Source organism: Crassostrea angulata, chromosome 1 (genome assembly GCF_025612915.1).
Source record: "Crassostrea angulata isolate pt1a10 chromosome 1, ASM2561291v2, whole genome shotgun sequence".
NCBI classification, from domain to species: Eukaryota; Metazoa; Mollusca; class Bivalvia; order Ostreida; family Ostreidae; genus Magallana; species Magallana angulata.
Genome location: NC_069111.1, coordinates 50000646 through 50144824, shown reverse-complemented (window position 1 = coordinate 50144824; position 144179 = coordinate 50000646). Strand labels below are relative to the sequence as shown.

General features: G+C 33.8%; 2 protein-coding genes and 2 pseudogenes across 4 annotated transcripts in view; 1 reads left to right on the top strand and 3 right to left on the bottom strand.

The window, feature by feature from the left end:
- The window catches only part of LOC128175671 (TPR and ankyrin repeat-containing protein 1-like), a 65435-nt gene extending 19461 nt beyond the window's left edge, over nucleotides 1-45974 (bottom strand). Inside the window, exons 1-27 of the mRNA XM_052841483.1 lie at nucleotides 45699-45974; nucleotides 45167-45326; nucleotides 44653-45000; nucleotides 43122-43391; nucleotides 42412-42662; nucleotides 42158-42311; nucleotides 40358-40504; nucleotides 39869-40102; nucleotides 37164-37424; nucleotides 34871-35024; nucleotides 34293-34519; nucleotides 33907-34167; nucleotides 33156-33311; nucleotides 32502-32755; nucleotides 31792-32148; nucleotides 25516-25608; nucleotides 21623-22523; nucleotides 19406-19761; nucleotides 18464-18948; nucleotides 18051-18309; nucleotides 17778-17947; nucleotides 17260-17464; nucleotides 16978-17080; nucleotides 15359-15577; nucleotides 5116-5290; nucleotides 4241-4391; nucleotides 3990-4154 (exon numbers count right to left, since the gene is read on the bottom strand). Of these exons, the coding sequence (XP_052697443.1) occupies nucleotides 3990-4154; nucleotides 4241-4391; nucleotides 5116-5290; nucleotides 15359-15577; nucleotides 16978-17080; nucleotides 17260-17464; nucleotides 17778-17947; nucleotides 18051-18309; nucleotides 18464-18948; nucleotides 19406-19761; nucleotides 21623-22523; nucleotides 25516-25608; nucleotides 31792-32148; nucleotides 32502-32755; nucleotides 33156-33311; nucleotides 33907-34167; nucleotides 34293-34519; nucleotides 34871-35024; nucleotides 37164-37424; nucleotides 39869-40102; nucleotides 40358-40504; nucleotides 42158-42311; nucleotides 42412-42662; nucleotides 43122-43391; nucleotides 44653-45000; nucleotides 45167-45326; nucleotides 45699-45941 (6759 nt within the window). The 5' untranslated portion in view covers nucleotides 45942-45974. The remainder of the gene's footprint in view (nucleotides 1-3989; nucleotides 4155-4240; nucleotides 4392-5115; nucleotides 5291-15358; nucleotides 15578-16977; nucleotides 17081-17259; nucleotides 17465-17777; nucleotides 17948-18050; nucleotides 18310-18463; nucleotides 18949-19405; nucleotides 19762-21622; nucleotides 22524-25515; nucleotides 25609-31791; nucleotides 32149-32501; nucleotides 32756-33155; nucleotides 33312-33906; nucleotides 34168-34292; nucleotides 34520-34870; nucleotides 35025-37163; nucleotides 37425-39868; nucleotides 40103-40357; nucleotides 40505-42157; nucleotides 42312-42411; nucleotides 42663-43121; nucleotides 43392-44652; nucleotides 45001-45166; nucleotides 45327-45698) is intronic.
- A 14471-nt stretch (nucleotides 45975-60445) lies between these two features.
- Nucleotides 60446-102515, bottom strand: LOC128166752 (TPR and ankyrin repeat-containing protein 1-like; annotated as a pseudogene).
- Nucleotides 102516-107277: 4762 nt separating this feature from the next.
- LOC128173764 (uncharacterized) lies at nucleotides 107278-110374 on the top strand (annotated as a pseudogene).
- Nucleotides 110375-110574: 200 nt separating this feature from the next.
- Nucleotides 110575-143725, bottom strand: LOC128173748 (TPR and ankyrin repeat-containing protein 1-like). Of its 3 annotated transcripts, none has more exons than XM_052839413.1 (36): nucleotides 143514-143725; nucleotides 141386-141523; nucleotides 139248-139507; nucleotides 136853-137012; nucleotides 136275-136625; nucleotides 135396-135665; nucleotides 133209-133459; nucleotides 132948-133101; nucleotides 132674-132820; nucleotides 132162-132395; nucleotides 131560-131826; nucleotides 130809-131194; nucleotides 130049-130217; nucleotides 129517-129843; nucleotides 127937-128209; nucleotides 126609-126804; nucleotides 126093-126319; nucleotides 125698-125958; nucleotides 125083-125238; nucleotides 124524-124777; nucleotides 124036-124392; nucleotides 123404-123496; nucleotides 122143-123049; nucleotides 121635-121993; nucleotides 120760-121250; nucleotides 119292-119550; nucleotides 118847-119016; nucleotides 118552-118756; nucleotides 118293-118398; nucleotides 117976-118194; nucleotides 117624-117798; nucleotides 116384-116534; nucleotides 116136-116300; nucleotides 115613-115844; nucleotides 112293-115393; nucleotides 110575-111668 (listed from the first exon to the last, which is right to left on the bottom strand). In XM_052839413.1, exons 2-36 carry the CDS (start codon nucleotides 141429-141431, stop codon nucleotides 111522-111524), a joined length of 11526 nt encoding a protein of 3841 aa, XP_052695373.1. In that variant the 5' UTR covers nucleotides 141432-141523; nucleotides 143514-143725; the 3' UTR covers nucleotides 110575-111521. The 3 variants fall into 3 exon arrangements, with proteins under 3 accessions (XP_052695373.1, XP_052695384.1, XP_052695389.1); XM_052839424.1 differs by lacking the exon at nucleotides 143514-143725 and adding an exon at nucleotides 141947-141976; XM_052839429.1 differs by lacking the exon at nucleotides 143514-143725 and adding an exon at nucleotides 141622-141878.
- Between the last annotated feature and the right edge of the window lie 454 nt (nucleotides 143726-144179).

Below are 144179 nucleotides of genomic sequence, written 5' to 3'. Positions count from 1 at the left end.
ACTGTTTTAAAGATGTCGTTTTTATTTACTCGTGTCTGAAAAACTATCAAAATTGATGTAGATTTTACATTATTTATTGTATAAAGAGAAGGTCCCAGAGAGTAGATATATACAGAATACTGTGGAATCATTAAATTTCGTGGGGGCCAATTTTCGTGGATGACTTAAATTTTACAGGTTCGTGGGGACGTAATTTCGTGTATTCATATATATCTACAAAAGGGAATATGACTTTATTACCCTAATTCATCAATTCGTGATGGATGTTTTTCGTGGATGAGAGGTACCCACGAATTCCACGAAAAATGAGCCACCACAAAATCTAATGATTTCACAGTATCATTCTTTTATTTTGTTTTACAAGTATTTAACATGCTTTAATTCATAGAGATTTTCTAATGTTCAACCAAAATTTCAGCGTCAATTGTAGAATTATAAGCAAGATACAGAGCTCACAGTTCGCCTAGGTTTGAGTCATATTTTGTTCACATGAACTTATTACATTCAGCTTATGATTTTTAACTTGGTATTTCCTATTCAGCATTTAAAATGGAAAAAAAGAATGGCCTAAGATTTTATATTCTTTTATTAACTCAAGACCAGTTCACTGGTATTTGAGGTTCAAAATCAGTGTATACAAATGTACACAAACGCAGTGAAGGATCACATGTACAGTAGGAGTAAAAATGACGAAAAATATTTAGTTTACAATACAATAAGATGTTAAAGTTGGTTTCTGAACGAACAGACTTTGAAATTTTTCGTAATAAATATTGACAAATTTTTTACTTTTTTAATGTTTAGTTTTTAAGATCTGTGTACAAACATAGAATTGTGAGAAAATCTCTGTATCTTGCTTATAATTTGAAGCTTAACACTCAAATATGGTTAGTAAATAGAAATTGAAAACAATTAAACACAAGAAACATTCACTATAACAAATAAAGAACACAATTTATTTTTTCGAAATGTCAAACTTTATTTAAACTGAATAAACTTAAGAAAATGCCGAGCATCTCAACAAAACCTATTGCTTTATTCTACCATTACGCAAAAGATAATGCCGATCGAATTACCGATAGAATGAATTGTATTTCATTATTTTTTGATACATCAGACTTTGCTTAATTTGCGCAGGTAAACAGTTAACTGTTTGATTTACCAAAGTCTCTATTTGATTAGATACGTAAAAATCACGAAATAATACAGACGATAGTTCCCAGGTTACAAGCAGAAATAATGAACACGAAACGAAAATCGGAACAAGCTAACACCAACGTCATGTGTGAAAACTGTCAACGCATTGAAATATTTAGCCTCAATTTACTTCACAAAATCGGCAACAATATATTTTGCATGTTTCAAAAATTTCCCTTCATACGCGAACTGTTGCACAACAAGCAAATTCATCATAGTCAGATCGACCCTTTTTCGTATAATGTCATGGCTGCTTTAAACAAAGAACCTCGTTTTAGAAGTATGGAATACGAGTCTAGGTAAAATCGGTATGCAAACCCGGGCCGTGGCAAAATAAAAGCCAAGGCAGATCGACAATCGTCAATTCCAAATACGCATTATTTTGCAGCAATATTTACAGCGAATACAAATATACTACTCCATCAAATATCCTGAAATTTTAATGAGATTGGCAGATTAATAACTGCCAATCTTTGTTTTGCCCAGACCAAGTCTTGCCTACCCATTTTACCGGATGCCGGATTACCGGATGCCGAACCCGAAGCTATTAAACTGATTGAAACACGCCTTTCCTTTATTATTATTTTCGTAATAACTCAGATTTGAAACAGAATTAGCACTTAATTTTTGCAATTTATATTTTCCTTCCCATAAGGATAATTTATGCTAAACTACGTTGAATTGGAATCAGTAGTTCTTGAGAAGCAGATTTTTAAAAATGCACCCCCCTTTTTCTACAGTTTCAAGGCTTTCTCCGCTTTGAATACAGATCGGACTTTTTTTTGCAATTTATATTCGCCCTCACATAAGGATGCTTTGTGCCAAATTTGGTTGAAATTGGATAAGCGGTTTTAGAGGAGAAGTTGAAAATGTTAAACGTTTACAGACGGACAGACAGACGGACAGACAGACGGACGACGGACAAAATGTGATCAGAATAGCTCACTTGCAGTTCTTGAAACGAGCATTATAAAATTCCCCAATGCATTCCTTTACTGATATGAGAACCTCTACAGTTAGCCCAGTGTTAGTTTAGAGGTCATGGTTTAAATATCTCAAAACGATAATTGTATTCCTTTAATGATTTAAAACCACTTCTTTTGGTACCAGTATTGGTTTAAACGTAAAAAATTGAACAATCTACAGTTTATTATGATGCTTACTTGCATAGTTTCACCATATAATTCAGTTCCTCAGAATTTCCTCATCATACTTAAATCACCTTTAGACCCCCCTCCCATTTTGGTTCCACTCTACCCTTAAGGGTCATGATTTAAACAATTTGAATCTACACTACTTGAGGATGGTTTCACACAACTTTCAGCTTTTCTGGTAAAATGGTTTTGAACAGAAGATTTTAGAAAAATACCAAAAAATTAAATAGTTCAAAATTATATCCCCTTTAAAGAGGAGGTTGCCCTTTAATTAAACCCCCTTCACCCAATAATGCATTGTGCCAAGTTTGGTTGAAAATGTCTCAGTGGGTTTTGAGAAGAAGATGAAAATGTGAAAATTTACGAGGACAGCAACGACGACGACAACAAATAACGGACAAATTATGATCAGAAAATCTCACTGGGCCTTTGGCTCAGATGAGCTAATAAACAATACAAACTGATAAATCATAACACTCATCGTAAGTATTTTTAACTAATAAAGATGTGCGTTGCCTTGTACTACCATTGTTTTGTACATAGTCAGGTGAACATGTCTGTACCATATAATAACTGGAAAAGGGTGGGCAATCATTATGAAAAAGGAATTATATATTATTTCTATTTTTTGTTACATAAAAGACTTTTAATCATATTGGCAGAGTGTATTCGAAAGCTTTTTAAAAAATCAGTTTCTTATAGGTACAGTTTCAGTTTTATGTCATATTTTGCCCGGTTTTAAAGTGATTTTTAAAAATATCACAAAAAAATGAAATTTAACATTTATTTACACAGGAACTCCTACAAATTAAGAATCTGTAAATAGTTACTTGATAAGAGTATCACAAGGGTAACTGTGTTAAAACTGAGAAGAAGACACCAACTCCTCTGGGTTTTTTGAATAGAAAACTATGTCCGCAGCCGTCGACCAATATGAAACTCACATTATAAATTTATCATGTGATATCAGATTAGGGTTAGGGTTAGGGTTAGGGTTAAAATATATGAATTGTGTTGTGGGCGACGGCTGCAGACACTTTTTCCTCTTCAAAAAACTATGAGAAAATTTTTCATCATTTCTAACTAAATCTTTCAAATATGATAGTGATGTCATTATTCTAGTTTAAAAACAAGATAAAACTGTATAGCTTGGTAATTTATATACACACGTGTTCAATATGGTATTATGTTTATTTTTATTAGATTTAAACGACTTTTGAATTCGAGAGCAAATATTGAAAAAACTGTACCTTCTTCCTATATGCCTGCTTCCACTATTTTCAAAATAGGCCTATACGTATTTCAATAATTATAAATACGTTTGTACCCAAACTTTTTTTCCGCTAAGTTCAATTTTTCTGTTTTGAAACGGTCTTTCTATTGCTTCGGTAAAATATACAGTGAAAAGTAAATGTGTAAGAATATTTTTGCATTGGAATTACCTCTCGTATAAAGAGGAAACGCATAGAGGAATATATAGAAGTTATATATTGGTTTTAATCGTTCTTTCACTGACAGGCATGTGTATTTTTAAGAAAATCAACAAAATTGTTAAAAACGGTAACCTGGGACAGACTTTTGAACTTTTGTATTGCCACAGTTTTTCAAAAGCTACATACATGTATCTGTTACATATACCTTTCTAAGACTTTTGTATCGCGTCAGTGTATCAACAGCCAGTTCATACTGATCATTTTCCACAAGAGTTTCCACAGCCAGATTGAATTTTCCTAGCTGCTCGTAGCATCTGCTTGCCTCAACAGGGCGTTTTAGTTTACGATAAGTTTTTCCAGCCTTTTCTTGCTGCAAAATTATGTCAAATTTTAACCTCTTTGTTGAAAATTCAACAAGAACGTTTTGCAGAAATGTAAATAAACTATGCATATTACCTGATTCATTTTCTCATATAAGTGAGCTACTAGTTCTCTTTCTCCGGAGTTCTGTAGACAGATGACTGCTTTTTCTAGTTGCTCACATTTCAAAAATTGCTCTGCTGCCATTAACAATGCTTCTTTCATTTTTGCAGGGGTGTCCTTCATTCTAAGACAAATAATTCATTCAGGAGTTGCATGCAATATTTATCTTTTTAACAAAATTGGTGCGTTTAAGACTGTATATACTATAACCTATGATAATTATGTAGACCATTGTTGAAATCCTTTTCAAGGATGCTATTATTGGTGGCTAATGATCCTAACATAATAATATGTAGCTAGAAATAATTGTACTTCAGTGAACATTTAACTTTGTTAATCAACAACACAACGAAATCCACAGAAATTGGTATTCAAGCAATATGGATTGAAAAAAACCCAGTATAAAGACGAAATATTTCAACACAATGTGACCATACTCTGGCATTCATAAGAGGTAGGTATAAGCTTGTAGGTTAATGAGAAACGTAAGACATTAACTAAGACCCTTATTTGCAGAACATCTGTATGATCTTTACAGACATCCAGCTCAAAATGCTTTAACTTGAAGTTTGGTGTGCCTAGGCAACAATTTGTCAAGACATGGTATGTCATAAGACAAAAAAAAAAAAATGAAAGAAAACAATGCATGTACAACAAGTATGCATCTAACACATACAAGCATCCGATAAAGCTAAAAAATTCGAAAGTTGCAAAAGGACTCAAAGATCCAAAAGGATAACAGAAAATATTAATCTTATTTACTGGCATTTGCTATCTCTTTTTTTCATTATCATTTTTCTTTCATTCCAAAGAATAACAAATTTTAGTTTAAGCAGAAGAATACAAACCTTGAGGCTAAAAGTGCTGACTGGTGTGCCTTGGCAATTTTTTCCATGTGGTAGTTCTTGCCGCGGTTGAAACACTTGGCTGCTACCTCATACAAGGAGTGCTTCATGAACTCTCCCCCTCTCTGCAGCCACTGTTTTGTGGAAGACTCCTTCGCAAACATCCCTCCAATGGGGTCTGAAATAAAGACGGCTCCATGAATACCTATCCTGCTAAGGTTTCAATTGTTGCATAGGTAATGAAATATTACAAAGCTAACTAAGTAAGAAGAATAGAGAATGCATAAGCTATATGAGACCAAGTTGACCAACATTATCTCAGGATATCAAAATCATAGTTAATGACTTATAATATGATACAATAAAAATGTTATATCATGTTACTTAAACAATATGATTTATTGGATATGACTACTTTCTTTTAAATTATATATACTTTATATTATATGAATAAATTTTATTTTATAAAAAAATTGTATTATATTTTAATTTAATAAGAATTTTATGATATTATACAAAATGCTACGATATTACACCACATGATATAAACATAAAATCGTACCATATGATACAATATGACAATGTTTTAAATGATACAACTTTGTTTCATACGATATAATATTATTTCATTCACATTTCTCAATTGCCAGATGGTTACCGTTGGTATACCAATGGTACTGATGTTTACAAATTGTAGTTACCATTGGTAGGTTTGTTTTGCAGGCCCACCACATTTGCAGTAGTATTGGCAGCGCGGGATTTTCGATTATTAGTGCAATTTTAAAGATGGTGGCAAGTTCAGTACATGCAAATTTCAGCGACATATCTTGCACGGTTTTTTCTTTGCAGATAAAATTTAAAGAAAAGAACTTTATATTTCTCGTAAGGGGAAAGGATGTCAAATATGTATCGGATCGTAAGTATCAAATTAAGCTAAAAAGTCGAGATGTATTGAGTCATTTAACCCCTCCCAATCATTGTTACTTTGGGTGTTCAATGTCTCATATTTTAATACATTAGTTTTTCATTTCATTTTTAATACATCGACAGTATATATGTTTAGTTATATAGCTATATTTAACCCACTTTAAGACAAAAACAGTAAGGGTGTGAAAATTGAATTTGAATGGGGATGGCCCAATGCTTTTTAAAAAACTCATAAACACTATATGTATGACAGTAATCATATTGAAGGGCTCCTGAATATGATTCTATGTATTGTATGTAGTACAGTAGAGATACGCACATACTTTGTAGAAAATTATTATTAAGTCATTTTTATTTGAAGATTTCAAATGCACAGATCTAATTACCCTTATCATTAGTAAATTGCAGGTTGTCAGATTTTAAAAAATCAAATTATGAATATGCCTTAAAGGCCGGGGTCGAACTAGATTTTCTGCCACCTGGTAGACAATTAAGCCTATAAGGGCAAAAAGGCGGGGCTACCTCTATCACTGTCGGTGATGCTGATAAGAGTAAACATTGCATGTGGCTCAGTCCGCTTTGTTTATATACTGGGGAAAACCCAATCTATTAAGAGGGGCTGTGTAAATTTTCATATAGAGGGGTTTTGATCAGTTTTCAATTTCATTTATGTTGTTTTGTAACATATATGTGTGAAGATGATAAAATTTCAATACTGATATATGGCATCCCTGAAACAATAATGGTTTCAAGCATGAAACTTGATCCAAGTAACATTTAGCAGTTCCCCGCTTACAAAGAATAATCAGAGGTTCTCTAGGGATATTTTTCATTCAACTGATTAAAATATCAGGAGATTGTCATTACGATGTGAGAAGAAAATATGAACACTAATTAACAGCTGGTTGTTGAGAACTCAATCACAACGTTTATAAAACTTTCATTTGCTTTTACAAGCAAACATATATTCATATACCCCTTCTTTACCCCATATTTATCATCCTCTGGTGGGAACTAGGAACCAGAGTGAAATTGGAGGGAAATGGAAGGACATCACAATTAAAGCAGGGAGAAATGAATATTCCAGCTTTGGAAGTAACTAAATGTCGTGGAGAAACTTTTTTTAGTTTTTGACACACTGAGTTGGGATTTTAATGAAGTTCCTGTTGAGAAAAACAGTAATGGGTTTATTACAAAGTTCTTAGGACAGTGACCCACATTTTGATGACTTTGTGATAAGTCAGGTTCGGGAGACTGAAGATTGAAGAACGTCAGCATTGCTTGTGTTGTTTCGTACATCACATACAAAACTATGGTGGCTAGTGGAATGTGCAGCTCGTGTAAAGTAGCTCACACCATTGGAAGGACAGAGGCTTGATTTAATCTTCGACACAGGAATTTTTGGGAGATATCAAACATAACCCAGATGTATTAATAAAATAGGAAGTTTTGCATATGAATTAACTCGCATTTTTGACAATTTATCTACCAGAGACGGGACATTATGCATCTTTATTGCGGACTCATGAAGATATGGAACTAAAAGCAATGTGATAATTTTAACTTTAGGTTTTTAATAAATTTCAATAATTATCACACCAACAGTATTATTCATGTGATGGATTAATTTTTAATCAATGCCAAGGTAAAAGAATTTCGCCGATACATTTCTTATGCTGTGATGAGTAATCTACAGAGCACATGGCTACAGCCACTTCCTGTGTAAACAAAACATTGGTAATCTCCGCCTCAAATGTCAATCACTAGTTTGGAATTAAAAATTTTGAGCTGCTTCAGAACTTTATAAGATGAATACTCTTTTTAATAATTTTTTGTTTGTAAAAATTTTGACGTCAATTGATAGCTGCCTTGGTAGCTACTTCCACACCAAAAATTAGAATTTTTTATTCATGAATAATGGTATGAATTTGAAAATATTCTCTCTGAACTGAAAGCTGCAAAGAAAATTGAATTTCCCATTCATTTTGTGATTGGCTGCTATTTATACCTGGGCCCCGGCCTTTAACTGTTTAAATCATATTTATATGCATGCTTTCTCATTTGTCTTTCCACTCATGGAATGTTTAAATTATCTTAGATATTCCTGAAGTGTCAGAGGAATTGACATCCCTTGTACCAAACGAAGTTCCAGAGGATCCAAGTTACTTCGTTTATTGATGGAAAAGGGCATAATCCTGAGGTGGTCCTCGAGCAGTGATATGGATGTGACTACATTATAATGGTTCCTATAATGTTCTGAAACTGTGAGCGCTCGGCGAATAACCAACACGTTTCTTTGGCTTGGACTGCATTGCTAGGCCATTTTATTATGTCAAGCATAATTTTTCACAGGACAGATTTAGTTTGCTATTTTTATGATTAAAGTATACTTCTCTATATATCATTCAAATAGAAATATGCAAATCAGTGTTTTTTCTTAAATTTAAAAACTTGTCAATAAACCACAAAAAATAAGTAGGTCTTTTTCTACGTTAGGGGTTGGAACAGTAGTTGGATTGTATTCCACAAGGATTCTTAAGCGCAGAGTTGTTGTTTAGTAAGTTCTTCTGAAGAGTCGAAAGTGTGACCTAAAGTCATCCATAAAAAATTGAGTGACGGTCAATTAAACAAACAGTTGAACTTGCGGTACATATATGCGCTTGCTAGATCTAAGGAAATCGTTTCCTGACATTTGGTTGTAAAAGATACATGTTTTTGTAATATTCTGTTTCTTCATAAGCTGAGTAAGTACTAGTAGCCATGCTACCAAATTCTCTGGTTTCCATCAGTAGCCAATGGTTACCATTGGCATCCACTTATCACCATTTGCATCCACTGGTTCCCACTAGTAGACAGTTCTAATAAATGCCAATCTTAAAAATTGGCACCATGGCAACCAATAGTACAATCAACATTTTTACCATTGGTAGAACAGTGAACGCAACCGATATTGTATAATAGGATTTGATATTGTATCATATATTTCAATAATTAAATATATAATTTTAATCAATGCACAATATTTATAATATCATCCAAAACTGCGTCAAAATATATTATAGGTTATGCCTTAAATTTATGCGATCATATATAGTATGATTTTATATCATGAATCAGTATCATATTTAGTCATACAATTTAATTTGTTTCATATTCAATATTGTATCATATGATACAATTTCACATGATAAAATTCTATAACTTATCATTCTATAAGGAAAGTATATCATATAATATATCATATACTACAATATACATATGTTATAGGTAGGACACACATTTGTTCTGCTTTGAGTTACCCAAAAAACTTCAACCTGCTTCAAAACCGTTACTTCTCTCATCAAACGTAACACAGAATGCATCATTTCTCAGAGTTTGGGGGAAAAAACAATAGTAACTAGAACTTTTTTTGTCTCCAACAAAAATTAAGGCCTTTTTGACATCCCCTTTACCCTTTTTTAATTTAACATGTTAGGAAAAATTTTAATTTTCCAAATAGTATCACCCTTTCCTAAATAAGAACTTACAAGTAATGCAATATCAAAAGAAAGAAAACTCCATAATTGTATAACTAGATAAACTTTCGATTTCGTAAAGCCCCTTCACAAATGGCACATGAGCAGAAGCGATTGAATATTCGTGCGACCGATTAAATCAGATATAAATCGTAAACTGTTGCCGAAATAATCGCTTTTGAAAAAAGTATTCGTACGAAATTCGCACGATCTAAGCGAGCGTTGTGCGATGTAAACGCATTAAATCTTGCGATATATATTGCGTCTACATGCGAATGTTGTACAATGAAAGCGACTGTTGAAAGATAATGCGTTAAAATCGAGCGAGAGACCAGATGATTGGACGATTAAACATGCGCCAATGCGATTGGACGTGCGATCATGCGTTCCATGGTACGAATGCTCATGCGAGTCAATGGGGGTATATATACCGCCAATTTCCGACGCTCTTCAGTAGACATAGTTCAAAGCGAGAGAACATGCCGCCTAAAAAGAATCACAGATGCAACAGCATTTATTATTATACCTCAATATGATTATTCTATTATATTTGATTGGTCTAGGAATGAAAAAGCTGATATGAGCATATGATGTAGACAAGTATGATTAAATCAAAAATATGTAATCATTATGATTCTCTATATATCAAAAAACCAATTTAACTATCTATGATTCGAAATTATGAAAGAAAAATGAGAGAAACAGAGGAAATCAAACAATCAAACAATTTTTAGAAATCAACGTATTTTGTATAATCATGTATAATCATATATTGTTCGCTTATTGCATTAATGTTCAGGGAATATAAAGATTTATTCCCCCAGAAAAATAAATTTCCCGCGGGTGATGCCCTGGTGAAATATGATTTTTCTTGGAGAAATAAATCTTCATATTTCCCTTACCATAATGCATGAATGTATATTGTTGAATTGTGGTCTGAAACAGAGATGCTAGTATTTATACAGGGTATATATACTAGTGGCAAACCATGGCATATTACTGATAAGTCGTGCAATGATAGTAAAACGTTGCAAGATAACATGAGACATTTGAGCAACAGATTATGGTCGCAAAATACGCGCATTAACAACCGCGATTCATCTTACGACCTTTCAAAATCGTGCATCGCATTCGGTCGCGTCTGAATAGTGTGCATGTCCACTATTTTGAGGAGACCTGATGCGAGCACTATACGCATGCAACGAGTGCGAGAGCGCGTGCAACGTATGAGAGAGCTCATGCAATTCTAAAAAAGTTCTGTTGCAAAGTGTTGGAAAAAGCTCGTGCGTCAATTGTGAAAGGGGCTTTAAGAATAATTATTTAAAAAATTGTATTAAAGTAATTACTTATTTTTCGGACCCAAGACTTAATATCATAGGAGTATTGATCTATGTACGTTTTTTTAAGCAAAGCGGGATAACTCTTAAAAAATAAATTTTTGAATTTTACAAAAGTTGTGATGTTTAGGCCCTTATAATTGCTATAAGGAGTCAAAAAGTGGCCCCTCCGATTATACGTTTTAAATTGTACCCTTTACTCTTAACTAAAAGTCGAAAGGATTTTAAAAATCAGACAACAAATAAAAAAGTTACAGTTAAAGGGCTGTTTACAACATTGGCCCCTGCAGACCCCTTATTTTTTTCGAATTGTCTACCCAAAACTTTTTTCGGTCTGCGGACTGTGTGTGTCATTCTATAGATGAAATATTGTAACATTTAATTAAAACTTTTTGAGAAAACGAATGACGCGTGATTTTTGTTTAACATTGAAACTCCCATAGACAAGATTCATCGACCTATAAAACCGGAAGTATTCAACATATTTTATTGAAACTCGGAATGTGTGTTAATAACTTCTATCCTAATAATGTTCAGGCATAATATATAATTTCAAAGGTCATTTGACATTCTTTGTTTTTCCATCCCCCTTTTCTAAAGTTTCGGGCTCTATATCTTCAAAAACGGTAAGATAAACAGAGTAGTCAACTCTTACAATTTTGTACAGCTAGACAAGATTCATCTAATTCTAAAATTTGAACGTTCAAACTTAAAAAATAAACAGAATATTGCGTTTTCTTTAATTTTTAGAATTGATCATGTAGGTTCCGGAAGAATCGAAACCGGAAGTCCAAACCCTTACATGCCATAGTTTGAAAGGTTGGCTGTATAACTGTTGCATAATTGATTCAATATATCTTACACCTTTTAAAAAAATCGCTGTTAGAAAACTGTCGAGTATAATAATAAAACAAGAGGCCCAGGGGCCACATCGGTCACCTAGGCAACAATTGCCTTAATTCTGATCAAATTAGCATTACAGTATTAAAATATCTTGACAACTAAGTACATTAGATGTTGTTAAAAAATTGAAAATCTGCCAATTTTTATCCAACTCTTTTTTTTGGGTAAATACCAAGCCCCTTTTGTTGTTGTACCTGTAAAAAGATTTTTCACTATTCCTATATACCCCCCCCCCATTTCGTGGCCCCACGTTTCCCTAGGGAATCATGGTTTTATCAAACTTAAATCTGCATAACCTGTGCTTTCACACTTTAGACTAAGTTTTGGACCAAACACTTTCCCAGAATATTTTTAAAGATTTTCTCTATATATTCCTATGTAAAAATTCAAACCACCGTCACGGCCCCGCCCTACCACTAGGGACTGTGATTTTGCAAACTTGAATATACACTACCCGAGGATGCCTACACAAGTTTAAGATTTTCTGGCCATATAGTCTTTAAAAAGAAGATTTTTAAAGATTTTCTCTATATATTCCTATATAAAAATTCATCCCCCATTGTGGCCTCACCCTACCCTTGGACTATTATTTAAACAAACTTGAATCTATACAATCTGGGGATGCTTCCACTCAAATTTGGGCTTTCCTGGCCTAATAGTTTTTGAGAAGAAGATTTTTAAAGATTTTCTCCATATATAAAAATTTATCCCACAATTGTGGCCCCGCCCTACCCCCAGGGATCATGATTTGAACAAACTTGAATCTACATTATCTGAGGATGGTTACACGCCAATTTGAGCTTTCTTGGCCAAATAGTTTTTAAAAGAATTTTTTAAAGATTTTCTCTATATATTCCTGTATAAAAATTTATCCTCCAATTGTGGCCCCACCCTATTTCTCTATATATTCCTATGTAAAACATGATCCCCCTATTGTGGCCCCACCCTACTCCCGGGGACCATGATTTGAACAAATTTGAATCTACACTATCTGAGGATTCTGCCATTTAAATTTGAGCTTATCTGGCCTAATAGTTTTTGAGAAGCAGATTTAAAAAACATTTTCTCTATATATATTTCTATGTAAAACTTGATCCCCCAATTATGGAGCCACCCTACCCCCGGGGACCATGATTTGAACAAACTTGAATCTACACTACCTGAGGATGCTTCCATTTTATTTTGAGCTTTTCTGGCCAAATAGTGTTTGAGAAGAAGATTTTTAAAGATTTTCTCTATATATTCCTATGTAAAGCTTGATCCCCCTATTGTGGCCCCACCCTACCCCCGGGGACCATGATTTGAACCAACTTGAATCGACACTACCTGAGGATGCTTCCATTTTAATTTAAGCTTTCTGGCCTAATAGTTTTTGAGAAGAAGATTTTTAAAGATTTTCTCTATATATTCCTATGTAAAACATGATCACCCTATTGTGGCCCCACCCTACTCCCGGGGACCATCATTTAAACAAACTTGAATCTACACTACCCGAGGATGCTTCCAATCAAATTTGAGCTTTTCTGGCCTCATAGTTTTTGAGAAGAAGATTTTTAAAGATTTTCTCTATATATTCCTATGTAAAACTTGATCCCCCTATTGTGGCCCCACCCTACCCACAGGGACCATGATTTGAACAATCTTGAATTTTCACTATCTGAGGATGCTTCCATTTTAATTTGAGCTTTTCTGGCGTAATATTTTTTGAGAAGAAGATTTTTAAAGATTTTCTCTATATATTCCTATGTAAAACTTGATCCCCTTATTGTGGCCCCACCCTACCCCCGGGGACCAAGATTTGAACAAACTTGAATCTACACTACCTGAGGATGCTTCCATTTTAATTTGAGCTTTTCTGGCCTAATAGTTTTTGAGAAGAAGATTTTTAAAGATTTTCTCGACATATTCCTATGTAAAGCTTGATCCCCCTATTGTGGCCCCACCCTACCCACAGGGACCATGATTTGAACAAACTTGAATCTACACTACCTGAGGATGCTTCCATTTTATTTTGAGCTTTTCTGGCCAAATAGTGTTTGAGAAGAAGATTTTTAAAGATTTTCTCTATAAATTCCTATGTAAAGCTTGATCCCCCTATTGTGGCCCCACCCTACCCCCGGGGACCATGATTTGAACCAACTTGAATCTACACTACCTGAGGATGCTTCCATTTTAATTTTAGCTTTCTGGCCTAATAGTGTTTGAGAAGAAGATTTTTAAAGATTTTCTCTATATGTTCCTATGTAAAACATGATCCCCCTATTGTGGCCCCCACCCTACTCCCGGGGACCATGATTTAAACAAACTTGAATCTACACTACATGAGGATGCTTCCACTCAAATTTGAGCTTTTCTGGCCTTATAGTTTTTGAGAAGAAGATTTTTAAAGATTTTCTCTATATATTCCTATGTAAAACTTGATCCCCCTATTGTGGCCCCACCCTACCCACAGGGACCATGATTTGAACAATCTTGAATTTTCACTATCTGAGGATGCTTCCATTTTAATTTAAGCTTTTCTGGCCTAATAGTTTTTGAGAAGAAGATTTTTAAAGATTTTCTCTATATACTCCTATGTAAAACTTGATCCCCCTATTGTGGCCCCACCCTACCCACAGTGACCATGATTTGAACAAACTTGAATCTACACTACCTGAGGATGCTTCCACTCAAATTTGAGCTTTTCTGGCCTTATAGTTTTTGAGAAGAAGATTTTTAAAGATTTTCTTTACATATTCCTATGTAAAACTTGATCCCCCTATTGTGGCCCCACCATACCACCACGAACTATGATTTGAACAAACTTGAATCTACACTACCTGAGGATGCCTCCACACAAGTTTAAGTTTTTCAGGCCAAAAAGTTTTTGAGAAGATTTTTGAAAAACCAACAAATTTTCAATAATTCTCAATTATCTCCCGTTTAAAGAGGGCGTGGCCCTTTATTTGAACAACTTTGAACACCATTCACCTAGTGGTGTTTTGTGCCAAATTTAGTTGAAATCTGCCCAGTGGTTCTTGAGAAGAAGATGAAAATGTGAAAAATTTACAACGACGACGACAACGACGACAGACAACGGACAAATTGTGATAAGAAAAGCTCACTTGAGCCTTTGGCTCAGGTGAGCTAAAAAGATAAAAACAATAGGTCTTTTCCACCGAAAGTCGAAAAGCCCTAATAACTTAAAACCGTAAGCTTCACTGATGTATGAAAGTTTGTGGTTGAGATTAAGTACCCTAGTTTGTTATGTCAATAAGTATTTTCAGATGCACAATCCTAGCAAATTTGATTAAGTTAGGAAATTAGTCAGTAATTATTTACATATAGGGCCAGCTCAAAAAAACTGTTTACGGGACTAAAATGCAGAAGAGAACAAACCCCCCTCTCTGATTTCGTCTCGTTGGACATTGTCTTATCTTAATAAATACCACTAAATGACAATATATAGAAAGACCATATTACAAAACATCACTTACTGTTCTTTGAAAAATAATATCTGAGTAATCATTACAAAAGTTCTATTTTCATTACAAATGAATTCTAATGATTTTAATAACAAATCACCATTTTCTGCTTCAGCACGTGTAATATTCCTTGTCAACTTGCGAGCCTTGAAATACTCAAACATGGGCGCCCTTTTGTCCCGATCCTCATCATATATCCACAAATTCACACGGGCTCTTGTGACTGCAGTGTACAGGTGCTTCAACTCTGAGTTCAAAACCTTGTGTTGGTTGGGGTCAAAGGCCAACGGTCGAGGACGGTTGCCAAGTTTGAGGATATCTGTAATAAATGTCCCAAAGACCATGTCGCTATATACAGGAATATTACATGAAATTGTCATTTTCCGGACTTTGAAGCAGAAAAACAAAATACTACAATATAGCATTTTTTCTCAAATTGTTAAATGTGATTATTAGTATCACTTTCTACAATATATGTAAAAAATATTAAATTCTACCGTCTGATTTTAGTGGTGACAATCTCAACATATTAAAATGCACCACATTTTGCTGTACATTCAGAGTATTACAAATGTACATAAGTACCATAGATTCAGTCAAAAACTAAGAAAAATTGCCTTTTATGTTATTTTTTAAATCGTACTCTTACAAAGCTTTATTTTATCATAACGTCATAAAAGCACAACGCATGGCAAAGCGAGTCTACCGTACAACAGAGAAATCGTTTAAAAATAAATTTTTCATTAGAAATCTAAATATTTTTATCTCTTTTTTGTCTATTGTGTTTAATTTTATAAATGATATCGAAAATATTTATAAAAGGTATGAATACAAAGCAAAAACATGTGCAATGTTAACTAAAGTGGGCCTCCTTACACAAACTTGAATTTACATTTGCCGAGGATTCATCCACTTAAACTTAAATTTTTCTGTCCAAATGGTTAAAAAAAAGCTTAAAAATTTGTTTAATATTGATTTACAATTTCAACCAACATTGTGACCACACCTTATCCCCGGGTAGATAATTTGAACACATCTAAATTAGCACTCCTTTAGTACATTGTACGCTTCTACAAAAGTTTTCAGGGTTTATGAATTCTGAAAAAAAAAGATTTAATTCCCCCCCCCCCTATTTATTATCATGTAAAAATGTTAACCACTTTGTGGCCACACCATATCCCTCGAAAATTAAAAAAAATAAACAAAATTTAAACTACCTTAATGCTTCCACACACTATATATATCTTCATTTATTCCCTTGCAAACATTTAACCCAAATTCTGGCCCCATCTTACACATAAGGATTGTGATTTAAACAATCTATCTGAGTAGTGTCCATACTAGTTTACGCTTTTCTGGTCAAAAGGTTTTTAGGAGATTTTATTTTAAACACCAACAGTTTTTTCATGAATTTTTATTATCTCCTTTTAAGAGAGTGCACGACCCTTAAATTTCTTAACCTAAAGATGTTTTAGGGTACGTCTGTTTGAAGATGGCCCAGTTGTTCTTAAGAAGAAGAAAAAGGTCAAGATTACCAAATGTACAAATAGACTTTCCTACAGACAGGAGGAAGCAAGACAAAAGAGATCAGAAAAACTCACATGATTTTTCAGCGCAATTGAGCCAATGAAAAAAAAACAACAACAGATAATGCTTTACCTTTGTAAGAGAGTAAACGCCAAAAAGCTTAATAAGAAAAAAGCATTTTTTAATGTGTACCTGCATTTATTGACACCGATTTATCCGAGCTGTGTAATTTGCTCTGATTTATTGCTGCTAACTTTTCAAGGAAATCTGTCACTACCCTCCATTCTTTAGAAGCCTACAATTGTGATGCCTAAATACATCTTCAATGCCATGTAAGATCTCTTACGAAAATGCTAGATAAACTTAAAAAACAAACAAACCCAACAAAACTTAATTTTTCAAAATATATACTGATATCATATAAACTATCTACTGATTAAACATAAACGAAATGGTAACAAAACTTCGTCGCACCTGAGAATCTTTAAAGAAGTTGTAGAGTAGAATATCATCAAACTCCAGTCCCTTGGCCTCGTATATGGTCAGTATCAGTCCATGGCTGAGTTCCTTTGGAATGTTGTCCCGAGCATCGTCATTGACAACCAGGATGGCTTGATTGGCGCCAAACTCGATGTGGGAAGTTTTCTTTTTGTTTCCTCGTAAAAGCACAGCTAAATCACTATCAACAACAAAGTAATATAAACTAACTTTTATTCGCAGTAACTTCAGTTTGTGATTAACCAGAGAAACACTGGTTTGCAGCGACAAATTTTCGCGATCCAGATGTCAATTTCATGAATGTTAAACATTATATACCAGAAACTTTTGAGAATTAGTTCGCGGCGAGAAATGTTTGTGACAATTAGGCGCTTGCAAACCTCGTAAATATAACTCGTACACGAGTAAAAGTTGGTTTACAGTATCAAAAAACAAACACAAAATGTAATCTCGAAAAAATTAAATTTCTCTAGACTTTTCTAGTGGGAACTTGCCTTAAGCTGCAGGACTCCAGAAGGACAGGAAGAGGTCCATGCAAAAGTCCTTGGTCGTTCTTCAGTCGATCGAAAGATTCAGGGAAGAATTCGAGCGTAAGGTCCTCGATACTGGAGGCCAGAGACAAAATTCCAGCTTGAGAGCGGTAATTGTGGGTCAACTGATAAAACTAAACATCCAAAAATCCATCAATTTTTTTTATGTATTTTATGTTGAATTCTAATTTCTTAACTATTTTATTGAAATGAAAAGGGGCATTCGTAAATTCATACTTTCTTTGGCACTTTTACACTGGAAAACTTCCCGATGGAGTGCATTGATGTTTTGGCATAATAAAGGAGAGAGCGAAAGTCTTCGAATCTGAAGGCAATGCCCCCATTGATGCTTTGGACGATATCTCCGGTCAGAAACATTTCATTGGGAAACTGACAAACCCTCAGAAGGAGACACAGCTCAGCCTGGGTAAAGTCCTGAGTCTCGTCCACATAAATCTGATGGATAATCCACTTCATCTCTTTATCTTTAGTTAGCCTAAAGATAAAATTATGATCAGATACATTTATATATGATGTAGAAAGATTCAGCTTATCGAAATGATGTTGACATTTGCACTTACGGAAATTATTTTTTGTATCTTTTTTAAACATTACTATTTAAATCCCTAAGACATCATAAAATAACAAACCTGTTAAACACATTTTGAACTAAATCTAACTCATCAAAAAAATTATTTTGTCTCTTGTAGTGGTCATATTTCTTGAAAATATCATAGACGTGTTTTCTATCACAAGAAAAATTAGGAGCCCTTTTCCTTCCCAAGTCCAAGTACTCTTCTTTTGACATGTACCCCGAGGGCTTTGACAGCGCCTCAACGGATCCTTTGATGAAGGACATTATCTCCATCCAAATCAGAGAGGGGTGGTATCGTGTTGACCACTTCTTGCTGATTTGGGGCCAAACTTCCTCTGCAAACACTTCATAGGTCACCTCCCTCCGCGGATTCACTTTTTTGCCAGGCCGATTCTGCACATCCAGGTTGTTGCCGTCATCCTCTTTGTCATCAGCATTCTGGTACTGATTTTTCCCATCATCTTCATCGTCTGATCCTTCATCTAACGCAGGCAGGGTGCTAAAGGCTTCGTCTGACATTGCCCACCCCCGGATCTCAACCTGGTACATTTTTAAAACAGAGAAAAGCTATATAACCCTATATGAAAACAGAATACTCTTGGCTTCCTAATTAATTTCAGGGAAACTGAAACTAACTTTATCATAAAATACCATAATGCACAAAACACATTTTCTAGTATGGACTGAAGCCCATAGATTGATTTAATTTTTGTTGCAGAGATGATGTTGTTTGATATTATTTTTGTCTAATTATTAAGAGTATTCTATGGAATTAATCAGCGTAAGGACATTAATTTTCTCGGATCAGGGCTAACGAACGTATTAGAAATACAAAGGTTTCATATGTTTAATTTGATGATCTTTAAATGTCAACATTTTTTATTTTTCTGCTATAAGAACAATAAACTTTGATATCACATATTTGATGCATTGTCGTTAACAAAACATTAATCATATGAAAAATCAGAGAAACACTTCTGCACGTTCAATTTTTTACCTTTAAGCTTCCTTCTTCCCTCCTGTTAAAAAAGCACGGCCCATTCAGAGAAGCGTCTAACATCAGTAGCAGTTTCTTGAAGGTTATAAAAATGGGGAACTGGTTATCCCCTAGGTCCTGAATCATGTTGGGGAGAGGCTTTTCCTCTTGGGACACAAAGTGCCAGGCCACATCATAGGTGTGGCTTAGCTCCTTGAAGTTGTTGTGCACCTCGCTACACAGCACAACATTCTTAGTGATGAAGATCTGGTGGAGATGATCATACAACTGGCCCTCCTCTTCCTCGTTTTCTGTCCCTTCTTTGGGGGATGTTTTTCCTGCTGATTGGTCTTCTTCAAAGTTGGTTTCTTCATCTACTATTTATAATAGAAGAATTGCAAAAAAATAAAATAATAGTAATAAAAATGTATCTTTTTTACATAAAATCTAGAGCCATGTAATACCTCAGTATTAATATTTTTAAGGCGTAGACTTAAGTGGCCTTTTCTGATCAAACTTTGTCTGTTGCCTTTCGTCATCGTCGTCGTAAACTTTTCAGAATTTTATCTTTCTTTATGTTCTTTTTAATTAATTTTCTATTTGTCTCAGGGTGTCCTTTTTTGTTTTTAGGGTTATCCACATTGGACATTAAAATTTATAGTACCAAATGACCCTGTGAAAAACTCGAAGAACTAACAGAGTAATTGCCCTTTAAAGGCCGAACATTTTACAAAAGCCCCCTTTTTTACCTGTACAAACTTCAAAATGATGCCGCTTGTCAATCAAGTTTTAAACATTATCACCCAGTTTGATTGTCGTAATAGTCCAAGCAAGATCTGGCCGGGTCCGCGGATTTCTGTTTACTAGCAATTAAATACGTAATCTTTGATATCTTCCGTTATGTATTAAAAAGAGGAATTAAACATTGAATTTTTAATTACCGGTATTAACTTTGTTTTATAAAAAATAAAAGTTATTAATTGAAAATTTATATTGCAATCATTTTCAATGTATGTGACCTAATAAATTCTACGAAAATGCATGAGCAGCTCCAAAACATGTGAAATTTTCTTTTTATCAATCTTATGAATAATTTAGCTGTATTTACTGGTAATACACTCGATTGAAACTTGTTGCACGTAAACATCTCTCCATGGTAAACGAACTCCATTAATATTGTCATCGTATAAATGCATGCTGCCATTACATCCCACATTCCTACTGATAGTATGGTTTTCTTATACAATTATATTTATTAAAATTGCCTTTCTAAACAATTTAAAGTGCTACACACAATACACTGAGTTATATTTTTAAAGCAGAATTAATTTACTGAGTTGTTCAATTGTACTTTACATACGTGTGTTTAGAGAAAATTCGGAAGATACGTAACATTTCCGTATAAAATCGCTTCGTATGGTCATTAGAACAATAAAATATTCAAAGTATGACCAATTCTGGCTCATTATCTATTTCCTGCGTATTAATTTGCTTCCTGTGTATAGTGATTAGCAGCGTTCACGACCGCAGGTAGATGCAAGCCCCGGGGGCTTTCAAACCTCTAGAAATTAAGCCCCGCCCTCACCTGAGATTAACCACCCGGTAAAAATGTTTGGCGTTTTAGTTGGAAATGCTTGTTATCGCTACTCCTCTGAAACCACAAGAGATATACATTTGAAACCTTAACCAATGTCTTTAGTACATTTAGAGGGTTCTTCAACCTGGTCTAACCCCTCTCCCCCTTTTTTCCCCAGATTTTTCCACGAGTGCCTTCTCTCTGTTCCCCACACTTAAATTCTACATATCTGGAAAGAGATGCAAATCACGAAATGACCCATGTATGCAATTTAACAGTATAAAATGGGTGTTCCTATTGAAAAAGTATAAAACATGTTTTCTAAAGAGGATTGATCGTCCTAAAAGTATATTTAGACAAGGATGACAACTATGAAGAACTGAAACGAATAAAGGATCACAGATTAATAAATGCGGGTGAAAACAGCAAAATGTCATTAGTTTTGTAACATCCATTATATGTGTATAAAAGTCGAAAGATTTTTTTTTACTGTTTGAGCAAGCTCGCATTTTCTTAATTGTCAAAATATTTTGAATTTGATACTGTACAGCGGATTTGATCAGAATTATGGCTTTGTTGCTCAGATGAGCGATGTGGAATCTGGGCTTTTTCATAAACCAATAGATTTATTACTTTTTTCCTGCAATACATGCCAAACCTACCATCAACACTTTTATCATCCTGTTGAAACATCTGACATCTAGGAAGAAGTTTGGAATCGGCAGCGACTGCACCAGTCCAGTAAGACACAAACTGACTGAAAAGTCTATACAGACAACAAGTGGTCTTCCCTGTTCCACTGCGACCCAGCAACAAAATTGGAGCATTCGTCTTAAGGTTAATAATGGCATGTTCCAAATCTGACACTTTAAACGGGAAATCAATATTCATCTCACGATTATGCAAAATATGGCTAATCAAGTTGGAGTCAAAATTGTAGAATTTTAGGATATCGGTCTCGATAGAACTCTCATAAGAGAAGTATCTCTGCAAGCTTTCTCGATAGTCTATCAGGGCATTAACATCCACATCAAAATCACTCTCAGCAAAGACCATTGGGAATCTCTTAACATTCCCTGCCTTGAATTGATCCTGTTTGACTCCCTTTAACTTTTGTTGAATTATACATTCCTCTCCTCTGAAATGGGATTTGATGATGCGCTGTACAGACTTAAACATCTTGTCAAGGTCGAACACAATATCCCAGACTCTTATTACCTCAGAGTAAATCCTCCCCCCGCGGACCGGCTGTTCTGCTTCGTCTTCTGCATACTGTGGCCTCAGTTCTGCATCATTACTTAATCTGGGTGAAAATGCTATTGCCAATTCCCAGATAATTCTGCTGGCTTTACTGAGCTTGACTTCGTACAGTTTAAGGGTAGGTGGAACATTTCTCAGTTCTTTGCATAGATGTGTGGTCCATTCCCCTTTAGCCAGGTGCTGGATCTTTCTAATAATTCTCTGTTTCAGCTCAGGGAGAACTTTTTTGTCCCGTAGTGTTTTCCAGACATCAGCTGTACAATCTACTTCCCATTCCAAATTGTCAAAGACTTGAAGATCAATCTAAATAACATAAAATTTATGATTATAAAATCCTTTATTTTTCTTTTATTTGGTTCCCAATAATCCAGGCATAATACTAGCATTATTAAGACTCAAGTTCTCTAATTTTTTTTAGTTCCCGTGAATCCTAATATAATATGATTCACATTTAGACCCTTGACACATTTAGTTCACTAGTAAATCTTTGCATTTGGCTATAAGCTAAACAAAGTAAAAGCTATTGCAATTTGCTCATGTTTGCACATAAACTAAAAGTAAAATATATACCTAGCACACTATATATTTTATTAAAATTTTGGCTTGACAACGATACGTCATTTGTTGGCTTTAAACCTTACCTGTATACTCAATTTTATACCCGTACTTTCTAAACAAAGTGTACCCTGTTCCGTCCGTCCGTCTGTCACATTTCACTCTCTCATACTGCTCTTACATTCTATAACCAGCAAACTAAACTCTTGGAGTTTGATTTGGTGTGTCATGATGTTTTTTAAAAAGTTTCCAATATTCTCTGGTAGTCCTGGGGGTAAAATAATTTGTAAAAACCCTGCTTCCTCCAACACCTCCTACATTTTCGAGTAAAAAATATACAAATCCCCTCTTGAAATATGTTATCACGTGTAATATAGAATATTTTTTTATTGCAAAATACCACAATATAGAGTCAACTCATTAGTGAAAGTCTGACAAATGAAGAATAAAATGACAGAAACTGTACCAAGGAAAGCTTATCAAAATATTTAAAGAGGTTCGTTCCTCTGTTTTGGGGTATGCATTATGCATTTATTTTACTCATAAATTCATATTTTACAATGCCAATTAAACTATATTAAATAAAATAGTAAAGGAAAAATTACATATTTACAGAGTTTAGTATGGGACTATATTTTGTGGCGGAAGGTTTTTAAGCAGAAATGAACATTTTTCACGACTCAATTGTTTTAGAGTACCGTCACTTTAGCTTCCTTATTTTCAATGCAAACACAATTTCCAAATAGTTTGTGCATTAGGATATCTTCATTTTCTTAGGAAAAACATATGTTTACAATTTTTCAATACTTCCATGGACACATATTGGCAAATCTAACTTATATTTCATAAAAGCTAAAGAAAAATGAATCTCAATTTTTGCCTAAAACAAGCTTATTTCGTGACATATCTCAAATTTTATATCATAGACCGATATTTTTGGTTTTATTTTCTGAATTTAGATTTTTCTGACAAATCAATCATAATTTGAAAAAAAGTTTGAGACTTTAAAATAATTTCATTACATGTTGAATCGTTTATAGATAAAAATAGCGTTTTATCAGTGCACAAAGGTCAAAATATCAATTAGAGGAAGAAATTGCAACATTCTTAATTATGATAATTTTAATTTCATTTATTTTAAATTGTATAAATTTGTATTTGATGTCATGGTTCATTCCGATAAAAGAAATATAGAGGAAAAAGCGATTTACATGTATATGCAATCTGCACTTTCAGTGCAGACAGATCATATCAAATAAACCGTAGGGCCGAATGAAGCATATAGACCCCAAAATTTTGTTTTGAATTTTTGTTAAGCTATTTGTGTAGATTTTAAAAAAAACTTTAGAAAAATAACTTAAAGACTTTTGCTAGCAGGATCCAACGTCCTTAAAAATGATGATACAGTATGCTGGCAAAAGATGCTCACATTTAGTAAAAAAAATACTGACGTATACCGGTTTGCCAAAAAATTGCATGTAGTATGCTTACCTGCATTGTTCAACATCATAATTATAATCCAATTAGAACAAAATATGAATCTCTTTAGCTTATCGCCACAAAAGAATGGTTTATGCATGTTAATTAATCCTATTCTGCACATCGAAAACATATGAAACCCATATAGCAAAAGATCTGCATAAAACTAGAACCTGAGTTTGTTATAATTATATAGAACATATTTTCTATGACATCAAATGTGAAGACTATTGATAAATTTAAAATTCACATGCAAACTGTCCAACTCCAGATTGTACATAAAAGGCCGATAACATGTATCTCATCCTTTATGAAAATCATAATTTTTAAAAACTACTAGAAATAGCATGTGACCTTCTTTTTTTTTTACCAACACTGCTACAAGATAGCGTTATTTAGGGGCAAACACTTGGTGCGGGTATTGCTGTTTAATGAAAACATCTAGTTTGGTTTTTTTTTTACCTGTAAATATATTATACATGTATATGAAAAGGGCCTAAAATGGACCCCTAAAATGAACACTACATACTTACTCTACATACATGTTTATTCATTTTTGTTACAGATGTAAATGTGATGTTTTTCAAAGTTAAAAATTATCCAAATGCCTTCAATTGAGAAATATGATATCATAAATTAACCTTTTTCCAACATTTTGTACAATTCAATTTACCAAATTATCACATTTGGTTCAATCACAAAATTAAATTTAACAATTCTATTTTTTAAAACACTATTTTAATAATAGACATGAACATTTTTATAATGAGGGTCTTTTTCCGAGTTTTAATACAAAAGAAAATGTGAAAGCAAAAATCGATTTTATTGAGTATGCGAGTCTCAAGAAAGCAACATCTGAAATGTTGAATAAAAACAATACATCTAACATCCCTTTATACAAGTTGTGTATATATACATGTATATGTTAACGTGAATTAGTAAATCTGACAAAAAACGTCTATACGTCTGTTAAATTGTATATTGTATATTATTATAACCTTCTATACATTTCTGTCAATAAATAAGAAATGAACCTCCAATGCCTGGTTTAACTATAAATCCTTAAAGTTTTGGTTTACCTATAATTTCCAAAATTATTTGTGTTACTTGTTACTAAATCCCACCATTATTGGCTTATCTGTAAAATTTTTGAACCTGTATACCTACTTGCATTCTTCATTTTAACTGTATAGACTTGATATACCTTGATTGCCTGTAAGTTGTAGCATCATTTGTTTAATTCATCCTATGTTTGGCTTACCTCTAAATCCTCATTCTCCACTTCCTGCTCCTCTCCATGTTCCTGAGGCTTCTCCACTGTTTGCACATCCACTTCTTCCACTTGACCAACTGCCTGTTACCAAATCATTATTAATGGCCACAATTAGCATAACATATATCAATAACTTGAGCAAACAGGTCTCATATATTACTTAAGATTGGTAAAGTTAGCTACTTGTAACTGACTATGGGATGAAAAAAAAATTGGCTATTAGTAGAGCAAAACTCGGTTATGGCGAAGTCCTGGGGACCAATGGATTTGCTGTGTTTTATCCGTATTAGTTATAACCGTATAACGAATTCGAAATAATACCTATAGCGAATTTGTTACATAATTGTTTTTGTCCAAGAGACTACATTATTTGCTATTTGAGACTTAGAATGAATATAAATCCTTTTGAAACCTATAATGACCGGATTGTAAAGTGAAGAATTTATGTGTAAACAAATTCATTCAAACATTATGTCAAATGGTAGTGCTAACGTTTCATACTAAAAAGAAATTCGTTTTTTAAGTCTTAAATTTCGTCATGTTTAACATCTACACGACTAAAAATCAGTTCGCTATATCCGTTAGGAATTCTGCCTGGTACTTTAAAAAACTTCGTTTTATCCAAGATTTTGCTATATCCGTGTTCGTACTAAACGAGTTTTACTGTCTACTAGCAACTAGCTACGAGGAGTAAGAAAAGCTAGCTACTACTAACTGGCTACGAGATGAAATAAAAGTACACTACAGGTAACTTGCTACTAGTAACTGGCTACTAGCAACTGGCTAGGAGGAGTAAGAAAAGCTAGTTACTAGTAACTGGCTAAGAGATGATAAATACTTGGCTACTAATTACTGTCCATTTGACAAAACACACCTACCTGATTTCTACCTGTGTTGCTAATATGTACATTGCAGTATATTATCCACATACTTTATCATCTTTTGTGATATCGTCACCTAAAAATGCCTTACAAATATCTCATTTTTAACATCTTTGTCATTACATTTCAAATGTCTACATAATAGATAAAATATATCTACAAGTGCTGTCAATATCAACATTTGACTAAGTAATATACATGATTGTACCCTAAAAAAACTCATATAGTTGTACATATATTGAAGATATCTACAAGTGTTGCTTATTGCAACATTTTATACACATGGTTTTACAACAGAAATATTCAGATGTCTTAATCTCATAGACTAATAGTGCATTTCGTTTCGAATATCTTTTTTTCAACAGTTTTTTCCATATACATGTACCTAAAGTACAAGTGTTGTTAATTTCAAGATTCTATTAAGTAATCAACATGATATTACAAAACAATTACTTAGATATCTCTCTTAATCTCGTCAGCTACTACTAAATTATGTTACAAATATCTCCATTTCTAGACAGTTTTTTTTCTCATATATCTCAGGTAGCTGTACATATAGATTAAAGATATTTTCAAATTTTGTTTTATCTCGTCAGCTACTAGTGCATTTCGTTCCAAATATTCAAATTTTAGACTGTTTTGTCCATTTACCTCAAGTCGATGTATATATAGATTGAAAATATCTACAACAAGAGCTGTTAACTCCAACATTCTATTAGGTCATCTAAATGATACTACGACACAATTACTGAGATTTCTCTCTTAATCTCGTCAGCTCCTAGGTCATTTCGTAACTAAAATCTCCCTTTTTAACAGTTTAGTCTAGATATATCAAGTAGCTTCACGTGTAAATTAAAGATTTCTACAAGTGCTAATTGCAACATTCTATTAAGTCATCCACATGATATAACAAACAAGTTACTCAGATATCTCTTTTCGTCAGCTACAAATTCAATTTATTCCTTTTTTAACACTTTTGTTCATATATCTCAAGTAGCTGTATAAATAGATTGAAAATATCTACAAGCGTTGTTAATTACAACATTCTATTATATCATCAACATAACATTATGACACAATCTCCAGAAATCGTTTTGATTCGCCAGCTACTTGTGTATTTCGTTTAAAGAATCTCCATCGTTTTACAGTTATGTCAATATACTTTAAGTAGCTGTGTATATAGGTTGACGACATCTACAACCATTGCTAAATGCAACATTCTATGAGGTTATTCACATGATATTATGACAAAATTACTCAGATATATCTTTTAATCTCGTCAACTTCTAATGTATTTTATCAAAAATATTTTTTTCATCAGGTTTTGTCAATAAACCTCAAATAGCTGTGTATATATAGATTGAAGATATCTACAAGTGTTGTTATTTGCAACATTTTGTATATAATCCACATAGTATTATGACAAAATTTCCAAGGTACCTGTCTTTATTTCGTCAACCAATAGTGCATTTCGTTACCAATATCTCCTTTGTTTTCAATTTTACAATTATAGCAACATTATATCAGGTCATTCCATGATATTACGACACAATTAGTAAGTATTCTCTTTTCGTCAGCTAGTAGTGAATTTTATTACAAATAACCATTTTTTAGCACTTTCGTTAATATGTATTTCAAGTAGCTTTATAAATGATTGAATACTTAAAGTATATGTACAAAACTGTTAAAATTGGAGATTTTTGTAATGAAACCCACTACTAGCTAAAGAACTATCTGATTAATTGTGTCGTTTTACCATGGCCAAATAGAAAATTGCAATTAGCAACACTTGTAGATATCTTTATTTTAGATTTACAGCTACTTGAGGTATATAAAAAAGCTATTAAAAATGGAGATATTGGTAACAAATTGCACTAGTAGCTTACGAGATGAAAAAAGATATCTGCATACTTGTATCATAATATCAAGTAGAAGGCATGAATATTGAAATTAACAACATAGGTATATATTTTCAATATATAGAGGTCCTTGAAGTGTACGGACAGAACTGTATAAAATAGAGATATTTGTAACGAAATACAGTATTAGCTGAAGAGAGATATTAGAGTTGTATATATCATCAATCTATATGTACAACTATTTGAGATACATGAACAAAACTGTTAAAAAAATGGAGGTATTTGTAACGAAATGCACAAGTAGCTAATGACATTAAAAGAGATATCTGAGTAATTGTTTAATATACTTGTTTAATAATATCATGTGACTAACCTGATAGAATGTTGAAAGTAACAAAAGTTATAGATATCATCAATCTATATGTTCAGCTATTTGAGGTATATGAAATAAATAAACTAAATTGTTGAAAAATAGAAATGCTTGTAACGAAATACACTAGAAGCTGACAAGATTAAGAGAGATAGCCGAGTTAATGTATCGTAATATCATGAATAATAGAATGTTTCAATTATCAACACTCTAGTACATATCTTTAATCTAAATATACAGCTACATGAGTGATATTGACAAAACTGCCAAAAAAAAGATGTTTGTAAGAAAGAAAATATCTTCAATTTATATGTACAGCTACTTGAGGTATATGGGAAAAACTGTCTAGAAATGGCGATATTTGTAACATAATGCACTAGTAGCGGGCGAGAGTAAAAGAGCTATCTGAGTAATTGTGTCATGATATTATGTGGATGACCTGATTGAATGCTATAGTTAACAGCACTTGCAGATATTCTTAAGCTATATTTACAGCTTCTTGAGTTAAATGGACAGAGCTGTCTGGATATGGAGATATTTGAAATGCACTAGTAGCTGACGAGATGAAGAGAGATATCCGAGTTAGTGTATCGTATTTTCACGTGGATCCTAAAAGAATGTTGAAATTAACAACACTTGCAGATATCCTTAATCTATATGTACAGTTACTTGAGGTATATGGACAAAACTGTTAAAAATGGAGGTAATCGAAAAAAAATGTACTTGTAACTTCTGAGATTAAGTAACATATATGAGTAATGTTGTAAAATCATGCGTATGACCTAATAAAACATTGCAAATAGCAAAACTTGTAGATATCTTCAATCTATATATAGAGCTGCATGCGTTACATAAACAGAACTGTCTAGAAATTGAGATATTTGTAACGAAATGCACTAGTAGCTGACTAGATCAAGAAAGATATGAGATTAATTGTGTCGTAATATCATGTGGAGGGCATAATAGAATAATGAAACAACTCCTGCAGATAAACGGAATACACCAATTACTGATAAAATTACCAGAGAAATATGAATTTTTTAGGGTACAAAATTATGTGGATTACCTAGTTAAATGTTGATATTAACAACCATTGTAGATATATTTTATCTATTATGCAGCTATTGAAACGTTTTTACAAAGATTAAAAAATGAGATATTTGTAAGGCATTAATTAGGTGACGATATCACAAAAGATGATAATTCATGTGGATGATATAGTGCAATGTACATATTAACATTACAGGTAGAAATCGTAGGTTTGTTTTGTCAAAAGACAGTTACTAGTAGCCAAGTATTCTTTTATATCGTAGCCAATTACTAGTAGCTAGCTTTTCTTACTCCTCCTAGGCAGTTACTAGTAGCTAGCAATAGTAGCCAACTTTTGTTTCATCCCGTAGCTAGTTACTAGAAGCTAGCTTTACCTATCTGCCTACTATTGGGACACAAGCAAATAACTATAATTTTTATGCTGCATATTTCAATAGCAAGAATCCAACTGACCTCATCTCTTCTCAAGTACGTACAATGCCGGATTTTGTGAACATACATTGTATGACTCACTATAAGTTTGTAATAGCTTTACTACAATAAAACAACTATAAATGAATATTTACGTTTACAACAAATCAGAGTTTGCATCAGGCGTGTCCTGTTGTTTTTGCCCTCAATGTCTTAAGGTGGTTCTATACACCCAGAGTTAATTCCAATTTTTAATAGAAGATCATAAAACATAAACTTATCAGATATGAAAATGATGATAGAGATACTCTAGGTATTTTTAAAGAATTTTTAAATGTTTTTTCTTGTTTTTGTAAAATATTTTTTAAAAAGACAGCTATTAACAAATTGAGAGAAATTTGTTTGTCATATGATGGATATTTCCTTCGGACACATAAAAATAATATAACACTTCTTAACATACAAAAATGTTATTATTGCAATTTTTTTTAAGCATTTCCCCCAAAAATAATTTTTAATATTTTCTTACTCTGTTGACAAATCATCTGAAAAAGTTGCTTGATGTTATAAGAAAATGTATTTTAATAAATGTGACATAAAAAATTAAATGAAAACCATTGCAAATAAACACAAAAAATATTTTAAATTTTATTTGGTATGAAAGTTCCTCAGGAAAGGGTTATCGTTCCTTAGTCCCAAGGCCCAAACACCTCATTTCATTTCTGAGTTGAAGAAAATTTCTTAAATATAATGTTGAAAGGATATATACATACATATTTCAATATAGACTTCGCCCTGTATAAGTGAATATATTCGCTTTAATGCAAAACTAAGTTAAAAAAAAAGGGAACATTGATTAGGCTAATGGGATTTATGTATCCCAACCTGAGAGAAATTCAAACCAACCTTCTCCTCCCCGTAAGGTGTCGATTTTAATGTGCATTAAAGTATTTTATAATTGAAATATTTTCACCGGTTTAGAATTTCACGGTATCAAACCAAAAAATACGTTTTAGAAATTTTTGGAAAGTTAAAAAATGTATTGTTCCCAACGGGAATCGAACTGATGATCACTGGTTTGTAGTAAACCCACTAACCCACTGCGCTACGGTGTCACATATCAATAATGGTAAAGAAACTATTTAAAAATTATACTTGATTTTATTGTTTATTTCGATAAATAATACCACACAACGTGAAGGTGTCACATACCACATTACTTATAAGTAATGAATTTTCCAGTTATCAAATTAAACTATTAATTTAACAAATTTTTAAAAAGAGCGGTTCCGATACAATTCGCCTCAGTGTAAATCAGTGTAAATCAGTCAGTACCGGAATTGCATGCTTCCAGATTTACTTGTTGGCGTACTGCGTCATCAAAAAAGTGGTGTATAGAGCAACCCTAAAACTCTCTTTTTCTGTAGAAAGCATTTATGTTTAACGTTTTTTATGATTTATCTATTGCGCAAAGTTCTTTTTATTTCTCATGGTGAAATAGTTTGGAAAGTGAAATGAAAATGAAAAAAAAAATAAAGAAGCAAACGGTAATTAGCGGTGTACAACAAGTAATCAGATGTGTGCTGTAAGCAGATTGGCTCAGCCAAGCAAAGATATCATAATAGCAAAGTATTACAGTTTGTTTAAAATCACCGCTACTCTTTTCAATTTGAGCCCTTATGTCCCTACTAACCTCTGATTTGTCCATTTCTATAGTTGCCTCTTTCCTTTGTCGGAAGTTTGGACTCTCATCCATCCTAACCACTTCTGGTTTAAAGATGGAATCAGGAATATCAGGCAAATTGTAAATTAATTCTTCAATGTGTCTTTTCAGAGCTTTCTTTTGCCTGGGAACCAATGTTTTATAAATTTTATCTTGGCTTTCTTCAGACATAGAAGAAATATCTTCTTGTCTTTCATACAACAAAAGATCTTGCTCATCTTCTGCTATATCTTCTGTCTGAGTTTTTGGACCCTTGATTCTCTGGGTTATAGGTTTCTGTTTCCTTTTTGGCTTTACTTCTCCTCCAAGTGATGCAAGCCAAAAGAACTGAGACAGAGAAACCGGATTTCAATCATTTGCAGTTATCTTCTTATATTTTAATTATTACGGAATAATAATAAGTAGACGGGTACAAAGTCTAGTTTACTTTTGACATATGATGTATCGCTGAAAATGATTTATAACAAGTTCAAGTAGATTTCAATTTGCCTATTTTGTAATTTTCGTGTCAACAGTGTATTTTATATGTTCTTGCGGTACCTGCTTCCTCCTTAAGCCACTTACTGTAATATACTACCAAGCGTGATGTTTACATTTGAGTAAAATACTGTTTTAAGATTGATTCAATATCTTTAATTTATAGAAAAGTTAGATAGAATTATGTACTTTAGTACACATACCTGTAAGCGTCTGTCCTGTGTAGGGTTGAGGTAGTCCTTAGGAAGATTGTCCTCTTTGTTTATAATCGAAGCATTCACCTTCTTGTCAAACAGAAGTTCTGTTGCCTTCTGTGTAGTGGCACTGTATTTGGCTTTAGCTACCAAGTGGAATAGACCGTCTCCATCTGAGTTTGTCTGTGCTGGGTCTAAAATGGGGTACATCGCTGGATCCTTCTCATACAAATCAAAGAAATAGTTCAAGATGGAAAAATTTCCTGAAACAAGAAGAAAACTTGCATGGTAAAGCATGAAATATAACTCTTCTCTTTGATCTTGAGAGCATAACAATGAACAGGAGAGCAAAATTAAAATACTATTTAATGCTAATTTCGAAAACATTCCGTATGTCAGGTCATTTTTTGCCACGATCTATTTTATGCATTTTCGCTATCACATTCACGGGAAAAAAATACGCAGAAATTATGTCTGGTATTGATTATTTTAATTGAGAACTTTTTAAATTGCAAAAGATGACTGACGCAAATTAAAATGTTTACATGTTCACCAATTATTGCAAATTTTGTCCCGTGCGAAAAAAGTAATCCAAATATGCGGTGATTGAATTAAACAAGGTATAAAGGTAAATTATAACATTGATATGAATTCTATTCTAACCTTTGTCTCTTTCCAGGGCTATAGACAATGCAGCATGAATGGGTGTGTCTCCTTGATTGATGGTGAGATGGACTGGGTTTGCACCCCATTTTAACAAAATCTCCAATACTTTGAATTTACACGCCTGTATAGCAGCAAGGATGGCCAACTTTCCATCTGTAATATATTTAAGAAGAAACTCCTAAAAATGCAGAAATTTAATTACAGCAAAGTTCGGCACTTAAAAAAAATGTACAAAACAACCCGATTTATTTACATGTGTGAGAATGGATAAATACTAATGTGTTTAACATTCAGTGAAAATTGAATGAAATCTATTTCTTTTCTCTATTGTGTTTACCAAATGGTAAAATATCTTTCTTGAGCTTCTTTGTTACTATAATATACACGTAACAAGATTTATGTAAATAACAATAAGTATGCAGTAAAGATAGATACAACAAAAGTGAAAAGCATAATGTATAAAACAAATCTTTGACCCAAATGAAGTTTCGTAAATGAAAATGCTATTAAATTATTTTATCATATACTTTCTAAATTGAGGTTACCAAAGATATACCTGTTATATAAATGACAAAATGTCTTTCTAGTTCAGGGAAATTAGATACAATTAGAAAACTGGAAAATCTTGCTAAATACAATTCTAGGACAGTAACGATTTTTTTTTCTTTTTTAGCAAATACCGTGTATTCAGTATCTATCATTACCATGCAAAAAACTATTAGGAAGACAAAAAACAAAGCATACATGCCTTTATCTAACACAGCTCCACCATTCAGCATGCAGTCTACTACATCAACCAAGAGTTGTTCTGACCCCTGGAAGGACGAGTGTCGAATGACCTTGGCCAGGGACATAGATTTGGCAAAGTTGGGAAGAGACAAGTCTCCGTAGTGAAGCCTGTGTTCTTTGACTGTGAAATACATTTGTCTCCACTTCTCATTGGCTGCTAAACCATTGATGATCTGTTCATAAAGTTTGTGCGGTATCTTGGCAAGTTTATCTGGAATTTCTGAAGAAAGAAAACAAAAATATGAACAAAAATAAATAATGAAATAACAGCTTAAATTTCATGAGATTAAAAATCAGTCATGAACTGACCTTTGGTTGATAATGAACAAATGAAAATAACTATACCTGGGTGGAATGATCCCCCGAGGGAGGTAATCACTATATCTAATGCCATTTCTTCCATCCTCTTGTGCTTCTCATGCTTGTGATCTTTCTTAAGTACTTCCGCTAGGCGCAAATATGCATGTCTCATGTTGTTTTCCTGCAGAAATGCTTTTGCTTCATCTATCCTTGGCTCACAATATTCTTTACAATACGAATCCAATGTCAAATTTTTCATAGGGTCTTTTTTCCTGTTAAAATCAAAATTAGCGGGCACGTGTTGTACAAACCATAAAAACTACTTAGCTCAAAAGAGACCATGAAGACAAAGACCGGTTAACATCGCCGACTGTAGATTCCTAATCTTACATCTGAACATAATTCAGTGTTTTGTATCAAATCCCAAGAATATGAAATTAAATTATCTGATTTTACATGGCAATTTGATTGAGCTCAAAGTTTTTTTTAAAATTAATACCTAGGAAGATATTACATGTAAGAAATTTATGTAGACTGTTACGGACTTCTATTCGTAATATAACTTGGATTTGTATTCCTTGAGCTTGAGAAAGACTAATTAATTCCTGCAAGGATATTCCTACCTTGCCTCCTCGGCCTTTCTCTGGTTCTGTATTTGCCTCTTTCTTTCCACCTCTTCCATCTCTAGCTGAGTCCTCTCCCCCTCTTCACGGTTCTCTTTCGTTTGCATCTGCTTCTCCTGTTGTTGATTCTGTCCCTGTATTTCTGCTTCAGCGGCTGCAGTATATATTAGATATATGATGATTGAAGATAACCAACATTGGGATCTTGAGTGCATATAAGTGAATGATTGTACTAGATAAGAAGTTATAACATGTAGAACACAACATGCAACAAGGCACAAGTCAGAGAAATCATTATCATGATACAAGTTTATCAAAACAAACACGTTGACAAGCAACTGGTTATTCCAAGACAGCAGGACTGTGTTAATTTACCAAAGAAGCCAACCTAAGTATGTAAAACTGTGTCAGGTCACTTTCAAAGTAAAAAAAATTAAATAAAAAATAACGAAATAAAAAGCATAAATAAAAGAAAAATACCCAATAATACTTAACAATGCTACTTTTAAGAAATGGCAAGATATCATGCATTGAATAAATTTTTTTTTAATGAAACGGCGACCCCCCCCCCAACCAAATCACACCAAAACATCCTGCACAAATGCATATTCATACTTTCGTGTTATAAACTTCGTGCTTCAAACTTAATGAAATTCTATTCGTTGTATAAATATCTTATCAACCATCCTTAAATTTTCTGGGTTTTTTTTTAAACGTCTTAACATTCTTTATAATGTCCTTGGAAAATTAATCTAGGTACCTAGCTAAAATTTTAACTTGTGTTCTTTAAAAATAATGAACACGAGAGCCTTTGCTGTATATAAAGTCTAACTCTTCGAATTAAGACTTTATTTCATTTCCTTTTTAGATTCTGTTTGTCGAATATCGAATTCATGGTCTCCTCGCACCTTCTAAAAATCGTGTCGAACACCTTTTTGCTCTTTGCAACGAGAATGTTTAATATACTTTAAATTCCTATTTTACGCGAGTACTTAATACCGCTAGTCTGCAGATTTGTATCAACCCGCGAGAATATAAATTCGCGAGCAACAAGTTTCTGTTAAAATTTCATATAGTTCAAAACTGTCTGAAAAAAGCGAGATTTTAAACTTCGCGATTGTTGATTCTCGCGATTTTACGCGGATAAGGAATCTACAGGGATTATTTTTCCATGGTGTTTTGCCTTGCTTTACCCTTAACCGGAATCACAGAAGAAGGACAACGGCTGTCAGAAGTATTCAATTCTGACTATTATGCTCTGAGCGTGGCTTTTTACCATGTTTTTTTAACAACCGCTTTTCGGAAGTGTTTCGCAACACACTTTGAAAAACAGAATGGTGAACAATTATTTCAAATACAACCTTGAAATGTGACCATTAATGCTTGGGTAACATATTTATACTGTGAAAGTTTATGACATTGATATTATCATTTTTTCAACTGTGTATTGTGAAAATTCATTCTTCAATGTTGAGTTGTATTGTCAGATATTTCGAAAAACATTAGTTATAAATCACGGCGAGAACATACCATGCAGCAGAACTGGATATATTAACTGTATCAAGCAACGGTGTTGGATTTTACCCGTTATAGGACGCACTTAAGGATATATTCATATTTATTATACTTTCATATTGAATACTGAAATCTGATTGGTTTAGACGCAGATGGTAATCCGTTCAATTACCCTCAGCGTTAGCAACACACTTGGCAACGAGTAACACAACGAATTGTTACATGCGCGTAAATTATGCGCGTACGGTTCGCCGTAGACTTCTCTTCATTTCTATATAAAAGCAGTAACATTTTCTTTAAAATTAAGACATTCAGTATAATAAAATAAAAAGTGTATGTTTGGGAGGGTAACTGTTGAAATTGACACTCCTCGAAAACCATTGTCAACCTCAGCTTCGCGTCGGTTGACAATGGTTGTCTCGGGGTGTCAATTTCAACAGTTACCCTCCCAAACAGACACTATTTATATAATAGTGCTACTAAACAAAGTTAAGACATTATTTATATAAGTTATTTTGGTGTTATCTATTTCATCATTAAATTTTGTTAATATATTTAATGTTTATATCTTCTATTAAATAGGCTGTGTTAATGTTTGTTTAAAAATGTTCTCTTTGATTTGTGCAAATTAATGAGGGTGTATAGTACACATCCTTACAGATGGATGTAAGGAATTATGATAATGAAATCAAAATATTAAAATAAGAATGGCATTAATAAACCAATATCAAAATAATGTGTCCCTTGACTATAAGCACCCTTTACTTTATAAACTCACGCTGTGTGTATTTCTTCAGTATGCCATACACCTCTTTGTTATTGCTGGGATTCACATAGTCAATAGGTAGGAGCTGACTCCTGTCACGCACTGTTGGAGACACGCCCTTCTGGAGCAGCAGCCTTACTATGGTGGCTATGAGCTTTCCCTGAGGACAGTGAGACATCTTAAAGAGGATGTGGAAAGGGGAATCCCCTCTACCATCCACAAATTCCATCTGCCTTTGATTGTCTGGCATGTTTTGTAATAACGCAATGTTTTCTGAATAAATACATACTTAATTAAAATCACAAGCCATTAGAAATGGTACTTAATTTGAGAGCATTTTAAAAGGTCAAATAGAATAAGCATTTACTAGTTGTTACATTTTTGTTCATTAAAAAAACCTGACAGCGAATGGAGAGTATACTATTATACTTAAATTCAAGAAAATTAAAGACAACGAGAGTTCAGAGATTTTCATTTATTGCAAGACAAGTCTTAAGGCCTACCAGAGCCAACCAATTATCAATACGTACATGTAAAAAGTGATGACTATGAATTTAAAATAAAATGCAATATGGTTAGAGTCAACAGATGAAGTGAACGTTTATGAACTGGACTTTTACAAAACCATAATCTGTTATAATAAATTAAATTTTGATAATGTAATTGTTGACTAGGACATAAATCAGTGCGATATTATTAATAGTTCTTTTATTGTCACAGTCACTGGTTTAAATAATTTTCAAAGCTTCGTTACAATCTTTTCTACTAGACATTAGTATAATATTTCAGTTACTTATATTAACACACTGTGGTATTAATGTTTATTATGTCCTTATGATACCGTCGATGTTTTCAGCCTTAACGTCAATTCATTTGTGATCAATATTTAATTCATGCAAACTTAACCCAAACTGAAATTAAGTAAATGAACGGGTGTTTTATGGTTTTTTTTGTTGTGACCGTGTTATAGTATTTTTGGTAAAACATATGCTAGTATGTCTTAGCTCTTTACTATAGTACTGCCTTCATGTAAGTTAACTGTGATTTCATTAGAATTTATAGGATTATAATTTTAAAGAGACACGGTGACGTAAAAAGGAGAGGGTTGGATAAAATAGAACTTTAGCTTTTGTAAATTTTGTTCTGTTTTTGGAAATATGAAGTTTCACAAAAAAACCAAGTTTTGTAAAGTAAAAATTCAATTGTTACGGATAAAAACATAATTATTTGTTGGCTCAACGCGCAAGTGTTGTTCATCTCTCCTTTTACAATTACGCATGCACAGAAACGACATAAACAATCATGGAGTCTAGGCACGAAAAACGAAAAGTCGGTAGACCCAGGGTTTTGACTGGTTCTGTGAAGATAAAAGGAACAGGACGGCGGTATTCAAAACAAAGGTTTATCTTGGCGACCAATATTACAGGATGTTGAAGAAAGTCACGCTAAACGTAAACTTAAAGCCGTTCCGGATCATGTAATCTTCGTTGTTCTGGTACATTCAAATAATAATTTTCGTCTGCAATCCGGTGCAGATGAATGCACAAAACTTTGGCTATGATCATCTTTCAACCCAATCTTTTGATTATATGAAAAATATTTACGAAAAAAATTTAAGTTTGAGTGAACATGTCTCTATAATGAATATTTTTTGTCACTTTAGCATACTGATTGAATTAGCAGGGACGTATATACTCCTGGAATTAGGAAGTAAATCAACTTATCAAATATCTACAAACTTTAAAAAAAAAAAAAAATGACAATCCGTGAAAAGCTACCACCATAAATTTAAATGATTTTACAGAAAACCTTTAAATTGTAAAAACTCTAATGACATAATGGTGCCCATAATGGTTTTAAAACGAAAACTGTATATTTTGTCAGATTGTGTGCAGTCCAAGCACGTTAGCGCCGAGGACAGTACAATATCTGACAGAATGGATAGTTGAAGGCTATTCACTAACTTTAAATATTTTGTCTCTTTATTGCTTTTGAAAAGTTTTTTTTATCGTTTTGCTTTATTTTACTTACATGGCACTATCCAATGAGTTAACAATAAACATCAGGCCAAAACAGTTCAATTTGAGTTAGTTATGTAAATAAACTAAATATTGACTAAAGGAACACTTGTCAAGACGACGACGATGTTTAAAGAAAAAAGCTTTTTGCACTGATCGTTGTAGTCTTCATCGCCCAATGAAAAAGCATGCGCAAAGTTACTAGGCATATTTAATAATTCCCCGTACATTGCTCATTATTGCACAAACAACGGTATAGAGGATGGTATGGTTATGTATAATTAAGTTATTAATACCTGGAATTTCAATTTGAAATTCTTTTTCGGTCCAATTTCATACAAACATACAAAGATACATTTTTTCTCTTTTATTGTGTTTCTGAGTGATTTAGTGTTCACCCCAGTTATCTGCACCAGTCCAGAATGTCACCCGTAGCCGTCTTATAAGTAGAAACGCATTGGACAACTACAGGTAACTTATTGGAGGGTTGCAGGACAATATATTTACTGGACTCGGTTTAACATAAGATGACGTCACAAATATGTTTTAAGTCTAATTACTCCCAAGTACCAACCGAATGTGCAGACCAATAAACACGTAAAGCAGGGACCAACGCATTAAATGTTATTTGGGAAGCATTTTGTTTCTCAGAGGAGTACGAACAGTCACCACACTAAGAGTTAGATCCCATTACATTACCTGTAAGGACACAGAATCTGACGGCAGCAGTGAAAGGGGTGTCCTCCTCTGAAGACTGGAACCTTAGTAAGGTTCCGAGGTCTCCCGTCTGTATGATGAGGAACAAAACTAGAGGAGTGATCCAGTCATTGAGGGAAGCGGGGTCTTCATGGCTCTCCAGGTATTGGAACAGTGTGTCGTACGTGATCCCCTGCAAATCTGCATCTTTCGCTATGCCGCTAGGGATCACTTGTCCTGGAAACGGGAAAGCAACTTCTTGATTAATTCTTATTAGCATATTAATTTCCTAATGTTAACATTGATCTGCTTATGTTTTAGCTGGACTGAAATTAAAGAAAAAAAGAATGATAGTGAATCTACATGTCAGACAATATACAAGTAGTTGTACTGTTAAGATATTTGGGCCTTTGTAGAACACAACTTTTCACATTAAAATATGCAAGATTCACTTGAATCAATCAAAACTATACTAAACTACAAACAGCGTACCATTGATATATTGGAAGTCTATGCCCAGGACCAGGTATCTGATGGCCGCCCATTCCCCTCGGGCACTCAGTCTAGTCAGGACCTCCAGCCACACTTCACTGCTAACTTTACATAGACCTTTGTAACTAGCCTCCAACTCCTGCTTTTCTGTAATGTAATGCATGCAAATGACTACATCACACATAACATAACTTTTTCTTCTCATAAAAACGTAGGTAATCAAAGATTATAGCGCTCACCGAGACGAGGAATCATAATTATGAGTCCAGATTTATTATATATAGAATAATAGCTTACTATAGCTTACACCTGCTCCAGCATCAAACAAATTGAAATCAAGCTCGGTATCTGAAATAACCTCTACATTACCGATACACTTTAATTGTAATATAATCTGTGTAATTGTGTGTGTGATTGACTAAAAAAAGATTCACTTCATTATGTAACCAGCTCCAAGACCTAACACAATCTTGTTATAAAATCTTACATCTGCCTAAGCATCCAGATAATCAAGATCACTCTCCATATCTGAAGCTAGCTCTGTAATTCATTTACATAGTAAAATCAACCATGCAAGTTTAAATAAGAAAGTACAATTATTTGCATAAATATGTGGCCTGCTCCGAAAATCTTAACCTCTTCCAGGATCTAAAACCATTGGTTCAAATTCAGTATTCAAGCCTGTGGAGTGCATCAGTAAAACAAAATTGTAATACATTCACGCTAAATCAAAGAAGGCTCTTTAGTTCATGTTTCCACATCACATTTGCATGAATAAACTCAGAAACGATAATACAAATACGTGTAAATTTTCATTGAAAATTTGCTATACTAGTATATTCTGTACATCAAAGAAAATACGAGAGAGAATTCTTACTCAGTGCATTTAATATGAAAAATCCCGAGAGTTCCGAATGTCAAAATGATGTGTATTTGAAGAGAGTAAAAAAAAAGTTGGTGAGAAAGTGTTGAATTCTTCATTGATATGAATAATATTTTTTTAGATGAAAGGTTTTTAACAGCCTATAAATGTTTTTTTATGAATAATTTTACTGTTATTTTCAATGCAGCTTCATTAATTTGCAATAAATTCGTTTCGGAGGGATTCTGCATTTTTAAAAAGTATTCTTACTAAGCAGAGTGTAGCGAAATTAATAGCATTATTGTAGACTGAAAGCTTGGTTAGGTAAAAGTCAACAATACGGTGTGTCGATGTAATTATTTCGTATATGTCCGATATCATATGCAATGTCAACCCCAGCACGCACGGGTCAAAGTCTAGTAGTTGTTAAAGTATCATAAGATGCACCATCCATGCAAGTTCTGTGACGATAGGACCAGTAATAACTTAGATATAGCTATCAAGGGGCACCTGCTACAAAAACTCTAACCAGCTTCAAACCCTTAAACTTCTTCAGTTTATGGCCTAGATTCAGCATCCAAATTATTTAAGTTCATAAGGAGACATATAGACACAATAAATGCGAAATAAGCATTATTTTATTATTTGAATTAACAAGTAATCAACTATCACTCGAAAGAAGCCCCCGATTAATCGACAAGGGTATCAGAATGCTGTAGAATTATAATTGTTCGTTGGGGACCAATGTTCGTGGCTTTCGTAATCCTTTCCCAAGAATTTACACCCCACGAAAGTATATACAAGTATTTGTTTAATAAGTATTGAAATTATATGAAAATTGCTACCAAAGAATACATTTCCACGGACAAGGAACATTTTGGCTACCATCGAAAATTGGCCTCACAAATAAACATGATTCAACAGTAAATTTGACAAACCTGTGATATTTGAGAAGGACGCGACAGCTTCTACAAGAATATTGCATTTCTCCGAATGGGTGCCATTTCCACTGTAATATCCCTCTAAAAATACACTGAAAGATTTCTGGAACAACTTCTTTTGTCGTAAGATTAGGCCTCTTCTCCAGTGCCCCTAAATTAACAGCAAATAGTTCTAAACCACACTACCATTACATATACATTTGATCTAAAGATGATAAACAATATTAAGAGACAAATTTGAGTTGATAAACCTTCATCCATGTTGGGTCACACCTGACTGCTTCTTCAGCATCTTCCAAGGCCTCTGTTACATTATGTAGGGTAGAGTGAACAAGGGATCTGTTTGTCAACACTATTGCTGCTTCGCGAGTCAAATTTTCATAGCCGTTTACCATAAATATAGCTCGATTATAGAAAATCAAGGCTTCCTCATATTCTCTTTTTTTAAATGCTGTGTTTCCTTTCTCCTTCATTTCTATGATTTTTTCCCTCACAATGTTATCTGTGAAATAAATTTTTCTAATTTCAAAACCTGATTTGGTTATGACCATTTTTATAAAGCACTGTAAACGTATTATATTTGGCGGGTACGATATTTGGCGGTAAATAGTTTTGTTAGCGTGAATATGAAATAGCATACTCCTGAATGCGACCTTTTCTATACATGTATGCGTGGAATTTAGCGATGTACTTGATTTGGTAGAAGCCGCATTCCGCCAAAGACGCTAAATAGAATACACAGCGAAATGTTATATGTTTACAGTAGTTGGAGATCAATCACTTGTTAAATACTGTATACTCTTTCTAGCACAAATACTTTCCATTTTCTTTAATCCGTTGAAATTGACATCTCTCGAAAACCAAGGTCAACCTTCGCTTCGCGTCGATTGACAATAGTTTTCTCAGGATGTCAATTTTAACTGTCACCCTCCCAAACAGGCGCAATTTATATAGTAAGTACCTGCAACTTTTGTGGCGGTGGACAAGATACTGAAGCCAAGATCATTTGGTGTGAGATAATCAATGGCAAGTTTGCCGTTCCTGTCTGGGATGGATGATTGACAGCCATTGTTGATCAGGAGGCGAAGCAGGGTCTCGCCAATAGAGTCATTGATTCTCCCAGAATGCACCAGCACATGAAACGCTGTTCGCCCCTCTCTGTTCAATGCATCCTTTGTCTCTGGTGTTTTCAAATACTGACTGAACATCAGTTTTATCAAACTGATCTTTCCTGTGTAGAATCAACATCCAATGAATTGCAATGAAAAGACTTATCATCTTAAAACTAATTCTAAAGATTATGGTTGTACGAGGGTCAATCAAAAAATACGAAGACTTTTGTCATAGCTATGTTACTTAACGTCATATCATTACTAAATTTGGTAGACATAATTTAGCAGTAGTTTCAGACAATTTGCAAGAAAAAAAGTTAATAAATTTCTTTATTTCTAAGAATTATCGAGAATTTAATCCTGCAAAAATGAGGTCACGGCGCACGGTCAAAATGTGTGTTATGTCAACAATAACCCATATAATGTTGAAAGTATTATCTCTATAAATTTGGCTTAAAACCAAATTATATTGAAACTTCAAATGTAGTATAGTCATGGTATTCTATGTACCAAATAATGATAGGATATATTATTTTGTCGAACAGATATTAGCAACTAAAGTCAGATAGTCCTCTTTAGAATTGACTAAAAACATCGACGTCGCCTGACGTCACGGCGCAACAAGAAGTACAAATAAAATGGATTTAACTCAGGAAAAAGCCGATACATGCTCAATGGTGCAAAAAATAAGTCAACAATTATTTGCAAGTTTGTATTTACCTGTAATAAATTTTGTGGGGATGGTGGTCATTGTATTTTGAATATAAAACAGTCCGAAAGAGAGTAGAATATCTGTAAATATTTGGTCATATAAGAAGTAACGTCAACCGACGTTCAGGGTTATCCTTACTGTAAACTAAAATATACACGGTTAGAAAATGAAAACATTGAAGACCTAACTTATGATTCTCAAGCAAATGTGTGCAAATAAGATGTTAAGTGGTTCAGTGCCATTTTAAATTGTAAGAAGAAAGGCAGAAGAGACTAAGCGTGATATAAAGATGGGGTATATCTATAAACTGTGCGTGTTTAATTTTGACGTCATGTTTTGAACGTTACCGTGCGCCGCGGTGACAAAACATGTTGTTTTTAAAAAGGGGTAACAAAAATACCCTTTCATCAAATGGACTAAAACTTCGCATTTCAATAACATAAGTGTTGGTGCACAGATTAATCTGTTAAGTATGACTTTCATGAAAAATATATGATAGACAGCCGCATTGTCTTCGTATTTTTTGATTGACCCTCGTATTTGTGCCACTTTATTCCAAGTAAATCTAGATTTCGAAAAAAATTGTTCTTCCCTTCTTAAACTATACGTAATTGTTGTATTGGTGAAATATAATTCTTTGTAAATCACAGACACAGATTTAGACATACCTGTATCAAGTGCAACTTTCAGACCCACATGAATAACAGGTTCCTCCATCTTCTGTTCAATGTCTTCACACGATGCCCCACTCTTCAAGAGACAAACTGCCAAATCCACGCCAAACCTCTTCAGCTGAGTTATAGAGGTATTCTTCAAAAGATTTCCAACTGAGAGATTATCTATAGGGCAGCTGGAGGCGGATGCATCCAAGGTACTCGGAGGACCGGCGTGGACCCCCATCACCAGCAGACTGACCCCCTCCCAACAGTTGCTGCTGGCTAATCGCTGCAGCAGGTTTCTCTGTGTCTGAATACTGCTTAGGTGAATCTTGGAATTCTTCAGGTTTATGGGATCATCTGAAAGTAACCCAATTTTTAAAATATTTTATAATTTTAATGCTATTTATCAAAATCAGGCCTGTATCCTGATTCATTTATTGCTATAAAGAAAACGTTAATGTTTATTAGAGAGCTAAACCAACATAAGCCAGGGAGTTTAGTGTGTAGGTAAAGAACCATTTACATCTGAGCGTGATGATGATAAAGACGATTTCCACTAGGAATCTAAGGATTTCCTCCTCCTGGTCTTGGCTCACGGACACATTGTATCCTCTTATGAAGCAGTCCAAAGCACAGTCCACCTGTCCCAATTTTTTGTGGGCCTGTGCTGCTCTCCAGTACCCCTGTGTTATTACAATGCATGAAATATAATGATACATGTACAATAACTGTTTCGTTTTAACACAATGCATGAAAAGATAATTAATGATCCAGAACAAACCTTGGGTTAACACAATGTCAAGTTATTAATTAACTGACGCAAAACTAGTTTTAAATCAACGTTTGATAATCAATACCCGGTCAAATTAAATTTAATTTACTTTATCAAAATATCAACTTGCTTGAGAAGCCCAAACTTTTAAGATCATGGTCTTATTTATACCATTCAGGTTTTTAAAAAGAAAAAGGGATAACTATCTTAACCATTATTTTTATACAATCCAAATACTAGTACTCAAATGATGGGAAACTGCCGATGTCTCCATATGTCTTACTTTAATCTCAAATGGGTCCAGGTTGGTGCTCATATTGGCGTCATCAAGGGCGAGTTTGTAGTACACCAGAGATCTATGGCTAAGGATTTTCGGAATTTCAGGACATAAATGTGGCAGAGTTTCTGCTATTTGCAGGGCCTCTGTGTAGAGCTCCAGAGCCTGCTGTAACCGGTTATTGTTCAAGGCCTGCAGGGCCGCCTGTTTCTTGTGATTGAAAACCTGGGTCTGCATGTGCAAGGACATGGCTGTCGGGTGAAGATAGAAAACTTATCTATATTTCATCTGTAAATGAGATAAGTGAAGCTCATTAAAGGTGATTTTATCATGAAGGTGTCACAGTTTGACTTTGATCCGGATATAAACAAAATGACAAAGGGGTCAACATCGCTCACCTGATCAACAATACCCTTTACTGTAATCAAAACAGCTTTGTGCAGTCAAAAACAGAATATATTTTAGTACATAATGTATCTTTTGAAAAAAATTGAAATTTTCTCCAAATGATATTTTATTTAACAGGTATTCACATTTTTTGTTTCGGTGATTATTATTTCAACAATCTTAATTTTTAAAAATATATCATCATACTTTAATACACAGTAAAATTACAACTTGCAGTTTTGGATTTTTGAAACAATTTATTTCCAAAATATTCAACATGATTTTTTCTCCCCAGGGACCCCTATATAAGTTTTGGGGTAATGGTTTAAAAATTTTAGAATTTAAACAATATTCTAAAATTAGAATTTGAACTCCTCCTTTCGGCTTCATAAATGGTCAAAAGGTCAAGGTTTGAACACGTGAGATTCAACAATCTATCAGGATGATTTCCTTATTGTGTAGCATTGCAGATCTCAAGAGGAGTTTAAACAGTTATTTTTACAAATATACTCCTATATTTTTTAAACCTTTTCTAGAACAAATTGTTGAAGGGGTCAAAGTTTTCACTGTATGGGAATGTTTGTGAATGAATAATTTCAGATATGAAAGCACTTGTGAAATTTTTGGAGATTTTTTCCTATTTATTTCTGAAGTATATTTTAAATTGAACTTTCACAAAACAGAAAAAACACTTCTGTATATAATCAAAATTTATACATAAACATAGGTAGTATTGGTTTGATTTATTCATAGATATTTAGATATGATGTAAAGGTACTTATTGCTCTATAAAAAGTTATGATATAATTAAGTTTTAAAATTTGTGAATAATTTGGCATTAAGAAGAGATCCAAGACCTTAAATGTTCCAAATATTGAAATAAAACGTCTCGATAAGTATAATACAAATCATAAATGCACTTTTTTCAGAAGCATTTTTTCTATGAACAGTCTTTTATCTATTAATTGCTTACTGATATTTCCATTGAACATTGATATTTTTCATTTTACTTTATATTAATTTTTCTGCTCAAATACATTAAGTTTTTGAGAAGTTTTTAAAGCATTTCCTTCTTAAGTATCTATTTAAACCTTCCCCCAACTGTAGACCCCCCTTCCGAAGGGGAACAAACATGGAACTACACTACTCGAAATTTCCACTACTTGAAAATGTATCTACACAATTTTAAATTTTTTTTCCGTCAAAATGGATTAAAAAAAAAGATTTTAAAGATTTTTGGTGATATTCCTGAAATATATATACCATTTATTGAAACATTAGATGGTTTTAATCATATAAATGAGTTATTTTATTACCAAATTAACAACCAAGTTAGTTTAGTTAAATATATTGTGTATACTGTTTAGGAGGTTTTTTTTTTAACAAAAGGGTCCCTATTACGAACCACAAGAATTCGACAAGCTACCGATAGGAGATAGTAAGAGATTGGTTTTAAAAAATCATACTTTACCGACAAGAAATTTATACCATTGCTAGGAATAAAGCGGGCGCCCTCAGGGATCGTATGGTTTGTGGAGAAGCAATTTAGAAAAAAAAAGTTGTTATCCTAGGCAGATCTGAATTTCAACAAAGCTCCCCAGATAGCTTATTCCTTTATAAGTAGTGCATATAATTGGTATAATTGGAAGCTACCAGAATGTTTTGTGGAAGAAAGGACCGTGATCCTTTTGATTCTGCAAACAGCTTTTGTTCCATCTTTTAAACTAATGAATCTTACAACAGTAAAGAGACCTTAACAAATAAAATAGAGTAAGATATTGAATTTTCAGTTGATAAGCGAGTTTTCGTACCATTGTTGGTGAATTAGTATCCACGAAACAATTAAAGCAGTTTTAGCTCAGACACCACTTACTTTGCTCTTATACTGGTGATTACACTAGATGCATAGGAGAATGCTTAGTTCTTGTTTAGTATCACAAGCGAAAATTTGACAAGTTACCGCTGTTCATCGCTGAAGGTCAGAGTTCCTGTTAGGAAGACGCTGGCTTTCAAAAAATTAAACTAGCAAGAAGTGTTTTTGGATTGCTTTGAATGAAATGGACGCCCCAAGGTTTAAATGGGTTGATTTTTTATCAGCTGACCTGTGAGCCGATAAAATTAAACAATTTAAGGACCAGGTTATATGATTGACAACCAATCCTCTACAAGAGCATGACTGGTGATTGGCACAATTTAAGAACATGTGGAAATGAAATTGAGAAGATTGGTGGAACTTGGTGTTTTAAAAACACTGATGCACAGTTTCTTGGCAGCACCTGTTGTGGTGGTTCCTAAAGACATATCAGCAAGGATTTGTGGAGACCACAAAATGACAGTTTATTAGTGAAGAAAAAACCCTCCGCCGACATCGATGACATGTTCGTTAGCTTAGTCGATGGACAAAAAATTACTTGGATAAGACCCAAGCCAGGTTTTTGTCAGCTTGCCCAATATTCGAAGCTACCGTTTGGAGTCATTTCTGCCAGTGCAATCTTCCATTCGGTGATGGATCATAGATGACTTTCATAACAGCCGTGATGGCGCAACAACTCATCTTCAAAAACCTTTTATGGAGTGTTTCAACATGTGCCAAACTGTAACATGCTCTGAGCAGTAACGTGGGAGTTCTTCCGGACAGAGGGTCTATATCAGGTTACTTTTAGATCATAAAAGTAAATCCAATAAGAGAGAAAGTTTAATCAATAAACAATGCACCCAGGCCAACGAGAGTAGTAAAGATAAAGACTAAATAAACATAGCTAATGATTAACCAGCGGAAAAGGTAATTGAAATAAAACATTTCTTTACAAAAAAATCAATTGGCTTTAATCGTTATCTAACTCTTTGCATTACTTCAGACTTAAAATTTTAATAATTTGTAATACAGGTAATACTATCAAATATTAACCACAAGCAGTTTTATTTATTAAATTGGTAAAATAATCTTATCTATGTAGTTTTTATGAAAATGTTAAGGAAACCATATATCACTATTTATATGAAGGCGTAGAGGTACAACGATTGCAAGCAAAATCTGTTAGAGTTTGCAACTCCAAAAAATTAGAATTGACTTTGATGATAAAACTTTTTTTTTTTGGTGATATAGAAGTTGGTTGTAGTCAAAATAGTTCAATATACACTTGTTTTGATGAAAAAAAAAATACATCTACAGGAATAGATGCCTGAAAAACCAATTGATAATCAATGGTCATAAAACTGATACACAGTTGTATAAAACAATACAATACTGTTCAAAAAAGAAATAAATGAGATTGATAAGTTTAACATAGATGGCAAAATAGATGCGATTGATAAACTCAGACACACTAGAGCCCTATCCTTTCCCTGACTCCTCTATCTCTCTTAATAAATATGATATCTGAAGTGTTATTTTCTCATAGGGAATTTTCATAATGTATGCAGTGTCGATGCAATTGTTCATTACACTGTTTAAAATATCATGCATCCTTGAACTGTTTCATTAATAAAATGTAGAAGGTGATACCTTTTCTGGGATTTTTTTAACTACTTAAGTGTTTTTCTTTGAAAACTGAGGACGGGGTTACAGTCATTCTAGTAGTTGTTGAAAAAAGACCCTGTCGTTAGATTGCTAAATGGGAAAACGTTTTCATAGTTTTAAGAGTAGACAATGATCCCTGAGAGCAAGCTTTTAATGTGTTACGAACAAGCGATAATCATGTGACTCTTCCTTAGACGGCGTTGGGGCAGTTATTAACGTAGGGTGCCTCAGAGAGACCAAAAGCTTTTGCATCATAAACCTTAAGCGCAAAAAGAGAGACGCTATGCCCAAATAAAAAAAAATGTACAGTTGACAGTACTCGGGTCAATAAATAAATTGAAAAGTGCTGCTTTGGACAAAAGTTTACTTCGATGACTGATACCAAACTATGCTGTTTATTTTGGACCTGAGAAAGGAATTCTTCTCTTAGCAGCTCCAAGATATCATAAATCTTAAGTGAAAGAGAGACGCTATGCCCAAATAAAGGATGTACAGTTGATAGTATTCAGTGTAAGGTTTATGATCGAGATAACGATTGCGTTGGTCCTGGCTGCCTATCTGTATGATTTCCGGTACATATTCTCTGGAAAAAAAACCGTTGGAACTCTGATTACCTTTCCCGGTGGCCACCACTGGGACAATTCAAAGGCAGGGTAGAAATTTGAAAAAGAACAGTCCAAAAATAGCAGAGGCTGTAAGAATGGACCCGGTTTTGACAATTTTTCTAAATAGGTAACAAGCTCATGTGTCTGATACAGATCTGTAACCATGTTTGACAGAGGATTGGGCTTTCACTGGGACATGTAGTGCATTCTGTGGGGGATGCAATATTTTAAGAATACTGCTGACTATTACCAAGCAGCACAAAACAGCCCGTGCGTGGTGATGTTGAATAAACCCTATTATATTTGTTGTATAAATACAGAAAATGTAAATAAAAAGTTGTAACGCAATTTATTTAGGATTTTTTAAAGAAAATTCATATGTTTACTAAAGTTCGGAAATGTTGCTAAGTGTGATTATGATAAAAACATTATATATATATATTTACCTTTTAGTTACGAATCGTCGTTTAAATCATTTTGCATTCTAGATAAAAGTAGTTTGTACCTTGTACCACCTTCCGTATTTTTTTTTTCAACTTTCTTTTTAATTTCAGGTTAGCGTAGACAAATGTCAAAGTCAATATGTATTGTGAAATAATGGGAAGGTTTCTATTGTAAAAGTGAACCTTTACGCAACCTGTTATCAACATTTACAATCAAAATATCAGTTTAAACTCTAGACCATTCTACTTATTAATTCTGTGACACCGTTAATATGTTTCTGTAACAAAAACATACCTTTTTGAATTGTAGAGGTTATTTTCATTTTAGATTCTTTTAAATGAAGATCTAATTTTAGCGTAGGGAATTTCCATGCACCATCATAACATGTTTACAAACAATCGTTTCAAAGGAAACGTACCAATTTTGACAGTAGTAGGAAGCTACAGGAATTAAAAATATTAAGTATAGTGAGTCTACGGGGTTTGGTAAGGCTTGGTGGTACATATTCAAAGATATATCAAATATACAGTCATACGTTTGTAATTTTTAGCCTATTTACCATAGCAACAAGCATTATTTATATTATATTATTGGTTTGTTACTAAATCCCAAAAACAGATTATAAATTTTCCGTTGAAGAATTTTAATGTGTAGTAAAACTGAAAAAAATATATATAATTTTTGAAGTGTTTGGTTTAAAATTGGCAAAACGTTGTTCACTGTCTACTTATGTCAAAAAAGCAATTTAAGCAAGGGGGCCGATTTATGTGTGTGGTTTTTTTTACGTAGAAATCAAACTCTTTATTCTTTAACCATATATTTAAATATATATTTAAATATATACAAATAAATTAGCATCTCTAGTATATTTGCAAAGTCTCAAGAAAATCTACTATCTGGTTCTTTTTAGGAGCTATCTCGAAATACAGGTACATGCATTTACTATAGGAATAGAAAAGACTTAAGTATACGTTTACTCAGAATGAAAAAAAATTCCACTGATGATAATGAAAAACCATCTGTTGTGTATAAAAGACCTATCATGGTAGTGCTTTTTTTTACTTTCAAAAAAGTAGGTTAATGACCTACTTTTTGAGATAACGGCCATTGAATATTTTTTGAAAATTTAAGAAAAGTCCCTCAAAATTTTACACTATGATTGGGATTTTCTTAATTGTGAAAATAATAATAATTGTTAAACTCTTTTAAAAATGAAACACATTTTATAAATGGCAGTGACACTAAACAGACACAACGCATTAAGCTTTCATTCACAATTTTTATAAATATTCCAGTCCGAATTTCCTCTATCAGTTTTAAATTCCTTCCCTTTTTGATTCAATTTTACAAAAAACTGAATGATGATAATGCTAAAAGATTTAGTATAAGTAGCATTATACTAGGTATATTGAACTTATTCTGCAGGCATAAACGTTATATGAGGTCATTGATCAAAATTTTGAGATATGGTGCCTTTTATCGTTTTTAAGCATTTTTCAATATTTTTGTAGTGTGTGTAATTCGAATATCTAAACAAAAAAGTGAGATAAAACCAACAGAAAATATGCAGAATTATGTTTACTAACAAATAAAATCTTAATTTGAATATTACAGTACTATTAAATATATGTCAGTGAAAAACAAATCTGAAAATTTTAGTCCGAATTTCCTCTGTTTTGCTAAAAGTCCAACTTTGTTTGAGCCTTATTCCATAATATAGTAAAAATATTGAATGGTTTGTCAATAATAATTCATATCATAAATATTTTTAGTGTTTAGAACAAATTTTACTCATGACATTGAACTTTATAACAATCCGAATTTGAGAACTCAAACCCTGAGTAAACAATGTTCTAAAGTTGTCATTTTCGAACTCTGAGGCAAACTCTAAAAAAATACTACAATGGTAGGAACCAATCATCTCCTGCAACTTTCAGAACTTTCCTTACTTTGCCAGTTACATTCATTTAAATTGCTTTCTATTTTATTTTGAACCGAATCCTTTTGCTCTCATAAAACCTTTGTTAAAAATTCATTCTTAATTCAAATCGGGTCTATAGGTCCCTCTAAAACCTTTGGTCTCTTTTTTCCTATGTAAAATTTGATTTTTTACAGGCTCAAAGTTAGCACTTTAAAAATAAAAACATCGGTTATCAGAAATTACAAAGCTCACCGAGACGAGACATCACCTTAAGCTTGCTAAAACTGAAAAAAGCGAAAAGCCAACTATTGTATGTTATAGACCTTTGATTGTAGTGTTATTTTTCACTTTCAGAAAAGTAGGTCAATGACCTACTTTTGAGTTAATGGCCATTGCATATTTTTTGAAAAATTAAGAAAATCCCATAAAATTTTACACTACGATTGAGAGTTTCTTTATTGTAAAAAATATTACAAATAATTAAAACACCTTAAAATATAAGATACATTTTATGAATGGTAGTGGCACTGAATAAGTACAAAGCATAAAAGATTTCAGCAACAATTTTTAAAAAAAGATATTCCAGTCCGAATTTCCTCTATAAGTTTTCAATTCTCTACCTATATTTGATCCAATTTTACAAAAAATTGAATGATGATAATACAAAAACATTTATGGTATTGAACAACTTATATTGACCTTATTCTGTTGGCATAAAATTTATATAAGGTCAATGATCAAAATTTCGACATTTGGTGTCTTTTATTGTTTTTCAGCATTTTTTAATATGGTTGCAATTCGTGCCAGAAGATATTTTTAATAAATAAGTAAGGTAAAACCAACATAAAATATGCAAAATTACATGGACTAAAATATAAAATCCTTTATTTTAATATAAGAGTACTGCCAAAACAATTTAAGCAGAAAACAAAATCTGCAAAATTTAGTCCGAATTTCCTCTGTTTAGCTAAAAGTCAATTTTTTTTAGCCTACTTCTATAATAAAGTAAATATATCGACTGTTTTGTCAATAATAGTTCATTTCATATATACATTTCGTGTTTAGAACAAAATACTCATTACTTTGAACTTTATAACAATCCGAATTTGAGATCTCATACCCTGAGTAAACAACACCCTTAATAAGGCATCACATTTATAAGACCAACTTAATCATATAATATGAAAGTCATACTCTATGATCTTAGATATTCATGAATACTGTTTTGACACAATATCGTATATCATCTGTTAAATATTGTACAATAATCATATGTTATTTCATACAGTATAATAAGATACAATGTTTATCAATACAATTATATAAAATACAATATTGCATCCTATTATATTAACAATATATATCATATAATACAATAAAATACTGTAATAAATAATGATGCACTTTGATATTATAATTTATAATATGACATTTTATCATGCTATACATTATTGTATTTGATCACATAAAACAATATCGTAATATAATACATATGATATTATTTAATATTATTATATTATTATTTTCATGTATTTTAACAAATTATATCATTGGTTCTTTTGATATCACGTGTTAAAGTATAAAATGCGAAATGACATGTACTTTCTAAAAATAAGCTTTAAAAACTCGGATTGACCTGTACTTTCTAAATAAAGATAAGGGAAATTTTGCTCTAATGTTAAAATGAATTTGATTAGCTGGCGTGATTCACTCCAACCAATCAAAATTCTCACCGCGTAAACAAACAACAAAGATAGAAGTTGCAGACGTTAAAGCGAAAGGTCGTTTTGCGACAATTAATGACGCGGAAATGAAAGTTATAATGGAAAATGTTGATGCAAGGAACACTAATAGGGTAACTGCAACAGCCGTTAAGCTATTTCGGGAATATCTCGAGTCGAAAGGCGAGAGCGGAGACTTAAAAAATTTTGAGGTTGACAAGTTAGACGACTTAATTGCTGGCTAAATTTTACATGGAAGCTAGAATGAAGGATGGAGACAATAAATTGTTGTTATTTCAGGAAATATGAAATTATTCTATGAATCATTTGTTTTGATAAAATATTGCTTTATCAGTATTAAAGCACAACACCAATTTTAAAACTGCTTGATTGCTTTAAGATATTTTCATAATTTTAATCTTGCCAATTCTTCTTTGGAAAATAATAGAACGAATGTAGCCCTTTCGCTCGGTCAATCCATAGATATATCGACTTCACAGAAAAGCATATCGACCTCGCACTTCGTGCTCGGTTAATATGCTTTTCTATAAAGTTGATATATCTATGGATCGACCTCATGAAAGGGCTATATTTGTATAATATAGTATGATATTCTATTGTATGGCACTGTATCATATTTGATACTTAATATGATATTGTATCATATGATACAATATAATTTAATACAACATTGTATCATATCATATGATTCAATATCATGTGATATAGAAAAAATATTATAAAAAACAATAATATATTATACACATTGTATCATATCAAACAATTCTATATATTACAATATCATATAATACAATTTCATGTGATATGACAATAATCAAAACTATGCAAGTTGTACTATTATATATTAAACATTTGATCTGTTCCAAAAAAACTTTTAAGCATTCAAGTAATAACTAAGATATCATAATCGAGGACACCTGTTTGAAAAACTTTAACCAGCTCTTAAAACCTTAACCTCATTCAGCATGCGAAACCTATGGCTCAGATTAAGCAATCAAGCCTGTATGGTGCATCAGTAGCATAAGACGCACCATCCATTCAAGTTTGATGAGGTAAGAACCAGTAGTAACTAAGATATAATAATCAGAGGGCACCTGATCCATAAATTCGAATCAGCTCTAAAAACCTTAACATCCTCCAGCATCTGAAATTTAGGAACCATATTCAGCATCCAAGCCTGTCTGGTGCATCAGTATCATAAGACGCATCATATATGCAAGTTTGGTGAAGTTAAGACCAGTAGTAAATAAGATATTATCATCTGAGGACACCTGCAACAAAAATTTTAACCAGCTCTTAAAACCTTATCCTCCTCCAGCATCCGAAACCTAAAGCTTAGATTCAGGATTTAAGCCTTTCTGAAGCATCAGTATTATAAGACGCACCATCCATTCAAGTTTGGTGAAGTTAGGACCAGCAGTAACTTAGATATTGCTATCAAAGGGCACCTGCAACAAAAACTTTAACCTGCTCCAAAAACCGTAACCTCCTCCAGCATCTGAAATTTAGGACCCAGATTCAGCATCCAAGTCTTTTTAAGTCCATAAGTAGGTCCAGGTGCATCATCCATGCAAGTTTTGTGAAGATAGGACAATTAATAACATAGATACAAGACCTGCAACAAAAATTTTAACCAGGTCCGGATGCCGACACTGACGCCGGGGGTATAGCATAAGCTCCCCCTGACTTCGTCTCGGTGATCTAATGAATCGTACCATGTATCGGATTATTTCATTGCTTTACTTTTCGTTTCACTTTCTCTTTCTTCTTCCTAGGTCTGTCTTTTTGGATTCTTGTCTACATTATAATTAGAGATTCACCGTATCACATTCAACGTCTTCCGCCCCTGGTTTACGGGACACACATTATCATGGCCTGAAGATTTTCTTATTCCAGGAGGAACTTCTCTCTGAGTTCCATAGCCTATAGCTCCCGTTTTTATGGTCCATTTCTTTTGGTAAGATCAACCGATATTCAATATACAAGAAAGTCTGTCTCCCTCTTTAAAACAGATTCTGGAGTGCCTTGCAACGTTTGCTGCATCGACTTTAAAGCTTAATTCCCACCATATACTCTTATATATATAGCAAACCAGCACAAGTATTAGCAAAACGATGCTTTCTAAAATGCCAGAGGCTTCACAACCATGAGTGCCTCAATGATGTTAAACCTTAAAAAAACAACACGTGGATTCAGTTTTTGTGTCACTTAATTGTAAACAATTTTTATCGTTTAAAGCAAATTTTGAAAAGCTAGATGTCATGAACAGTTTTCCATAATCTTTGCCTCGGAACAGCTTCAAAAATTGGCACTCTGCTTCCCTAAACAAATGTTGAATCTTTGGAATATATTTAAGAAGTGGGGAGTGTTCTATGTTTTGGCAGTCAGAAAAAAGCGACTGTAGAGTAGTATTCAATCCAAAACATGATCGAGCTGGTTGTCATAGGAAAGGACCTATAAAGTACTAGCATTGTTTAACAGAACACCTGGTGACAATTTATCAAATCTGGTTCCTTGTCGTTACCATCTTCTGCTCCATGTTGAATGTGTACTTCCAGTTCAATAGCCAAGAGTATGCAGATGAAATTTCCTGGGATTCTGTGGAGTATACATGTATACGGAGAAAAGGCCTATGGCAAGTCTTAATCGTCATCTTTGAAACTCTTACAGGTCTCCTCAAACCTAAAAGCTGGAAATTTCTTACTCTTGTTTCAGCAGTTTTAAATGATGACGTCTTCCTGTGTCCTGTACTATATACAATCAACATCTTTTCTTCAAACATTTGAATGTTTCCTTGTTTTATCCTTGTCTTTATCGTTGCAAGATAAAATCCAAAGCATTTGAAAATATCGTAAGACAGTTTACTTTTAATATTAATATTTTGCCTTGCAAGCACCGACATATTTCAAAAGATTCTACATTCCAAGGACACATTTTTTTTAGATTATCAAAGATCCTACAGGTCAAATTTGTGAACCATTTAATGCATGTACTAGAGTAAGTTTATTGCAGATCTAAGTCGGGATTTGAAAAATGCTAAAACTTTTAAAATATAAAACTCGCTTCTCCTGCAGTTAGCTTTTGCTAAGTCTTGTAGGGAATTAATTTGTGCAGGTTTTCCATATCCTGATTTTTTTTGACCTTTTCCTCTATTTTTTTAAAGGCTTACCAAAATTATAAAACGTAGTTATAATGAAAAAGTACAATGATCCAAATACCGCAATTTATGCAACGCTTCCTTTCTCTTTTTCGTCGTAATTTCTTTAATCGTATATCAGTACATCTGTGTGCTTTTAATGAGACTGCAATCAGATATATACTCATTACAGATAAATAATTATCCATAAGAAGCGAGAGAAAAGCCTGTGTAAATTCTAGCAGTAAACTCCATCGTCTCTGTCCATTACGAGTAACCCGATATGATATTGGTACGACTCGATGCGCCAATAAGACAATTTTCTAGAAATTAATAACCGCATGTATTCTTGCAGAGAGAGAGAGAGAGAGAGAGAGAGAGATCTATATGAATATAGATTTGAAGCCACACTAATTCCGCTAAAGTCAACAACCCCTACTTTAAGTATAACTAGTGGGTATTGTTTTTTTATACAAAAAAACACATGTCTCCCCTTCTCCCCAAGGATTGTAATAAGGGGCAAATTTAAAAAGTGAAAAAGAATGAAGTCAGCTATATGTTAGATATCATCCATATATGATACAGTTTAGAAAATGAATTAACTTGAGACACAAGATTAGTCAAGGTCAAAAATTATGGAGGCGTGCACTCCTTCTCAAAACCATCTACCTATGTTCCAAGTTTGAAGCCTTAATGTCAAAAGGTATCCAAGTTACCACCCAGACAAAATTTAATTATTTTTTCTTAATTTGACCTTAAGTAAAACAAGGTCAAGTTCAAATATTAATCAATAGTACACCTCAGTGTATTATAATTGTTCTTTGTGTAAAGTTTGAAGTCCTTCTGTCAAAGAAAATTTAGGAGGTGAACAATGAAGTTTTTTCTAATTTGACCTTGAAATAAATTTTTTAGGTCAAGGTCAACAATTTTGGTAAGGTTGAACTGGACTAAATACCATCTATGTATGATACAAGTTAAAAGATTGTATGGTTAAGGAGTCTTGTGTTATGGTCCGGACAATATTTTTTAAAAAACGCTTGACCTTGAAGAAGATAATTAGTCAAGGTCAAAATGTTTGATGACGTGCGCTTCTTCTCAATACCATCTACCTACGTTCCAAGTTTGAAGTCTTAATGTCAAAAGGTATCTAAGTTACCAACCAGACAAAATGTTTTTTATTTTTTTTCAAGTTGACTTTGAGTAAAACAAGGTCAAGGTCAAATATTTATCAAAAGTACACCTCAGTGTATTATAATTGTTCTTTGTGTAAAGTTTGAAGTCTTTCTGTCAAAGAATATTTAGGAGGTGAACAATGAAGTTTTTTCTAATTTGACCTTGAAATAAATTTTTTAGGTCGAGGTCAACAATTTTGGTAAGGTTGAACTGGACTAAATACCATCTATGTATGATACAAGTTAAAAGATTGTATGATTAAGGAGTCTTGTGTTATGGTCCGGACTATATTTTCTATAAAACGCTTGACCTTGAAGAAGATAATAAGTCAAGGTCAAAATTTTTGATGACGTGCACTTCTTCTCAATACCATCTACCTACGTTCCAAGATTGAAGTCTTAATGTCAAAAGGTATCTAAGTTACCAACCAGACAAAACTTAATTATTTTTTCTCAAGTTGACCTTGAGTAAAAAAAGGTCAAGGTCAAATATTTATCAAAAGTACACCTCAGTGTATTATAATTGTTCTTTGTGTAAAGTTTGAAGTCCTTCTGTCAAAGAATATTTAGGAGGTGAACAATGAGTGTTTTCTAATTTGACCTTGAAATAAAATGTTAAGGTCAAGGTCAACAATTTTGGTAAGGTTGAACTGGACTATATACCATCTATGTATGATACAAGTTAAAAGATTGTATGATTTAGGAGTCTTGTGTTATGGTCCGGACTATATTTTTTATAAAACGCTTGACCTTGAAGAAGATAATAGGTCAAGGTCAAAAATTTTGATGACGTGCACTTCTTCTCAATACCATCTACCTATGTTCCAAGTTTGAAGTCTTAATGTCAAAAGGTATCTAAGTTACCACCTAGACAAAACTTAATTATTTTTTCTCACGTTGACCTTGAGTAAAACAAGGTCAATGTCAAATATTTATCAAAAGTACACCTCAGTGTATTATAATTGAATTGTTCTTTGTGTAAAGTTTGAAATCCTTCTGTCAAAGAATGTTTAGGAGGTGAACAATAAAGTTTTTTCTGATTTGACTTTGAAATAAAATTTTAAGGTCAAGGTCAAAAATTTTGGTAAGGTTCAACTGGACTATATACCATCTATCTATGATACAAGTTAAAAATTTGTAAGTTTAAGGAATCTTGTGTTATATTCCAAACTCTATTTTTTATAAAACGCTTGACCTTGAAAAAGAAAATAGGTCAAGGTCAAACATTTTGGTAGCGTGCACTTCTTCTCAATACCATCTACCTACGTTCCAAGTTTGAAGTTTTAATGTCAAAGGGTATTTAAGTTACGGCTTGGACAAATTTGGATGAAGAAGAATAAGAAGAAGAAGAAGAAGAAGAAGAAAAAGAAAGTCGACAAAAAGAATATGTCTCCCCTTTGAAAGGGGAGACATAATTATAACATTAGTCGCGCGACACACTGACCGAAAAAAATACAAAGAGCTTTTATGTTGAAGGATTATGATTTAAAGTTGAACTACTTACATGTAAGGAAAAAAACATATAACCGAAATAAACACAAAATCAAGGTCATGAAGATATTTAAAAAATGAGACAGCATCAATGTAAAATATTCATTCAGTATATGTAAGGTATTCTGCGTATGGAAATTTTAGGCAAGTCTTCAATGTGATCATGGGATCTACGTGAACCATGAATTCAAATGAAAAAAATTGTACATCTTTTTTGTAACTAACCAATACTAAAATTCAAAGCAAAATCAAGTAAAAGCTAAAATCCTTGAGAATACATATAAACAATATTTCTTTTTATTTAATTTCAATACGAGTTACATATTAGTTTGGATCTAAATTCAAATACAAAGGACTATATATGATAAGGGCCTAAAATGGCCCCCTAAAATGAACATCATCATTTTACTATCATCTTTGTTTTCTTAGTACATATATGTATGTGATGTGTTTACAAAATATTCATTTTGGTTCAAGTGCCCACAATTTAGAAATTTGACGTAGTAAAGACAATCTTTTCCCGCTATTTTTGCATTTTTAGCGTAAAACAGCTTGTTTCCAAGCAGTTTTTCCTTCCGAAAACATAGAGCGCATTCTTGAACAAATATAATATTTTAATCAGAGATGTATCTAGCCAAGACTAATAAGTGACAAAAAAATTTTCCTTGTTTAAGCAAGCGCACTAAATTCCCCATTCGTAAATAGATAAGAAAAATTTCAATTTTTGGCATATACTGCCAGTGAGTGCAAATAAATCAAAAAAATAGATGAAAAATTTATTTTATATCAACTTTGCTAAAAAATTAGTTAACATTATATTGTACCCGAAACACTTAAAAAATGGCGAATTATGGGGGCCAAATTTAACTCTTATCATATATAGTTCTTTACAAATAGATTTTGCATTCCAAGGACACATTTCCTTAGATTTTCTCTTTCATAAAGATTAGAGTTGTGAACCATCCAATGCATGCACTCCAGCTGGCCTATATCTGACCTTGGTCGTGATAGGAAAACGCCCCAAAAGCTTTGTTGATGAACTCGGTCCTTACTGTTAGTTCATCGGTTAACAGGGCTGCTTCACCTGCCGCTAGCTTGTTTTCATGTCATACAGAGAGTAAAATTCTCGGTTCAAGTTTTCACGTGAACATATCTCACGTTTGACCTCTTCCTGTCTATCATTGTAGTCTTCATACTGACTGAGTCGTATCTTGCTGTCCTATTGCGTTTTTGTCCTGTGATTTCTGAGCACAATGCAAGCCTCTTTGTTTATACCTTCCTTCGTGTACAAATTTATAGCGTATGTAAAGATGCCTATATACAGTAACAATGTACATTCTAGTAACTAGTAGAATTCACATAATTCATACATTAAAAATATCTCATTCATTAGCAATGCAATTAATTTTGCCGTTTTAAATTCATTCAATAATAAACTGCTAAATTTTCAAAATTCATGGATTATGCTGAAGATGTTAAATAAAATTACAATAATATACTAATACTTTCATTAAACAAGATATCTGTAAGCCAATGCTCACTAGTGATACCCCCGCTCTGATGTGAATATGCAAAATAAGCAAATTCGACATTTAACAGAAAGCTGGCATCCAATTCAGAAATATACATGTATCCCACAATATGGCATGCCTAAACAAATAGTGTGTTAAATTTTCAAGCATCTGCGATAAATAGCTGCTGAAAAATCTTTGACGAAAATGTGTTTGAAAATTTTGGCTAAAATAAAAAAAATACTCATTTAACAAGAAGTTGACTTCCGATTGGTACAAAAATATATCCAACTATATGGCATGCCTTAACAAATATTGTGTAAAATTTTCAAGCATCTGCGATAAATAGCTGCTGAGACATCTTTGACGAAAATTTGTTTGAAAATTTTGGCTAAAAATTAACAAAGTCAATATTTAACAGGAAGTTGACGGCCGATTGATACAAAATTGTATCCCACAATATGGCATGCCAAAACAAATAGCGTGTTCAATTTCAAGCATCTGCGATGAACAGTTGCTGAGAAATCTTTGACGAAAATTTGTTTGAAAATTTTTGCTAAAAATAAACAAAGTCGTCATTTAACAGGAAGTTGACGTCTGATTGGTACAGAAATATATCCCACAATATGGAATGCCTATACAAATACTGTGTACAAAAATTCAAGCATCTGCGTAAAGCAGTTGCTGGGAATTCTTTGACAAAGATGTGTTTGAAAATGTTTGCTAAAAATAAACAAAGTCGTCTTTTAACAGGAAATTGACGTCCGATTGGTACAAAAACATATCCCACGATATGGCATGCCTATACAAATATTGTGTAAAAATTTCAAGCATCTGCGATAAATAGCTGCTGAGAAATCTTTGACGAAAATCTGTTTGAAAATGTTGGCTAAAAATAAACAAAGTACTCATTAAACAATAAGTTGACGTCCGATTGGTACAAAAATATATCCCACAATATAGCATGCGTATACAAATACTGTGTAAAAAATTCAAGCATCAGCGATAAACAGTTGCTGAGAATTCTTTGATAAAAATTTGTTTAAAAACTTTTGCAAAAAATAAAGTCGTCATTTAGCGATAAACAACTGCTGAGAAATCTTTGACGAAAGTTTGTTTGAAAATTTTGGCTAAAATAAACAAAGTACTCATTTAACAGGAAGTTGACGTCCGATTGGTACAAAAATATACCTCACGATATGGCATGCCTATACAAATATTGTGTAAAAATATCAAGCATCTGCGATATTCAGTTGCTGAGAAATCGTTGACGAAAATTTGTTTGAAAATTTTGGTTAAAAAATAAGCAATGTCGTCATTTAACAGGAAGTTGACGTCTGATTGGTACAAAAATACATCCCACAATATGGCATGCCTAATAAACACTGTGTAAAAATTTCAAGCATCTGCGATAAATAGTTGCTGAGATAAATGCGACAGAAATTTTTGTTACGGACGGACAGACAGACAGAAGGACAGACAGACAGACAGACACACAAGGGTAAAACAGTATACCCCCTCTCCTTCAGAGCGGGGGTATAACAACACAAAGAAACCACACAAAAATACCAGAAAAGCTAATTAAAGCACACCAGCTTCCTGACACATTTTTGATGCTTCCTTGATGTAGTATTTGCGGATTAAGAAGTCCGTTCTTTCCTCAAGGTTTGGCAGTTGCACTAGTGCTGCAATCATTTTCTTCTTGTCTCCAGAGCGGTGATAGGCCTCTGCTGCCTTATAAATAAGACTCTCCACTGTATGTCTGCGATCTGGAGCGTTATCTATTAGAATTCTGGGTGGGGGCGTCAACTGTGATTCCAGTTTCTTCAATAAAACACAAACTATATGTAAAAACTCTAGTCTTCATACTTAGTTCAAAAGATCTATCTTTTCATTGTAAGTGCTGAATGCATTATGAAAGAACAATTGCATTTTATATTGACTGTGTTGTGGAAAAGACATGAATGCTACACTGCAGTCTTGACAATAAATAAAATGCATAGCAAATACTACATCATTATCAAACCGTACACCAGTAACTTGTTTTAAATGCGGGTGCACATTTTTGCGAATTGCTCCAAAATAGGTATTAAATTTTGCAATTTCACATTGTCTTATTAATGGAATCCGCTTAATTTTTTATTCTTCAAAAAGGTAAATATTGATCAATTGACTGTCACTAACTAGATAAATTGTCACAACGACTAATGCACTTCCGATGGGTTGACATTTTCTCCTTTTGTTTGCTTCTTTTATTTCCCGTTTTGACTGAATTCAACAAAGCATTCATACATGTAAGACTTTTCGTTTTAAATGATATCTTTAACGATATAAATCGAATAAATCATACAACTGTTAAACTTCATGATTTTCTTTTATCTATTTATAATTTTTTCTTTTGAATAAAAATGATTGTTTAAATAAGACTTTGACACAACTATTCTGCAGCAAAAATGGTTCACGCGTGTAGTCTCATGAAAAGCCATGTAAAGTAAGAGTTACGCCTGTTTTTAAGAGAAATGGTTTCATTTAGAGAGTAAAAAGAATTCAGATTTATAAACTTTCAAGAACATCAATAACAATTTTAATTGACAAGTGGACATGGGAAGTGCCCAAGCCACGTGGTGAGGCGTGAGTAATCCTGTCTGGCAAGCACTATCGGTAGATTTCTAAGTGATTTATCCAACCTACTCATAGGGGTCTAACACGTGAAAAAGTTGTGAAACACAATTGTCAGTCATAATTTATTTTTTGTTTAAAGGTATAATAATAACTAAAGTATTAAACAAGTTTGACAAAGGGTCCTTTAAAGAGATTTTTACGAAGAATTTAATGTATTATTTTTTATCAATTTTTAGAGACTTTACCACAGATTTCGCAAAAATAGCATCCGCAGAAAAATCCAGTTACACGTTATTTCAAACAATCACAAGTACTCGAAAAACATCTTAAATACTCTGTAAAACTAAAGAGTGTTTATTAATGTAAATGTCCTTAACCTCTCGTAGACTTTTGTATCGCCTCAGTGTATCAATGGCCATTTCATACAGATCATTCTCTACCAAAGTCTCCACAGCCAGATTGAATTTCCCAAGCTGTTCATAGCATCTGCTTTCCTCAATTGGACGCTTTAGTTTACGATAGGTCTCTCCAGCTTTTTCTAACTGTAAATAAAATTCCAAACTTAAAAATACCTCATTTCATGGAGCATCTTGCACGACGTATAAATAAAGTCTAGTATATATACACAACCTGATTCATTTTCTCATATAAGTGAGCTACTAGCTCTCTCTCTCTGGAGTTTTGTAGACAGATAACAGCCTTGTATGGTTGCTCACATTCCAGAAATTGCTCTGCTGCGAGTAAAAACGCTTGTTTCATTTTTGCAATGTTGTCTTTCATTCTATAGAAACAATTAAGAGATGTAAGAGATTTTGAATATATAGCGCCATAGATTTATAAGGTCACCATAACCTTATTGCAACTTGCTAAACATTCACATGGTCAGACATATACTTGACTTGGCTTCAAGGTATGTAAGGAATGATAGACATTCACCGGGGCACTTACTTGCAGGAGAAACATTGTTCTACATTTAAGTCATTACAGAGCCCCCCCCCCCTTTCCCTCAATGTATCAGTGCACAAAGATTGATGATCCTAGAAATTCCACTGTGTGTAATACATGTTCAAAATTCAGATATCCCATCAGGCAGATAAACAAACTATTGAACAAACAGAAGAACAAATGTATGAGTGTTCCACACGAATAACACCGAAAGACATGAAATTCAAGTATAAGAAAAAGTTAAGTCACAACGATGAAGTGACATGGCACAAAAGACATAAATGTGCAGCAGGACTAAAAGACCCCAAAAGATATCAGAAAATTGTGACCTTAGATACTGGTATTTGGGATTCTCCTTCTTTTCTTCACAATTACTGTTTTCATAAGAAGAAGAAGACAAACCTTGAGGCTAAAAGAGCCGACTGATGTGCCTTGGCTATTTTTTCCATGTGGTAGTTCTTGCCGCGATTAAAGCACTTAGCGGCTACCTCATACAAGGAGTGCTTCATAAACTCCCCCCTCTTTGCAGCCATTGTTCTGTCGATGACTCCTCTGCAAATTTCCATCCAGCCGAGTCTGAAATAAAAACAGCTATATCAACAAAAATATCCTCACATCTGTCGTTTCAAATACTGTAAAGAAACAACATAGTCATAACCACTCTCTTTTAAATAAAAATAATTTATAAAATCAACTTTTTAAAGAAAAAAGTGTATTACAAATCTATCACAAAAATTGCAAAAATTAAGTATTCGTCAAATACCATTTTCTACTTCAACACTAGTAACGTTCCTTGTCAAGTTTCGAGCCTTAAAATATTCAAACATGGGTGCCCTTTTGTCCAAATCCTCGTCAAATATCCATACGTTAACACGAGCCCTTGTGACTGCAGTGTACAAGTGCTTCAACTCTGAGTTTAAAACTTTGTGTTGGTTGGGGTCAAAGGCCAAAGGCCGAGGACGGTCACCAAGTTTGAAAACATCTTTAAAGAAGGGAAATCATATTTTTAAAAATGGTTTACGTTTGATTACTTTTTAAAGAAAGTATAATCTTACATAGCAAAATTAAATGAATGAGTCTATAACTGTGTACCTTCATTAATTGATACTAAACCCTCCGTGCTGTGTAGGTTGCTCTGCTCATTTGTTGTTGCCAACTTTTCCAGGAAATCTGTTACAACTCTCCACTCTTTAGTAGCCTAAAATTGTGTTTCTAATTTTTTATTGTAAAATAATTCTAAATAAAACTTTTCTTTAACAACCCTTCCATAACTTTGTCTTAATAATTACAGGTATCAGTTAAATCAAGAGAAACAAAACTTTTTTTAAAGTCCTACCTGAGAATCTTTGAAGAAGTTGTAGAGTAGGATGTCATTAAACTCCAGTCCCTTGGCCTCGTAGATAGTTAGTATCAGTCCAAGGTGGAGTTCATCTGGAACATTGTCCCGAGCAGCCTCATTTACTACCAAGATGGCTTGATGGGCGCCAAACTCAATGTGGGAAGTCTTTCTCATGTTTCCCCGTAAAAGCACAGCTAAATCACTGTAAAACAATATTTTAAGAATAAAACAAAGCAAAACTTCAATTGGACACTTATTCAGCATCAAATGAATATTCTCAGTGATAACTTGCCTAAAGCTACAGGATTCCAGAAGAACGGGGAGAGGTCCCGGGAATAGCCCTGGGTCCTTCGTCAGTCGATCAAAGGATTCTGGGAAGAACTCGACCATCAGATCCAGGATACTGGAAGCCAGAGACAGAATTCCAGCGTGGGACCGGTAATTGTCGGTCAGCTGATGGACCTATACACGCAAAATGCCAAATCAGGATCAGACAATAATGTAATTTGGTAAAAATTTTGAGTATAAAAGTTCAAAAATTGCTATAATATACAAAAAACCCACAATAATTCTGCTGGCGTTTGGATTTTTTGATATGGAAAATGCCAGCAGATCAATTAATATTTATAGATTCATATTCAAGAAAAATATTGTACCACTTCACATTCATTTTCATATGAGACATGTACATTTAAAATGAAGTAGAAAAATCTAAAAAATAAACATAAACTTTTCAATTTGAAAAGGGGTATAGTTAAATCCATACCTCCTTTGGTACGTTTACACAAGAATACCTCCCAATTGCGTGCATCGACGTTTTGGCATAAAAGAAAAGGGAACTTAAGTCCTGAAATCTGAAAGCTGTTCCCCTCATGATGCTCTGGGCGGTGTCTCCTGCCAGAAACATTTCGTTTGGGTAATGACAAAGCAGCAGTAATAGACACAACTCGGCCTCGGTGAAGTCCTGAGTCTCGTCCACATAAATCTGATGGACAATCCACTGCATCTCTGTTTCGTTTTTGAGCCTAAAAAGATTACCCTCACCATCAGGCATTTGAAAATTCATGGGTATATCTTTTGATATGTACATGATATATGATATTTACATGTTATAGAAAGAATCGGTTTATCAAAATGATACATTAAACACACCCAAATACTCTCTGGTATTCTAGGAACAATTTTTAAAAAGTAAATTTTAATAATTGGTATTATAATCTATAAGAAAAGAACGCTATTATGCGTAATCAGAGAACAAACCTATTAAACACATTTTGAACTAAATCTATCTCATCAAATAGGAGTTTCTGTCTCTTGTAATGGTCATATTTTTTGAAAATATCGTAGATGTGTTCTCTTTCCCCAGAGAAATTAGGCGCCCGCTTTCTTCCCAGGTCCAAGTACTCTTCTTTTGATAGGTACCCCGAGGACTTTGACATTGCCTGACAGGAGCCCCTGATAAAGGACATTATCTCCATCCAGATCAGAGAGGGGTGGTATCGTGTGGACCACTTCTTGCTGATTCGTGGCCAAACTTCCTCCGCGAACACTTCATAGGTCACCTCCCTCCGCGGATCCACTTTTTTACGTAGCCGATTGTGCATATGATGGTCGTTGACATCTTCACTGTCATCATCGTCCTGGTTCTGGACATCTTCGTTCTCCTCATCTTCTTCGTCTGATTCTTCGTCTAACATGGAAAAATAGCTAAAGGCTCCGTCTGACTCAGACCAACCCTTGACTTCAGCCTGTGTAGATCAGAAAAAAGGTTTCACACATTGATAACAAGAGTCCAATGCATAGGTAAGAGATCTATATAACACCCAAATATTCTTGGCTTGTGAATTTCAAAGGGCTTGAAACCCATATAATAATAAATTGATGATTTAACACACATTGTCTTATATGGATTGAAGCCTATATTCAAAATTAAGTTTATTATTACATTTATCCCTACCAAAAGATATTTTAATGGTTTTTCATAAAGGGTAAAATATCTGATTTATTAACAAAAAGGATCAACCTCTATGAGTAAAACAATTTTCAATTGGTAAATCTAATTAGCTGAAAATATAAACATTACCTATTTGGTTATACCGCTCTTAGATTTAGAAACTTTAATTACATGAAGTTGATTATGCATTAGTGTCAATTACAATACAGAAAATCAATACATGAAAATAGCACGTCAGTTGCATTTTTTAAGTTTTACCTTTAAGCTTCCATCATCATTCCTCACAAAGAAGCATGGCCCCTTCAGTGATGCATCAAGCATTAGAAGCAGTTTCTTGGGGGTGATAAAGATAGGAAACTGATTATCCCCAATGTCCTGGATCCTTTTAGGGAGGGGCTGCTCTTCCTCGGACACAAAGTGTCTGACAACGTCACAGGCGTTGCTCAGCGCCTTGAAGTTTTTCTGCACCACGCTACACAGCACGGCGTTCTTAGTGATATAGAGCTGGTGAAGATGATCATAAATCTGACCCATTTCTTTCTTTTCTTTGTTTTTTGTATATTCTGAAGGAGTTTCTACTTCTGCTGATGTTTCTTCTTCAGAGTCTCTATTTTCATCTACAATTCATTGGAAGAGAGATTTATATAAAATAATTGAAGTATTTTCACATAAATTAATTCAACTGACTCTTTACAATTTTTCGCCTACCAACAACACCATAATTCTGATGAAAAATCTGACATCTAGGTAGAAGTTTCGAATCTGCAGCTACCGCCAAAGTCCAGTAAGACACAAACTGGCTCCAAAGTCTATACAGACAACAGATTGTCTTTCCTGTACCACTGCGACCCAGCAACAAAATGGGAGCCTTAGACTTAAGGTTGATAATGGCATGTTCAAAGTCAGTCACTTTGAATGGGATATTCAATTTCACTTTGAGATTTTGCAAAACATTGCTGACTAAATTAGAGTCGAAATTGTAGAATTTTAGAATGTGGTTTTCTGTCTCGTTTGAACTTTCTAGAGGATAGTATCTGTGCAAGTTTTCCAGAGAATTTACATCTGCTTCCAAATTACTCTCAAGAAACACCATCGGTATTTTTCTGTTGTTCCCCGCTGCCTTAATCTGACCCTGTTTGACGCCCTTTATCTTTTTCTGAACTTTACATTTTTCTCCTCTGGAGTAGGATTTGATGATGCGCTGTACAGACTTAAATATCTTGTCATGGTCGAACACAATGTCCCAGACTCTAATAACCTCGGAGTAAATCCGTCCCCCGCGGACCGGCTGGTCTTCTTCGTCTTCAGCATACTGCAGCCTCTGTTCTGCATTATGACTTAGTCTTGGTGAAAATGCTATCGCCAATTCGAAAATAATTCTACTGGCTTTACTGAGCTTGACTTCGTACAGTTTGATGGTAGGTGGGGTGTTCCTCAGTTCTTTACACAAATGAGTGGTCCACTCCCCTTTAGCCAGAAGCAGGATTTTTCTAATAATTCTCTGCTTCAGCTCGGGGAGAACTTTTTTGTCTTGTAGAATTTTCCAGACATCAGCTGTGCACTCTACTTCCCATTCCAAATTGTCAAAGACTCGTGGATCTATCTAAATTGCAAACAAAATATTACCAATAAATAATTACCTACAGCAGATAAATTAATATGAATTAATACCCAATTTGCTGCTTTTGCAAAAGAGTAAATTAAACTATTGTAGACTGCTGTTGTTTTAAAGAACTTTATAAACTATGTGAGGAGTGATGTTAAAGCAATTTTAAATGCAAGTGACGTTCGACAGACTGTTCTATTTGAAAGATTTAAACAAAAATTGGTATTAAGTACAAAATATTTTCACACCCTGATCATGACCTGCTCATGATCACGTCTTTGCACTTCGTTATTTTTTACTGCTGAACTTTACACATACGGTCTTGAATGTTTTCAGATTCTTTATGCACGTTTGTCCACCACTTCTTTCTGAAAGTCTTATTCATGAGTGTATAGGTTTCAGAAGATTTTTTCTAGACTCACTTTATCGGATTTCTCTGTATTTTTTCTTCGGTCTTCGGTCTCACGATCTAGGGTGTTTTCCATTTTGTTTAAGACCTTTGGGGACTGGTGGTGGAAGGGGGGGGGGGGTAAGCAAGTTTTAGGTTACGAAAGCGGTGCATTTATAACAGGGATTGAATCCAACAGTTGTGTATCGCTCACGTTCTTTTACCTGGTTTCATAACTTTGTTTCCACATATTGGTTGAATTTTAATGCAATTAGTACACCACAATTCATAGATTTAAAGTCATCTTCGAGGATCGATGATTACATTCTTTATATGTATTTTTAATTCTTTTAGGTAGCTTTTTACATGAGTCATTTTTAAAGCAAATCAACACTTACATCTGGAGCATAAACATTCAAGTGCATTTTCTTTGAATATGTATGAAAACGCAATACATTTTTTGCAGGTAAATATAAAGACGTTTTAAAATTAAGCTTTACAGCACAAGTTACTAAACATGTAATAAAAACACAATATCATGTATACAAAATATATATTTGTTAAAAAAAACTTTATCATATTTTAGTTTGAGGGGTTTTGACAAAAATTGTTTTCTGAATTTTAAACTTTTAAACTTTCAATATAAGACTTAGTAAGCAATATAATGACAACTCCAGTTATAAATATGTTGCCTCAAGTTGTTTGTTCTGTCTTTAATATCTTTTTTTTACTGGCATTATTTTTCTTTAGGAGGTAGTTTACATGTATATGTGAAAGTGAATTTGTAAATTATACCTGTTACGCTGTATGTGACAGTGAATAGTGCATAGAGATGAATTGTAATAGTATAAAATACAAACGCCTGAATCTTTAGTGCATTTTTGTCAAATAAAAAGAACTTGCAAAACCTTGTTTTCTTGTTAACCCTTATATCACTTGAGTTACTTGCATTCCTAGCATTATTTGTGATACGTGGAAACTATTTCATTACTTGGGTTACTTGATACTAATTCTAAGCATCATGTGGTTTACCTGTAAATCTTTGTTTTACTAACCTGTGCATACACTATATATATTTATCTGGATCAATATGTTTGCAGAAATGGTTTATTTTGACCAAGTAAGCGTAAATTTGAAGATTATCTTATTTCTGGATGCATCTACATGTACTTATAAAAATATATTCTTAGCATCTAGCGATGTACTTTTTTAACCGAAGCTATTTTTAAACAACAACGATGTAATAAAGTTACAGGATCTGGTTTAGCTGTCTATCCTTGCTTTCCTCGGTTAACCTATAAGTCCTGTTTTATGTTCCTGAAATTTGTTGTATCTTTGGTTCATTTCAACATTCTTGTGTTCTGTGGTAAATCTTAAAATCCTCGTTTATTCTTGAATTGCTTAGTTAACTTGTATTGTTAAGTTAATTTCAAAATCCTTTTTAATCCTTGAAATGTCTGTTTTATACGTTAATCATTGTATTTCTTGATTTCCTGGAAATCTAGGAATTATTTGGTTTGTCTTTATATCCCTGTTTTGTTTATCTGTAAATCCTTGCATTTTTTGGTTATATCAACCATTTATTGGATTTACATGTAAATTCTTGCATTATTTTGATTTTCTGTCAGACTTTACATTATTTGATTAACGTGTAAATCATTGCACTGTATAGACAACATGTAAAAACTGTATCGCTTGATATTTACATTCAGTTTATATTACCCCTTAAGTTTGCATTGGAAATCTTCGACGTTCAATTTCCCGTGAATACACTTCCTTAATTCATGCGCCATGAGCACAAATATAGAAGTCATCACGCGTTTTCAGTGTATTTATGATTGTAAGATTTAATGAAACGTTCAAACTTACATAACAAATTTGATATGTACTTATGAAAAATAATTATTAAATCATGTATACTGGTTAATGAAGCGGACTAAATAATACGTTAAAATGGCTGTCCCATGTATGTTTCATATTCCTGACTAAGAGCGTTATGTGAAATCATTTGTTTGTGTGTGGTCAAATGTTTGTGAGTAGCCAATATTTTGATAAATATTAAACAATTGATTGTGTATAGGTTCGTTGGGATGTAAATTCGTGGGCAAGGGTTGTCCATGTAAGCTACGAACATTGGTCCCCTATGAAGAGGGGATGTACAACCATCTTGTACATTTGAGGAAAAGAATGTAACCATTTCTCAAACCGGCTTGTTTCACCCGAAACTTGCCAAAAATGTTGCCAAAGGATATAAAAGCAACAAGAGATGTTTGTAAAACACTTTATGCCCCTCCCTTGGAAACATCTGCGAAGAAAATGAACGGAAACTACAAATAATTGAAATTTTTCTAGGTCCAAGGCATTATCTCTGTCAAAAAATGTTCGATTGTACCAAATTTCGAACCTGACCTAGATATTATTATGATAAACTTGTATATCAAATTTTATTTCAATATGTGCATCCTATGCGAAGAAAATGAACGGAAACTGCAAACAATTGGTTTCAAAAATTGCGTGATCGTACACAAAATCAAAGTTGACCTAGATATTATTATGATAAACCTGTACACCAAATTTCATTTAAATATTTGCATTCTTTGCGAAGCAAATGAACGGAAACTGTTGGTGGACCGACCGACCGACCAACAGAAAGCAGCAAAGCAATATGCCCTCCCTTCTTCGAAGGGGAGGGGGGGGGGCATAATAAATAAGAAGTCCACACGTCATTTTGTTTGAAAAGTATGCATACAAGAACAGGACAATGCCTTTTTAATCACTCAGATCAGCTGTCGAACTGCGCAGTACAGACTTATTTTGAAGATTTAAAAATCTAAAAAAAAATATGAAGGGAGTTCATTAGTGTCCTCTCTACAACCGTTTGTTGAGAAAAAGTTTGAATCTTTCTCATTTGTAACTTTGCCTCAAAATAGGGTACCCTATTTTTATCAGTCGGCATGGTAGCATTTTTTAGAACAAGAAGAATCGAGTCCTAATTTAGAACTCCTGTGCCTATGGAAACACTGACGTTATGTTTTCATAGAAAAAAATGAATGTCATTTCAAAATAATCTGTTTTGAATCTGATACACATCTCTATATCTTTCCCATGTTTGTATTATGGGGGTATATATAAGTATTAATTAAAGTAAATTCTTTTTAGAAGTTGAATAGGGATCCAAAAAAGAGATTGTCTTAAATTAAAAAAGTATACATTTCAAAATTATACATCTGTTATGGATATCTTTAATATCCCGAGTAAACAAAATGAATTTGATTTACCTTATTTGTACTGGATTCCAAAGCTCCACAAAAGTCCTTACAAACAGAGATATATAGCAGGTTCCAGTAAATGTTCTACCAAACCTCTCTCTTTACTCCTTACTAAAATTCTTACAGTAGTGAAGGAGAAACTTCAAGAATACTGTACAACAATATACTCCAGAAGTGGTGTGAATCAGATGTGGATACAAAAAAACTCTAAAGAAATATTAGAAATTTTAAGGTCACAAAATCTTACCAAAATCAATAGCAAAAAAAACCGTACGATTTTTCAACGCTTTATACAACCATTACCCATGACAAATTAAAATCTAGACTTTTTGATATCATCGACACTTGTTTCTTCAATAAAAATGGAAGTCGTAAAAATGCTTACCTTGTCATTGGAAATCTAAAAAATTATTTTGTTAAAAACCATTCTGATTGCACACCCAAGTTCTCTGAAGTTGACATTAAAAAATGTTTGAGTTTCTGATAGAAAACATCTATGTACTGTTTGGAAATCAAGTCTCCCAACAATCTCTTGAAATTTCCATGCGTACCAATTGTGCCACATTGTTAGCAGATCTATTTTTGTATTCTTATGAAGCAAAATTTATTAAAAAACTTGTATGTGAAAAAAATAAATCACTCGCCTTCAACTCAACATTCAGGTATATCGTCGACGTATTATCAATTAACAATTGTTACTTCCATACTTACGTCGTCTCGATATACCACCGAGTCTTCGTCATTTGTTTCATGTTTGGATATTTTACTGGAAATGGACATTGATGGTCACCTAACAACAAAACTTTCTTATAAACGCGATGACTTCTATTTTTCTATAGTCAACTTTCCTTATGTAGCAATATACTTTCATCACCTGCATATGGTGTTTTTGTCTCTGTGAGTCGATAAGCAAGGGCATGCTCTTCGTACGAACAGTTTCTAAGAGGCAAGCTACTGACAAACAAGTTGACAAAACAGGACTACCAACAGTCTCGTTTAAAGTCATCTTTTCGTAAGTTCTATGGTCGATACAACGACCTTGTCAGCAAATACAATTTTCCAATGGGTCGCTTGCTGACTACCGTTTTTCATACTAATTGTTAGACCATATTTAATCACCTAAATGTCTACGGACTTTTCCGTTTTTTCCCGATTACGACTAAGAGCACACGGCGGATGTGACCGGTCAGCAGAAGATGCTCAATCCTCCTAGGCACCTGATCCTACCTCTATCTATTTGGAGGTCCGTGTTGCTCTTATATGAATTTGTATTTCCTTTTATGCATTTTTGAGATGGTTGACGGTTTGTTATTGTCATTTTTTTCATTCAATGAAAATATATCTTCAATGTTCCGCAATAGACACAGACAAATATACCTTGTGTTTTTTTAAGGCCCTTTTAAGAATAGGGTACCTACATGTAACTTTGAGGCAAAGATACAACTTAAATAAGCAACCTTAGACATTTTTCTCATCAAATGGTTGTAGAGAAGACACCAATGTACCCCCTTCATATTTTTTTGCAGTTTTTCACATCTTTAAAATAAGTATGTAGCTGTGCAGTACGACAGCTGTTCTGGATACTTTTCAAACAAAATTACATATAGTACTTCGCATTTATTATTTTTATATTTTTTGGTAACATTTTTGGCCAGTTTTGAGCAGAAACAAGCTAGTTCAAGAAGTGTTTACATTCTTATCCTCAAATGTACAAGATGGCGCACATCCCTCTTAACATGATGATTCTGCAGTGTATGGTGGCTTTAAAGCGACGATACAAATACAAAAACAATACTTCATACAAAGTAACATTAATATAAATATAATGCGCGGTATTCAATTTGTCTGCACCGCCTTGGTGTGCTATAGGACCGACATCCAAAAGAATAAGCATTTAATGCTTAAATGTACCTGAAAATCCTTTGATAGAGTTCTTCGATTTACTGTACACCTTGTAATTGTTTGAAATGTCTGTAAATCCTTGCATCATTTAATTAACCTGTAAATTGCTGCAATATTATTTTGTCCGTAAATCCTTCATTATTTGTTATATCTGTAAATCCTGTATAGTTCTATGTACCTGTAAATCAATGTACTTTCGGTTTACCCGTACATCGAAGTATTGTTTGTATGTGTTTGGTTCACCTCTAAATCCTGCATTGTTTGGATGACCTGATAATTGTTATAGCTTTTGGTTTACCCTTAAAAATAGCTGTATTGTTTCGTTTACCTGTTAATATTTCCAAAACACGTTTATCGGTTAGTTGTGACGTCGTCTGGATTACATGGCAATACCTGAGTCAATAAGCTAACCTGTAAATCTTCTTTCCCTTTATTCTTCTCTTCCGCTTGTCCCTCTTGCTCCTCCACCTTATGCACATCCATTTTGTTCGCTCTAGCAGGTGTCTGTTAACAAAACATTATCAATAAGTACCATTGGAGCTGCATATACTATACCAAGAGGCCAACTGGTAACATTTATCACATTTACAACAAGAAAATGTAACATAAGTAGATTGGCAAAGGTTTCTAATGCTTTACTACAGTCATCGCCGGAAACCCATGGCTAGACTAGAATTCGCTTACAGACCTTGGGTCAGTTCTATTCGTTCTATTGAATAATTATCATTATCAATTTACCAGATATTTCAAAAACTCTTTAGTTCTTGGTGGCTTAGAATTCCAATCATGTAATGAAATCATGCCATTGTTGATAAATTAATGAGTAAGCATTAACAGGATTTGTAAGATTTTCTATATTAAAGTTTAAAGGAGCCAATCAGAATCCATGAGATCGAGAAAAAGTTTAATGAGTTGGCTCACGGTCAATAAGCGTATACGAGACTAACCGTGGGTTTCTGGTGATATACTACAGTTAAAAGTCTAAATAAAAAAATCAGCTTAATGGATTCACATACAAAATATTTGAACAATATCGTACAATAGATCCTGCACCCCAAAAAAATTCCTCGGCAAATTCTTACACATATTGATCATTGCAGTTTTCGAGAAGATAATCAGACTTAAACAACTGTCTATATATGGATTATAAACATTCTTCAAACGTTGAACCCCTTGTGAGGCCAAAAAATTGTCCTGGGCCAGAAATCAAACAATTTTAAAGAATCAACAATATATCAAAATGCTTGCATATAAACAAAAAAAAACATAAAAAATAAAAATTAAGTTTTTGTGAATACTTTAAATGTTTTCCTTTGTAGAATTGAATTCCCCTCATTGTGGCCCCTCCCTACCCCGAGCACCATACTTTAAAGATACTTGAATCTTCACTACTTGAGGATGCTTCCAAACAAGTTACAGCTTTTCTGCCTGATCAGTTTCAGAAAAAAAGATTTTTAAAGATTTACTTTATTTCTTTCTATATAGAAATTCGAGCCCCCATTGTGGCCCACCCTACCCTGAGTATCATGATTTGAACAATCTTGAATCTACACTACGTGACGATGCTTCAACACAAGTTACAGCTTCTTTGAGAAGAAGTTGAAAATGTAAAAAGTTTACGAACAGACAGACGGACGCCGGAGAAAGAAAAAAAAAGGCCAGAAAAGCTCGCTTGAGCTTAGGACTGTTATCAATGACACTTTGCTTCAGGCATGTTTTGTTGTGAATGTATTTGTGATTTTAATTGAATATCAAATTATTTTCTTTCAACATATTTCATTGACCATGCTTTGTACCAAGTGTGTTTAAGTTTTGTGAAATAATTGAACAGTTTGAAATAGATTACTAAAAAGGTTAAAGAAACAAACTGGTGATCAGAGGTGCGCTGCATAAGCAGATTATTCCAAAAAGCAAAGTTATCATTCCAAATTTTTTTACAACATCTGTCACATCACTACCTTTAACAATTGAGTCTCCTGAGAATCAATAGTAACCTTTGATAAGTCTTTTTCTTCTGTTGCCAATTTCTTTTGTCGGAAGTTTGGAATCTCATCCTTCACAACCACTTTTGGATTAAAGTAGGAATAAGGAATATCCGGCAAATTGTAAATCAATTCTTCAATGTGTCTTTTAATAACTTTTTTGTTTATGGGGACTGTCTGTTGATCTGTTGCGTATCTGCTTTTTTCAGGTCTGGGATGATTTTTTTCTTTTCTTTTATACAATGTAATATCTTGCTTATCTTCTGCATGGTGTTCTGTCTGAATTTTTGGGCCTTCGAAACAAAAAGCCTTGGCTTTTAGTTTTTGTTTAGGCTCTGAAGTTTTCACAAATGCTGCCATTTTGAAGAACTGGGTCAAAGAAAATGGTAATTAATTATAAGCATGTTCTTTTCAATGGTTACATGTATATACATTAATGAATTGTGATATAAGAAGGATACAAATTCAAATTCAAAACCAATAACATGCAATAATTGGTTAAAGTTGCTTTTTAATAGGTTTAAGCAGATTTAATTTTCATCATTTCTGATATTTTATATCTATTTAAGTATTGAATCATTATTTTTTGAAATATAGAGTCTCATAACTGCAGCGATGTGTGCATACAAATTGAGAAATGCGCGCTAGCGCGTTATGAAAATTTGTATGCACAAACCGCTGCAGTTATGAGACTCTATATTTCAAAAAATAATGATTTAATGCTTATATTTACATTTTTTTAACTTCTTGCCTTGTCTGCAATTGTGATTTATACGTCAAAATTTCTGTTTTATCCTAAGGGTAAGTTCAAATTAATGGAAGAGCCACTGTAACAGCCACAATCGTGAATTTTGATTCTCGCTTGTGACGTTGTATTTTACAGCGTTCAACGTTTGTGACGTCATAATAAAACTAGTCATTCTAACCTTTGAGAACCCTGTGTGTGTTACGGTCTTATAACTGCAGTGTCTTTTCACACACTTTACATGCCAAAAATATTTGGAATGTAAATATTTAAATGTACATATCATTAAGTGATGTGATATATTCAAATGCATGCTTTCCTCATAAATTCCACTTTAAAGCTAAGTAAACCGCTATGCCAAAATTAGTACACATACCTGTAAACGTATGTCATTCTTAGAGTTGAGGTAGTCCTTAGGAAGTTTTCCCTCTTTGTTTAACACTGAGGCACTCACATTCTTGTCACACAGAAGTTCTGTTGCCTTCTGAGAGGTGACAGTATATTTGGCTTTGGCTACCAAGTGGAATAGACCGTCTCCATCTGAATTGATCTGTGCTGGGTCTAGTATGGGATACTTCTCTGGATCTTTCTCATACAAATCGAAGAAGTAGTTCAAAATCGAAAAATTTCCTAAAAGAAATATCGTATGGTAAAGCATTAATTGTAATTAGGTACCAAAGAAGGCAGTTCACACATTACGTTCTCAGATCAAATGACAATATATAACTATCATTATTTAATCTTGAACATTTTATCTGATAGAAAGGAAGGTAATATAATATTTTATTATATTATTATATTATTAATCTTATTATTGAGATTATCTATTTTCCCCTAAAACTTTCTCATGGCAGTATAGAGTAAGCAGAAATAATTTCAGGTATCAGGTATTTACGTTATTATGTCCATTTACGCATATTTTGTAAATCCGAGAATCCCCATAGACAGAATATGGAATTAATATAGAAAATATGAGTAATTTAACACTTATTTTTAAATTCTATTCTGACCTTTGTCTCTTTCCAGGGCTATAGACAGAGCAGCATGTATGGGTGTATCCCCTTGATTAATGGTGAGATGGACTGGGTTTGCGCCTGACTTCAACAAGACTTCTAATACTTTGAATTGACACTCTTGTACAGCAGCAAGAATTGCCAACTTTCCATCTGAAAAACATTTAAAGAGTGATAAAGATCTTCATCAACTATCTTACCGATTTAAAAATGTAGATGTCTGATTACAGTCATCGTATAATAATAAAGTAATATGATTTATGCTTTCTTTAAAAAAAAACAGATTATATATTATTATGGTTTATAGATAAAAATAATTTTGTTTAAGCAAGTGGAACTTAAAGTTTCAAGTGAAACAAGAGGATAAAGTGGCAAAATACGAGCTCGTATATATATTAATTCATTACATTTAAAAGAGAAATCATGGGTTGGTATTCCAGTAATTAAAAACGCATTGGTAAAGACTTAATCTAGTTAAACAAACTTAAAATATTGTACATAGAGTCGAAGTAAACAGATGGTTTTAAAATTCCCTATCATAACAGAAGGTCTCTAAAATAAAACACAAATCTTAATCACTCACATGGAAACTTGTTAATAACGGATAATTCTTAAGACGTAGTGCTCATTATTGATTTTTTTATTTTCAAAAATGATACTCTAGACCTCGTAGCTCAACTTAACAACAAGGTCAAATATTTTTACTTAAACAGCTTTATGAATTCAACTAAACTATTAAGTTGCATATATCTTGTTAAAATGAAGGTTTCGCATAGTTTTATGTTTTTTTGGGCCTCGGTATTGTTTCAGAAGTCCTTGTTTCAACAACGTATAATAACGTATAATAATATCTAAAGCAGGGTGCTTGATCGAAAGCGTACTAGTGGCACATTGTTCTTTTTTTCTTTAAATACCAGCTTCTTAAGTTGAGATTTCCGAGATTAATCTTTGAATTTCTGACGTGATTATTCCAACTTTAAAAAATGGAATTTCCAACTTACATATTGGAATTTCCAACTAAAACGTTGGAATATCCACTTTAAAGTTGAAATTCCAAACTTTAAAGTTGGTTTTTCCAATTTTTGAATTAAAATATCCAATTTTTAATTTTTTGAATTTCCAACTTTCATTTCATTTTTTTTAACTTTGAAGTTGGAATTTTCAACTTTAAACGTGAAAATTCAAACTTTAAATTTGGAATTTTCGATAACAAAAAGATTAAATTGGGAAATTCCAACTTTACAGTTTGAAAAAAAGCAACTTTAAAAGTTTGAAATTCCGAATTAAAAAAAATGAAATGAATATTTCTTTCACACTTTCTTACATTACACTTTTTAAAGACCCTAGTCTTTAGTTGTATAAAGATTGAATTACAGTACATGATAAATTACAAATTGAATTTTGAATGTTAATCTTATAGCATAGTACTTCTGAAGAAGACTTAATTTTAATGATTTGCTGTGTAAAACATTTGATGCCAGACAGAAAACTGGCAAATTCAAAAATAATTCTGTTATATACTGTTTTAGAAAAGTGGCAGATTTATCCTATTTTTGCAGATATTGACGTCAGTATTGATCATTAGCATACAGGACCCTTATTAAGAAGGCGACAACAAGGCATGCCTTTATCTAACACAGCTCCTCCATTCAGCATGCAGTCTACTACGTCAACCAAGAGTTGTTCTGAGCCTTGGAAGGACGAGTGTCGGATGACCTTGGCTAGGGACATAGATTTGGCAAAGTTGGGAATAGACAAGTCTCCATAGAAATGCCGGTGTTCTTTGACTGTGAAATACATTTGTCTCCATTTCTCATTGGCTGCCAAACCATTGATTATCTGTTCATAAAGTTTACTGGGTATTTTGACAAGTTCATTTGGAATTTCTAAAGAAAGAAAGAAAAACATATTGAAATAATGATAAAAAAGAAATAACAATTTTATAAGATATTGTTACAATCATTTGAATATAAATTACGTATACCTGGGTTGACAGATGTTCCAAGGGAGGTTATCACAATATATAATGCCTTTTTCTTCATATCCTTGTGCTTTTCTGACTTGTGGTCTTTTTTTAATACTTCCGCTAAGCGCAAATAAGCATGTGGCATGTCGTTTTCCTCCAAAAACTTTGCTGCATCCTCTATTCTTGACTCACAATATTCTTTACAAAATAAGTCCAATGTCATAGCTGGATCATTGTTTCTGTGAGAGCGATAAAAGTCCATTCGAAAAAAATAAGGAATAACATGAAATAAGATAAGACGATACAAAATTTTTGTTTGTAAACAACCTAAAAGGGTTCAGTTTTTATTTTATATCCTAAAGAACAATACCGGTTCGAGCATACGGCAACCTATTCATGTTTAAGTAACTCTTTTGATTTTGAACCATCAAAATACATTTTTCTTTCTTAAGTTTTTTACATTAGTCAGAACGTTCGCAACTTCAAAAAATGCTGCAAGCGTACAAAAAGCCAATAATTTTTTCTTATAAATGCAATGCATTAAATCGGACCATTGTTCTATATGCAGCTTTACAAGAAATATTTGATCAGGAGGAATTAAGGAGTACCCAAAAATATCTATAGTATCTTTTTGTTTGAGAAGGGTGAATGAAATTTATTAAAAAATTACCGGCCAATTAGTCTCACCAACACTGACTATAAAATTATTGTATTTGTATTTGCCAAAATATTTTTAAAAAAATGTTTATCTAGCATAATTAATGAAAATCAAACGGCTTATGTGAAATGACCATATATAGGGGAAAACGCAGGCTTATTCTAGATATGTTTGACTATTATAATGCAGAAAATGAAGATGGTAAACAAATGTTCTTAGATTTTGAGAAGACTTTTGGTTCTGTCGAATGGATTTTTTTACCTAAAGTATACTTGCGGAAAAAAGAAACTGTGCATTATAAAATTTAGTATAATATTTCTATATCTATTGTTTGTATTTATAAAATTTAAACAATCGATAATGGTAATGTTTCTGACAATATCGGATGGTAACCGTCCGGGTGCAAGGACTTTTTCATGGTTAGTGAGCACCTGTTGTTTATTGAAGAATTTGTACGCACGAGTTTAACGGGCCAATACTGTTTGGAAAAAGAACTGTGAAGGATTTGTTTAAACTTTTTTGTTAAGGAAATCACTTTAGTTTCAACAAAATTTACCCCTATGTCATGCCACGACTCAACGAAAACCAACGTACTCGTGCTGTTGGGATGCTGCAAGCTGGAATGGGACAAAATACTGTAGCAAGACACTTTGGAGTTCATCGGAACACCATCCAGTCATTATGGAGACGTTGTCAACAATCTGGCAACACTCAGGATCGACCGCGCTCTAGGCGACTTCGTGTGACGTCACGTCAACAGGACAACTACATTAGACTTGTGCATTTGAGAAATCGTTTCCTGACAGCAAGTTTGACTGCCCGTAGCATTCCAGGGCTTCGACCAATTAGACCAAGAAATGTGCGTAATCGTCTGTGCGAGCAAAACATCAGACCAAGACGTCCAGCGGTGCGCCCAGTTCTGCTTCAACGTCATCGTATCGACAGTCTAGCGTGGTGCACACGACATCTGCGACTCAGAACACAAGCCTGGGCCAATATTCTGTTCACTGATGAATCCAGATTTTCATTTAGCAGTGACGGCCGTTGTAGGGTGTATCGTCGCGTTGGGGAGCATTACCAGGACGCTTGTGTTGTGCAACGTCGACAATTCGGTGGAGGTAGCGTTATGTTTTGGGGTGGAATATCAGCACGTGGAAGGACCCCTCTACAAATTGTCAATAGAAATCTCACCGGCGTACGTTATCGAGATAAAATTATTCAGCGTCATGTGATACCCTTCATACAGAGATATCAAAATCACATCACTCTGCAGCAAGACAACGCAAGGCCACACGTTGCACGTGTAGTCAGGGACTTGTTTGTTCAATAGAATGTCGATGTCTTGCCTTGGCCAGCTGTTTCCCCCAATGTCGCCGATCGAGGACGTCTGGGATGAAATGGAAAGACGTTCACGCCGTTTACCAAAACAGCCAGTGACATTGGCTGATTTAGGCCAGGCTTTAACTAACATCTGGAACAACATCCCCCAATCATCTCTGAACACTTTAGTGGCATCAATGAGGCGTCGCTGTCAAGCATGCGTGAACGCAAATGGATGTCACACGCGTTATTAATTTTGTGAATTCAATTTCAAATAACAGTGACTTTCGAGTGTGCTGAAATTGACGTTATTCGACGTTGACATTAATGTGTTATGAGATGTTAAGAATGCATGTGTTAAAAGTATTGCAAAAAATAGAATTTGTCCATTGTAATTTTTAAATGTTTTTTTCATATATTAAATAGTGCACAGTTTCTTTTTTCCGCTAGTATATTACAAAAAAACAATGCTGGTAATTATTTTTTATGAAATGGGTGAACATTTTATATAGGAATCCAACATTTAAAATGAAAAATAATGTTAAGTTATCTAACACATGTAATATGTCACGTAGCATTAGACAGGGCTGTCCTTTTTCGGCACTTTTATATCTTTCTCTAGGTGAAAATTTAGCCTTAAATCCAAATATAAATGGTGTTACCTTAAACTCAAATGAAATAAAAAGTATTCAGCACGCATACGATTTAACATTAACTGTAAGAGATGATACATCTTTTATAAACACAAATGGGAATGTATTGATTTTTTTTAATTTGGGTTAAGAGTGGTTTCCTTTTTGTTAAAGATATACTGGATGATAATGGCAGAATTCGAACTTACGAAAGTTTTACTAATGTTATAAAAAAATAAATCCAATTGGTTATGTGAATATAAAATTATCATTTCTGTTCTAAAATCTGTGGTGAGAAAATAAAATTTTGCAAATACAAACTTTGTGGATAAGATAATTGATTTAGATTTTATCTTCAAACTGGTTATGATAACTTGTATTGAAAAAAGTGATTTGTTTACAAAAATTATATAAAGATGACGTTAAGAAAACCCTGCTATCAGACAAGACTGTCAAAAGAGTTTGAAATTCACGATACTCAACAATGGGAAAATATGTGTAAAATTTTACCAAACTATCCAACTTCAATTACTGACTACTTAGTAATATACTGTGTAAGAATGTTAATTTATGTAAATGGAAGGTAGATGTGAAACCAAAATGCAGGATATGTAAAGATAAAGAAACAAGTAAACATTTGATTTATGAAAGTAAAAATGTGCTCCTGAGATTTTTAGTTGAATTTCTTTCTTTTAATGTTAAATGGAAACACATTATTACAGGTTTCTATTTAGAAAACAATAGAAAATTTGCTAAATTAAATTTTATTATATCCTTTTTAACACCTAAGATAAATATTAAATGTATTGTAGATTAGAAAGATTAGATGAAAACGAAGATCATAGGCGCATCTAAAATCATATTTGTTAAACTACGCTTCTGAACCACGTTTGACTTATAAATTAAGAATATGCTATATCTCTGATTTTGCTGATATTTTGTAATAATATTACTGTATGTATACATATACATGTATATATACTAATGTATTTATAGATAAAATATCTACTGAGAGGTAGACCAGTCCTCCAGTACGGCTGTTTATAGGGTATGTTAATGCACTGTAATGACGAAGTGGTGATCCCTATAGACAACGTATATATACATGTTTGATAGAAATCTTTTTTATATATTTGGATTAACATATATGAGTTAAAAATTTGTAAACTCTTGTTTTTTGATAAACCTTTTAATTTTTTTTTAAAGCAATATACCTAAAAATGTAACTAAATATAGTAGAAAATTCTGTTCAACATTTTACAAAGATACATGCATTTAGTTCAGTATTATCTATTATTACCAGTACATGTACTATGATTATTATTGTCACTGCTAATAATATCATTATAATTGCCATTGTTGTTTATATGTTGTATAAAATGTTTTCAAAAAAAAAATTAATAAAAAATCGGACCGTACATCTTTAAGTGGTATATTAAATGTATAAATTTGTAAAATAGAATTAGAAAAAAGTAACGTTAACGAAAAATACAAAACTGTTCATTTATCAGCACAAAAAATGATATTGATTGTGGTTTAGTTGACCATATGAATAGAAAAAAACTTGGTTGGATAAAACTACCAGAATCCAATAGTAATCTAGAGATTACGCTGATGAGCAAGAGATATCCTGAATCTAAATACAAGTAAATCTCAGTCTCTTCAGTTTCTAGCCTTCATTTCTACCTGGCCTTTTCGGTCGTCCTCTTGATTTGTATATATCGCCCCCTCACCGCCCCCTCACTCTTTTGCCTTCTGCTCTCTACTGCCACCTGTTTCTTCCCATTCTGTACCTGCTTCTTCTGCACATGACGTTGTTTCCTTCTCTGGTCTTCCCTGTCTACAGCTAGAGTATAATTAATATTTAAGACTACTTTGGTTATACAGATTAAGAGGTATACAAAATAAGAAAATCTAAGAAATCTTATTTATGTTCATAACAGTTTATCTAATCACAGGTGTCAAAGGTAACAGAAATTACAAGTGGCCCATGGGCCACATCGCTCACCTGAACAACAGTTTCTTGTGACATTCTATTTTGTAGCATATGCTGTTTCTATCTTAAACTTCAAACCCCTTTCTGTTGCCCCATGCAGTACTGGTCCGGGGTATATGATTGGTTTGAACAATTTAGAATCTACACTATTTGAGGATCCTCGCATGATAATCTCACAAACTGTAGCATTGTAGTTCTTGAGAAGACATTTTTTAAACATTTTCCATATATATTTCTATGTTAAAATTTGAACCCCTCTTTGGGCCCCAGTATTAGTCAAGTGCAGTGGTCACTGATTTATTAATTTAGAAACTACATTATTTAAAGAGGCTTGCATAGTAATCTCACAAAGGATTGTAGTTTTCCAGAAGAAATTTTTATTTCTATGTTAATCTTTGAACCCCCTCTGGGGTCCGAATATTAGATCAAAGGTCACGACTTTTATAATTAAGAATAATTAAGAATCGACACTATTTAAGGAAGATTACGTAGTTGAAGCATTGTAATCATCGAGAAGAAGATTTTTAAATGTTTTTCAACTATCCTTCCATGACTTCTACGTTGAACTTTGTAATAGTCCCAGGGTCAATATTTTAAAAAATTTAAATCTTCGCACATTGTCCAAGGTTACATGCATAATATCACAAATTGCAGCATTGTAGTTTTCGAGAAGAATTTTATATAGTTTTCCTATTTACTTCTAGAGTTAACTTTAAACCCCTCTTGGTGCCCAAGTATTAGTCCGGGGTCACAATTTTACCAATTTAGAATCTACAATAGCCAAAGCTTGCACAGTAATATTCTGAACAGTTGCATTGTAGTTGCTTAGGGGAAGACTTTTAAACAGTTTTTAAATGGTTTAAACTTTGGCCACTTCTGGAGCCCCAGGTTTTGTCCGGGGGTCAGGATTTTTACAATTTAAAATCTTCACTATACATAAACAAGATTTTGTGTACATTTTGTGGCATTTCTAGTCCAGTGGTTCTTGAGAAGAAGGTTTTTAATCATTTTTCTTATGTATGTCAAGGTTAAACTTTGAATCCCACCTTAACAGTTTTGGTCCGGGGGTCATGATTTTTAAAATTTAAAATTTTAACGATATATGCAAGCTTTATGTAAATATTGACAATTTTTGTGCAGTGGTTCTTGAGAAGAAGACTTTTAAACATTTTTCCTACGTATTCCTATGTTAAATTTTGAACCCCGCCTGTGCCACAGTTTTGGTCCGGGGATCACTATTCTTATTATTAAGAATATTCATTATATATAAAAGCTTTTGTGTAAATATTGGCATTTCTGGTGCAGTGGTTCTAGAGAAGAATATTTTTAAAGACACACAACCTATACTCACTGTTTCATAATTTTCTTTTTTAAAAAGGGTTTAGCCCTTTATTTTAACAATTTAGAATCCCCAAGTTTGGTTAAAGTTTGCCCAGTGGTTTAAAATTTGAAAAGTTTACAGACGGACAGACGGACGACGGAAACGGGTGGTCAGTAAAACTCATTTGAACTCTCGGATCAGGTTAGCTTAAAAACTGGTTCTTTCGAGACTGTGTGAATTTATTACGGATGGCAATCGCTAACCGGTCTATCTTAGAATGACTGAATAGTTATCTCACAAATTGTAGCACTGTAATTTTTTAGAAGATTTTTAAACATTTCTTATGATATTTCTGTTAAACTTTGAACATATTTTTGGGCCCAAATATTAGTTCGGGGGTCACGGTTTTCATGATTTTGAATCTTCACGTTCATCTGAATTATAAGATGTAAGAGCAGTTTAAGAATTTAAAACGTGACAAACCATGCATTCTCTCACCAGAGGTTGTGCTACACACGCGTCGCATACACCTCTGTCCAAGCCCGATGTACAAGATTTTTGTACAAACTTAAACGACGAGCAAAATGTAATAAAGATCAATGTAGTTATTCCTTTTATCTAAGAATATGATTATAAATAATTAAGTTTAAATTTTTAACGCTTTTATTTATTTTGATTTCATCATTACTGTGAGAACTATTTTCTTGAGGTAAACATTAAAATAAGATAACATTATCTAGTTTGAGAGATGTTTGAGAATAATACATAATACGAGATTCCAATATCAGGCCCAAGGGATGACATTGGTCGAGGACTGATAGAGGCTGTGATATGAAAAAGGTTATCTTTTATTATATTTATTACATACTTTGTAATAAAAATTTTAAAAAACCACAGATTGAACAAATTGATATGAGATATTATTTGAAAGTAATCTGTACATGTATTAAATCACAATTTGAGATTTTATTATTTTACCAAATATATATATATATATATATATATATATATATATATATATATATATATATATATATATATATATATAGTTACAGAACCAGAATTTCCCCAGGTTTTCAAATTAACTGCTCCAAAACATTTGCTAGCATTTGTAGTTTTAAACTGCACTCAAAAATGTCAACTGTAGCAGATGTTTTATTTTTCGTTTGTAAACATGCACAAATGCCTAAACGAAAGAAGGCAGAGGAGTTCCGCAAGGGGTGTGATACGGATCTATATCATCACTAGGGCTGATAACCTGTATCAGCCCCGGAGGTAGATACGAGTTTTGTTATGTCATCTGTATCACATATGCAAATCAAAGTACTGAAGAACTGACGGGAGTTGATTTTGTCGATGTTTATTTATTTTAAAATCAATGATATGTTATTTTGCATGACAAGTACATGTAGTTTCTAATTTGTATTTGAATTACGCACATTTTTATAATATGAATTTTTGGACTTTTTCGACAAGAATGTCGAGAAACCCCCATATGAATCATCTTAAATAATATTTAAAGATAAAATTAATTCAATCAAACTATGTATCAGTAATAGAAATATTTCTCGAAAATTGTATGGATCCAAGCAATATTGAACTCTATAGTCTCGTTCAACCAAACGCTCGGCTGACACCGTAAATCTCCGACAAGCAAGGGAGACTCTCTGCTTGTCGGAGATTTACGGAGACAGTCGAGCGTCGAGTTGAACGAGACTATATTGAACTCTGGCGTAGGAATACATTCGACTACAAAAAATATCTAAATTGTTCGTACCATTTAAAATCTGACTATTTTCAAGGTATTTATAAATATGTTTCCTTGAAAAACAATGCTTTAGCATACATTACATTGAATTTATCAATTATGTTCAAGAACTAAGTCTTGGCAGCAGCGATGATTTGTGATGAGGTCCAAACACTGTTTCACTTTCGGTTTGTCTGAGTAACTGCATAGGAGAGTTGATTAAAATCAACTCCCAAAAACCCTGTTTTTATTACTTAGAATGTAATAAATAACAATATCATGATACAAAATCATAATATATAAAGAGTTTGATACAATATCACATTGTATCAAGTTGTTTTTCACATTTTAATATTATATGAAATAATAGTGCATCATATGCTACAACAGTGTATCATATCATACAATACTGTATTATAAAAACATGGTATATCATTTAACAACAAACACATCTATCAAGTAAGTTTGAGTAAGGTCGAAGTTTATTTTTTTAGCATCCTTGATAATGGAGATCAGGATCTGTATCTGAAGCTGCCTCTGCGATTCATTTATATTATAGGTAAATCAACCATGCAAGTTTGAAATAGTACTATTATCTATCAAACACGTGACCTGTTCCAAACAAGAGGCCCATGGGCCACATCGCTCACCTGAGCAACAATGGGCATGATAAAATCAGCTTCATGGAGTCAAAATACAAAAAATCTAGACAATGTTGTTTAATAGATGTAGATCCTATACAAAAAAATATGTTTCCCCCTGGATATTCTTATATTTATAATCAAGTCCCTTTTCTAACAGGATGCTTTTATAGTCATATCACATTCAGCATTGCAGTTCTCATAAAGACCCTTCACAATTGTTTATATACAGGATATAAACCTACATCAAACTCTGTACCCCTTGCGAGGTCCAATAATCGTCCTGGGGCCAAAGTTAAAACAATTTTAAAGAATCAGCAATTTATAAAAAAGCTTGCATATAAGTAAAATCATATATAATAACATTTCATTTTTTGTGAATAGTTAACGAGGCCGGGTCTAATTTGTTCTGCCCTAAATTTTTGAATGAAATTTTTTACATGAATTACTACTGATATAATTATTATCTTAGGATAAAAAAAATAAGACATTTAACACATCGTTTGTTTAAAGGGTCACCTCAAAGTTTGTTAATTTTTAACATAGGACCCTATGGGATTTTGCTTGAAATGTATCAATTTTGCACATGTTTTACATTTTTTTTAAACTTCTGCCCTAGGGATTTCTTTTTCAATTCTACATATTAAAGATATTGCTAAAAGGCATCAAATAGTCAAATAAAAAAAACCTTTTACCTCCTGCTTTGTTCCAGAGGTCTAATCAAGGTTGTTTTTTGTAAGCCCCGTTTCCCAGATTTGTCGGATTATGTTTTTTTTTTATTTCACAAAGGCGGAAATTGTGATCTTTATAGTATTATAAAAACATTCAGACATATTTAAGTAAAAAATAAATATATAACATTACATATTAAGGGTCATTAATATAAAATACATAGTTACCGTCTAGATATATATGGATTAAGCTATATTTAGGCGGATTAAGAAAACGTGACAGAGGGCTAGGCTTGCTGAAACCTTTTCACTTTTTCGACCCGAGCCCTAATATAGCTTAATATACTTCGAGACATTTATGTTTATTCCACAATATAATATCAATTTAAATCATCAAATGAGCTATTTTCAAAAACTTTCGCTGAATATCTTCAGTTGAAACTATCACACCATAGCGTCAACAAAGCAAAAAGATGACGTCACAATACAAATGAAACGCTGCGCGAAAGCGTGCGTACTCGTTCTGTACTCGGCCTCGTTAAATGTTTTCATTTGTACAACTGAATCCCAAATGTGGCCCCAAACTTCTCCTAAAGATTATGATTTGAACAAATTTGATCTACACTTTCTGAAGTTGCTTTTGCTAAAGTTACAGCTTTTCTAGGCAAATGTTTTTTTTTTAGAAAAAGATTTAAAGATATTTTTCAATATATATATATAAATTTGTCTCCCCCATCCCCTTGTGTCCCCATCAACCCCCCGGAAATCTTGATTTGAATAAACTTGAAATCTCACTACCTGACAATTCTTCCAAACAAACACCCTTCTTTCCAAATGGTTCTTAAGAATAAGATTTTAAAGATATATATTCCTTTGTAAAAAGCTGACCCCCATTGTGGCCCCATCGAACCCCCGAGGGTCATGATTTTCACAACTTTGAATTTTCACTACCTGAGGATGCTTCTATACAAGTTTCAACTTTCCTGGCATAATGGTTTCTAAGAAGAAGAGCTTTAAAAATATACTCTGTATATTCCTATGTAAAAATTCGTCCCCCTTTCATGGACCCATCCTACCCCCAAGGGTCATGATTTTCACAACTTTGAATCTACATTACCTGAGGATGTTTCCACACAAGTTTCCGATTTCCTGGCCAAATGGTTCTTGAGAAGATGATTTTTAAAGATTTACTCGATATATTCATATGTAAAAATTGGACCCCCATTGTGGCTCCAACCTACTCTTAAGAGTCATAATTTTCACAACCTTGAATTTACGTCAGCTAAGGATGCTTCCACATAGGTTTCAGCTTTCCTTGCCATATGGTTCTTCAGAAGAAACTTTTTAAAGATTTACTCTATATTTTCCTATGTAAAAATGAAACCCCCCATTGTGGCCTCATCCTACCCTTGGGGTTCATGATTTTTACAACTTTGAATCTACATTACCCAAGAATGCTTCCACAAAAGTTTCAGCCTTTCTGGCTGATTGCTTTCTGAGAAGAAGAGAAAAAGATTTTTTTTTAAAGATTTACTCTATATATTCCTATGTAAAAAGTCGACCCCCAAATGTGGCCCCACCCTATCCCCGAGGGTATTGATTTTCACAACCTTGAATCAACACTACCTGAGGGTGCTTCCATACTAGTTTCAGCTTTCCTGGCCTCATTATTCTTGAGAAAAAGATTTTTTAAGATTTACTCTATATATTCCTCTGTAAAAATTTGACCCCTCCCCATTGTGGCCTCACCGTACCCCCGAGGGTCATAATTTTCACAACCTTGAAATCACACCAGCTAAGGATGCTTTCACAAAAGTTTCAACTTTCCAGGATAATGGTTCTTGAGAAGAAGATTTTTAAAGATTTACTCTATATATTCCTATGTAAAAATGCAACCCCCCAATGTTGCCCCACCCTACCCCAGAGGGTCATGATTTTCACAACTTTGAATCTACACTACCTGAGGATGCTTCTACAAGTTTCAGCTTTCCTGGCCTTATGGTTCGTGAGAAGAAGATTTTTGAAAATTTCTCGAAAAATTTCAATAATTCCTAATTATCTCCCTTTGTAAAAGGGTGTGGTCCTTAATTTTAACAACTTGGAATCCCCTTAGCCTAGGGATGCTTTGCGCCAACTTTGGTTGAAATTGGTCCAGCGGTTCTGGAGAAGATGTTTAAAATGTGAAAAGTTTACAGACAGACGGACGGACGGTCGGACAGCCGGACAGACGGACGACAGACAAAATGTGATCAGAATAGCTCACTTGAGCTAAAAACCTATGGCATTGATTCAGCATCCTTGCCTGTGGAATGCATCAGATTCATTAGACGCACAATCCATGCAAGTTTGGTGAAGTTAGGACCAGTTATAACTAAGATATCATCATCAGAGGGCAGCTGCTCTAAAATCTTTAGCCAGCTAAAAAAAACCTTAAGTTCATCCAGCATCTGAAACCTACGGCTCAGATTCAACATTTAAGCCTGTCAAGTGCATCAGTATCATTATGCGCACCATCTATGCACGTTTTGTGAAGTGAGGACCAGAATCTATACTACTATATTAAATAATAGACTCGAACTTTTGGTCTTTAATACCGAGAAATCAAAAGAATACTGTCTTTTGTTATATATATTATAAACATCATTGGTACATGAAGATCACCAATTTGTTTTAATTTTTTCTCAGTTAAGCTTCGCTAATTGATAATCAACGAAAATTCCTCAAAAAATCCCGGAAATCACCTGGATTATTTGGATTTTACAATCTTGCGCTTGCGCAATACATTCACGCTAATAGGATCTTTAGTTTATGTTATTTGCATGAATAAACGCATAAATGCTAATACAAATACGGGTAAATTTTTATTGGACTTTTGCTATATATTCTGTTCATATATAGGAATGATTTCTTATGAGAGAAAGTATAAAATAACAAATATACATTTAAGGAGGCCGACTTTAGTTTGCATTGCACATGTTTTTGCGCATTCTAATATAATACAGTTGTTTTATACTTCTTATGAATTTTTTTCGATATCATTTATAAAATTGATAAACAAAATACAGATATAAATATTTAGATTTTTAAAGGAAATTTTTATTTTTAACACGATTTTTACGTTGTGCGGTAGGGGAGCTTTGCCATTGCGCTTTTATGACGTTATGATAAAATGAAGCTTTGTAGGAGTACGTTATAAGAAATAACATAAAAGAAAAAGTAAAAATTGTAGGCTGTTGAAATTTTATATACAGAATGATGCTATCCTCGAGGATATTTTTCTCATTTTTGGAATGAATCCATTATACCAATCATCATTCGTGATGATCCAAATATATAGCAAAATTTGGTGCATTTTAGTATTTTGAGATGGCCCCCTCTAAAAACCAGACGGTAGAATTTTGTGTTTTTTACATATAAGGTAGGAAATGATATTAATTATCATATATAAGAATTTGAGAAAAAAAGCTATTGTAGTATTTTTTAAAACTGCTTTGATGTGCGGAAAATGACAGTTTCCTATATATTCCTATAGTAAATGTACCTCTATATTGAGATGGTCCCTAATTATAAAAAGAACCAGAGGGTAGATTTTCATGAACCTTCGCATATAAACTAGAGTTGGTTTTAATTACATATGGTCAAAATATAAAGAGTTTTGCTATTGTAGTTTTTCCGCAAAAAAACCCAAATCGGCCTCCTTAAAGTAAGTACTTACTTTTGTCTTCGGGATGACAAAAAATATTTGATTACATGCACAAAAGTTACATTATATTTGTTAGGAGAGTAAATAGAATATGTTTTATCGTAAAAATGAATAATGTCTTACGGACCCAGTTTTACAAAAAAAAAATACGTGTACGTTGGTGAAAAGGTGTTGAATTCTTCCAGTCTATGGATTTAAATTTTTAGTTGAAAGGTATTTGCAGTTTCAAAAAGGTATGTTGTGATGAATTTGACTGTTATTTTCAAGGCAACTTATTTAACTTTCTCCAAAATCGTTCCGGAGCGATTCTGCAATTTTCTGCTACATAACGGTAATATGGAAGGCATTCTAACTGTGGTGAGGACCTTTCCCAAGACACAGTTAGATTATTCAAACTAAGTAAAGTGTAGTGAAATTAATAGCATTATTGTAGGCTTATAGCTTTGTTAAGTAAATATCAGCAATAAGGTGTGTCGATAAACCTATTTTGTAAATGCCCGATATGCAATGTTAACCCGTGCACGCACGGGTCAAAGTCTAGTAATATATAATTATCAGAGGGTATCTGCTCCAAAAACTTTAATCAGCTCCAAAAACCTTAACCTCATTCATCATCTTAAACCTATGGCTCAGATTCAGCATTCAAGCCTGTCAAGTTCATCAGTATTTTAAGACGCACCAACAATGCAGGTTTGGTGAAGTTAGGACCAGTAGTAACTTAGAGAGGGCACCTGAACCAAAAACTTTAACCTGCTCCAAAAACCCAAATCACCTCCGGCGTCTAAAATTTCTGGCCCAGATTTAGCATCCAAGTCTTTCAAGTTCATAAACAGGTCCAGATACATCCCCCATGCAAGTTTGGTAAAGATAGGACAAGTAACAACTAACAAGCTAATAACAAAAATAACAGATCGAAATCATTTGTCCAATACATATATACTTTAGAAACTCACGCTGTGTGTATTTCTTCAGTATGCCATACGCCTCTCTGTTATTTTGTCGATTCACGTAGTCAATGGGAAGGCGCTGACTCTGGTCGCGCACTGTCGGGGATACGCCCTTCCGGAGAAGCAGCCTCACTATGGTGGCCAGGAACTTTCCCTGGGGACAGCGGGACATCTTTAAAAGTGTGTGGAAAGGGGAATCCCCTCTAACGTCCATATATTCCATCGTTGCAGGCCTTTGAGTGGCTGGCATGATTTGTAACAATGCAATGTCTCCTGTATAAAAGAAATTGAATAAAAATTGCAAGAAAATGATCTGAAAAACATCCAATTCATATTTTAAAAATAAATAAATAAATAAAGGCAAATGATCTTAAGAGAGATAATTTAGTGTAAGTCTTTTTTCTATCGGTCTAGTCAGAGGTATACCCTGTCCTTGCGATGTCACCAGGTGGCGTACTTAAACGAAAGTTCACTCATGCAAAAGTCAACATAATTATGTATTAATATTTTCCATTTGTAAAACGCATTTTGACTAAATTACTCTCAAGTAAAAACAAATATCTACAGACTAATCAACGCGCAAGGCTCTGATAAACACATCAACCTTGCATTTTTAGCAAAGTAGGAATAAACAATATCTACACAGAGAGCAACATAACATTACCTTACCTGTCAGTACACAAAATCTAACGGCAGCAGAAAAAGGTGTGTCGTCTTCCGATGCTCGGAACCTCAATAAGGTTCCAAAGTCTCCCCCTTGTGTGATGAGAAACAGTACCAGAGGGATGATCCAGTTATTTAAGGAGGTGGGATCTTCGTGGCTCTCTAGGTACAGGAACAGTGTGTTGTAAGTGATTCCCTGAAAATCCACATCTCTCGCCACCCCCCTGGGGATCATTTGCACTAAGAACAGTAAAAGCAACTGCATGATTGATCAGTTTAAATAAATTTGACTCTGATATGTTAATATTCCGACTTGACTGAAATCGAAGACCAAAAAAGGAAGAGATATCTTTAAATATCAAGCTAATGAAATACAAGATACGGGTAATATTACATATCTTAACGGATATACCATCAACAACAGCAGAACCATTAATAAACTGGAAGTCTATGCCCAGGACCAGGTATCTGATGGCCACCCATTCCCCCCGGGCACTCAGTCTAGTCAGTACCTCCGGCCACACCTCACTGCTCACTTTACCCACATCTTTGTAACTTGTCTCCAACTCCTGCTTCCCTGTAATGTAATGCTGGTTAATCATTACACTGTTTTCTCATTATAATGCGACTCTATATAAAAAAAATTAACCTGTATTACACTACTTATTTTTACGTTTTCTTTATATATGCCAGTTAATGAAATATGGTTCATAAAGGTAAATTAATATTTGTGTAAATATGTCCATATTGAAGGCATATAAAATTGTCTGCACTTGATAAACATAAAAGAAAAAAATATAAATTTTACATGGCAATATTAACTTTCAAAATACCTGAATGTTAAATACACTGTACAATTTATTCTATTTTCAAAGCCTCTATAGCAAACGAAACCTGTGATATTTGAAAAGGATGCAACAGCCTCCACAAGAATGTTCAATTTCTCTGAAACAGTGCCATCTCCTTTCCAATAACCCTCCAAAAAGGCACTAAAAGACTCTCGGAATAGCTTCTTCTGTCGTAAAACTTGGCCCCTTCTCCAGTGTCCCTAAAAATAAAAGTATACGCAAAAACCCCATAAACCATAAATATTCCTTTGCACTAAATGCCTTAAAGAAAATTTCAAAGAACTCAATTCAGTTAACAAACCTCCATCCATGTTTGGTCACACATGACTGCTTCTTCAGCGTCTTCCAAGGCCGCTGTTACACTATGTAGGTTAGAGTGAACAATTGATCGGTTTGTTAGCACTATTGCTGCCTCACGTGTCAAATTCTTACAACCTTTTACCATGGTTATAGCTTGGTCATAGAAAATCAAGGCTTCCTTATATTCTTTGTTTTTAAATGCTATGTTTCCTTTCTCCTTTATCTCATTGATTTTGGCCTTCACGTGGCTATCTGAAATAAAAGTGCCATACTTTCAAAGCGTTATCTTGTAAAATGTTACTTATCATTTTTCTAAGTCAGAAAACTTGAAACCACACTTTTGTGAAAACGACGCTCTATTTTATATTATTTGCATTCAGACAAAGTCTTCCTTCTTTCAGTTTTGATAAAACTCAGTAATTGTCCAAGGCCTCCTGGGCTATATCTGTTTCTTTTGATGGAAGACCTTGCTCTGCATGAACACGACTGTTAGATATATAGAACTTATCCAATTGTTAAAATCAACTAACATGTTTGATCTTTAAAGGTGTTGCTTAACCTTGCAAAAAGAGTGAAGCATAAGTAGGGCGATTTCATCATGCAGTTGACACTCTTTGACTTAAATTTCTCATCACGTGTCTGCTATGGTCCGAATATAAATATGAGGTCAAGGGGCCATAGCGCTCGCATAAACAACATAGCCTTTGCTCTTATCAAAGCAGCTTTCTGGTGTCAAATACAAAATATATTTCATTAGATTATATTTTGTTTAAGTTTTTGTTTGATTTTTCTCAAAATATTTTTTGCAATGAACATTATTTTGTTGTTACTGTGATAACTGTATCAATAATCAAAATTCAAAACTATATCATGATGCTGTAATATATTATAAAATTACTGTTTGTAAAATTGCAATTCTTGAAATGAATAGTTTTTCAAATTTATTTCATATATATTTCTAGAATATTCTTCATCCTCTCCATAGACCCCCATATTAGTTTGGGGTCATGGTTTAAACAATTTAAAATTCAAACAATATTCCGATATTAAAATTAAGCCCCTCCTTTAGGCCACATTAATGGTCCAGAGGTCACCGGTTTGAACAATTGCAATTAAGATTCTACATTTTATGAGGATGATTTCATACATGTATATATAGTTACTTTAAATAGTGTAGCTTTTCGGATTTTAGGAATACTTAACACAATTTTTACAAATATACCTATATAGATCTTAAACTTTAGTGAATTCTAATACTGCTACTAATATTATTAAAGTTATACTCTTTCCTTGGAATAATTCCATGTATGTAATTAAAGGATCCAAATATACCTGTGTTAACTTGTTACTTTATCCAACCGAAATACCCATAAAATATATCCCGCGCATTTTCAACTGAAAACATCTATTTATTTCTATCATTTATTATGATATAGATTCATAATCATTTTCCAAAAATGAACTATAAAATAAAAGCTGGTTTGGAATCTATGCCAAATGAAAGAAGTACATTTTTCAGGCACCTGAATGTGACAAATGCTAAAACGAAGAAAATACTTTTGCCGATTTGTGTTAGATATGTTTATTTTATATTTTCATCATAACTTACATCTCTAAATGAATTTAAAATTTTGGCTGAACTAACTTCAGCGTAAAAGTGTTCCCTTTTATGAAACCAAACTATCCACGCTAGTCCTGTATTGACCTCGGCCTAGCAGAAAGTATGGGCTTTTTATGAAAGGAGCTTTAGGTATGCTGCACAGTTGTTTATATGTATAATGGAAAGAAAGATGAACAACCTAAAGGGAAATAACCTAATAAACTAATTTGATGCCAGAGCTTTTTTTTTAGTGGTGAGTATTTCATTGGCTCAACAATCATGGTACATAAATTTTTAGAACATTTTTAAAACGCTTTACAAAAGAGTAATTGGCATTGAGACAGATCAATTATGAGTACTTTGGACACTGAGCTAAAAGATACAGGCAACTTAGTTTTAACATAGTAAAAAGCATTAATAAGAAAACTTTAGACAATTAAGATACATGTAATAGTAAAAACGCAGAGTTTACACGTCAGCTAATATTGACTGCGATAATTCATAAAAAATATGTATTTGGTTTTTCAAACAAAGATAATTTTCTTTCGCATGAAGCTTGTTTCTTAAAAAAATATTAAAAGCAATAAACTCAATTTGTTTGCCATGTGATTTGAATGAATAAGATGAATGAAGCATTTTCCAATTAAAATATAATAATTTAATTGAACACTTTTTACTTTGTAGATACCAAATATGACATTCTGCATCGTTAAGTGAAAGACATTTTCTATATGTAGTTCCCACCAATATATTAGATCTAATTAAATGATTAATAATAATTTAAAAAATGGATTTTTAAAATTTAAAAAAAAAAAGTTGTCCCAAGAAAAATAGAAAAAAAAAAGAATAAAAACATAAAGAAATCGCCGGAAGTGAAAAGACTTAATAATGTGTATCATTACACATCTCACTTTTTTAAAATGCTTCTTTTAAGAGTTAGTTATTGCAATTCATTCCTTACCTTTTATATACAATATTGGCAAATGGTAAAGTTAAATATTAGCATTTTTAAAGAATGAAAAATCGGAAAAAATTAGTGCAGAAACTAGAAACAATGGAAACGATGGAAATGCCCTGAAATTTTAAAAATTCGAAACATATATGTATATGATATGCAATTTAAGATTTAAAAAAAAAAAAGATTGAAGGATAAGATAGCACAAGAGCCCACTTGGTTTAGTCCTAAAATACAATTTCAAATTTATTTTTTTTAATTAAAATTATTTGATAAATATTATAATACAAATTTGCAAAAGCAAAATTTCTAACTATTTTCAGCTTTGAATGTTTAAACAAACGACGAGAAAAAATGTTGCCCTAAGTTTTGGTGGCTACGAACCAGAAACCGAAAAAGCATAGTTATTTGTATTTTACTAAAGGTTATCTAATGTCTGGTTCTCTAACCACTAAGCTATTTAAGTCGCAAAGTTCGTGGTTTATATGCTACATACGACTTTGGCGAATTTATGGACTTATTATTCTAAGTAGTTCGATTGTTGGAATACAAAATGATATTTTTAATGCATTGTGGGTCATCTCTCTACTTTCTGTTAATAGAAATCGGTTTGTTTTCCATCAAATCTGATTTAGACTATGACAAAAATATGGAGCACAGACCCACCCTATAAAAGAAAAGGCATTGGAGTTCTAAAAAAATGAACACAACTTGAAGGTTTCGATACGCATACGCTAGTTTAAATCAACATACTCCAAGTATATAACAAAAATCTAAGGTACATGTATCCTAACCGCCCTTGTATAGGCATTTACACGCCTTATCCACCCATCTTCTTTCAATAATTTTAATTCGAAAGTTTTTTCGAACAAACTTACGATCCGGTGGTCCATTCCAAAATAGGCGTCTGAAAAAATTCATAGTTGCGACTCAGATCAAACTAAGACCGAACGATTTTTTTACACCGCCACAAACGTTTGGTTCTTTGGTTGTTCATCAACCTGCAACAACACTGTAAAATTGATACATACATTCACGTCAAGTAAAAAACAGAAAACACAGGCAAAAAGAGGCAATATACAAATATCCAAGTCTTTCAAGTCCATAAGTAGGTCCAGATGCATCATCCATGCAAGGTTGGTGAAGTCAGGACGAGTAGTATCTTAGATACAGGACTTGCAACCAAAAAATTAACCAGGTCCGGACGCCGACGCCGACGGTATAGTATAAGCTCCCCCGACTTCGTCTCGATGAGCTAAAAATTTAATGATATAAAGGGTGTTAGGAAAGTTCGTTCTGGTTGTAAATTGACAGAAATAAATTGATAAAAGCAATATTTTTGTTTGCAAATTCACACTGGTTATACTAGAAAATTTTCCCTCAACGTATCATTAGTTATCCTCCCCTATGTGCACTCTCTGGTGGTGTCATAGAGTGATGTAAACATTTATGTCTATTACGTCATCAAACAAAATGACGAGTTCGGTGAAAAAGCAGACGTCTTGCACAAGTGTCGATACTGTCAACGAATGAGCCCAGGCTTTGGCTTTATTAGATGCAGGATTCGGTGTGAAGGATGTGGCTAAACAACTGTGTAAAAGTGAGTGATGGGTAACAAAGTGGAGACGCAGGCGAGTGCAAAATAAACAGCTCACCGACCAACCGAGATCGGGCCGACCGTCGAAGATAGTAGGCGTAGTAAAAAGGAAAGTCGAGAACATAAAATACAAAAGAGGAAAATCAACAAGAAAATGCAGCAAGGAACTCAAGAACTCGGGCTTTAATGTGAGTCATGTGACTGTGTTTAATTATTTACGGAAAGTAAAAAAATGGAAGGCATTTAAGCGATCAAGAAATCAGCTTCTGACGAAAACACAACGACAAAAAAGATTGAAATTTGCTTGTGATCACAAGCACTTGACAGCTGAAGACTGGGAGAACTACATCTTCGGTGACGAATCTTCAAAATATCTGTTTCATGTTCCGAACCGACAAGACGATGTTGTGTGGATGTCCCAGTTATACTCTGTCCCGAGTTTTTGCTTCCACCACTTTTTGCATGATATTTCAATAATAGTAAATGCCTTTGTGCTCAAACTACGTTCATCCACTAATATAAAAAATGTCCAGATTATCTGTTTTGAAACGCCCCCTCTACCGCTTCAGGTTTCAATACACATCCCGAAACTGAAAGTCTACGGAGATTTTGCATTGCAACAGCCATTAATAAGCCCGGATGATAACGTTAAAAAATTGCGCGATGTATTCCGAGTGTATTCCGAATGGAGAAAAGATGTAAACATTCACCATTATAAATCTCCGTAAGGAATCTGTTTTCGTTCCTGTGAATTTTTCTGAGTGGAAAGGGATAATTGTTCAATGAAGATATCTTGGATATATTCCCTTTTAACGATTTCAACTGTATTTCTTTCACAGGTATGTGTAATTTTATTAAAAATCATCAAAAAGCGATGGAAGCAATAACTTGGGACAGACTATAGATGAGGTACCCGACGTCAGCTGCGTCAAGTCAAGCGCCAAAGTCATGATCTGGGGTGCAATGAGAGTTAACGGTTTGTCAAAGCTACACATTGTTCCATCTGACAAAACTATAGGCCTAAATGCAAAATATTATGTGGATAAAATTCTTCAAAAAGAACTTAAACCTGCACTGAATCGTCAAAAAAAAACACTGGCAGGATTGATGAACGAAAGTTAAAAATTAAAAATGTACTGAAAAACAAAGGTGGTCTATCTGGTTATTAAAAATCAAAACACTTACAAACGAGTTGTTTATTAATGAATCTAGGCTAAAGTAAATCACGGAACGAACTTTCTTAACACCCTTTACGTTGATCATTGCTGCTTATTATATATATATTGATAATTATTCAGTATAAATAATTAAACAGTATGGGAATCGTGAATTCCCGTTTCGGTTGTTATTGCTTGTCAATTCTGAAGAAGATGGGACTGAAGGGGTAATTCCCCTGGATCTAGACTTACCAGTTTCCAATCAAGAGACAGCCACAGTTACAAGAATGAAATCAATGTTGTGAAGAGTTTTTCATTTTACTCTAAATGGATGGCCAGCACAGACATGTTTATATATGATACAGATCTTTAAACCCTCTTTGACAGGAGGAATGAGCTTACAATGGACACGGATATGATTCTGATTTAAATACCATTCGACAAAACACAACCCGTACGATATGCTGTTGAACACGTTCAATTTAGGCCAAGTTCCCATAATAATTTTTTTTTTGTAGTACATGTATATACAAAGAACAGGAAAATTGGAATATAGAGTTGCAACGCTTAAATCTGTTAAAAGAAAAGTTATACTTATTATTTAGCAATGAATTGTTGCTTTACGTTTTTTATCATGATAAAATACGCTATTGATGTATTTACCTTTTATAAATCAGGTATGCCTAGGTTTAATTGGCTTGTACTTTTTGCCACCTTCACGCATATAATTTTGTTAGTCTTGTTATCATAGCAACATAAATCAATTTGAATAAACGAATGTCTTACACAGCCAAACAACAGATTTAAATTTTTAAATAAAATGTAAAAACGTATTTTTTTTAATTTTAAAATTTTAGTGTGAAAATTGTATTCACTGCCGTGTTATTTTTAAAATATGCAATACAAAAGTAATGTCAATTTTAAACACATGGCTATAAGTAAATAAATGCACATTCAATTAAGATGCATTTTTTTCCCCCAAAAACATAAATTATACGCCTTAGATGTATTTACATCTTATTAGTCGTGGTCTTGGTAATATTGACTCTATTTCGTCACACCTTCCTATTTATATAATTCTTTTCAACTTTCATTTTAATTACAGTTCAGGTAAGCTTCGACAAATGTCAAAGTCAGTACTTTATTTAATGAAATAAACAGCTGGTTCTTATTAAGAAAATGAAACTTTACACAACCGTAATTAACATTAACAATTTAAATATCAATTTAACCTCTAAAACATTCTTCTTGATGAACCAGCGACAACGATCATCATTATAATAAAAACTTAACTTGTTGCATTGCATCAAGGTTAGTTTCGTTTTAGAAATCTAATTTTAGCTCAAATAAACAATAATTTCTCAAGGGAAGAGAAGAGAGAGAGAGAGAGAGAGAGAGAGAGAGAGAGAGAGAGAGAGAGAGAGAGAACTAGAATTTTATTTTGTAACGGTACCATTATGAATAGCCCAAGTATTGATTGTAGTCAGGGTAAGGCATTCCCCGATTTCAGCTAGTTTTTAATTTGCTTTGTTGTATGCACGTTATTTAGGTGGCACACGTTACACATGTATGGTTTTAAGGGGTCGTTAGTTTTTGGGTGGTTTTTTTCTTTGGGAGAGGGGTATACATTTTGACAGACTACCGGTTCTACTTGCCTCTCAATTTTTAAAGTTTTTTTTAAGACTGTCTATACACATGTATATACTATATATATATATATACAATATGATTGAACCTCAGTAAACCAACAACACAAAGCGATCTATTAAGAGCGGATCAAATATCTTAATTTGATAATATTGGTCGAGTTTTCTAAAGCCACTCCCCCCAACGAAACGAAATCTACATGAACGAAACGAAACCTACCGAAACGAAACTATCATAATAATTTTGAAATCAATAAAGATGAAATAATATATATAATGTGTCAGGATTATTTTTTACTTCATATAAAATTTACATAGATTAAAAGCACTATAGTATAGTTATAAAAAAATTGACACCGATGATGGAGTTGATGGAAATATTAAAATTTAATAAAGCTATCGCTTTGGTACTTCTTTTTTACCGCATTATTTCTTCAAAAGTTTCTTATCCTCCACTTTTAATTTACAATTTATGAAAGCAGGCACGTAGCATCAGAGCCGCCCCCCCCCCACCACTTTTTCTCGCAGCGAACATTTTCCTTAAATTTTTAAAAAAAAATTAAAAATATTAAAAAGTGAAAATAAGATGGAGCCATTTTTCTCTGCTTGTCAAGATTTTTTGGATCAGTCTGCCTCCCCTCTCCACTCTCAAAAAGGATTCTACGTGCCTGGAAAGTGCGAAATCTGAATTTTAAACAAGAGACTTTAATAGCATACAGTAAACTGTATCCAAATTTTACACTTATTTTTCTACACTTAATCTTTGACATTATACCCTTATGAAATACTATTTTTACCAAAAACAAGATCCTATGCAAGATATACAACTAAATTTTTGGTAGGGGTACACTGTTAACTTGCAATTCCCTTTATTTCAGTTCTGCCCCCCCCCCCCCCCCCCTCCTTTACAAAACGATCATAGTATATATGAGAGCATGCATATATATGGAACGCCATAGCTGCCTTAAGATCAATTTCATATTATATGAACTGGTATCTTATTTATATGCAATAGTAGTATCATCATATGCAGTGGTAACATCATTATATGCAGTGGTAACATCATTACATGCAGTGGTAACATCATTATATGCAGTGCTAACATCATTATATACTATTATATCACCATTATATTCAGGGGTAAAATCTTTATATGAAGTGGTAACATTATTACGTTATGTCGTAAGATCATTATGTGCAGTAGTTTATTCATTATATGCTATGAATAAATCTTTATATGATATGATAAACTCATTTCATACAGAGCTAAACTCATAATGAACTCTTGTTCAATCGTTATGTTATATGGTACACTCTTCATGTGCAGTTGCAAAATCCTTTCATGCAGTGCAACTTCTTGACATTAGGTGATAAGTTCATTATATGCAGTACTAACATCATGTTATGGTGTATTAAAACCATTATGTATGGTGGTAAAACCTTAATGTATTGTGGTGAAAGCTTTACATGCAATTGTGAATCCTTTATATGATGTGACAATTTTATAATATGCCTGTTGAGTCATTGTATTATGAGGTCAGTTCTTTAATTTAGTTCTATTATTTAACAAAATCAATACCTTCTACATATAAGAAACAAATTACAAGAATTAGATTGTCATCTCATAGACTTGCAATTGAAAGCGGACGACACACTAGTGTACCAAAAGAAAGACGCTTATGTAAAGAAGATGGGGGAATAAGATGGCGCAAATGCCCATTCGGTTTAGTAGTGAAATACAATTTTGAATTTATGTTTCCCCAATTAAATCTATTCAAATATATTATAATAAAACTTTGCAAAAGCAAAATTTCTAACTATAGTCAGTTTTTAATATATTTAACAAAAAATAAGAAAAACAAATATTGTCGGAAATCATGGTGGCATCGAACCCGTAACATAAAAACCCTAGATATATAAGGTTAGCTTATGCCAGGTGCTCTAACCACTGAGCCATTTCAGACACAACAAAGTGGGCTTTTTAAATATTATGTGTGACTAAGGTCACGAACTACCGTACTTGTATTATTTTTTCAAAACGTTCAATTGTTGGGATACAAAATGATATTTTTAATGTATAGTGGGTCATCTCTCCACTTTTTGTTGATTGAAATCGGTTTGTTTTCCAATCGACCTTAATTAGACTATGAGAAAAATATGGAGCAAAGACCCACTCTATAAAAGAAAATGCCCTGAAGTTCTAAAAAATGACAGTATTTGCAGGTTTTGATACGTACACACCTGTTTGAGTCAACATATTCCAAGTATTGAACATACCTATAGGTTAAAAATCAATAATTCGTTAAATATATATTGTTTTCAATGATTTAAAAAAAAAACATCAGATTTATTGATACTTTAATTTTTCAGTGGCCTGTCCGACCGCGTATGGGCATTTTACACGCCTTATCCACCCATCTTCTTTTGTTTAGATATTGAAGATGAATTCCATTTTTTTTTTTACCTCGCTGCGTTTCAAAAGAGACTTGTTACTTCTGAAATAAACACAATAAAATAGATTTTAAATCACAATGGTTATATATATTTCATTTTGCTCGATTTAGTTTTGTTTCGGTAGGTTTCTTTTAATTTTGTTTCGTTTCGTTTCTATTTCGTTGCGCACTTACCAGGTACCCCCTTTTTTCCATATCACAGCCCTCGGACTGATAATGGTGTCTCAGGCTGATACTGGCTGCGATATGGAATTAGGAAATGAAGATAATAATTCATTGAAATTATTTACAGTTTTGATCAATGACACTTCACATTTTATGATTTGAAAATGTTTTATTAAAGGATAAAAAATGAAGAAAACTTTTCTATTGATCGACGTATCAAATATGTAAATGAATTTTAATAACAAAAATAGTAATTCAATATTTTTAGTGACAAGCTGATATAGAATTTTTTTTCAAAAAAATAAATGGATATGGATATGTACACGGACACAGATACGGATACCGACATGGACGCGGAGGATATGGACGAGGACATCGGTAAATTTCTTATTTGTACACTAAGATCCAAGAATAATGCTAATGAAATAATGATATGAAATTATATTAAATTTTATTTATAACTTATAATGACTTTATTTACTTAAGTAAAGAAATCAATAATTATAAATTATGCAGTGTATGTAAATGTTATTTGTATGTACATGTAGATCTAGTTTCTTCCGACAGCTATGGAACATCAGATCCATCGGGAAGTATCAGGTACATGCAATCGAAATAATATGATACATGTTGCAAAGAATTTAATATAATCTACGGTATCTCAAGTGCATGGTAACCGCATTTTTGAAAATGATAACTTACGTGTATAACACTCATCGCATGTGATATCTTCTTGATTAACAAAAGAAGGCAAAAATTCATTTACTGCAGTATTCTAGAGTAAAGAAATGTATACCAGCCTGCTGATGTAGCGATTGGTTATGTTTAATAGAAGATGATTATATTTTTGTATGAAACTTGTATCCTGATATTCTTCTTTCTTTCTCTCCTCAAAAAAAAGGCTCGGATATGGATGAAAATAGGGCTGGAGAAAATGCAGCAAAAAGTAAATTCTTTTTACAAGGAAATTTCCAATTTTATTTCACCGATAAAAGTCGGCATAAAGTAAAATTATTTTTGTTTTACAATACATTTTATGATACATGTACCTATATTATAGAAAAGCGTGGAAGACCGGTAGGATCAGCCCGCCGAAAATCAGAATCCCCTACTGAAGATTTTCGAGGTATATTAAATTTTTTAATGATTTTCCGCACATAATTTGCTATGGGTCTTATTTTACATGCCATTCTGAAAAGAGGCATATGGGCCATATCGCTCACCTGAGCAACAATAGCCATAATGAAATTAGATTTATTGAGTCAAATATGAAATATCTGGATAATGCAGTACGTACTAGAATAGATTCTGTATTTTTTAGAAAAGTCAAATTTTCTTCTGATATTCTTATGTTGTAACACTGACCCCATTTTGTAACAGGTTGTTCTTAATTATGTCCCCTTGAAACAGGATGTGGCCCTTCATTTTAACAAACTTAAATTCCCTTCACCCAATAATGCCTTGGCAGAGTTTATTCGAAATTGGCCCAGTGGTTCTGGAGAAGTAAAAAAATTGAAAAGTTTACGGACAGACGGACGGACGCCTGACAAAAAGTAATCAGAAAAGCTTGCTTGAGCTTTCAGCTCAGTTGAGCTCAAAACGTCCATGTTATGAGTATAAATAGCAATTTTGATTAAAATGTTTAAATGACCATGATCATGACTATTTATATAATGTAGGTTTATACTCTTTTGAATAGTGAGAGAGCCTAGGAAGAAGAAAATGCTGGCTATAGATTGCCTTGTTGCCATCATGTGCTGTGCTGCCATGTGTCTGGGAGGTATCTCCCAAGAACTCATGGTGGCCAGCAGAGAAAACGTGCAATCACTTTCTCACATCGAAAGGAAGCAGTGGCTACTAGATTATTTTTGGAGCCATTCAAAGTAATTCATCATTTAACTTTTTACATGTATTAACCATTTCTACAAGGCCTTGGACTTTTTGTAGGATGAAACTATCTTTTTCTTGTATCAAAACATGTTAAAAATAACGCTTTTTTAAATGAAAATGAAATATGCACATATTTAGTAGTCTTAGCTCAAAACCCAGACAAATCTTGTTGATTTCAATGAGCCATGGCTGAGTGGCCAACAATAAAATAGACAGTCTACATCACATTGTTGTTTAACACAACTATTAAAGTCCAAGCTTTTGTTAATAATTCTAAAATAAAAATAATTTTGGTTGTAACACTTTGATTAGGTGAACATATTTATCAAAGTAAATTTGTAATAAATTTCAATTATTATTATAATTAAATAACAGTTATGATGAAGAAACCAAGAAATGGAAATTTGTGTACATAATCGGAACTGTCGGCGTATGCAGCACTGCTTTTAGACAAATCCTTGGCATTCCCTCTTCAACATTTTACGCAGTCCGAAAAATGTTTTTGAGTGTGTATAAAAAAGTTTTTTTTAATGAAATGCTTGGTTTTTAATTAAATTGATCTCCCTTAATGGTTGGTGTTTTGTTGTTGTTGATTTTTATTGGTGTCTTATTAGATATTCGAGGACATACACAATCATTAATTTACATAACGCTTTTCCAGATAAACAAAGGGTAATAATCAACAGAAGGAGAGACAAAGGATGACAAAATCAAAGCCGGCTGTCGAGTGGTTGAAATATTACGCAACCAGCTTCGGGGAGAAATTACCAAACACTTGTCAGATACATTTGCCCCATGTTCAACCAAATTACATGTGTATGAAAGGATGGTATCAGAATCTCAAGTGAAGTTTCCTGAACCTATTTCATATTCATATTTCATATTCTCATTTCTTGAGATTGTGGAGGGAAGAGGCTTCATATATAGCCATTCCCAAGGTATACAGCATAGCATAACATAAACTCATATTAACTTCTCTTATCAAGATTACATGTACATGCAAACTATCTTTCATTAGATTGAAAAAGCTTTCTATTAAAAGGAAAAGATAAAGATTTTCATATTTAAAAAATACAGTGTATTAGTAGTGCCAGCAAAGAGACTGAAAATATCAAAATTTTAACAGACGACCCAGAAAGACAAAAATATCAATAGTTAAATATGCTGTATATTATGTTTTAGCACAACAGATTTTCGAAATGCGACACATGTACTTTAATAAAGACCAAACTAGGAGAAACACGAGATCCTGCACAGAGAGCAATTCTGATTGAAAAAAGAGAAAAGCATCTTCGATTACAAAAATAAGACGAGCATCATTATCATACACGAACATTACGCATGTAAATAAATGTATGATAAAAATTGTGCAGTTGAACAATTTCTTTATTTTATGAAAAACACAATATAACCGAGGAAAAAACACAAAATCATTCATGTACGTTATCTAATAAATGAGACAGCATTAGTATAAACAATACATTCAATATATATGTATTATGCAAGATAATCGTCGTACATGTACATGACAAAGTAATAGGCTAGTCTCTTCGATGCGATTGTCCTTGCCATATTTTGAGAAGTAAGCTTTTGAGATCTTCATGAGAACCATAAATCAAAATTTTGAAAATCGGAGTCCCTTCATGCTGTGGTGCACATAATTGATTTTAATCTGAATTGACTCGTTTTCAAAGACAATGTACATCCTTGTTTTCGTAACCAACCAATACTAAAATCCAATGATGTATTATCAAATGAAAAATCATGAAAAAACTAAAATCCTTAAGAATTAACATCATTTTTGTTAAATTTATTTTAATTTTAAAACAATTAATATATTTGCTTGGATCTAATTCAAATACATTCAAGATATTACGGCACATTGACTCTCTGGATCTCAAATTTCCTAAACCTTAAAACACGATTCCCCCCTAAACAATACACACCGGAGAGAAAGTGTAAATACACTACTGTATAACACACACACATAACCCCCACATATACAACCTAAATACAGAAATAATTCTCATCAACATTTTTCTTCATAATAGTTGCATTGTTGTTTGAATGTATTAAGAACACAACTACTTCGTCTTCTAAGCTTGAATGGATTGGCATATATAAAAAATGATCAAAACAACAAATGAAGAATTTATGTTAATGAACGATGCTTATATTGTTTACAATATGAGTAGCAGTATTAAGGTGGAATGCAACACCATAATTTTATGTCATGGATCGTTAAACTATCATATTTATATCTGAAAGCTGATTTTGTTGTATAATAAATATGCTTTTAATTATTTTATTAAATTTTGTTTGTTTTTAAATGAGAAAGTGAAAAATCTGTTTTGGTTGCAAGTCTGTAACACGTTGTAGAGATTAAAATTTGGTGTGAATGCATATTAATATCTAATCATTCATGTCCAGTTATGTCAAATACAAGACGTTTTACCTTTTTTCATCAAAATTTATGAACATTTTTCAAACCCGTACATGATGAAGTCTTTTATAGACACATTTCTTAATATAGAGAAGAAATGTAAGGCAATCATTTTTAAAGAATAAATTGAATCAAATTGGTGAAATCTAAATTAAAACATTTAGTAGTAATATAGTCTGTACATGAATTAAACAAATGAAATTGATTTTTGGCTGCAAATTAAGATATATTGCTGATATTTACGTTTTTGTAATTCAGATGGGGATTAGTTTTTAATTGGATTCGGTCAAATTCTGAATATTAGCAATATTTAAAAAATTTCGCCAATTTTACTGACCTTTTCAAAAAATGTCTAGTATTTTTTCTCTGCAAAGCACGTCTCTATACTAGATTTAATCAAAAGGTTTGAAAAATATTACAAAAAATGATTTTCGTTTTTATTAAAATAAATAAAACATCTTATTTACTTTATTACTGGCTATGATTTATTAAATAATAATATCTGCATTCATTAACACCAATTCTTAAATTTAACAGTTTGTTACTTGCAGCCAAAACAGATCATCCATTTCTTACACAAAAATGAAAAAAAAAAACATATAACATAAAAAAAACATATATCATTCTTTGAACAACGAAATCATGTTTCAGATATGATACTTTAACAATCCATAAAATACTAGTCAATTTTTTTTTAGCATGCATTCCACTTTAAATAGGAAATGTCAAAACTGAATCATCAACAGAAGTAAGGGAGAAAGCATTGAGTTAGACTTCACTACTATTTACAGCTTTCAGATAACAGTGGGTGTCTTTTCATCGCCTTTGACTTTTTCTCTTCCCTCGTCCTTTTGGTCGCCTCTCTTTAGGTTCATCAACAACTGGCTCAATAACTTCCAAATCGTCATCTTGAATTTCTTGTTTGTTCTTGGCTAAGTCAGCTTCTCTCTGCTTTTCTGATCTCTGTGGATAAAAAGAAAGCATTTGTAGATATGATTGGTAACTACCAAAAATTCATAAAATTAATGCAAATACAGGTAAATATCGGAACTTTCCTATTACTCATAAACGAATAGTCAACCATTTGATTAAATATTTTTAGTTTGTGTACCGTATTTTTATTTGTGAAATATAATCAATATTTGTAAAAACAATCAAATCCTAAAATCAATATTTCGTTAACAATACGACTTCAAATCCTCTTCACTCTCGACGGTTCAGAACTTTGAATAGGAAGAAGCACTTGCAGTGTAATTTTTAAAATTTATCACATACGCGAAAAATACGGATTTGAAAAAAAAACAACCATTTTTAATAAATAATCTAGAATCACAATTCACATATTTTTTTATATCATTTGTGTTTGTGAACTAACGTATCTTATATTAATTCAGCCTTAGTACTTATATTGGAAACAACCCGTGTAATTGTACTTGTTAAAAACTTAATAATCTGACAAACGTCTCAAACAAATGGGCTGGTCATTCCATCTTTGACCACAATGATTCAAAAATAAAATTTTCTCTATTCATCATCTACTTCACGTTCATGTATTCTTGGTGAAATAGGGACAAGAAATCCACATACCTCTTTTCTCTTGCGTGCTTCAGTCTCCACATAGTCTTTGATCAAGTGGTAGGAACCAATCATCTCCTGTACCTCCCCCCAAATTTCCCCATTTTGCCACTCACACCCTTTGATAATATTTTCTATTTTATTTTCCACGGATTCCCTTTGTCTACGTAGAATTCCAATGTTGTAAGTCTCTTCCTTAAAGTGTTTTTCTACCAATTCTGCTGATCCAAGCTTATAACGCTGCATAAAGTCTCGTACTTCACGAAAAGGATCAGATATCTCCTGCATATATTTGAGTCGAAAATGTTGGTAAAATTTGACCATTTCTTTATGCTTTTCACTTTTTTCATGTTCTTCTCGTGTTTCTTGATTTGCATCTTCAAAACTTTTCTGAGACATAAACATGGGGTGATTTTCAAGCAATGAGGCAAATGGATTGTCCATTACTTTATCCGGACTTGGAGTTGTTTGAATTTGTTGCACCATTTCATGATTTGGCTGTGGCAGCTGCAATGGACTTGGGGGTTGTAATAATCCAGAGGATTCAGAGTCATTGGAAGTTTGTCTGTCCACAGGAAACAAAAAACCCGGGCTCCTTTCTTTAAACTGTACACCACAAATACCACACACTGTGTTAGTTATCTGTATGGAGTTAAATACTTTCAGTTTCTCCTCTTTCCTCTCTATGCTTATTTGACGTTTAACACGTTCAGACAATTTTTTTGCTTTTGAACAGAAAATGAATCTTCGTATGACCCGGTCAATTATCTTCCTTGCTTTATTTTCCTTTTCACTTCTCTCTTTCTCCTTTCTTATTCTGTCAATCTCCATTTTCTCCTCCATTGAGATTGGGGTATCCATCTCATCATCTTCATCTATCTCTGTCCTTGGTTTACTGGACACAATGTCATGAGGGTTGTTCATGGCCTGAAGCGTTTCCTCTTCAAGGAAGAACTTCTTACTAAGCTCTTTGGCCTTCAACTCCTGTGTTCGCAGTCCATTCCTTCTGTCAGAATTATCCCAAATACAATAACCTAGAGAGTCATTTTCTCTCTTTGAGAGCAGAACCTGGAGTGCCTTTGCTACCTCTGCTGGAGATCCTGCTTGTTGCACTGACTTAAGAGCTTCTGACAGCCTGCTGGGGTATTCCTCCCAGACTTTGATTTTACACAGCTCACTCATCAGTTTAGTTTCCACCATAGGATATACACTTTTACCTAGATTGCAAACCAGCACAAGGACAAGAACAAGTAGCCTTTCTGCAATGCCATAGGCCTCATGAGTAATAGGTGTGTCGGGGTTGTTGGACTGAAATATGAGGCTAAGAAGGTTTATTTTTGTGTCACTTGTAAGCCCACAAATAATTTCAACCATTTTTTTTAATCTATCCTGAAACAACTTGGTGTCTAGAGCACTTTTCCACATTCTATGCCTCTGAACAGCCTCAAAAGTTGGTACACCTCTCTCCTGAACAAATGTTGAATCTATGAAATAGACTACTGCAATGTAAGAGTTTGGGATCACAAAGAAGAAGCTCGGTGTATTTTGTACTTTGGCTGTCAAACAAAAGGCAACGGTAGTAAAATATTCCATCCACAACAGGAGCTGGTTGTAATGGGGGAGGACTTCAACACTGCCAGTATTGCTCAACAGAGCACAAAACTTGGTAAACTGTATCAGTGCTTCAGAGGGATTATTGTTCATTCCTGTAATCTCTTCATACCCATCACAAAACCTTCTTGCAATTGAGCGGACATAAGTTTTTCCATCACTATCATCTATCATGAGTCCTAGTTTCATTGCCCATTCTTTCTTTCTCCTTCGTTCTTTTCTAGAACATTCCTTATTCATAGAGTCTTCAAATCTTGACATGAGATCATCAAGTTTAGGCTTCATTTCCAGATTTAACAAAGGAATGACAAATCGAATCATGACAAATACTTTGATGTTGTCTTTTCTCTCAAATTTTTCCATTTTATCAAACAGACCCTTCAAATATCGTATCATTCTTTTTTTGACATACTTAGAATATCTCAACTTTTTTATCAGATCTCTAGACCTTTCAGGGCCTGAAGATATGATAGCATTGTGATAATTTTGTGGAATGAGATCCTCCAGTAACCAACTGCATGCCTTGTACCTTTCTTCCAACTCATTAGATATAAAGCGTCCCTCTTTATCAAAATCTGGCTCCATGGCTCTGACATCTTCTGCTCCATGATGAATATGCACTTCCAGTTCTATAGCTAGCATGTCATATTCAGTAAGAAGATCAAATTTCTTGGGTTTCAGAGGAGCATGGAGAAAAGGGCAAGTCTGACCATCTGAATTTTCATCTTGGGAATTTTTACATGTCTCCCCAAGCCTAATAGCTGGACATTGCTTATTCTTGTTTCTGCAATCGATGATGACTTTTTCTAGTTTTTTCTTCCATACGACTCCTCGTTCCTCCAAAAATTTGAATATTTTTTCCCTAATTTTATCTTTGTCTTCTTTACATCTAAAAACTTCTCTGTTTTTGTTTGACATTACCAACAGGGCTCTTGGTTGCTGTTTTGGGTAATAAACAAGTTTATTCTCTTCCTCTGCAGGATAAAATCCAAAGAATTTGAAAATTTCTTGCAGACGGTTTCTTTCCTTTTCCGTATTATGCTTTGCAAGCACAAACAAATTTACAAAAAGATTCTGCATTCCAAGGACACATTTCCTGAGATTTTCTCTTTCATAAAGGTTAGAGTTGTGAACCATCCAATGCATGCACTCAAGTTGGCCTATTTCTGACCTTGGGCGTGATTTGGAAAATGCCCCAAAAGCTTTGTTGATGAACTCGGTCCTTCCTGTTAGTTCTCCAGTTAAGAAGGCTGCTTCACCTGCCGCTAGCTTGTTTTCCAAGTCTTGCAGAGAGTAAAATGCTTGGTTCAGGTTTTCACATATTTCGTTTTTGACTTCTTCCTCTATGTCATTAAAGTCTTTGTACTGACTGAGTCGTATCTTGCTGTCCAAGACAAGACTCTGTCCTATTGCATTTTTGTCCTGTGATTTCTGAGCACACTGTAGAGCCTCTTTGTTCATACCTTTCTTAGTGTACAGATCCACAGCGTCTGCAAGCATGCCTAAAACACAGTAACAATGCACATAACTAGTAGAATTAACATAGTTCATACATACAAACAAATTCTGATTCATTGGCAATGCAACTAATTTAATTGTTTTCAATTAATTCAACAAACTGCTGGAGATGTTCAATAAAATTATAATAATTTGTACTGATCATTTTATTAAACAGCTCAAAGAAATCACCCATATTACTATAAAAGCTAATCAAAACACACCAGCTTCTTGAAACATTTTTGCAGCTTCCTCAATGTAGTTTTTGTGGATCAAGAAGTCTGTTCTCTCCTCAAGGTTTCGCAGTCGCTCTAGAGCTGCGATCATTTTCTCCTTGTTTTTGGAGCGGTGATAGGCCTCTGCTGCCTTATAACTCAAACTCTCCACTGTATGTCTGCGATCTGGAGCGTTGTCTATCAGAATTCTGGGTGGGGGCGTCAACTGTGTTTCAAGTTCCTTCAATGTAAAACACAACAAATGTAACCTCTCAAGTCATCATACTTAATTCAAAAGATTTCTATTTTCATTATAAATGCTAAAATGCAATAAGAAATAACAATTGCAGTTAATATTGACTGTGGTGTGGAAAGGACATGAATCCTGCACTCTTTTTCAGTCTTGACAATACATATATGCATAGCAAATACTAAATCAATAACATATTACAAACAATTAACAGTACTTGTCAAACATCTTTATTACTTCTGTAGAAACTAAAGAATGCTTATAAATTTAAATGTCACTAACCTTTGTAAGACTTTTGTATCGCTTCAGTGTATCAATGGCCATTTCATACAGATCGTTCTCTACCAAAGTCTCCACAGCCAGATTGAATTTCCCGAGCTGTTCATAGCACCTGCTTCCCTCAATTGGACGCTTTAGTTTACGATAAGTCTCTCCAGCTTTTTCCAACTGTAAAAAAAATTCAAACTGGAAAATCCCACAAGTTTTATGGAGAATTATGCAGGAAGAATAAATAAAGATAGTATACATACCTGATTCATTTTCTCATATAAGTGAGCCACTAGCTCTCTCTCTCTGGAGTTCTGTAGACATTTGACTGCTTTGTTTGGCTGCTCACATTCCAAAAATTGTTCTGCTGCCATTAAAAATGCTTCTTTCATTTTTGCAGGGGTGTCTTTCATTCTGAAGAAACAATTAAGAGATGTAAGAGATTTAAAACAAGATCACTGTGACCTTGTGACCTTACTGTAGTTCGCTAGAGGCTCAGTTTTAACTTGGCACTGCTTCAAGGTATATGAGAAATATGTATTAAATGAGGCTTTTGCTTGCAGGAGTAAACTTGACCTATGTTAAGTCATTACAGCCCCCCCCCCCCCCCCCCCAATGCATCATTGCATTAAGTTTGATATCCTAGACCGTGTGCGAGACAAGATCAAAGTACCATCAGACAGAGGGACAAATGAATGTACAAACTGATAAATAAATGTATGGGTGTATAACATGTACATATATTTACATTTACTAAGTATACTTTCCTCTATTTCTTACGGATACATATAGTTAATTCATAGCTCTATTGAAACAGCAAGACTGAAATCTACACGCCCTGTTTATCGAAATCTACAATGGCTGAAACTGACAAGATACTGACAGGAATAAAATGGACACGCCCTGTTTATCGATTGGTCGAAGCCACCAGCAACCTTGGAAAAATCACGGACTGCACAAAATAATCATGATGATGTCAGACTCAAAGTCTCACAGGAGACGATTTGTCTGTTTCTTTTAGCTAACATACTTATGTACATTAACAGTAATTTAGTGAATTTTACTTACTTTTTATAATCAATTTATTAATTAGTTAAAAGAAAGATGTTAATATAAATAATAAAATGCTTTCTTTGATGAGTCATGCGGGTTATGAATGTAGCGATCATTGCAGAAAAAAATTACATAACCCACTTTTCTGCAATGAGGCTACCTTCATATCCCGAATGAATCCCTAAAGAAAGCATTTTATTGTTTAAATGAAATTCAAGTACAAAAAAAAGAAGTTTGAGCTGCAAAGATGAAGAGATCTTGCCACAAAAACCCTAGATTTAGTAAGACTAAATGAACAAAAAAAAAGATCAGAAAATTTTGACCTACATGTAACATACTAGTATTTTTCACTCTTTCTCTCTTTTCTTCACAATCATTCTTCTCTTCATTATTATTTTCCTTTAGATTCCAATGAATTTCAGTTGTTATCTTGAGAGGATAAGGATATACCTTGAGGCTAAAAGGGCTGACTGGTGTGCCTTGGCAATTTTTTCCATGTGGTAGTTCTTGCCGCGGTTGAAACACTTTGCTGCTACCTCATACAAGGAGTGCTTCATGAACTCTCCCCCTCTCTGCAGCCATTGCTCTGTGGAAGACTCCTCCGCAAACATACCTCCAGCAGAGTCTAAAATAAAGACAGCAACATCAACACAATTTACATCACGTATGTTGTTTTAACTACTTAACAGAAAAAAACTATCACAGCCACTCTTCTAATTCTAATGATTTAAAAAAATTTAAGAAAGAAGATCACCAAAAATTACTATAAAATTAATGCAAAAATTAAGTTTTCGTTACATACCATTTTCTACTTCAGCACTAGTAATATTCCTTGTCAATTTGTGAGCCTTGAAATACTCAAACATAGGTGCTCTTTTGTCCCGATCCTCGTCAAATATCCACACATTAACACGGGCCCTTGTGACTGCAGTGTACAGGTGCTTCAACTCTGAATTCAAAACCTTGTGTTGGTTGGGGTCAAAGGCTAAAGGTCGAGGACGATCACCAAGTTTGAGGACATCTGGAATGAGGGACAGCTTGTAAATAGCACTGAAATGTTTTATTTTTGGAAGAGACCGAGTTAAGGAAGCAAAATCTGAGAAATTTTTCACTCTGTACCTGCATTAATTGACACCAAACTCTCCGAGCTGTGTATACTGCTCTGCTCGTTTGTTGCTGCCAACTTTTCAAGGAAATCTGTCACTACCCTCCATTCTTTAATAGCCTACAATTGTAATGTTTAGTACACTTTCAATACCCCTGTAAAAACATTTTCACAAACCACATGTAATTGTAGAAAAATGCTTAATAAACTTTGTCAAGAACTTCCTAATCATAAATACAGATATTAATTAACAAAACTTTATTAAGGTTGTACCTGAGAATCTTTGAAGAAGTTGTAAAGAAGGATGTCATCAAACTCCAGTCCCTTGGCCTCGTAAATGGTTAGGATCAATCCAAGGTTGAGTTCCTCCGGAATGTTGTCCCGAGCAGCCTCATTTACAACCAAGATGGCTTGATGGGCACCAAACTCAATGTGGGAAGTTTTTCTTTTGTTTCCACGTAGAAGCACAGCTAAATCACTGTAAAACATGGTTTAGAAAATAAATCAAAATCTAAATTCAATTATGGACATGTTAAATATCTCAAGAATATTCCTAATGGAGGCTTGCCTAAAGCTGCAGGATTCTAGAAGGACAGGAGGAGGTCCCTGGAACAGCCCTTGGTCCTTCTTCAGTCTGTCGAAAGATTCTGGGAAGAACTCCACCATCAGATCCAGGATACTGGAGGCCAGAGACAGAATTCCGGCGTGAGACCGGTAATTGTGGGTTAACTGATGGACCTAAAACAAGGAAACCATAGAATGCAATAATGAACTCTAGTGACACTTCAACCATGATGTTTAAACACTCGTTGTAGAATATACCTGCAACTGTTGTTGAAAGTTTTCAATAATAAATTGAATTTGAAAAAAAATATAACTTATGAGGTATTTGTAAATGTAATACAATTTCAGTTACTTTAATTTTCATCAAATCAGATACATCAAAACTGGTAAGAAAAGATTTAATCATAAATATTAGGTCTTCACAAGGGAATAAGGATATGAAGAAATACCTTCTTTGGCACTTTTACACCGGAAGACTTTCCAATGGCATGCATGGACTTTTTGGCGTAGAAGAAGAGGGAGCGAAGGTCATTGAACCTGAAGGCTATACCCCTCATGATGCTCTGGGCGGTGTCTCCAGTCAGGAACATCTCGTTAGGGGAGTGACACACCCTCAGAAGGAGACACAGTTCAGCCTGGGTAAAGTCCTGAGTCTCGTCCACATAAATCTGATGGATAATCCACTTCATCTCTTTCTCTTTCTTCAGCCTACAGAGAATATAATCGATTTTTATTTGAAATTCCTTATTATACATTATAATGATGATTACTACTGTCTGTGTGGTTGCTGGTTCCAGTCAATACATACAGTTCTATTGATTATTACTGGAGTATATGTGGCTAAAGGTTCAGGTAGATGCAAACGCGGCTATGTTAAGGCTGTCCCAAGCTAAATATATATCGAAAAATGATACTAATAGTATTTTAATTATTGAAAAATACTTTAGTTGAGCGATTTTCTTTAAACTTTTATTACATAAATTAACAGTGATATCCAACACTATATTTGATATATTTTTGTGACATCATATATTTTTCTTAAGCACGTGACGGGTGTATTCTAACACAGTAAATAATCTATAAAAATCGCATCGACGCAAGTGAATAATGACATTAAATCAAAAATATTTTTATGAAAAATCCTTCGATAAGTAATGTATTTTGCAGTTCTTGCAAGGGGTTCATATAAATATTTCGTTTATTTGAAATATTGTCAAAACATTTCGCACCGCCATAGAAATAAGGCACATTTTTACCTTTTAGGCTCGATTTACACAAAATCGGGTCAATTATCGGTAGGTTTTCCCCAGCAAGATTCACAATAATATGTATATTTTCTCCCGATTTCATGTAAAATATACTAAGATTGTTTTTATCTTTCACTTGCGCCAAGCCGTTTTTATATGCATATACATATCACCATTCATTAGATTACATGTAGCAGGGGGAGTCTCAAAACCATTAGTTTATGAATAGTTATTTACCTATTACGAAGCTTTAAAACTGTTGATTTTTTTATACTCCATATCGGTGATATTGAATTTAGTATCACTAGTATAACAACAGTGTCTATGTAAAGGAATAAAGCCGCTGCCGTTTTATTGTGCACAATGAATATCACTTATTACGTTACGATACATTCCCTAAGAACGATCGAAAGGAATGCAGATTGTGACACGAAAGTTAACTATGACGTCATATCTTATGAAGTACAAACAAGTGACTTTCTACATATTGCTGTGAAAGTAATCGGGCAGCCTTAACATAGTCGCGAAGGAAGCTTGATAGATGATATAGAAAGGTTATGATTAGCAAAGTAATGTAAACTATTTTAATTTTTCAACAATAGCCAGGAAAAGAAATCTCCAATTAATAGCCAGGAAAAGAAATCTATTAATTTATTGCCAAAGAACTAACCTGTTGAACACATTTTGAACTAAATCTGTTTCATCAAACAAGAATTTCTGTCTCTTGAAATGGTCATATTTCTTGAAAATATCATAGATGTGCTCCCTTTCCCCAGAGAAATTAGGAGCCCGCTTTCTCCCCAAATCCAAGTACTCTTCCTTGGACAGGTACCCCAAAGGCTTTGACAGCGCCTCAAAGGAGCCTCTGATGAAAGACATAATCTCCATCCAGATCAGAGAGGGGTGGTATCGTGTGGACCACTTCTTGCTGATCCGGGGCCAAACTTCCTCCGCAAACACTTCATAGGTCACCTCCCTCCGCGGATCCACTTTTTTACGCGGTCGATTCTGTGTACCCTGGTCGTTGTCGTCATCTTCGCTGTCATCAGCGTCCTGGTACTGGTCATCTTCATCCTCCTCATCTTCATCATCTGATCCTTCCTCTAGCATAGGCAGGAAGCTGAAGGCTCCATCTGACTCAGCCCATCCCTGGACTTCAACCTGTTACATGTGTGAATCAGAAAAAAAGTTTCACACCGATAAAAACCCATTCTTTTCCAGTGTGAGCTGAAACCCACATAAAAAAAATTTGTTCTGTTGTGGCAACACTGAACAGATACATGAAGAGTCTTACCAACCAAAAGATTTTTCTTCTTTTTAAGCTTTTTTTTGAAAGGGTGAAATTATTACAGCAGAGATGGATTGCATTTCATGGAGCAAAGCAGATCAATCTCAAAGATTTTTAACTGTACTGTTGATCTTTATCTACTACTCTTAGATTTATAAATAAACTAAGATAAATGTAGTTGATTTCATACAAAAAATTTACCACAAAACCAATCAATACATTAGAGAAACAAACATGTCTGCACTTTCGACCTTTACCTTTAAACTTCCATCTTCATTCCTCTCAAAGAAGCAAGGCCCCTTCAGTGAGGCGTCTAGCATCAGGAGCAGTTTCTTAGAGGTGATAAAGATGGGGAACTGGTTATCCCCCAGGTCCTGGATCCTGTAGGGGAGGGGCTGTTCCTCCTGGGACACAAAGTTCCTGGCTACATCACAGGCATGACTCAACTCCTTAAAGTTCTTCTGAACCTCACTGCACAGCACGACATTCTTTGTAATAAAGACCTGGTGGAGATGATCATACCACTGGCCTTCTTCTTCTTCTTCCTCATTTTCAGCTGCTTCTGCAGGAGCTGCTTCTTCTTCAGATGTGTCTTCTTCAGAGTCCTCATTTTCTTCTACAATGCATTACAAAAAAATTTAAACTTCATGCATTTTCACAAAAAATTTCCTACTCGTTTGTTAATTTCTATCTATTGTATCTTTTTATTTCAAAAGATTCAAGATATTGAGACTTTTCACTCCATAGTACCAGTTTTTAACCTACCATCAACAACATCATCATCCTGTTGAAAGATCTGACATCTTGGCAGCAGTTTGGAATCAGCAGCTACTGCCCCAGTCCAGTATGAAACAAACTGACTCCAAAGTCTATACAGACAACAGGTGGTCTTTCCTGTACCACTGCGACCGAGCAACAAAATCGGAGCCTTGGACTTAAGGTTGATAATGGCATGTTCCAAATCAGTCACCCTGAATGGGAAATCCACTTTCACTTCAAGATTTTGCAAAACATGACTGACTAAGTTAGAGTCGAAATTGTAGAATTTCAGAATGTGGTATTCAGTCTCATTTGAACTGGCTGGAGGGTAGTATCTCTGCAAGCTTTCTTGATATTCCTTCAGGGCATTAACATCCACATCAAAATCACTCTCAGCAAAGACCATTGGGAATCTCTTAACATTCACTCCCTTGAATTGATCCTGTTTGACTCCTTTTAACTTTTTTTGAATTATACATTCCTCTCCTCTGGAATGGGATTTGATGATGCGCTGTACAGACTTAAATATCTTGTCATGGTCGAACACGATGTCCCAGACTCTAATGACCTCAGAGTAAATCCTACCCCCACGGACCGGCTGGTCTGCTTCATCTTCAGCATACTGCAGCCTCTGTTCTGCATCCTCACTCAGTCTTGGTGAAAATGCTATCGCCAATTCCCAGATAATTCTGCTAGCTTTACTGAGCTTGACTTCGTACAGTTTGAGGGTAGGTGGGACATTTTTCAGTTCCTTACACAGATGTGTGGTCCATTCCCCTTTAGCCAGGAGCTGGATCTTTCTAATAATTCTCTGCTTCAGCTCGGGGAGAACTTTTTTGTCCCGTAATGTTTTCCAAACATCAGCTGTACACTCTACTTCCCATTCCAAATTATCAAAGACTTGGGGATCAATCTAAAAAGGTTAACAGCAAAGTTGTATACATACATGCCTTTCTGCTTAATCAATTTTGTATACATGTAAATTCTCAAATAAAACGATTCATCAGTTTATTCTTGTAATATTTGGTATACATATACAGTACATTTAAGTGATTATCATGCTGGTGGTAAAATACATGTTTTCTATAGTCAAACAATACAAGTGGGTTAATACATGGTTACGTGATTTACCATGCTACAGTTTTATATGTAGTAAACAATGGGGTATTTCAAGCGGATTTAAGCATAATTTGAGCGTATTTAGTGTAAATTTCCCCAACTTTTATAGTAAATTCTAACATCATTTGGTTTGCATCATTTGACTTACCTCAAATTCCTCATTCTCCACTTCCTGCTCCTCCCCTGGTTCCTGAGGCTCCTCTACTTCTGGTACATTCATTTCCTCCAACTTAGCAGGTGCCTGTTTACAAACAAAACATTATCAATAACCACCATTAGTGCTGCTTATATCTGTGAAAAGATGCCAACTGTCAAAACTTCTCTTGTAAATAACAATGCCCAATTGTGACACAAACAGCTTACTTTAGATATACATTAGCTTTACTACAGTAAAACAATTCTAAATTATTTTTAGGATTTTAATTTCATAAACATGTACGTTTAAAAAGAATGAAAATTGTTCTCATATGTCACTTTGCTACAGGTATGTTTTTTGTAATTACCTTCATGATCTTCAAATCTATTCTTCTATAACAAGAATTAAGTGTATTTTTGATTTTTTTTTTTTTTTTTTTTTTTTTTTTTTTTTTTTTTCATGAGTTATGCTTTTTGTCAAGTTCAACAGTTTAGGAGGTGATAGTTGAGGAAACATACAAGTAAAGGACAACCAGTGATCATAAGTGTGCTGTAATCAAATTGACTAAATCATGCAAAGGTATTACACATTGTGTGAAATCCCTATAACCCTCTACAATTGAGACCCTGATATCCCATACTAACCTCCGATTTGTCCTTTTCTTCACTTGGCTCTTTCTTTTGTCGAAAGTTTGGAATCTCGTCTATTTTAACTACTTTTGGATTAAAGATGGAATAAGGAATATCCGGTAAATTGTAAATCATTTCTTCAATGTGTCTTTTCACAACTTCTTTGTGCATGGGGACAACCTGTTTATATTTTTCATCTCGGATTTCTTCAGATCTGGGTGGAGTTTCATCTTGTCTCTCATCTAACATAAGATCTTGCTCATCTTCTGTTTGATCTTCTGTCTGAGTTTTGGATTCTTCGATTCTCAAAGTTTTGGCTTTTGGTTTCTTCTTAGGCTTCACTACACCTCCAACTGATGCCAACCTGAAGAACTGCAACAAGGAAACAGAAGTTATAATTAATAGTAGGCAGATTTGTTACGGATTTAATAACCAAGAATAGAGGAGTGGAAAAAAATTATTAACTACTTCTGAAAAATTTCTGCACATGTCATTACGCATACCTGTAACCGCCGATCATTCTTGGAGTTGAGGTAATCTTTAGGAAGTTTTCCCTCTTTGTTTAACACCAAGGCATTCAGTTTCTTGTCACACAGAAGTTCTGTTGCCTTCTGAGTGGTGGCACTGTATTTAGCTTTAGCTACCAAGTGGAAAAGACCGTCTCCATCCGAATTTGTCTGTGCTGGGTCCAACATGGGGTACATCTCTGGATCCTTCTCATACAAATCAAAGAAATAGTTCAAGATTGAAAAATTTCCTGAAAAACAAAAAGATATGCATGGTTTGAGCACTAAAAATGACAAAGTACCAAGAATTTTTTTTACTTTGTTATTGCCATTGACCTCATTTTGAGATTGACCTTTGACCTTCACATTAGATTAAAAACTACAAACATCTTATATTGTGAGTTTAATATATAGTTAAATTTAAAGTCAATATGACACTGAATTGTTAGGTCATCTATTGTAAAGTTTTAACTGAAATTCTGGAATGCAAATGCATCATAAAGTGAAAGTAAGAAATGAAAGTAATTTTTAACTTATTTCTGAATTCTATTCTAACCTTTGTCTCTTTCCAAGGCTATAGACAATGCAGCATGAATGGGTGTGTCTCCTTGATTAATGGTGAGATGGACTGGGTTTGCACCCCATTTCAACAAAACTTCCAATACTTTGAATTGGCACTCCTGTACAGCAGCAAGAATGGCCAACTTTCCATCTGTAATGTGTACACAAGTGTCAAAAGAAGAATTTAAGACCTAACCCTGAACTAGATATCATAAACTGTCACATACGTAAATGTAACCAAATTAATGTTGAAATTAAAGAGATGCCTAGACCTCATCATTTATTAGCTAGTATATTGAATTTTTTAAAGATTAATCTTATAAAATAAATCAAGATCCAATTTCAAGTTAGAGTTTAATAAAATGTCATGTATTAGAATTAGACTATCAAAAGCTTAACAAATCTTATAAGTTTAGGAAACAAAATATAATAGCTGCTTTAAGCTTATTATAAATAGAGTTTGATAACTGGCTATGATAAACAGAATAAGATGAGTTATATGCTGTATGGTTAACTGATTTATTAATCTTCTACTGACTGACAAGCCCAAAGCAATAAGCTTCTTTCTCTGAAAAGACACTAAATTTAAGAAGGCGACAACAAGGCATGCCTTTATCTAACACAGCTCCTCCATTCAGCATGCAGTCTACTACGTCAACCAAGAGTTGTTCTGACCCCTGGAAGGACGAGTGTCGAATGACCTTGGCCAGGGACATAGATTTGGCAAAGTTGGGAAGAGACAAGTCTCCGTAGTGAAGCCTGTGTTCTTTGACTGTGAAATACATTTGTCTCCACTTCTCATTGGCTGCTAAACCATTGATGATCTGTTCATAAAGTTTGTGAGGTATCTTGGCAAGTTTATCTGGAATTTCTGAAGAAAGAAAAGAAATGGATGAATAAGAAAATGCAAAAACTTAGATTTCATGAGGTTAATAATATAATGGCACAATCACACTTATATTCTGGCAAATGGTAAAAATGGCTCTGGGTAACATATAAGAATACCTGGGTTAAGTGATCTTCCAAGGGAGGTAATTACAATATCTAATGCTTTTTTCTCCATCTTCTTGTGCTTCTCTGATCTGTGGTCTTTCTTTAATACTTCCGCTAGGCGCAAATATGCATGTCTCATGTTGTTTTCCTGCAGAAATACTTTTGCTTCATCTATCCTTGGCTCACAGTATTCTTTACAATACGAATCCAATGTCAAATTTTTCATAGGCTCTTTTTTCCTGTAAAAATTAAAATAAGGGACATGTATAGTAGAAACCACCAAAACATTACAACTTAATTAATGTGTCAGCTTGTAAATTTCTTGTTTTTGGTCTATGAAAATTCAAAAAAGGTAAATAATTACCAAATCATCAAGTACTTATGTTTAAAACAACTACATAAATGAATAAGACAAGGCAAAATCCATGTAGACTTATACATGTTGCTAATCATGAATTTATATGGATATTCAGTCCTCAAGCTTCATAAAGATTTTATGGTCCTTGGGTCCTACAGTGAGGTTATTACCTGGCCTCCTCGGCCTTCCTCTGGTTCTGAAGCTGTCGCTTCCTCTCCGCCTCTTCCCTCTCTAGCCGCCTCCTCTCCCCCTCCTCCCGTTTCTCCTCCTTCTGTCTCTGTCGCTCCTCCTGCTGCCTCAGTTTCTCCAGTCTTTGCTTCTCCTGTTCCTGTCGTTGTTTCTGTTTCTGCACTTCTTTCTCTATAGCTGAAGTAGAGATAAGAATCTTAAAAGATGATTGAAATCATTTAGGACCTTTGCAGGCACACTAATAAAGAGTTGTGCAACAGAAAAATTTACAAGAAGTACTGTACACGTAGTAGAAAACTGGTGTCAAAAGCTATGCGACAGAATTCAAATAACTTTAAGGAGTCTCTGGGGAGAATGTTTCAAACATACGATTTCCTTTAATTTTTTTACAGTGAAATGTCAACTTATGAGTAAACTATGTGCAAAATATAAAGTAAATTGACCGGATAGTTTATCTGTTAGTCGCGCTCAAATTTCGGCCGATTCATCACCAACATTTTATATACTATTAGGATTATACAGGAAAATGAGGGTTTTTTCATTTTTAATTTCATATTTAAAAATTACAAACACGATTTTCTTTAAATTTTCAGCGTTGGAAGGTTAAGGTATAAGTAAACTTTTTGCCAAATGAAAACGAAATTGAGCGGATGGTTTTTAGTCTATCCGTCCTCATAGTTTGATCCTTTAAACGTGCCGTGCCAGCCATTTTACATTATAGAATTGTTTAAAACAAAAGGATGTTTACGAATCAAATTTAATTTTATTTGTATTGGAAGAAAACATACATTTCCACTCACACTGAACGTAGAAGGGTCGCGTATATGTTTTTATTTTGCAAATTATAGTTTTGATTTTAATTATTGACGCTGTAATAGAAAATGCACGACGTTAATTTTTGTCAATTGTTACGTCAGAGTCTCAACTGACGTCATACTAAGACGTTGACTCCAAAGACAATAACATCGATTTTGAAGAAGCGGCGAAAAAATTTAAATACTTGTGACATTATTCTTACGATTCATTTCACTTAAAATAATTTTTTGATAAGTAATTTTTCTGAAATAAAAACGTTACATGATAACCTGTATCATTGAACATTTTACTTTAAATTTGTGTTTTTCAACAGTAATGCGCAATACCCTGTGCAGAGGGCGCAAAATTTTAAACCTGGTACCGACCTTAATTTGCAATAAGAAAATTTGTCCATGAAACTGGCAATGAATTTCCAAAGTACAAAACAAATCCGTCAATAGCTTATAACAAATGAAGATTCTGTGTCTCACTCACATACACAGGCTACACCAACCTTCCTGATCCGCCATAGCCTGATGAAGTAGAGACACGGCCTGGAGCTCCCCCTGAGGGAGGTACTGGACTGCATATTTCCCTGCCTTGTTCTTCATCATAGGGTTGACCTGAATCTCCAACAAAATCGAGATGATCTGGAATCTGAAGTGAGGCTGGGCCTCGTCCTGTCGGGTGGCAGCATGCAGGGCTGTGTTTCCCTGGCTGTCCTGGAGATTATGGTCATGGTTTTCACTCACCTTATCCAGCATGATCATGAACAGTTCCATAATGTCTGAATGGAGGAAATAAAAGATTGAACAGTTCCATAATGTCTGAATGGAGGAAATAAAAGATTGAACAGTTCCTTAATGTCTGAATGGAGGAAATAAAAGATTGAACAGTTCCATAATGTCTGAACTGAGGAAATAAAAGATTGAACATTTCCATAATGTCTGGACGGAGGAATAAAAGATTGAACAGTTCCATAATGTCTGGACGGAGGAATAAAAGATTGAACAGTTCCATAATGTCTGGACGGAGGAATAAAAGATTGAACAGTTCCATAATGTCTGAACGGAGGAAATAAAAGATTGAACAGTTCCATAATGTCTGGACGTAGGAATAAAAGATTGAACAGTTCCATAATGTCTGGACGGAGGAATAAATCATTGAACAGTTCCATAATGTCTGGACGGAGGAATAAAAGATTGAACAGTTCCATAATGTCTGAACGGAGGAAATAAAAGATTGATCAAAACAAAACTAACTAGACAATATTGAGATGGTGACCATCTCAGAGGGCCCCACTTAAATAATGGACAATAGGATGAAGAGCATTTCAGAGAATTTTTCTTTGACCTTGCCTATAACTTAGAAATTTTCCAGCTGGCATAAATTTTTTTATTCAATCTTATAACCCCTAACATACAGGCATTTTTGTTCAACCTGTCAGAGCAAGATTAAGCAAATGGGAAATAATTTAGAGTCTAAAACTGATCATAAAGAGATCTGCTAAGACTGTCACATTGACTTGGTTCAAATTATAAGGTCACTGCACACCATTAACCCAAAAGCTCTGTTAATGTTAATTTTGCATAATTAAAGACGACCTTGACACTTAACCTACAAACATTATTCAAGGTCACTGCACACCCTTTACCCAAAGGCACTTTGTGGGTGAAGTATGAGTCAGATTGGGCCAAGGGGAGGGAAGATATGCTCGGACAAGAGATCTCAGACGGACAGATGGAGGGACAGACTGATCACTATAGGGCGCCCGCAGAGGGGGGCCCTGATGAAATATCAATTATTAGTCACATTATATATTTTGAAAGTCTAAACAGGTTCTTTTTAATTAGAATAAACATTTAAGAACAGTATCTGTTAAAGCAGGTACTTGTATTATTGGAGAACTTGAATATTTAAGATGATTAAGTCATTATTCTAGCAGAAATATAGACTGAAAGGCAAGAAAAAATGGTCCAATAATGTGGTCAATGAGGCATAAGAAAATAAAGCCATCTTACATGTAAATATTTCTGAGACTACTACACTTTCAATAAATAAAAAATAATTTGTAAGTTTCCTAAAATCCCTTACTAGTTACAAGGGTCATCCGAACCACAGCATGAAAATATGTGTCTCCTCTCTCCAGACTTATTGTGTGGTAGTCCGCTCCTCTATAGATCAAAAACATTATCAAGTCCATCACCCATTTCTCACGAACAATCCGCTGAAGGTCGCACAGAGGCTGAAAATTGACCTTGACCTCATTGATATCGTCTACACCTCTATGGGCTGGTCTTCTGGAATGCTGAAAATAGGCGAATCTGGCACTATCCCATTGCCCTCTTGCTATGAGGTTACAAGCTGTGACAGCCCAGGCCTGCTTGTTACAACCTCTCAAGTCCAACAACATCATTTGTCCTGAAGAAATGGAACAGCAAGGTCAAGTCACGATTTGTATTTTAAGAGTAAATGTACAAACATAAAATACCAGTACATAATTCCATGATTTTGCATATGCAGATGGTTATTTTACATTAAAGGGAAGAATTTCTAACTCAGACTACAAATGTTGCTCCTTTACACTGACGGGAAAATATGAAAGCTAAGTATATAAACAACTGACCATTGATCTTCTCCTTGGGGACGCTGCTGGCTAGCTCTGCCAGAATCTCCAGTCGAATATTGAAGTTTTCTGGTGAATCTTCCAGTTCCTGGCAGGCATTACCGAAGGCTTGGAGGGCCCCCTCAAATCTCCCCATCGCTGCTTGGACTTTTCCAACTCTTAGATGTGACTTTTTATTAATTATTGGAAATTAGTGGGATGAATAACCCTAGTATACACATTTAATATACTGTAAATTCATTAAAAGAAGCCAGTCTTGCGAATTTCAAAATCTCGCTTTTAATTTTCGGACATATGTAAACTACATGAAACTATGATAAAATTTCAGCATTCACGATTTTATGTTCTCGCAATTTGATTGAAAACCGTTGAATCGTGGAATAAAGTACTCGTGTAAATAAAGAATCTACAGTACATGCAGGGTTGTCTCTAAAAATTGAAGAAGGAAGAAATAAAGTAGAAGGGAGTCTGGGGGTCTAGCTTAAAGCTAGATAGTGTTTGAAATGCAAAAATAGCCGGGTAATTACGTCCCTTTAGGCGGGGGAATTCCCCGCCCCCCAGGTCTTAGAGACAACCATGTACATGTATAGGATCTATAATAATGTGTGGTGATGTATGATCTTAATTTAATGCGCTGGGTGTTTCTGTCTTCTTCCCATGGCTTTAGGATAGAAAAAAATACTTTTTCTGTAGTTATGGTTAGAACTAAAAAATCTATCCAATGATATTACTTTCGAACAAAAAAAACTTGTGATATTACCTTAAACCAGTGCCCATCATAGCTGACACTCTCTATTGCTGCATTGAAAGCTTCCTGATAGAGACCCATTTTCAACAGGCACTCGGCTTGATTTCCATAAATAACAGCTATCTCGTGATTATCCACTTCACCTTGGCACTTCTCAAAAATGTACTCCAAGAGATTTGTATACATATCTAAAGCAGTAGGAATGGCTCCGTTCTTAAACATCTCATTGGCTGCAGATTTGAGTTCCTGCACCTTGGGGTTGGTTTTTGTTAGCGGGGGTTTCTTTGCCCTTTCAGGTTTACTCTCGGATGATGAAGGTTTAGCAATAGTCTTTGAGGTCTGTGACTTTTCTGGTAATTTCTCTTTGGCTTTCTCTATTGGTTTGACATTTTTTGTGGCTGAAACAACAAATTCTTTTTATATTCTATGATAAAAAATTCTCTAATGTAATGTTAAGTTAAATTCCATGATTATGAAATTAAGGCAATAAAACTCTTTTAGCAACTATGGTTACATATTTGTCTTTCAGAGTTTGTTAACTTAATATTCATAGCCACAATGAGCACCTTAACAAAATAAATCCTTTTGTGTTGATGAATCATAATTCATAAAGTATCAAGTAAAAGCATTCAATCTGAAATTGTACACATACTTTGGTAGTATCATTATTATTATACAGTTTTTTCATGTTAATCACTACACAAATTGTTTATGAGAATTTTTTGAGGATCTTATAGAGACCTGTTCTACTGTATAAACTCACGTTGTGTGTATTTCTTCAGTATGCCATACACCTCTTTGTTATTGCTGGGATTCACGTAGTCAATGGGTAGAAGCTGACTTTGGTCACGCACTGTTGGAGACACGCCCTTCTGGAGCAGCAGTCTCACTATGGTGGCCAGGAGCTTTCCCTGAGGACAACGGGACATCTTAAAGAGGGTGTGGAAAGGGGAATCCCCTCTACCGTCCACAAATTCGCTCATCTCAGGCCTTTGTTTACCTGGCATGTTTTGTAATAATGCAATGTCTCCTGAATAAAAATATAATCAACTTTAATCACAAGCCATGAGATAATGTACTTACAATGCATACATGCTGAAAATTCAAATAAAAACAATTGCTTTTTTCAGCTCCCATGAATTAAAGTGATTAAAAAGAAACACATATCCTGTAAGTTGCAAGACATCAATGACGTAGTCAAGGCAAACCTGTGGAGTTTCTCTCAAGTCACAACAAAGGATTAGAAACCAATCAACATGTGCAAAGCACGAAGATGTTTTAGAAGCATTTTGTTTCTTCGTAGAATAGATCAGAACATATTCCTATTCCTATCATTATTCTATGAGTAAGACACCATGACTTTACCCGTTAGTGCACAAAATCTAACAGCAGCAGAGAAAGGTGTGTCCTCCTCCGATGCTCGGAATCTCAGTAATGTTACTAGGCCTCCCCTCTGTGTAATAAGGAACAGGACTAAAGGGCTGATCCACCCACTCAGGGAAGTCGGATCCTCATGGCTTTCCAGGTACTGGAACAGTGAGCTATAGGTAATCCCTTGCAAATCTGCATCTCTCGCTAAACCACTTGGGGTCACTTCTCCTAGAAACAGTAAAACAACTTCTATATTGATCTGTCTACACAAATGAAATTTAATTTATTTAAATTTTGACTCTGTTCTGCCAATGGTTAAACTAAAACAAAGAAATCATAAAAGATAACAACAATTAGCAAAATATCTCTAAATGTCAAGCTGATGTGTAATAAGTTCTACAGTACAAAATATTGGGCATTATAAGAAAACCAACTCTCCACATGGAGCAAGATATAAGAAAGACTGACAATTGCCAATCACAAAGGAGAAACTATGCACAGCGTACCATTAATATATTGGAAGTCTATGCCCAGGACCAGGTATCTGATGGCCGCCCATTCCCCTCGGGCACTCAGTCTAGTCAGGACCTCCAGCCACACTTCACTGCTAACTTTACATAGACCTTTGTAACTAGCCTCCAACTCCTGCTTTTCTGTAATGTAATGCAGGTAAATTGCATCTTAACGAGTCATTGACTTTGAATACCTGGTGTATGTATCATTAGATGAATATTCAAAACAATCATTCTATTTTCAAATCCTCAACAGTCAAAAAGAAACCTGTGATATTTGAAAAGGATGCAACAGCTTCCACAAGAATGTTCAATTTTTCTGAAACAGTGCCATCTCCTTTCCGATAACCCTCCAAAAAGGCACTAAAAGACTCTCGGAATAGCTTCTTCTGTCTTAAAATTAAGCCCCTTCTCCAGTGTGCCTGAAATAACAGCATATATTTCAAAAATGCAGAACCTAAAAAGATACATTTGAACTTAAGTTGCTTCATGGAAAATATTTTAAAGAGACTTGGTTGATTTGACAAACCTTCATCCATGTTGGGTCACACCTGACTGCTTCTTCAGCATCTTCCAAGGCCTCTGTTACACTATGTAGGTTAGAGTGAACAATAGATCGGTTAGTTAGCACTGTTGCTGCCTCACGAGTCAAATTTTCATAACCTTTCATCATGGATATAGCTCGGTTATAGAAAATCAAGGCTTCCTCATATTCTCTGTTTTTAAATGCTGCATTTCCTTTCTCCTTCATCTCTATGACTTTGACCTTCACATGGCTACCTGCAATAGAATTGTCATGTGATCTAAACCTTAGTTTGTAACATTTCTCAAGAGTTGCTGGAGAACAATCAGTTGGTACATAGGGTGCTTTCCATTTAATCAGCATTGCTGGATTTTCTGGTGTTGAACTCGTCACTGAATGCTGGAACAAGCGTCCCCAGCGAGCAATTGTGGCAATGCATTTTATCTTTGCCGATAAGAAGACAATATGGCGCCTAGGTTACTAAATTTTACAAAACTGAATTTCTGTCACTAGAGTTTGTCCTACTTCATCAAACAAGAGGCCAATTGGCCTTAACGGTCACCTGAGTAGCATATAACCCATACACAAACTTGTCATGGAGTCTCATATATGCATCTAATTAATTGGTTTCATACTGGAGTAGAAAAATCATAAATTTGTAATGACGACCACATTTCAAAAAGAACTGTGAAACCTATAATTTTGGTGAAAAACTAAAAGATCTGGTCTACAAAATCATGAATTTAGTTTTCCTTTCAGGTGTGTAGGAGTAAAGAAGATAATTTTTTAACGTTATATGCATTAACATCTATACCTCCATTTTGGCTCTGCCCTAGAGTCAAATCCCATACCTAAGAGGACATGAAAATAAAAATTTCAGTAGAGGACTTCCTTGTAAACATAATTATTAGTCAGTTTTTTTTATACAGATGTGTGAGAATAGAGAAGAAGATTTTTAATCATTATATGCATTAACACTATATTGCCATATTGCCCCCCCCCCTCATGTCCTGAACCCCTGACCCAGGGGCCATGAATTTCACTATTTAGGTAAAGGAGATTGTGCATATCATAACCATGTATTCAGTTTTTTGCCCACATGTGTGGGAGTAGAGAAGAAGATTTTTTAAGATTTAAAACATTTTTACTATATGGCAATATTGGCCCAACCCTAGAGCCTGAACACCTCACAAAGGGGTCATGAATTTCACAATTTTGGTAGAGGGCCTCATGGACTTCATAACCATGCATTTAGTTTTTAACAAATATATATGGGAGTGATGAAGAAGATTTTCTAAGATTTAATACATTTTTACTATTTGGCCATAGTGGCCCCACCCTAGAGCCTGAAACCCCTGACCCAGGGGCCATAAATTTCACAATTTTGGTAGAGGGCTTCATGGACATCATAATCATGCATTTAGTTTTTTTAAAATATATATGGTAGTAGAGAAGAAGATTTTCTAAGATTTAATACATTTTTACTATATGGCCATATTTGCCCCACCCTAGAGCCTGAAACCCCTGACCCAGGGGCCATAAATTTCACAATTTTGGTAGAGGGCCTCATGGACATCATAACCATGCAATCAGTTTTTTCCTCACATGCGTGGGAGTAGAAAAGAAGATTTTTGAAAATTTGGCTTTTTTGCATATTTGGCCCCACCCGTGGCACCCCAGGGGTGGTAGAGCCATAAATTTCACAATTTAGATTTTTCTTACCATAGAGATGCTTCACACCAAAAATGGTAACGATTGGCCTGGTAGTTTTCAAGAAGAAGTTAAAAATGTAAAATTGTTAACGCAGGACGCACGACGACGGATGAAGACCAATTGCAATAGGTCCCCTGAGTGACTCAGGTGACCTAAAAACATTAAAACTCCAAATAGCCAAAATGTCTGGACCAAATTTTGAGATAAGTATCAGTTTTAAGCTGCAATCGTCCTCGTTGGAGCATCCTGACATTGCCATTTACATTTACGTCACCGTTTCCCGATCATGTCACCGGTGAGGCAATGCTAATGAAAAGCGCCCATAGTATATGAGCTCTCCTAGCCAAATTTTCCTGAATTTTTTTCTTATCAATTGAAATTTAGGATTGCAAATCACTCTAAAAACTACACTTTGTGAAAATAACACTATATGGATAAGACAAATCCTCTTTATTCAATTAGACAAAACATTTTAAGTACCTGCAACTTTTGTGGTGGTGGACAAGATACTGAAGCCAAGATCATTTGGTGTGAGATAATCGATGGCAAGTTTGCCGTTCCTGTCTGGGATGGATGATTGACAGCCATTGTTGATCAGAATGCGAAGCAGGGTCTCGCCAATGGAATCATTGATTTTCCCAGAATGCACCAGTACATGAAATGCTGTTCTACCCTCCCTGTCCAAAGCATCCTTTGTCTCCGGTGTTTTCAAATACTGACTGAACATCAGTTTTATCAAACTGATATTTCCTGTGTAAAATCAACATCCAATGAATTGCAATAAAAATTACTATCATTCTTTTATTTTTTTATTTAACTCTAAAGAGTATAGTGGTATTTCTGCCACCTTGTTCCATGTATATCTAGATTAAAGAAAAAAAATTATATTTCCTTATTTAAACTTTAAGGGTACTGTTTGTATTGGTGTGACATAATTATTTATAAATTAAAGATTGCTTTATAAATATCAGTGCCATTGAGACAAGAGAAAAGCTGTCAATGTGACAGGAAAACTAGTGTGAACAGTATTCATAATCCATGTGTCAACTCTGCATTGATGAACACTACCATCCAGAGAAATTGGGTACCTTATATGCAATATTCTGCGAGAAAATAACCAAGTTCAACAGGTGGTATTTTTTTGATAACTTATCAAAAATCAAAATCGTAGCAACATGCACATATCTAAAACATGTACAATTGATCTGTAAAACAACAACTTCCTATGTTAAAAACTGTAGGAGGAGTTATCCATACAATAGGAGGTATCCTTTTAGTAACCCCCCCCCCTTTTCACTATTTCAATTAACAGATTTTCTTTTGCATAACCAAGTTAAAAAGGTACAGATTAAGACATACCTGTGTCAAGTGCAACTTTCAGACCCACGTGAATTACAGGTTTCTCCATCTTCTGTTCAATGTCTTCATATGATGCACCACTCTTCAAGAGACAAACTGCCAACTCCACACCAAACCTCTTCAGTTCTGGTATGGTGATATTCTTCAGAAGATTTCCAACCGAGAGGTTATCTACCGGGCAGCTAGCTGCGGATGCATCCAGGGTACTGGGAGGACCGGCGTGGACGCCCATCACCAGCAGACTGACCCCCTCCCAACAGTTGTTGCTGGCTAATCGCTGCAGCAGTTTTCTCTGTGTCTGAATACTGCTTGGATGAATTTCTGAATTCTCCAGAATGTTTTGGGGGTCATCTGAAAATGACCCTATTTTCAATTAACATTCTATTTTATTTTTATCAATGACAGGCTGCACAAACTTGATTCAACACTGTCTTTAAATATGAATTATATGATCTTTATTCTGATGAGATAATTGTTTCAGAGAAAGTGAATCTTGAAGCTTCTTGGAGAAATTATTTAACATGAAACAAAGACGTTTGAAATAAAGGAATTGAATTTAAAGGAAGATAATCACTTACATCTGAGTGTAATAATGATGGAGACAATTTCCACAAGGAAACTAATGATCTCCTCCTCCTGTTCCTGACTGACGGCCACATTGTATCCATTTATGATTGCACTCAATGTAAAGTCCACCTGTCTCAGTTCCTTGTGGGCCTGCGCTGCTCGCCAGTATCCCTGGATTATCACAATGCACGCAAAGATGATGATAAAGTAAATGTCTTCTTGATTAAAACTGGCTTTTGAAAATGCATTTATTTAAAACAGAAGACTTTTTATCGGCCTCACTTATAATGGTTCCATTTTGAGAAGTTCAACTAAAAAAACTCTATTTGAGAATATACAAATGTATTAACTTGCCTGAATACAGACAACACAACCAGGATCTGCTTTCTTTGTCTGCTGAGGGTCTGCTTCGGGTCAGCTAAGGCGGACCCAAAGCTCACCCCCAGCAGTCCAAAAGCAGTCATAGAAGGCAGAGACCCCGATTACAGAAGCAGACCCTTAAATTGCTACTGAAAAAATGATTAAATGTCTCTACATGTTTATTTAGAAAACACAAGGGGCAAGCTTACAGGTGGTAAAAAAACAAAAGGTCAGCTTTAGGGGTCTGCTTTGGTGTTACATGTAGGTTGTGTCTGATTGGTACAGTAGAGCATAGTACATGTGTATTGGCACATGTCCATATACATATTATATAGTGTTGTTACGATAGTCACTGAAGTCGCTGAAGGCAGCAGGTCAGCGACAATTGATAGTAATCTTATATCATCAATAGTCGCTAAAATTCAGTCACATGACAGATAACCTTTTATTGCGTAGCAATATCCATAAAATGACTAAAGTATGGTCATTATAGTGACCAACCTAGGGACAACTTGCTTTGCATTCGGTAACTTTGCCGGAATTTCCTCCAAAAGAGAAGTTGAAGTTGCCCTGTATTCCGAGTTTAAGATCGTGTTAATTAAACCCAAAGGCAATAAATGATAATTATCAAATTCATATGATGCTTTCCCAAGCTCAGTTTACCCCTGTTGTGAAAAAACTTGCGACTGTCTTATCTTCATGGGTTATAAAAACGGGTATTGTGCATTGAAAATTACAACCGATGTTTATTACCTTTCATGCCATAATTACAATTATAGTTTGAAACTTGTAATTAGTTAATAATACTGCCAAATTATTGCTAAAATAATCATAAAACCATTTGTTTACAGTTGTCTTCAAAATTAAACAGATCCTTTACATAACGGTTGTAATTGGGTTAAAGGGTTGCCCTAATACCTCCAAATTACACAGAAGTACATGGACTGATTTTATTCGTCATTTAACTCATAAAATTACAAAACACATAATGTATAAAATGTATGAATGTATCATATCAATTAAATTTCGCAAATTGGATAAGTTTTTACAAATTTTAGAAGTTGTTTTATTTTTATTGACATGCTTCTTATCCAATTCAAATCAAAATTTTGCCCTAGGTTGGCCCTTAAGTATATAATATTTAATTCATTTGAAGATAAGTTCATTCAAAAAAATTATGAATATATGAATTATAAAAAAAAAAGGTATTTTCTTTGATGCTGGTATCTTTCACTTAGGATGAAAAAAAAAAAATCTTTGTTGGAATTTGAAAGTTTACATAATCGATTTCATAATCGATTGTGAGCTGCCAATTCAATTTGATTATCGATAGTAAAATTGGCCCGATTTTACAACACTTATATTATAAAAGTTGTTATAACCAAAATAAAAAGAGGCCCATGGGCCACACCTTTCACCTGAGCAACAATTGATTAATTGATTTCTCTATATATTCCAATGTAAAAATCTGCCCCCCCCCCTTGTGACCCCCATCCTACCCCCAGGGGTCATGATTTTCACAACATTGAAATTACACTACCCGAGGATGCTTCCACAACAGTTTCAGCTTTTCAAGCCAATTATTTTTCAAGAAGAAGATTTTTAAAACTTTAATCTATATATTCCTATGTTAAAGTTTGACCCCCATTGTGGCCCCATCTTACACCTGATTCCTCTACACTAACTGAGGAGGCTTCCACATAAGTTTCACCTTTCCTGGCTGATTGGTTCCTGATAAGATTTTGAAATAATTACTCTATATATTCATACCTAAAAAATTTGACTAGACCCCCCCCCCCTTTGTGGCCCCATCCTGGCCCCCATTTGGGCTAAGTTTGGTTGAAATTGGCCTAGTGGTTCGGAGAAGATGTATGAGAAGACATATGGACAGACGGACGACAGACAAAATATGATAAGAAAAGCTCACTTGACTTTTCAGCTCAGGTGAGCTAAAAAAGAATAACTGTCATGATCATTAATTTATATACCAAATACTCCGATGCTTCCACAAAGATAAGAAATTGCTCAATTCTGTGTATGCGTTACCTTAATCCAAAGTGGGTCCAAATTGATGCTTAGATTTGCGTCATCAAGGGCGGGTTTAAATTTCCTCTGTCTGTAGTACACAAGGGACCTATTGCTGAGGATTTTTGGAATTTCAGGAAATAAATGTGGCAGACTTTGTGCTATTTGCAGGGCCTCGGTATAGAGCTCCAGAGCCTGCTGTAACCGGTTACCATTCAAGGCCTGCTGGGCCGTCTGTTTCTTGTGATGGAAAACCTGGGTCTGCATGTGCACAAACATTGCTGTCGAATGGAGAGAGAGAACTTATTTATAAAAGATATAGTATATAGGGTGATTTCACCATGCATCGGACACCTTTGGATTTTCCCCTTTGTTCACGCATCAAATATCGTCCAAATATAAATAAAACTTGTTTTAAAAGTTGCAGGTTTTCCCCTTGCTTAATTATTGAAGAAAAAATTGTGAAATTGTTAAAAATGTAGAAAATAAAGCAAATTAATGAAGCATTGAACTATTTCACCATGGATCGGACAATATTTACCAAGCATCGGACAGCTATAGCAGTACAGTAGAGATTAAAAATAACAACATTTTCTGGTTTTAATGCAAAAATACAAAGGTTCGGAAATATTAATTTATTCAATTGCAATTCATATTTCTTTTAATGTAAGTCCTTAAATCTACTTATAGGAATTTAGACTAGTGCTTCTGTTTAAAGGCATATTTATCATAAGGGGTTCTTTATCGTGCCAGCTCCTACAGGAACTTTGGACTAAAAAGGGCTTGTCCGTAAAACTCGATTTTTAAGTGGTTTGAGGAAAATGTTTGTATCAATTATTTTTTAAATTTATATTTTACCTCACATTTAAAGTATATCACAAGGAATGGGCACATAATATCCATATTATTAGAAAAAATCATGCAGTGAAAACTGTCCGATGCATGGTTAACTTTTATCCGATCCATGGTGAAATGAACATATGGTGCAATAATGACCTTGACATTAATTGTTCAAATTTCTTGGACTTATTTTAATCAAATTTTGTTTCAAAACTTACTTCTTTCTAATTATTTTAGACAGAAAGTGCATTTTCACTAATTCACAATCAAACGCACAACATTCAAATAATGCTTTAGTGTAAAATCTTCGTAACTAAATTTTCAATAATGGCATATTTGATGTCATTTTACGATGTCTATATTGCTATTTCTTTGACAATGTGACTGTCAAATTCTTAATAATGATAAAGTTCATTTGTTCTAATTCAGGAATATACGAAACAACACATGAGCGCATGCACATTTATTTGTATATTCATAAACAAAGTTGTCCGATCCAAGGTATGTGTCCGATGCATGGTTAAATCACCCTAACCTTAGTACATTGTTTGTTTACCGCAATATTTAAACAATTGGAATAATTGCTGGAGCGTCTGTTAAATATTACTACTTAAAATAAAACATCTCATTGAAGACTTGTTTCACCTTTATTTTTTAACACCTCCTCCATTACCCTACTGAAACCATTGTTGTACACATATACACTTAAATTGTCACTTATTACGGACATACTCCTTCAGGCAAAGAAATAATCGAAACATTGTAACACCCTGAGAGAATATAATTATATACCTGTTGTCTGTGATGGGTCATCCTATTGAGCTGATTGAAAATAAGCTACAGCTATATATGCAGAAAGTCAAGATTTCAAAAATTTGTTTCATAAACACTATCCTGAATTTACATGTAAAAATTCTCAGGACATTAATCTATAAAAATTTCCTTCCAGATTTCTCCCTGCATTACTATCACAGTTTGATGAAAGCTCTGTGTGCGTATTATACACCGAAGTACATCTTTTCACTAATTTTAAGGCCCAAAGTGGAGAATCTCCATTATTTTCGACAAAATACCCTAATTTAACTATTGTTTTATAACCATAGGTATGATATTGTCATTAGAAAATGAACACTTGAATTGTAATTTCCTATGTTAATGTTGTTATTTTGTCAGCTTTAAGTTGACAATGAAACCCATTTAAAAAGGATTTTACATTAACTTGAAATAATGTAAAAAATCATGTTTCTGAAATTCTCTAGCTACTAACCATTCTATCAAAATTTGCACAGTTTTATTGGATGTTTTAATAACAAACTTACGATCTGGAGGTCCATTCCAAAATGGTGGTTGTCCATAAAAACTCATGGTTGCAAATTTCACCACTTAATTGCTCAAAACCAACCAGGAAATAGCTTGTCTCCAGACACCCACACTAGTATTTTTTACTATTCAACAACCTGCAATAACAATGAAAGATTGAAGCCACTGTTTGTCAATATATTTTTACAAAATGCACAATAATCACTCAAATTAAACTTAACAAGTAAACACTTACATGAATTATGACATATATTTGACTGGTTATAGCTGTTTTGTGGCCTAGGTTACAACCGACTTGTACTGCGTGTCATATTCCTTTATATATATAGATCTTAGTCAACTTTCACTTTAGTTTCTGTTTATCTTCCCCGAATGTCCAAAACAGTATTTAATTTCAGGAAATTATTATCTAACTGATAATCAGCTGATTTTTACAGTAAAAGTGAACCTTCATATAACCTGTTATCAGCAATTACAATACAATGTCAATTTAACCTCTAGAACATTCTATTTTGTGATTCAATGATAATGCTGATCATTTCTTGCATCAAAAACTTTACCTTGTTGTATTGCACAGAGGTACTTTCATTTCAAATACTTGATAATGAAGATCTAATTTTAGCTTTAGGGATTTTCCAATAACAAACGTAAACAAAGCTATCAAGGGAGGGAACAAATATTGGCATTTGATAGGATTGGTGTTACTTTGAGTTTCTATGTTAAAATTTTCAGTTTCTTTATCAAAATTATCTTTCAATTGACAGGGACAGTACATTTTGTAGGTTTTATGGGTGGAAGAAGGGACTGAATTACTACCATAATCTGCCATTAATGATTTCTAGATTGTCTTACTTTTGTAAAACTATAAATATGTATTGTTGATACTATATATTCTATGATCAAATTATTTTAGCTTGATTATCCTATTTATTAACATGTAGATAAAATAATTACTGTTCAGTATCAAAAACTGTGTTAATTGGGACATTTTTTTACCCCTCTACATCCTTTTTTTTTAAATTAAGCAAATCCATGTGTCTAAGAGACATATTTTTATCTTAAAAACAAAGACTAATGTTACAGCTATATTAGTGGTAAATGGCTAAAAAATGTTAACACCTAGTTTATAATGCGCTTGTGGAAAGCATGATGATTTCTCGATAATATTCAGAATGAGAAAACTTGAGATATTTAATTTGATCTATGATCTCAAATTTTTAAACATATTGCATGGTTTTTCAGCATTTTTATCCCAATATTTTCATGTTGTTTGCTATGCAAAGTTAATACTTTTTAGATGTCTGTCAACCTGATAAAAGGAGGGTGCATTTCTAACAGAAAGACTTCAGTCTTCATTTCTAATCAGTAAACTAACATGGTTTGGACACAAAGTCAAATTATCAAAGCAAAAAGTGATGGCAAGGACAAGCTGGGACAGAGCATAGTTATTTCATAGTCATAACATTCAACCTTGTGATGTGAAAACCTAAATGGTCCCCTTACAGAACAGGTACTAACCAAGTTTGACATCCTTCAAGCAAAAATAAGATTCCTCACCATGCTGAGGGGAAAATATTTTCTGTGTTCGGAGTCAATTAATTTTTAAAGAAAGTATGACTGAAATCAAGTCATGATGATATTCTTGTTATTTTAAGAGAGCAAGTTATCACATTGGACTTCTAATTTCTTCAGTTGTACATGTTGTATGTGTACAAAGATTAAATCAATCAATTCATTGTGCAGACCAATGAATTGCTACACTGCATTTTTCAAATTGGTATAGGCGTAATATAATAAAACTTGATTAAGAGGCCTTATGGTTACTTGGATACTTTGCATACATTTTTCTTCAAACATATCTTTTTAAAAAAAAATTTAAAGGAGAAATTCATTAAATCTCCGCAGTGATATGATTATGCAACCCTTTAGTAGGGACGTATAGATCTATAGTATTTGGGAAATTCAACCCGGACTCAAAATAGTGACCGGGCCCGATGGTCTACATTGGTCTTTACGCTGTTTCAGCTAATTGACCTTCGATATATTGCATCAGTTGTCGAATTGTGAAAACAGTTCTGAGGGAAATATAAATGCATGGACTCGTCCATTCATGGATGCTATACTCACATGCTTCTTCCTCATTACTAGGTCTGAATGTTACAGACATTCTGAATTCAGCAATTTCCATCAGGATTATAGGGATTTTTTTTGCCTAAAACGTGGATAGCTGTATATGTCGTAAATACAATCGACCATTAACGTTTATACAATAAGAATAATGGATCTATCCTTTCTCAAACTCAACCAACAGATCCATGGCGGAATATTCCCGCCAGTAATCAAACGCAAGATTGTGGTGTAATATCGATCCCGATGCAATTTACCTTTGCTTTGACTTGCTATAAGTCGCTGGTCTTGTCAATGACATTGAAAAAAAAATCAACATCGTTATACTTCATAATTAGGCATGTAGCATCGTTTTTGAGGAGCCAAACTCATCCAAAAAATCTTGACTAGCAAAAAAAAAAAAAAAAAAGGGAAATTTAAACTTTTCCAAAACCTTCAAAATCCTAATCGGGGGGGGGGGGGGGGGGGGGGGGGGGGGGGGGGGGTGTGGCTGGCGTAGTATATAACTTCAATTTCACTATTCATTTCCTTATTTTCATATCAATTCTTTCCTTACTCCCAAAAAAGTGGGGGGGGGGGGCAACTCTATGATAATTCAATTTTTTATATGTAAATTTTAAAAAAATTGTTCCCCCCCCCCCCCCCGATGCTAAGTGCCTGATAATT

Excerpts from the sequence above, each read along its gene's own strand:
- LOC128173748 (XM_052839413.1), bottom strand. The coding sequence starts at position 141,431 with ATGAGTTTTTATGGACAACCACCATTTTGGAATGGACCTCCAGATC. Across the intron at positions 124,778-125,082 it reads AGCCTTGGAAAGAGACAAAG|GAAATTTTTCAATCTTGAAC; the intron begins GTTAGAATAGAA and ends TTTGTTTTTCAG. Across the intron at positions 121,994-122,142 it reads GGATGATGATGTTGTTGATG|AAGAAAATGAGGACTCTGAA; the intron begins GTAGGTTAAAAA and ends AATGCATTGTAG.